At 40.1% G+C, this 144,179-nt stretch overlaps 2 protein-coding genes and 3 long non-coding RNA genes across 18 annotated transcripts; 3 read left to right on the forward strand and 2 right to left on the reverse strand.

The window, feature by feature from the left end:
* Positions 1-1,544: 1,544 nt before the first annotated feature.
* TRIM13 (tripartite motif containing 13) lies at positions 1,545-9,633 on the forward strand. Of its 6 annotated transcripts, none has more exons than XM_075139673.1 (2): positions 1,545-1,630; positions 6,043-9,633. In XM_075139673.1, exon 2 carries the CDS (start codon positions 6,046-6,048, stop codon positions 7,273-7,275), a length of 1,230 nt encoding a protein of 409 aa, XP_074995774.1. In that variant the 5' UTR covers positions 1,545-1,630; positions 6,043-6,045; the 3' UTR covers positions 7,276-9,633. The 6 variants fall into 6 exon arrangements, with proteins under 6 accessions (XP_074995774.1, XP_074995773.1, XP_074995769.1 ...); XM_075139672.1 differs by lacking the exon at positions 1,545-1,630 and adding an exon at positions 1,799-1,865; XM_075139668.1 differs by lacking the exon at positions 1,545-1,630 and adding an exon at positions 1,955-2,058.
* On the forward strand, positions 8,914-12,101 carry KCNRG (potassium channel regulator). The gene is made up of 2 exons (XM_075139674.1): positions 8,914-9,491; positions 11,425-12,101. The coding sequence occupies exons 1-2, from the start codon at positions 8,914-8,916 to the stop codon at positions 11,675-11,677; spliced, it is 831 nt and encodes a 276-aa protein (XP_074995775.1). The 3' UTR covers positions 11,678-12,101.
* Positions 9,775-32,853, reverse strand: LOC142077689 (uncharacterized). Of its 4 annotated transcripts, XR_012671969.1 has the most exons (7): positions 30,932-32,853; positions 30,505-30,599; positions 28,002-28,072; positions 24,208-24,240; positions 23,724-23,821; positions 12,149-12,347; positions 9,775-9,840 (listed from the first exon to the last, which is right to left on the reverse strand). It is a non-coding gene; the product is annotated as an uncharacterized LOC142077689 (long non-coding RNA). The 4 variants fall into 4 exon arrangements; XR_012671970.1 differs by lacking the exon at positions 24,208-24,240 and having other exon boundaries at positions 30,505-32,853; XR_012671967.1 differs by lacking the exon at positions 9,775-9,840 and having other exon boundaries at positions 12,106-12,347; positions 30,505-32,853.
* A 162-nt stretch (positions 32,854-33,015) lies between these two features.
* Positions 33,016-106,976, reverse strand: LOC142077690 (uncharacterized). The gene is made up of 6 exons (XR_012671972.1): positions 106,444-106,976; positions 78,458-78,507; positions 55,603-57,406; positions 47,361-47,453; positions 39,463-40,632; positions 33,016-37,788 (listed from the first exon to the last, which is right to left on the reverse strand). It is a non-coding gene; the product is annotated as an uncharacterized LOC142077690 (long non-coding RNA).
* Positions 54,737-105,612, forward strand: LOC142077691 (uncharacterized). Of its 6 annotated transcripts, none has more exons than XR_012671977.1 (9): positions 54,737-54,919; positions 56,213-56,332; positions 59,526-59,600; positions 63,051-63,121; positions 65,869-66,095; positions 66,210-66,291; positions 89,126-89,277; positions 100,727-100,816; positions 104,843-105,612. It is a non-coding gene; the product is annotated as an uncharacterized LOC142077691 (long non-coding RNA). The 6 variants fall into 6 exon arrangements; XR_012671973.1 differs by lacking the exons at positions 54,737-54,919; positions 104,843-105,612 and adding exons at positions 84,184-84,275; positions 91,856-91,996; positions 103,566-104,633 and having other exon boundaries at positions 56,216-56,332; positions 65,869-66,291; XR_012671976.1 differs by lacking the exons at positions 100,727-100,816; positions 104,843-105,612 and having other exon boundaries at positions 89,126-90,765.
* Positions 106,977-144,179: the final 37,203 nt, after the last annotated feature.

The raw sequence follows: 144,179 nt of genomic DNA on the forward strand, positions 1-144,179 counted from the left end.
TGTCCACTCTTATGCCCATACAGCTCTTTCTTCATTTATACAGAGACAGAGTAAGACCAGCCCAAGAATTAATTGAGAATAAATGTATCAGGAAAAAAGTTACACAAGAAGTACATGAACTTAAAAATGAGTGAGGAATCTAAAATGCCGTGTTGTTGTTAATATCTTTAACCATAAAATTACAGAGAAGATTAGTAGAATCAGAAAATTCTTGATATAAAAACGGCTGTTGGGAAAGTGTACCCAAGGGGTACTTCGAAGATGTAAATGCACAAGCGTTGGGATATCATTTGAATGCAGTTTGGGTGGCTGAGGAATGAATTAAGCTATCACTTTTCAGAAACTACCTGGAATTACTTGTTTTTAATAAATGGCAAAAAAGATGCTGGACAATTAAGAAGAAAAAAGCAGGATGTTGAAGTGGGCCTGAAGGTCTTGGTTGCTTTTGTGCAGCAACTCTGCCTTCTGGGGCCATTCTCCAGTAGATGGTGGATGAAATGCCCAAGTGTGTGAGCACTCTGAAGGGGATTTTCGAAAATACTTGTCCTTGATCAAACTGTTCCCGTCGAGTCCAGTTGAGAGGGCAGGCCAGCTCCAGTGGAGGCAGCAGAAGGGAAGGCGAGGAAGAGGAGAGCTCTGGCTGCAGTAAATTGGGGAACCACAGCGTCGGCGTGTTACTGAATGGCTTTTAAAATCCAGATGCCTAAACAATCGGAAGAAAGATGTGTGAGGGAGCTTCATTTGATAGAAATACGGTCTAGCCTGTGATGTTACTTGCGTGGGTAGTCCTGAATGTGAATAGTCTCCTGTGTGCCGATGAGTGACGTGACTGCAGTGGGTGAGTGAAGAGTAGGGGAGTGACAGGGATGCAGGAGGCAGAGTACGTGTGTTTTGGAACAACTTTTGATGTAGTGTTTCACAAAGTCTAACTCGAAAGTAAGTTCAGTTTGGCTTTGATGTGAGAACTGTTATGTTGACTGAGAACTAACAGAACGACTGCAAAAAAGATAAAAATCACAAGGTTCTCCGCAGTCTCAGCACTTCCAGCCGCGGTTTCATGGTCCTGTAACTAGAGGGTCCTCCCAGGCGGACACGGGATCCCTCCTGCTCTGTCTCCCTGGGACCAGTCGGTGTTACTGCGGGAGACCTGCATAGGTTTGACAGGCCGCATTACTCTCCAACAGATTCACCAGTAGGAAACGGTACAGCTAGTGCATTAAAGGAAATAGGAACGTGTCTCCGTCCTTTTACGAAGCACTTAAGGATATCTGCCTAAAATGATATTTTTTTTTTTCATAAGTGCTTTCAGGAGGTGGAAAATGCTCAGCAGGATTGCCACCTAGCAGCACTCCTTGTTACGCTGTGCAACACACGCCTGTGAGCTGCAGTCTAATTTAGCAGAGTTAATAAACAACAGAAACCCGTACATATCTCGGCGGAGAATCAGGCAGCCTGCTTTGGGCGGCAGACCTTGGCCACTGGCTTAGGCAAGCGGCATCCACCGCCTGGCTGCGAGGCCGCCCGTTCCTCTCTCCTGGCAGACTCGGGGGCTTTTCTTGCCGCAGGCAAGCGGAGGAGGGCGAGCCGCAGCAGCTCCTGCCCCGGCCCGGATCGGCGGCCGCAAGCCAAGGTGGGTGGGCGCACCCCCTCCGGACCGGTGGGCAGCATCTCCCGGCCGATCGCTTCTGCGGGCCGGGGCCGGGGCCGGGGTTGGGGCCGGGGCCGAGGTCGGGGCCTGCCCACCCCTCTTGGGCCGAGCGGCGGCGGCGGGGCGCGGCGAGGAGGGGCGTGCGGCGGGGCGGCCGGCGGATGGCGGCCCTCGGCATCGCCTGCTGCCGCTGACCGCGCCGCCGCGGCCCGCCGAGGTGAGAGGGGGGCGCCGGGCCGGGCCGGGCTGGGCCGAGCCGAGCGGCGGGGGACGGGAGCGGCGGCCGGCAGCCTCGGGCCCGGAGGGGGGCGGCGGCGGCGGCCGGCCGCGGCGCCGCGCGGTGTGGGCGGCCGAGGCAGCCCGCTCCCTCCGCCTCCCGCCGGCTTCTCCGCGAGCCCCGGCCCGGGATGGTGAGTAGCGGCGGCCGGTGGCGGCGCGGACCGCGCCGGGGGCGCCGGCGGCAGGAGGGGCAGGCCCGGCTGGGCGAGGGAAGGCCGCGGCATTGTGAGGCGGCGGCGCGGCGGGCTGCTCCCGGCCGCCGGAGGCAGGCTGCGGCCGGGGCCAGGGTCGTGGGTTTCGCTCCCAGCCCTCCTCCCGCGTAAGCCCCGCTGCCAGTTTATTCTTCGCGGGGGTCAGGGTGACTCCGAGGGCCGCCCCCCGCGAGCCGCGGTGCCCGACGGAGCGGCTGTGATCCCCGGGGAGGCCATGGCCGGCGGCTGGGGAGCGCGGCCGGGCCTGGCAGGAATGCCATCGTTTGGGCGGGTGCCGGGGGTCCTTCCCTGGCAGGAGGGGGGTTGTAACCAAAAGCAGTGAGGGAGCTCCTGCCCGGACAGAGGAACAAGGAGGTGAGCGCAGGAGTGTGCGTTGGCGCTGCCCCTGTGTCCTGCTCTCGGCAGATTGTCAAACCGAGTCGATGAAACGGTGTTACTGGGGCCGTAACTGCACTGAACCAGAATTGCTTATTTCTCCAGGCCTTTCTAACTTTCTGAAGGCTGAATGTGTTGGATCTACCTGGTACTTCTGGAAAAACCTTTGGTCATGAAATAACAGGTTTAAAGGTACTGCACCTGGAGGTCAATCGTTCCATGCTAAAATGTCTACACTGACCCTCCATTAGGTTGCGGTTCCTCTCGATGGGGTGAGCAGAGTAAAGCTCGTTGCTGCTGGAAGGAGGAGCTCCCATCTCCCTTCCTCCTGCCTTATCTCCGCGGGACCCTTTTTTTGGGCTGATTGAACACACCAATCTGACAGAAGGCTGGTGAAATTGCTCATAGGAGGTCCTGACAAGGACTGGGGACCCTGCAAAGGAAGGGAGGTGACTAGCTCAACTGCTTGTGGAAATGCAGCCTGACTTGGTCAAGTTTTATTTAGAATACTTACACACCATTGCAGGAAACTTGTAATACAAGAGCTATCTTTTTGTTTTGTTTGAAGCTTGGTGAAATTTTGGTTTTGCTTTCAGCCTGCTGCTGGCTGATAAACCCAACTTCTGTGCTGAGAAGCATGCTAGATTAATTTCTCTGTGGAGAGTGGGAAAAAGCTGCTGTGGTTGTTTTGCCATTCTTCCTCCTAATGATAAAACTGTGCAAGTTGCTCTTTCTGATGGATGACATCAGCTTTCTGGGTTTGTACCCAGAAAGTTTATGTAGCTCCATCGAAGGAAGAAACTGCTGTGCCTTTTGGTCCGTGTGCTACGAGTGGGGAATTCCAGGGCCATCCAAACCTGGATCAGAAGTTACACAGAGAAATTCCCAATGAGAAACTTGAAATGTTGCTGTAGTTCCTCACACAAATAAGTTGCTAATACAAAGGGTTGTTTCAGTCCACAGGCAACTTACTCTCTGAAATTAATGTCCTAAAGAAGACACAAGGTCAGCTGTCCCAACCAGTCATACAAGTTTTCAGTATTTTTGGTTTGGTGTTACTGGTGGTGTAAGAGGGGGGAAAAAAACCTCATAGACTTGCCCATTTCCTTTTTTAAAATCCTAGGTTTTTAATGATGTCATATAATGGTTTTGACATTCAGTTATATTTATAAAGCATAATTATTTAATTGGATAAGTGAGGTTGGAATGCACCGGGACAGTTTTATTTGGATCATGAAACCTTTTTGTATATGTTTTTTGTATTTTTAGGAGCATGAAAGTCTTCAATGTTTGTCCTGCAATTTTGATGGAACGTGTTGTAGTAAGCATTTTCTGCAGTGGTTTGTAGTCCTCACTGTCAGGCATGCAAAGCTGCTTTTCCAGCTCCCTAACTAAGAAGTAAAATCCTCCCTGGTAAAGGAGACGGACCAGAGCAAATATTTTCTGCACTGTGAATTTCCATTTACTAAAAGATGGAGAACTGTCATTTTAGTTTTGTAGTTATTATCCTCTTAACACATGAGCAAAACTGATCTTTGTGCTGCTATCATGGCTAAAAGCTGTGACTACAAGTTGGAAAGAGGGAACTATTCATAAGGAGGAAGACTCAAAAGTATGAGGCAAAATCATCCTCTTCCTGTCATCCCGTGCTTTTTAGCAGTAGGAAGAGGATGGAAGAGAAACCTTGGTTGTTCTAGCATTGAGAGGCACTTCAAAATGACTTTCTTGTCACAGAAAACGAAGTTTCTGAATGGGATTTGCGGTCTTATAGGAAACCTTAGGTGGTAAATGGTGTCATTAGTCCTGGGGATGAGTAGAAAAGCTGGCAACTTTTTCAAACTCTCCTTATCCAAACAAGCACAGGGAATACCCCTCCTCCTCGTCACTGGCGAAGAGTGGAAGGTTTGCCTGTACCTCTCAAGATGGCTCTTTACTGTGAAGTCTTGCTGGGACTGTATCTGTCCTTTTGTGAAAGAAACTCAGAATTGACCTTGCCTTTCTTCCCTGTAGTTATCTTTGCTTTGGTGTTGATTTTATTGCTCTTCTTGTCCTGTGCGGCATGGATCTTCCCTTGCAGCTCTCCTCTTGGCTCCTACATTTGCCACTCATAGCTCTTTGAGGGGAATGGAACCTTAGTAATAACATGAACGCTAATTAGAAGAGCTCATTCATATGCCTTAATGTCACAGGACTACTTTAATGATTTTTTTTGTGATACAACTTTTAATTTATAAAAGGAATTTTATTACATATATGTATGAATACATATTGTATAATATGGAAGGAATTTATACAAGGGAAGCATATTTCTAATTATAGCTTTAAATTAAGTGTTTGAGAGTTTTGGCTAATACAAACCATGACCTTTTTTGGTCTTCATTAGCTATTTGTTTTCTTAGAGCATGCTGTAAATTATAAGGTGTCTGCATCTAAGACCTCTAAGATCATCGAGTCCAACCGTCAACCCAACACCACCATGCCCACGACACCATGTCCCTAAGCGCCTCATCTACACGTCTTTTAAATACTTCCAGGGATGGTGACTCAACCAGTTCCCTGGGCAGCCTGTTCCAAGGCCTGACCACTCTTTCAGTAAAGAAATTTCTCCTAATGTCCAGTGAAAACCTCCCTTGGGCGCAACTTGAGGCCATTTCCTCTCGTCCTAAAAGTAAAGGATTTTACATGATAAATCCTCTTCCTGTAGGTCCTGTCCACAAAAAGAAATTGCTGAGGCATGAATGCTGTGAGAATGGAATTGGAAATAGAGATTGCAGATGAGTGAAAATGGTTAACAGTTTTGTTTCATGATGAATTATCAAGGATTATGGGCAGTTGTTCTTTGAAGTATTTTAATTTTGTTCTGAGTAGCTCAACATTCACTTGGTTATTTACAAATTTTGCAGGAGCAAGAGAAAAGCTAACTTTTAAAGTGAGTGGTGACTCCCCTTTGTCTTTGCAGGTAGAGCAAAAAGCCACATCACATATTCTTCAGCTGAAGAAATTCTGAAGCTGGGCTTTTTCAGTCACCTTTAATATTGCATTCTTACAGTAGCGGTGCATGGGGTTTGAAACTGTAAGCTTTGGATGAGTTGAGCAAGCAGAGAGTAATCACATCTTAGCAGGGCTTATCGGCTGGATCTCTTTTGTGAAAATCCAGTTTCTGGGTATTGCATCAGTGGAGAAAGATGTAAGTCTTGAACTGTTATTACGAGTACATGAGTTATTTTCATTCAAAGTCCTTGCTGGGTTTGGCAGGCCTTTTCTTCCTGCATTTCTATCTGAGAATCCAAAAATGGTTCTGCCTGGACACTGAGCTGTTCTTGTGCCTGCCATCTGGTGGCCAGATACCACAGCTAACTGGAGTGGTTGCAAGAACCCAGCAGAGGATCTGTCTTAAGGATATTCAAGAAAAACGTAGATCCTTTTCTCACTGAGCCGTGTCTTGGACGGAGATTGGTTTTTGCATGGTTTCCCTGGAGGAGAATTGCATTTTATAATATCTGTTGGCATCTTTCTTCTCTTTCCTAGGATATGATGGAGCTCCTAGAGGAAGATCTCACCTGTCCCATTTGCTGTAGCCTGTTTGATGATCCTCGTGTCCTGCCCTGTTCACACAATTTCTGCAGAAAGTGTCTGGAAGGAATTCTTGAGGGAAACGTGCGGAATGTGCTTTGGAGGCCATCCCCTTTCAAATGCCCCACGTGCAGGAAGGAAACTCCCGTTACTGGAGTCAACAGCTTGCAAGTCAACTATTCCCTGAAAGGTATTGTGGAGAAGTATAACAAAATCAAAGTAACTCCGAAAATGCCTGTGTGCAAAGTGCACAGCGGGCAACCCCTTAACATTTTTTGCCGGACAGACATGCAGCTCATCTGTGGGGTTTGTGCCACCCGTGGTGACCACACAAAGCACGTGTTCTGTTCTATTGAAGAAGCTTATTCCCAGGAGAAGCGGGCTTTTGAAACCCTGTTTCAGGGCTTTGAAACTTGGCGTTGTGGAGATGCCCTCTCGCGGCTGGATACCTTAGAAACCAGTAAGAGGAAAGCTCTGCAGATGCTGACCAAAGATTCTGACAAAGTGAAGGAGTTCTTTGAGAAGCTGCAGCACACGCTGGAGCAGAAGCGAAATGAGATTCTCTCTGACTTTGAGACCATGAAGCTTGCAGTGATGCAGGCCTATGATCCAGAAATCAATAAACTGAACACAATTCTGCAAGAGCAACGGATGGCTTTTAACATCGCGGAGGCCTTCAAAGATGTGTCTGAACCCATTATATTTCTGCAACAGATGCAGGAATTCAGGGAAAAAATCAAGGTGCTCAAAGAAACCCCTTTACCTTGTTCCAATGTGGACATCAGCCCAACAATGAAGAGCTTTGATACCAGCCAGTGGAATGGAATAAAACTAGTTGATGTGGACAAACTTTCCTTGCCTCAGGAAAACAACACTCTTAAATTCAAGATTCCCTCAGTCTTTTCGCGCAGATTTATAGTGACCTCTCTTATTTGCTTGCTTACTCTGGCTGTCACCAGAATGTCCTTTGTGGAGTCAGTTGTTGACAATCTCCAGTGCTGGAAATCTCAATTCTTTACAATTAGCTTGTCCTATTTGGCAGATACAGTGGAGATAGCAGATCATGCAGTCTTTTACTGGGAACAGATGACAGATGGAGCTTCACTTCTAAGAGAAAAGTGTAAAAACTATACGTTGGTTGTACTGGATAATGTTGCACAGTTTGTGTGCAAATATAAACTGTTGTGAAGTCCCTGCTGAAATATAAGAACTAAGAGAGATCTGATGAAGAAAACATAGAACTTCTTAAAATTAATTGGTTTTTTAAGACTTCCAGTGAAAACATTCAAAGATTCAAAATGTTTCCAAAACATTCATACTGTTCACATAGTTTGAGCACTGATAAACTGAAAGATGAAATGGAGCTTTGAAAAACACATTGTTTCTGGATTCTTCTTTCAGTGGTGATTATGGGAATATTATTCACTGTAAATCATTTTTCTTACCAACATATAGGGCCAAACTGTGTACTTAGTTTAATGATAATGTAATTGTAGAGTAAGATAAAAAGTGTCACTTCCTAAAAGGTCATAGTTAAAAAAATTTTTTTTCTAACTGGGAGGTGGTTTGGAAAGAGAAAGAACAGTTGTGGTTGAGAAGAGCGCTGTACCGAGAGGTTGTTGAGGACTGCGCCTCCACTGCAAAATACAGAGTGCATCATTCACGTTCTGGAACCACTTTCTACCTGAGGATGTTACTTCTCACTGAAATAGATAGATGTATTTTTTTATATAACCAAATGTTGTAATTATCCTGTGCATTCAGATTACTGTAGATACTGGTTATTGTTTACATGTTCTATACAAAAATATATCTTCAGGGCAAGCATAAATTCTAGGGGTAAAGAGAAATCAGCTGAGGTTGGTAAGAGAAGAACAAGCTGCAAGACAGTGTGTACTTTGCAGATAGTACGTACTTTGCAGTCTACTTTTCCAACATCAAATTGTTGGGGTAACTGCGCTGTCTCGTTAGATCCATGTTTCTCTGAAGCCACACTTTCTTAAAATGTGGCCTTAATGTAAACAGTTTAGTGCGGTGGAAGGCACGTATGGGTCAGCCACAGGAAGGCAGCTTGCGCTCTAGCCCTGCAAAGGTGGCAGGTAGAGTAGTTTCTCTCCTGTCCCTCTCTGTCTCTCCAGATTGTAATTCCGAAAGCCAAGAAAAATGATGGGATGATTCCTTGGAACAGAGTGCGTAACATGACAGGAGCATGGATGTTGTTGGTGTTTGGAAGTGCTTTAGCAATGTATTTTCGTGTACCTTGATTCAGGAATTAGTTGAATTTTCTGAGTGTATTGACTTGGCCGTGATTTAAAGTGAACTGTAAGCTTGAGTTCTCTGAAGTGCCCTTCTTTAAGAGCACATGATACTGAAATGTATTGCTTGAAGCACATCTAACCTCTTTTTGCAGTGGTCCTATGAACAGCATTATATGGAATGAAAACATCTAGTTGACATTTCCGGGAAACAGATGTAATGCGTGCCATACTTTGGGGATATTCGTTGGCCTCTCTCAAGGTTTAATAAGCTGTCACGGTCAATTCACTGTCTTCCAGTAGTCCTTGCAAGCTGTTCATTTCAAAAATAAAACATTAAATTCCAAGAATCAAAGTTTCCAAGCAACCAAACCCTGCAAACAAAACTATTGTACATGATATTTACATCTTTGTTGCCTGGGAATCCTGTCGCTGCTCCACACCTCACTCCAAACACTTGCTGAAAGCACTGAATGGTTCTTGCAGCTGCAGATGCCTTGCTGTTTAGGAAAGATCCAAGTCACAAACACGTAGATCAGAGAGTTACAATTCTTGAGTGCCTGAGATAGCGATGAGTAACCGAGAGCTGGTCGTTCTGAGCGTGGGAGGTGTGAGATTTGTAACCCGGGCTTCTACCTTGCAGCAGTTCCCTGAGTCCAGGCTAGCGCGGATGTTGAACGATGATGACCGGGAATTTAAACTGGTGAATGGCGAGTTTTTTGTGGACAGAGATGGAACTTTGTTTAGTTACATCATGGACTTCTTGAGGACTCTTCAGGTCTCCTTACCTACTGATTTCTCAGACTATCAGAGGCTGCAGAGAGAAGCAGAATTCTATGGGCTCTACCCTCTGGCCGACCTCCTGAGCCAGGAACACTTGCTGAAGCCGAGGCTGGAGATCTTGGAAGTGCACTTTTTTCTCCAAGAGATGCTGTCCTTTTTCCGGATCTTTGGTTCCTGCAGTACCACTGTTGAGACACTAGCTGAACAGATCACTGTGTTTACAGGGCAGCAGTCAAGACAGAGCTGGAACACCCCTTTTCCTTCTCAGAAACCACTCATTCCGCTTCCTTTGGAAAGACCTTCTCATCACGACATGGCTTTTCAGTGTGGTACTGACTACTCTGCTGGTGACCAGTTTGTGGCCAGGTACTCTCCCTAGTGTGACTTCTCATTATGGAAATGTCTTCTTGACTTCTAGTTCATGAAGTACAGGCCACGTGCTAGCAAAGTCCATTTTAAAGAAACTATCGGACAGCTGTCTGAGAGAAAATAAATATTTTTCCTTCTTTCTGCTAGTTTAATGTTATCTTTTTCTAGTTCTGAAATACCCAGTTTAATTTCTGTTACACTGATTGGCCTGTTCTTCAACTTTCTAAAATACTGTTCTTGATGCTTGTTTTTGAGTTCTGTTGGGTCTTTCTCTCTCTCTGCCCTTTCCTCCTCACTCATTCTCCCAGGCTTTAGAATTTCACAGCATCAATGACGTTCCAGAAGACTTGAAAAACACAGAGTAAAATGAAGCGAAGGAAACAAAATAAATAAGGAGTGAACTACTGGAGAAGCCTAAAATCTCCACTAGCTCATGGTCCAAACAACTTTCGTATGGAAAAGAGGAAAAAAAGAACGCCTAAACAGGGTTGAAAACACCAGTAGAACTAAGATTACAATTCAGGGACTGGAAAGTTTTTGTAGAGCCTTTTATTGGGGGGAGGGACAAGGGGTAGATTATTAACTATATGCTACACAGTGGGTTTTCTTTGAATTCAGAGCCAGGTTCTGTTTTTATTAAGATTACTGTATATCAGTGATTTTTGTGATAGGAGTATTGTATTCTAATGACAACTTACATTTTTTAAAAAAGCTTTTGCTGGATGTCTCTATTGTATGGAGACACGTTCTTACTGTATAAGAAAATGTAACTTAATTTGTCCTCTGTGGCTGTTAGAACATCTGGAATTTTATGGAAATTTCATTGAAATATTTCCAAAAGGGTTATTCTCTCTGAATATATGAATCAACGCAGCAGTCTTTTGATGATTTAAAAAAAAAAAAAGAATAAAGTTTATCTTTCTTCTAGCTTTCTTTAGCTAAGCAAGTAGAAGAAAAACTACTTTGCATTTGCAGAGCAGCATATATTTATGTGCCAAACCTCAACTTTATAATGTATTACTGATTTTAATAGACTAACAATTTATTGAGTAGGTTATGGCAACTTAAATAGTGGGGAAAATATTCCTGATTCTTTCCTTTATTTCTTCAGACTTGATAAAAATTTTCCTCTGCAGATCAATAGAAAAGCTTATCTTGAGTAATGAAACAAGTCAAGTTTGATTAAGTTGCCTGCTGAATTTCTGTCGACTTAGTCTTTGTAGTGACATGGACTCTTGCACCTTTTTTGTGCTTTCCATGAATGTTTGGTGTACTTTCCTGTGAACTGTGGAACAGTTTCACCCCTCTCAGCTTACGTATTTTGTAATAGTATTTTTACCTGACTTCTGTTCCTTGCAATGTCTGGATAGATTCTTAAACTGTACTTTATATCAAGTAAAATCATTTGAGGCAATGTGAAAATGATTTTCGTACTTGTTACCACAAGACCTGCTGTACAAGGTAACTTTGCAATAAATGTCACTGTTTGTAGAGAGAGATCCCGTGTAATGAAAAGGGATGCTGTTGGGGTGGATGTGACTTCACTGTCCTTTCCATCATTTACTCTTACCTGAAAAACTGTTGCAGCATTGTATAGAGCATGCCATTCACTTCTCTTCCATTAAATGAAATGAGATGGAGGTTATCACATCTATTGCTTAAGAAAGTAAGTTTTGGAGTGGGGGTGAAAGAGAAGTGCTTCTTCCCCAACATGTAGCTGGATGAACTGAGAATTACTGTTCTTATAATGAGGGAAAGAGTTAAATTGTCCTCAAAGGAGGAAAAAAATATCTGGAACCTTGCTTGCTGTAAACCCGTGCAACTGTGCTGACCTGCACCGTCTGAGGACCTGGTTTGTTTTTAAAAAAAAATTGATTCCATCCTTCAGGAAGTAATTAAAGTGTGTTGTAACTGCTTTTTTTTATTTTAGGTATGTTTCCATAAAGCCTGACAATAGAAAGCTGATTAACGGTACTAATGTGCTAGGCCTGCTGCTTGACACTTTACTCAAAGATGGATTTCGCCTCATAAGCACCAAGACAGTCTCCAGTGAAGAAAAAATCAAATGCTACAGTTTTGAAAGGATGAAGAGGGGAGCAGGCCTTACCGTCACAGTGAACCAAACCCCAGGGAGCTCCGGAGTAGCACAGGCAAAGAGAAGCCAAGTGCAGAAAGGGAAATAAAGGCTTTTCCTTTCATCTTTTGAAGGTGGAAGAGGGGTGTGTCAGCACTAGTGGCCTTTTTTTGTTGCCTTGTTTGAAACTGCAACTATTGAGGGAAGTAACAAACAAACAATTTTTTTTTTTCAAGTATTTGGAAAAAAAAATTGCTTTCCTGTCTTTTACCGCTCCACCCTCTTCAACTCTAAATAAAAGAACCACAGATTCAATACTGGTTTTGTGGACCAGATTCCAGCATTTTCAAGGGTGGTTTTTGTTTTTCTCTGTGGCTAAAATTTATATTAGGACTCACAAAAAATCAGCCATTCCTTCTAGAAAATCGTTTTTATGTTCTATGCTAATCTGTAAGTAGATTTTAAATACATGATAATACATGTAGAAATAAAGCGTGACACAACTGTCATCCTAACAGTTTGGCTGCAGGAGGAATGCAAACCTCAACGATTGAATATTTCTTCTACTGTCAAAAGATACACATACACAGATTCTCTTGCAGTAGCTGAAAGCAACGTGACGGAAACATCCCAAGTTGTATTGCTGTGTGGCTCCAGACATGAGAAAGTGGCTTTGTGAAGCCACCGCAAGTGTCTGTGAAATAACGTGTTACTGTCTCTTGCAGAATACTCCTCTGTCCTCTCCTTCTACTCCAAAGGCATTAAGCTCTTTGTCAGTGCTGAGAATTAAATGATAAAGGTCTTTGTGAACAAAGGGCCGGTTAATTTTTAGAGCTTTAACTATAAAAAGAATGAAAAAGTGATAAACAGTCCTTCAGATAGAAAAGTTAGTACAATTTTAAACAAAATGGTACAAAAGATTTCTTAACGCTTGTTAAATGCAAAACATATTTAGGAGGAAGGCTTGGCAGAAGTGGCTTTAAAAGCCTTGGGAATGTTAGCCCTGTACAATGCTTTGTAAAGATACCAAAATTAGCTCAGGTACCAGGAGAGGTAGGTTAACGAGGCCTTATAAATTAGGAATCTTTTGTCCTCCCTTCAAGGCAAGGAAAGAAGATAGCAATAACTTCAAGGATTCATTATTTGAATCCGACTTTTGTTGTTGATAAAACACTGTCTTTCCAAAGTTACAAACAGCCAAGCAGAGCTCGTTTGGGCTTTCTTGGCTGACTAATTAGGTCTGGCTTTTCACTAGCTTTAAAATGTGAATTTATTATTTTATTTGCAGCACTTAAAAGTGGGGGTGGTGGTGGGAATCACCCGTCTGTTTCTTGCCCTTAGGAGTTTCAATGAAATGGATCTTCCCCGACTGGCGGTGCCACTATCGGACATCTCTTTTCTTTTGCTACTGCTGTAGAACATTTTAGCTTGACACAAGTTCAGCGGCAACAGTGAGGTCCTCTTCGCTTGTACTAGAGCTTTCTGGGTTGAGAATAACGTGATTATGGGACGACATCTCCTAAGCTGCTTACAGGTTATATAATATAACAAAAGTTGAGGAACATAGGAGTGGATGCTTTCAGTTCAAATGAGATTTTTTTTGTCAATAATGTCAATATGTTCATATTTGTCTTGATATAAGACATTTTTTACAGTGAGAACCATCATTCACTGCAACAACCTCCCCAGGGATTGGTGGAATCCCCATCGCTGGAGGTTTTCAAGATGCGGCTGGACAGGGTGCTAGATAATCTCATCTAGGCTCCCTTTCCCACGAAAGGTCGGACCAGATGATCTTTCGAGGTCCCTTCCAGCCTGGCCTGTTCTACAATTCTGTGAAGACCTTCTGTGAAGGTCTGTGTCAGAAGGCTTATCATGGTGGACTTTGAGGTCAGACTGCTGATGGCAGCATTCAGGTGACAGAGCAGACAAGCTGTATGGGATGACTGTCCCGACAGGTTGCTGTACTACAAAGACAACGCTACTTGTTTTCTAAGTTCATTTTGAGGTCCGTGTACTGACCTTCCAGAAAAGTCCCCATTCCTCAAATTGGGATAAAACTGAAACCAATAATGATGAGTATTGAGTGAGTCAGTGACTGGGAATATTGTTGGTGAAGAGACTTGCCAATAATAGCAAGAAACACAAGACAAAAGTGACAACTTTTTACAGGGAAAGGAAAAAAAAAGGACTTGAGGCTGTATTTAAACATCACACCTTCAATGATGGCTGATAGCAGCAGTGTAAACTGAGACCAGTTTCAGAACTCCTTGTAGTAACAAAATTAGTCCACTTCACCTACCGCAGAAGTAGTGAGTTTATTTTCCTTGCACCCACTTTGAAAATTGAAGTTTGGATTACTTTTTTTTAAATAAAGTGAAAGAAAATATGAAATATTTCCAGTTTTAAAAAGCCCTGGGGTTTTAACCTGTGCCATCACTCATACTCCATGGCTTTGGCAAAATGAATATTCGGTACAACCATTTCAGTAACAACTTGTGATGGGCTAGTGCTGAACACTTTCTGGTTCCCCTCGTGGGTTAATTTTTATGCAGCCCAAACATCATTCTATGAATGTAATATTTTGGCTCTGGAAAAACATACCAGTGCAAGTCCCTGTGCTGTAAAGAACCATATATGCTTTACTTTGACGTCGTGTAATGGCTCGCTGTGAGACTGTGCGTCTTTTTGAAGTGAAGCACATGATTGTCAGCAAGTTTGGATTCCCAAAGTTCTTCTAGCATTTATTCTTACTTCGCACTGAACTGAGAAGTGTCACCTTCTGTCACTTGTGCACCTGCAGGGAACATGACCAGGCCCTTACACAATGCTCTTGGTTGGGGTTTTTTTTAACTGCCAGTTGCCTAAGTAAGTTTGAGAGCATGTGTGTGTGTCAGTAACCTCATAGAAATTTGGTGAAAGTGTCCGACTGAGACCAGTAGATAACCATGAAGATAGTTTGGTATTAAGCTGGTTCTTCAAAGGAAAAGCACCTTCCTGGATTTCTTCATACAGAAAGTGGAAGCAGCCATGGTAGCTACAGGTGTTGTAGCTTCAAGCTATAACTAAATGGCAGTAATCACAGAGGAAGGGGTGAAAGTATGTTTGTTTGCAGACAAATGAATATAAAAATAGCATCAATTTACTAGGAGGATCTTCAGCTGGCCTGGGTAGCTGCTGCCCTCCACCTTGCAAGATTATTTCTGTTACTGTAAAGTGTTGCTGAACCAGGATGGCAATTTTTCTGTGCCCTCTTTGGAGTGGTATGCAGCGCATCCCACAGGCATGAGGCAGTTATTTACAAGTAGCCGCCAATATTTTTACTGCGCCTTCCCTTCTGAGGTCCCGAACAGGCAGTGATGCAGCAGAGAGCAGACTGCGTCGTGTGTCACCGGCAGAGTGGTTCACAATGGTGCGTTTCCACAGAAGATAATGGTTGTACAAGTAGAAATGAATTTGGCTGATGGAAGCCCAGGTTGGCTATGAGTCTGAGTGATTTTAAAAGCCTTCTGGTCAAAACCAGATTATGTGTTAAACTGAGTACTTTCACCCAAAGCTTGGCAGGCAAGTCTACTCTAGTATCTCACAATAAGATCTCTGCCGGACTGGAGCGTATTGTTGGTGACTTGGTTGGCTTTTGCATACGACCGAACCAGGAGCTCTGATCGCTCACATCTAGCTCTATTTTTGATTAAACCGGAATGGGATTTTGAAACATCTAGACATTTTTCTCCAGTGAAGTTGGAATTTGTGATCACTGACAACTTCTTCCAGTCATTGCCAACTTTCTCAAGAGAATTCCTTTTTCCTGGGAAGGTGCAAAATTTGCTGATTTCAGTAAACTTACTGCTGTATTTGCCTTTTTATTCTTCCTTGGATTCAGCAAAAATGTGCAAACTGTTCTACTGCCTGAGATGCTAGAAATTGCCTGCCGTAGCGCTGAGGGGCAGCCCTCTCGCTCACTTATGGTGAGCGGTGAGCTCTCTTCTGCTTTTTAACACACAAGTGGACTCCCAGAACAGGAAAATCGCTAGAGGGAAAGGAAACTAAAAGGTAAGAAAACGCGGTCACTCTGTCCCGCATGGACTGCAGTTTACATGGCAGAAGTAGATTGTTTAAATAGCTTGATCGTCTGATAGCTTGCTGCTAGATTTGCAAAAGGCAGACAATTCGGAAAGACAACACCTTATTTGTCTTATATTTTCTTTCTTGTTTTCTTTCTTATTTTATAATGTTACTCATTTCCCTCCCTTATAGTTGGATTTCATCCTGTATTTCTATATTCAACACTATCAGGGGCCTGATCAATACAGTCTTGTGGATATCCCAACAGAACAGAGGCACCACACTTTTTCCATCCCCCTGTTCTTACACCATGTTGACTTCCTTTCATAGTAATTGATTACATTTTTGTGCTTGTAAGTAACTTTTTGTCTGCTTCTTTACATACTGGGAAGTTCTCTTATGTCCTTCTTATCTCTTTTGGGGACAAAAAAAGATCTCAAAGTCTGTTCTGACTTTGGAGAAACTTTTCTCCACATTGGGCTGTTCCCACTTTTTACCTATTTTGGTTAGTTTCCAGTTTTCCAATGCTCAAAAATAACTCCTTTAATCTGAGCTAGCAAGGCTGATGTGCTTTTGTCTGTCTGTGGAGGGGAAAATTCTAAGGTATATCCAACACACAATCTGGGTGATACTGCGTTTTGATCCACAGCTGAATTCAGTACCAGAAAGCTGCCAAAGTGGATCAGGAGTCCTGTTTGAGATCACACCGAAGTGTTCATAGCTTTGAATTTTTTTTTTTAAAATTTGTTCCCAGATTGCTGGAAAGTGTTATTGAATATTCATTGGGAAACAAGCTGGGAGCTATCCAAGAGGGGGCGGGGGACTCATTGCCTCTTATTCCTTCCCTCTGATTTGTGCTGAACCATTGCCAGGCTTTAACTTTACAAGGTTTATTTTTATTGATTTTCAACAATAAACAGTGGGAGTATCTACAATAAAAGATTTACAGCGCATCACGAGGAAATACAACTCCCTACCAAATATTATATTGATCTATTCCCAGATGCTACTGAAACAGCGTATAAAAGCCCAAATCAAGTCCAGTGATGGAGAACTTCCTCTCTCTAGTGACAGATGCGTATGACTGTTATGTCTTCAGAAAACAATAAAAGGGAAGGGAGTGACTCTGCTTCTCTGACCATATCTTCAACAGCCCAGTTAAATCTGTCAACTCAATGTAATCCACATAAATAAAGAATTTGGGAACCAAGGGAACTGCTAGTGCGTCTGCAGATTCCCATTCTTTGAAGCTGCCTCTCCTGCTGCAGTCAGGCCATAATTAGTCACAGAAGGCCTTGTTGTGACTAGTAAATGGATGGACCAACAATGATTTGAATAGTCTGGAACCGGCTGGAGATATGCCTGGAGCCCTGAATATTCTCAAATGGGTGGGTGGGATGTAAATCACTAGTCATCGCATAAAATACAAATAAATCTGACTTCTATTAAAAAAAAAGGGGAATGTCGGTTTTCTAGACCATCGTGTAGTTTCTGCTGAAATAACCCCCTGAGGTGTGATCTGATGTGTAAATTTTTCCAAGAATCCTTCCTCCATTTCTACTCTGTTTCCATTCTAATGCAATGGTTCGGTAATTGGTGGCTTCTTTCTGGTCAGAAAGATGATGAATGTAGCCCTAAAGGTTGGAAAGAGTAATGTGTACAAGTCTACTTTAGAGAATGAATTTAGGGCTTTGCTTTCTAAGCAAGTTTCTGCTACACCAGTCAGCTGAGTGCTTGCTGAAACTGTGAAGAATTAAATGTTGCAACATTGTTCCATCTCCATTGGAAAAAAAGGCAATAGATTGGAAACATCAATTCTCGGGTTTTACTAGTACTTTGGAGTCAGGAACTCAATTTTCTTTGAATTTCAAAGGCAGTTTGTAGCTTTCATTGAGGGCCTTCTGAAAAGACTGGTCTATGGTTTTTGTTTTTGTTCCCCAGTGATAACTAAACTGAGTAATAAAATAATTGCTGACATACCGTTTTATTTACAATGTTGTATTCAACAATAAACAGAAGGCATGCTGATCCTTCTGCCCTTTAATCTTTGCGTCTTTTTACTATGTCTTCAGCTTGTTCCTCGGCCTGGTCACTGGTGGAATAGAGGAAAAGGCTACGTGATAAGGGCAAGCAGAGATCCACAGAAGACAGCAAACTCACTTCTTTCCCATTACAGAGAGGGAGTTAAGGAATAAAATTCAGCTGGAAAGAGTCGGGCCTTTGTGGGACCAAAGAGACACAACTTATTGTATTAAAGCGAGGACAGTTAACAGAGTTGTCAGAAATTTCAATGCCACCGGACAAGGAAAAGCAGAAGATCTTACAGGCGTGAATGAATGGGTGGGTGATAGCTGCTAAAGGAATGTGGAAAAGGCACAGAATGACTTAGATGGGAGACTTAAACATTCAGGAGACTATAGGGAGGTTTTATTTCTTTCCAGTGTGTTAGGTAAGTGGATCTGCAGGACATCTTACATCAATAGTTTGCATACCTGAAGAACAACCTTTCTCTCTTGGAGGTCCATTCTGCATCTGCGCTATGAAGTGAAACATTGCAGGACCCAGACATAAGATGGGCTAGTCACGTTGATATCTCACATCTGGAAAGAGAAGCTAAGCTTTTGGTGGCCGAATAGACAAACTCTGCAGATCAAAATACCGGCACTGCTTTGGCAGCGCTGGGATCGTAAGCCTCCTGTATAATTACTGGATACATCCTGTTGGTGGCCTTTGTTTCAATTCCAGTTGCAGTATGGTGAGCAGTAACCCTATTAGTAAGTTAGTTCCTAATTTTCCATAAACTGGAAATGTACCTTCTGGAACAGACTGGTTTACGTTATGTTTTCCCCATTTGCAAATCCATCATTAAGCCATATAATTTTCCTTTGCTACCTATGATTTTTCAAAACATTATCTTTTGAAGATGCCTCAGTAAACTGTGGATCCCTGGAACACGTTAATGGCTTAATGATTAATATGGCCATGTCAACCATGTAAACGAAAAATTGTAACTGCATGGCTCCTGATGTAACTGAGATCCTTCTGCCACCTTTAGTTAGGCTAGCAATGTTTTCTGCTGTTATTCAGTAAGAGGTTTTTTTGACAACTGAGGTGTGATAGTGCAATCCAGAGTTCACTGGTGATCATACGCAGTCCTGAAATCTCTATGGATACATGCGGAAAAGGATGGGCAAAATATCATTTTGCTAGACTAATCTTTCATTTCAGAGATTCTCTGCAGAACCTTGGCTGGAAAATGCACTAACAGGCACAGGGACACTTGTGCGTCTGCTCCGTTGGCTATAGTTTGCCCTATAAGCTGTGCTATAGCAGTCTCTTGTGCTTAGCTATTGGAAGCCTGACACATGCTCTTCTCACTGAACTTCTGAGGTAGGCTTTGAGATTGAATAGAAACGCTGAACATCATGTGAAATTGTACGAGGCTAATGGAACATCAGTCTGCTACAGTTTTGATCATCTATATTCTGTGGAGGGATCTATACTGACTTCTCGTCTACTCCCAGCACTGAGATATAGCCATGAGTGGAGGATCTAATGACAGTTCTTAGGAGTTCACATCCGGCGCGTTCAGGATATGAAAACGTGGATTTCTGTTCTTCTGAAACAAGTGGTGACAAGCACGCAGATCATCTACTGGAGGCAATGACTCCTCCTACAAAGACCACACAGCTCTTTCAGGGTGGATAACAATGTGGAAATAACTGTTTTGAAAACTTGGAGCAGGGCATTTTAACCTGGTGATGAAAAACTGCTAGCTGAAAACATTGCTCCATATCTGATCTTTCAGAGGTATATATTCACATCTCTTGAGATCTGGGACAGCCAAAGCGAACACCGCACTGGAATCGAGTCATTACCACCTCTTCCCCTCCCTTTTTAAAAGATAAAGTGTGATCTCTTTTCCATAGGAAAAGAAGTGATGTTACTAATGATCTAACATGCTCTCATTAAAACGCCCTGGGACAGAATGGAGTCAATGAGTGACTAAAATAGAATACACAAGCCTATCTCTGTGGCGGCTGGTAGGCACTAACCTGTTATAAACCCACTTCAGTGGTTGAAAGGTGGAACATCCCAAATGTTCCAGATCAAACAGACACTGCCACATTGATGAAAGAAGCAGGTGAACTGCTACACACAAGGAAGCGTTTTGTTTTTTTTCCTCTTTAAGTCTTGTGCTGCTTTACTGGAGGACACGTAGGTCTGTACGGTTGGAAAGCCTGTGCTCTGTGATGACCGTGCTTGGGAACTGGTGTTTACTCTCTTGGGGACCTAAGGATTGTGTGCACAACCTTGTCTATACAAACAGATCACAAAGCATTGAATAGCTGCTCGTACTTCAGAAAACCCATAAAGAAGTTGTCTTTATAAAGATGTCCATCTCTGGAAGAGTTGTTATTGCTATAAATGGTCTCTCCTGCACCATATCTAAATTCCTCCCTAGACGTCTGTGGCAATTCTTACCATTTTGAATTAGTATTTGCAAATATTAATTAATAATACACTATTTAGCTTGTATGGCTTCATAGTCTGGGACCTTCATTTTGGGAAGGTAGCTTTTTCTGCAGCAGAGATAAAACTTCATCTTCTTTTTGCTCTAAGTGTCAATTTTTGCTGTTACTGGAGACAGCTTTCCTTCCAAAGAAGGCTGTCCTGAGACAATGTTCTAGTCTGATGGCATTTAGTAATGGTTTTGGTATTGGGTAAAACTGTCCTGCCAGTTGGATCTTTGAAGGCATTGGATGCAGGTAATGAGTCAGAAGCTGCCTTGTAGTGAGAAACAGAGAATGAAACGTGGACATGGACGGTACTCTGATAGCTGGTGACATAGCAACTTGCTTTGAAGGCTGAAGTTGAAGGTCTGGATGGCACCTCGAGGACCCTTGGCGTTTAAGAAATGTTGATGAGAATATAGAGATGCAGAAAAATGCAGGAATTTCCCATGTCTATAAACTACCCTAGTGTGAGCCACACCTGACATCTCTACCTAGCATAGAATGTCCAGCTAAGGAGAACCTTACAGAAGAACCTTTCAGTCCTCTTCTGATTCTGACTGAGCACAGGAATATTTTCTATGGAACTAGTCCTACAGGATGCTGGAAACTTATAGAAAATGATCTCTCAGTACCAGCAGAGTAGAGAATGGTTGAATCAATACTGAAGGCTGGACATCCATGGGGCCTTATAAGGGGCGATTCTGAGCCTGATTTGATAGTGGAGTGCTGGATTGCTGTCTGCTTTCAGCTGAAGGATCCAAAGGTGATTCAACCTTGTCAAAATTAATTTTGGTGTCATTGTTACCGATTTCTGCGATAGCATTATGGCTGCTGAGGGATCCAAGGACTGCAGACCACATACCATGAAGTAGCTAAGGTAATTCTAACTCTGCACCATCGGACAGCCTGGTGTTCCCAGGTTTGAGCTATGCTTAACTTCAGAATTTATGTAGGAGAAAATCAGGATCTGTTTTGCAAATGTTCTGCTCCTTGTCACCCTCTAATCATGGTCTAGCCATGTTAGGAGACTTGCTGACAGCCTAGGACAAGAAGTGGGAACAGCAAAAGAGTTCTGGTCTTTCTCAGTGTTTCTGCTCAGGCAAACTAGAACCAGAGGCCAGGTGCCTGTATCACTTGTGACATCTTGAGGCAAGATGTTTTGCTTTCTCAGAAGCAATCTTCTTAGAAGATTCATGTGATGCTCATCAAGCCAAGTAAAATGTATCTTATGCGGATAGTCTTTAATGACACCACTACATTACACAGTAGGTGAATGCTAGGGAGGTTGTGCTCATTCATGGGGTATGCATTGATACAGAATTCCCCCTAGGCTAAAGCAGTTTCTCCAGCAGAAGAATAACAGAAATGCTACAATTTCTAAACTAAACCCAATCTTAACAGCTATTTAAGTGTTAATATAATTATAAATTAGTGAATAATAAAAGACTACCTGGTATTATCATTGGCTAATGAAAAGCTCTATTGGTAGCCACCCGGCTAGAACAAAAGGATGGCAGGATTAACACTGCTCTTGCACAAAGACAGAGAGTTATTGCTTTCGCAGGTGCTGCTGAACAATGTTCTCCCGTACAAGAATATCAGATGCACAGGTACCGATGGCTGCATGCGGTGCCAAATGCGCCCAAACGCGCAAACAGATACATGGAGAAGAATTCCAAGTATTCTTAAAGATATTCGAATCCAGGAGGTTTTTTTATTTTGTCTATGTAGTGCCAAGAGGAGGATGAAAGAAATTGGCAAAGGAAAAGAAGCTCAATATAAATTATTTGGTTTTAATATAGAGGGTGACAGAGAAATTCCTATTCCAAGGACATGCTTTATGGGCAATCAGCGTAGTTTCACCATGCCGAGACATCTCAAAGATTCAGCCTATTGGCAGCCTGAGAAACTCAAACACTATAAATCACCAGGACCAGATGATATTTTTACAAGAACTCTGACATAAATATGAAAAAATAGAGATACAGTTAAGAATTTGTCAATTACCATTAAAAATATCTACTGCTCTGGACAACTGCTCATAGCTAAAGAGAAAAAGGTGCAGTTTTAGAGGTAACTGACTGAGGATACTTTCATAGTGTAAGATAGTGCCTTTCTCAGGCTACTTATTTTATGCTTGAATAAGCATAAAATAATGGGTTCACAATATCACAGCTCTGCAAGTAACCTGTAGGTTCTAAGCTACTAGAATTGCTTGAACAAAATAAAGATTACAGATACTCCAAGAGCCTTGAGGAAGTCCTAAAGTTTAATCCTAATTTGGAAATGGAGTATGTAACCACTCCCCAGAGGAGGAAAAATGTTGTGATTTTTCTAAACAGGGTAAGTTATTTGAATCTTCTTCCACCCAGAACAGGCTTTTATCAATTCCACTAACTTGGGAGGGAGATTGTAAACCTTTCTGAAAGGGGGAAAAAAAAAAAAAAAAAAAAAGAAAAAGAAAAAAAAAGAAAAAGAAAAAGAAAAGAAAAAAGTGCCTCTTCAAACATTAAAAAAAAAGAAAAAAGAAAATAATTGACAGTAGGGTGAAGGAGGGAAGATGTGAATCCCCTTGCTGGTTGTTGAACAGCCATGAAATTCTTTAACGCTGCTAGTTGCTCCCTGCTTTCCCTCTTCAGCAGCTTTACAGAAAGTAGGAGCATAAAGCAGTTTAAAGCCACCTTCACTGGTGCTCCCTTTAGCAATAAAAACCAGAACTTTGGCATAATAGAGGTCTGTGATGCAATTCATAAATATTCAGTTATCTCAGTGTTCATCTACTGGAAACATAAGGTATTCCTTTAGTGAGCTTTAATGGGTACTTATATTTACTGTACGCTCATTTTACTGTTACTTCAGGAAACATCTTAGGAAAAGAATATGGAACTTGCAAGGAACTGCACAGTTAGTCCAATAAAAGCAAATTCCACTACCCTTTGAAATCCTACCTGCAGCTTGCTTTCATCTGCTAACGGTAATAGTTATCACCGCCAACAAGCTTTGAACAAAACTGTTTTGTGACTTCTATTCTTTTTTTGCACATATCCTTGATTTAACAAGAAAGATGGGGAACATGTGTGGGCAACTTCCACTGGGCACTTTTTGGGAAGCAGGAGATGAGAACTTGAATCTGCGGAGGCTTCTGAAGAACCTGAAACCCAGGTTTTCTGTTTCTTGGGAGAATCCCCTCACCTTGAGATTGCTTCAGCCAGTTTCTTAAACTCTTCTGATGGATTTTAGTAGGTCATGACAATTTTTAAGCAACTCTTTGGTCTATCCCTGTCTTTCCCATTTCCCTTCTTCAATCACAGCACATAGTCTTACCCTCTGTTGTTTTTGCCAACTGCTATAAGATATCTGATTACTATCAATCTTTTAATATGTACCGAAGGGGAAGGGAAGAAAGAAAAAGAGGTCTTAAGCATTTTGGCTTTCTCAGCATCATGCTAGTCTTCTGTTCTGTGTTGTTGTAGAAGACTAATTCTCACATTAGCTTCTCTGTTACAGCTATGGATTTTTAGCCACAAATCAAATTCTTCAAAAGAAGATGAGCTTTTATAAGCTAGGCCATACCTGATGCAGAAAGAGATCACCTCTGTATTGTTTACCTCGGAGCAGAAGATCCTGTGCCTCTGAGACAGAGTTCTTCCTGGAAAGTTTCTCTGAGTCACCTATTTCCACCACAAATAGTGCCTTTTAAGCACGGACACGTCATCAGATTCTAGAAAATAAGTACTTGCATACATTCACACAGCATCTACAGCACTCCATCACCACATGGATATATAGTGACCATTACAAGGCAGATTTTAGGTTCCCTTTACAAACACTTAAAAAAAAAAGGTCAAAATACCTAATAAGTGTCCCTCAATTTTCCAATATTTTAGATACCTATTTCTTTGAAGAACAAGGTTTTTGGTGTCTTAACACATGGGAAAACACAAACTGGAAGTAAGCAGCTAGTTGCACTAGTAGCAACTTAAGCCACATACAGAAGAAGAGATTAAAGCAAAGCAAACATGAATAAAAACCCCCAAGCCTCTTGGTAAAACTGTACCTTGTTAAATAGCAGACGCTCTCATAGACATGCCTGTAAGAGAGTTCCAGTCATTAAATAAGGCTGGAGCCTATGTCTGGCTAGTTCACTGCTAGCTCACAAACTTTTATGTTTTAAAATCTATTATCTGCATTACTGACAGAAGTTTATCTAAATACTTTGTATTAGCCAGGCTGTAAATGTGATATTAAAGTATGCTAGTCTTAAGTTTTGATCACAAGGACAAACTACCGTTCTACATTTTCACTGCAGCTCTTCAAAAATAAGCTCCTATAAGACATTAAGAAACTGAGTGCAGATACTCTATTTAACCAAGCATTGACATTTATCTTATACACAAGAAGGATAAAACTTCATTCAAAGGCAATTTTTACAAATGCACACAATCCCCCCCCCCCATTTTCTATATTTGTGATATGAGAATGAAAAAAATAGCTTGCTGAATTCAAGCACAACTCATTTCTGGAACCTCCACAACAATACAACCAACAGGGGGCTGTCTGGCTACATGATGTTATCGAATCTGCAGTGAAATCCTTTTCTGACTGTACAACCTACCATCCACACAGGCTTCCTAAAACTGGTTGTCGCACAGGTCATCTAACAGTTTTCATACCTCCAAAACAGTAGAGCTCTTTTTCATCTTTGTCTGATACTACTGGAAATTTCTTATTTTTGTGTCTGAAGTTTCATTATACACGGATGGATAATATAGTTTATATATTTATTGATATGTCTGAAAATAACAGATATTGCTTATTGGAAAAGAGGGAGACTTTCACATTGTCTGGATGACAGGAAAGGTGTGTCACAGCTGTTTCCATAAGCTAAGAAGCTATATCTATATAAGCATTTTTGTGTTAGTTACCTATGCAGATACCTATGTAGATCTTCTGTAGAAGGAAAGAGGTAGACCAAGATGTTGTTAGCCCCTTTGATACTGACTTAAAGAGCAGATAGGCAAAGTCTGTCCGTAGGAGTATCAAGAAGGGACAAATAAGGCCCTGAATATTCCTTACATTGGTTTAAGCAATGGAAATTAACTTTAATACTGGGCTGCCGTTCTCGAGAGCAGAGGGAACTTTTCCTTGATGCCAGCACTGTTGCTCACACAGCAAGCGCATTCAGTTGGCTGAGCTTACTAAAAACTAACCCAAAGTCATTCAGTGAAACCACCATGGAAATATCAGAGCCAGGCTAACACTGAAGGAAACAGGAAGACTCTGTCAGACCCAAACTTGTCTGGCTTAAGAATCACAGGACTGTAGAACCATAGTCATATATTATTGTTGACTATTCTAGCTGATCCAATAATATAATCCCTGAAGCTTTTCCTTTGCCTTTATTTCAATTAAATATTAAAAATGTATACATTTGAGACTTTATATTCTATAATGTATGCCTTATATAGTTCAAGTTTTATAATACTTAAGTTTTCTTGGAGTATTTTATGAGAGATTCCAAAATGTTTTACTTTTAAAACCACTTAAAAGTGTAAAAGCTGCTGACAGAAGGTTCCTTTATAGGTAATAAAGCCACATGCTTGCCCTGCAAAAACCGTAGGGAAATGTGAAACTTTTATCCATGGTTGTCTCCTATGGCTATAAACAGCAGAAGAAAACATTATGGATATATTATTCTCATCTCTCAACAAAAGCTAAGTAAGTCAGCCTCTAGCTACTCAGCACTGTGTACTTAAGATTGAAGATTCAAACTGGGTAAATGCTATAATTAAATTGTTAATTTCAGACTTTTGAACATACATAGGGTTCAAATTTTACATTAAGAGACAGAAGCAATATTAGATAAATTTCATTGGATTTATTAACACAGAGCTATTAAAAGTGAATCAAATTTGGAAAAAATATTGAGTTGTTGCACCTAAGAGCCATGAAATAACTTCCAACAGAAATAAACTGTTTAATTTAGAGTGAAAAAGTAATACCCGAGTGATATTAGCCCCCCTCACAGAAAGATGAACGATGTCACTCGTGCCATTGCATTTTCTCCACCATTTTTTCTTATTTCTGTTTATAGTTTAATATTTTCTTCTGATACACACTTACAACTGCCACCTTAGAAAGGAGATTCACATACATCTCAGACATAAGTTTTCCTTCAAATAAGTTTTAAAATTTTTTGTTTGTTTTAAATGAAGAATTGCTGCTCTGCTTCAAGTTAAGCTGTGATAAAATAGTAGTTCACCACTTCGGATATATTTCTATCAATCATTTCTTGTGACTTCTGTGACAGGAGGTGATGACATAAAGGGAGTCTAAACATTTCAAATTTCAATCATTACTGCTAGTGTTGCTACCTTCGAGAGACTTCCCCCAGTACTTAACAAGATACCATGATTAAGGGAAAAGCTGAAATATTTTCAGATCTCTATATCTGAATATCAAATACAGAACTACTCTCACTCAGTAAAGTGTGCCGTATGCAGTACTGAGAAAACTGCTTTTGAAATTTGAAGAACAATGGCCTGTAGAAATCCTAAACACATAGGTATAAGTCACTTCAGATTTTTAAAGATGCACTGTTTACCACTGTACATAAGAAATTAAGTGTTACAGTTTAATTAGTTCATTCTTTCTGCAACATAGATCTTTACAGGTAAATTTATTGTAAAATATGCTGCAGTTCAAACATGAACATTACTTTCAGTGTATAAAAGATTTTGCAGAATATTGAAGGTGTTAGTCATGAAATCACATTCCAAAAATGGGACAGAAGTGTTTAATAATAATAGCTACATACGCAAAATGAATCAGTGATAGATAGGACACAAATCAGAGTATTTTGGAGTTCACAGGACTAGACGAATAGACCATGAATCAACAACATGGAAACTCGGTTTCTCAGCTTGAGTTGGTAACAAGGAAAGTTGATTGCAGATCTGGTCTTTAAAAGATGCACGATACTCACCTCTTCCTCTGAGATCAGAATTAATAAATGCCATAGAAAATTCCATGACGAAATGCATTACTCTACTGCAGCTACTAAACAAAAGTGGGGTTTTTTTTTAACAACAAAAAAACCAACAGCCCTTCAAGATAAGTGTCTGTTACCCCTATTTTAAATGTGACATGGAGGTGTAGAAACTATAGTAGCATGCAACAGGTATCCTGTTTAAAAAGATAGGAGACTGTCAACAGACATAACATTACATAGTATTTTAATTCAAATGACAACTCCTAAGAAGCTCAGCTGCAAATGTGAACAGCCAGTGTTTCCGTCAGACATGAGGTCTTAAGTCAGACAACTCTGAAGTGAAGAATACAAGTGCTATGAAAACAATGGTAACTTGTTTAGCATCATATAAGAGTAAAGGCAGAAAAAACCCCATCACACACAATTCTTAGGAATTCTCATTTGACATAACCATGAAGACATGGTTTCCTCTACTTGCAGTCTTTTGTTCCATTACCTACAGAATTTTCTACCAAAAATAGTAGAACCTGCAGCACCTAGAGCAGCATCAGGCTTCTTGCCTGCACAGCCCACAAACATCTTTCCTGGCTCAGCGCCACGCCAGGCCAATCCTATCATTAGCTAAAATATTCTGTATGATCATGAAGATTGCTTCATACACTAACACAAGGGGGCAAATGAAGATTGCAGAATCTTAAAGCAGGAGTTACCTAACTTCTTAGTGTTTCATTTTGTGATCTTCATGTTCCTTTTACAGTTTTTACAGTTAAATTATTAGGTTTTGTTTTGTTTTTTTTCCCCCAAAAAGCATTTCCCCCTTTGAGTTCCAATTCCCATATTAGTTGAAACATTTTACTTACTTCCACAAAGACGATGAGAGAACTGAAGCATCTTTCACATGAAGAAAGGCCAAGAGAGCTGGGACTCCAGCCTGGAGGAGAAAAGGCTTGTGTGTGTGTGTGATCTTATCAAAGCTTATAAATGCCTGCTAATGGGGGTAAGGGAGAGTAAAGAAGACATAGCCAGGCTCTTCTCAGTTGTGTCAAATGGCAGGACAGGAGGCAACAGGCACAAAATAAAATGCAGGAAATTCTATCTGAACGGGACAGGTTGCAGTCTCCATCCTTGAAGATATTCAAAACCTGACTGGACACAGCCCTAAAAAACCTCCTCTGCCTGACCCTGCTTGGACTAGATGATCTGCAGATGTCCCTTCCAACCTCAACTACTCTGTTATTTTGGGATTCCTTTTCAGGACCAAAATTCATGAAGTAACTGAGAGCACTAATAAGGTTGCCCTCTTCTGTGTGGAAGATGATGAGCGGGATGAAATTGACAGTGATTTCACAGATGACAGCAAAAGCTACCATTTAACAGCCTGCACTCCCTTCTGGATCTGAAGTGCAGAGAGCTCTAGTGAATGTTAGGAATGATCTGAGGTGTGCAAGCCCCCTTCCCCAAGCCTGACTCGTTCTCTTTGCATCAGGCCAGATCCCTTCTGACAGGCTGCTGCTTCTTCCAATTTCAAGAAACAAACAAAATCCCCAAATCTTTGCCCAACCTGTTCCAATCCTTCCAATTTTCCAGTTCATCAGACCTGCCCTTCCCCCTATCAGTTCTCAGCTCCAACTTTTCAACATTAGTTTTTTAGACACGCTCCTCTCACTAGTTGTCTTCACTCCTATACAGCTACTAATCTCGGTTTATTTTCAAGCAGGCCTATCTTTTCTTTCCCTTTTATACAAATTAAGCATCTTTTTCCCCGTACAGTTCCTAAGCCTAGCAGAAAATAAGCATCTGAACTGAAAACAGTAAGCCTTCTTTTCTTACATCAGGCACAATCCTTAGGACGCCAGAGCTGCAATGCAGAAGGAGTTCCATTCAGCCATGGGCTATGGCACCGACCATGCAAGTAAACCTCCGGAAAATACAATTGCTAATATTATTTAAGGCAACTGTGAACCATGTGAGAAACGTGACATTCTTTTCAAAGGTTTAAGAACTGAATAATTTGAGTAGGCCTTCATAAGCACTTGAAGTCATTTTCTTAATCCAAACAGGAACTTTGGTTCCTCAGTTGAACTCTGGTTCTGCAAATGCTCAAATTGTATTTTCACCACATCACTAAACTGTTACAAGCTGCCGGGGCCACCAAACAAGGCAGTCCAACCTTTCCCCTTCTGCTTCTTCCCACTCCCTGCCATCCCCTGCCTTGTGCCAGTTATAGGGGTTTGCACGGTGAACCAAAAGGAAGCAGTCTGTTTCACTATTCACACAAAGGCCTGCACTGGCACAATGAAGTAGTTAGAAAGAAATGGTTTGGCCACTGGACTTTGACAAAGCCATGCAAATAGACTTACTTGTTGCATTCTTTCAAATCTTTCTGATCAGCTCTTTAGATTCACATCTACTTACAGAAGTCCCACAGAAAAAGCCTAGATACATTAAAATACTGGACCTACAAGAGTAACAGGATGGATGGCCCTCTGCAAGCATCACAGTCTGCAGTGTGCTAACAAAAATCAGTGACGTTTAAAGGGAGGGGAATAGTGGAAGAATAAGTGCTTTTATAACCCACAGAGTCTGGTCTTTCCAAGCATTTCTAAGTTTTCAAATGGCTAAAATGTATGTGCAGGTCTTTAGTATTAAGCAGTTACAGATAAGCCAATACAACATAGTGCTACTTAAAGAAGCCTCAGTGAGAAAGCTATCCAACTTTGAGCCAGATAGCATTTTTTTTCTGAGTAGTCAACCTCATTTTGGCCACATATCTTAAGAGACCTGTAGTACACAAAGTAAATGTGTACACAGAAGTGTTTACTTCATGAAAAGCTGTAGGTTATCTAATACTGCATAACTTTACTATTGAGAACTGCTCAGGTCTGAACTAAATTGGAAATTTTAGCCATCAGTAATTTCACCAGTTCAAATCCATAGCAGAGGCAGACAAGAAAAGTGTGATTTTTACCAGCACATACACCAGGCTGGAATTCTATATAATGCAGATTTATGAATTATAACAATTTGGATTCATATTCATCTATGTCATGTTTGTACCTGTGCAACTGTACCAGTAGCAGGCCTGTGAAGACTGAAGTCAAAACAAATCCCCAGTGCAGATAAGCTTTTTTCCTCCGTTTAAAACATCTACACGATGTATAAACTTGAATCTGTGAGCACTTATTTGAAGAAGGCATGTGTATTTTAATGGTAAAACATAACAGGGCTAATAAAATGAGATTAGCAAGTGATACTGAGTCATGATAGGGAAGAAAATAAAATCTTAAAAGGAAACACTTTCAGATCTTGACTGTATCTAAAATTAGTGACATTTACATAACCATTAGTCTACATTTGACTCACCACACAGTTCTTGCATGCAGTTTTTAAAAGGAAAGGAGCCCTAGTAATTTCCATTCTCACTGCAGCGATTTCAATCATCTCAATGAAAGATTCTCCTGCAAGAGAAACATCTCAGTGGAATATGAGAAAAAAAAAATTAGTAAATTCACAGTCAGATACACAGTTTAAACTTCTAACCATAAAGTTGTTACCTGTCTATAGACGCAGTGATTTAAGAAACGAAGTGTTTAATAAGTTTTGTTAAAAATTTTGGAAGACACTTTGGCTTTATGTGCTCACTTTGCTAAAAACATGACAAAACATTTCCCAGTTCCATTCATTAAGAAAATGCTGTAAAATGAATAGTTTTAAGAGTTTTAATAAAGAAATACTAACATTTAAAGTAACACCATTTTAATAATTTTTTTATGTATATAAACACACTTACCAAAGCCTTGTTAGATAGGTGTAGCTTGAGATGGGCTCCTTTAATAAATTCAGCTTTCATGTAAACCAAAGCATTCGAACTTATATATAGTTCTATTCTATATTTACCATCAGATACTATGAAGTCCTAAATACTGTTTCTAAATAGATGAAAATACAAACAAAAGCCAAGAAAGTGTTCATAAATAATCAACATAGAAATTATAACAACAAAAAGGCATCAGGAAATACATGAAACGTCCTTTTTCATGACTCACATGCAGAAGTGGCTAGCCTTACTTCAGCAGCACAGTTAATACTGGAGATATTTACAGTCTTAACACCAATATTTACGTGCTGCTAAAGTATGACAGACATCAGCATCACAAGATTGACTAATCATAAGTGATATTTCTCTTCAGGATGATGAAATCCTTGTATTTTTGAGGCAGCACAATATGGCCTGCACCTTTTCAAAACCCACAAACCATTATGTGCTGCTACGTTATGCCAAGGTGTCTACTTCAAGGAAATAGAAACATATGCTGAAAGCTGAATGCAGAATTTTCTTATTGAATGTTGTTTTTCATGTACTGACATCAGCTGTATTAATAAACTACAAAACGTTTACATAACATTTGTCCATTGCCAAGCTGACTATTTATTTACAGTGAAACTCCAGACTTTATTGTCCACTGTGCATAATACCTTAATGGGACATGAACCAGGAACTGGACAATTGTGCGTCTGATTAGAGGAACTAAAGATTACGCAGATGTTTACTTCAAAACAAAACAAAAAAGTCTGGGTTATTTTCTAATCTAACTTTGGGTCATCTGGAAACCTCTGATGTGAAAAAAAAAAACAACTTTCATATGTAGGAAAATAAGAGCTAATTTCAAAATAAGCTTCTGTCAAGTACTGTATCAGTCCTCAAGCTGTTTGTTACCTCTGCAGGTTACTCTTTTTGGGCAGATAGATTTAAAGTGCTTCTTAATCCATTTCAAGGAAAAAATATATTAAAAAAAACCCACAACAGATTGTTAGCAAGAACAGTAACTTATCTGTTATTAGGAGCAGGAGTTCATCTGCCCACAGCCCAGAATGACCATGCTATTTTACTTGAAGAGGTAGGCAAGAGACTCAGAGTTCACATCCCTGCCAGGTATCCTTTTCTTATACTAAAGTATGCCAGAATTTTAAGTGTGTACAGTATACTTTTACTCGTTCCCTAGATAACATGAATTATGCTTTCTTTAATGTTTTTATACCAAATTGTTAAGACAAAAGCTACTTACACAGCATGGACCCAAGCACTCCATTCCATTGTAATAAGCCTTCTAGTCAGTTCGTGATAAAACAACTTCTGTAAATTAACAGGGCTATCTGTAAGCACTAAAAAGTTTGGCAGGCCACAAAGGGGGAAAGTTTGGTGAGTTTTCCTTTTCTCCCGTCCTGTTTTTGCTCCTACAATACAGCAGGATGATCTCTGCTAGAAGGGTCTGTTGCTACAAATGTGCCAATCTCTCTCAAAAAGTGAGATTTGCCAGTGTAAGTTTACAGGTAGATGCAGCAACACTGAGGTTTTTATATAGCTATCTAGGTACAAATGCTACTTTGGGAACTGCAGAAAAGAGCCATTTCCGGTATATTTTATACACGCACAACTATATTTACACTTTTGTCCCCTTTTACTACCTATGTTTGTTTGTTTTTTAAATCAGACAGATAAAATAGACAAGCTAGATTATATAGGCACAACTTACCCAGTATCTCGGTGAAGTAAAACCTGAATGTAAAGTCAAAATAAAGCTAATTGTAAAGGTATGCTGTGACAGTTGGTCTCCCTCCTGAAAAAACTGTGCTAGGCATAATCCAAGAGAGGAAGAGATTAAGAAAAATCTCCACCATATATACATAATGCGGAAGGCAAAGATAAAGAAAAAGATAGATGCAAGCAAAAATGCTAGCCAGTAGTAAGAGCTTGACAAACTTTTCTGCGAAAAGAATATGAAAGATGCTCTCCAGCAAGAGAAAATACTGTTTCTTACTTGTAGATTTACCTTAAAAGATTTAAAGGAAATTATTTAAATAAGACAGGAACTATTATGCTGTTTTCTACAGTAAGTACACTAGTAAGAGAACTTGCAGGTAATTCCACCCACCCACCCACAACAGGAACACAAAACCTTACATGCATTACAGGATTGTGGTGGGGTTTTTTTGGTTTGATTTTTTAAACTTTACTACCAAAAATGCCCCAAAACAAAACAAACAAAAAAATCAAACACAACATGACTGTATATTTTCTACATTACTATTAAAAATATATCTTCTCTGTAAGGAGAAAAGCAAGTTTTCACATAACATTGAAGACACTGTATGTGAGAGAAGGGGTTGAAGAACGGGAGAAGGATGAGAGGAGGAAGACCAAGATAAAAAGAGTACTGATAGCTAAGCCAGAAATCTACTGAAATCCAGGAGTGTCTGCACAAATCTTTGTACCTCTAGGTTTGGTCATAAAGCTAATATAGAGTACTTCTCCTACTTCTATCCTTGTATCTTAAGATGGGGGTCTTGGGTGAGAGAGACAGACAGACAGACAGCAGAGACCTCAATAAAAGCTGGGAATCATGTATGCAGGCAGCTCCCTTAGATGTCCCCAAGCCCCTGAAAGCGAGAGCTCTGCTGAGGAAGATGGAAGAAGGAAGGAATCTGAAGACACAGAACTGAAATTCCATAGAAGCAGGCTCTCTACACATACACAGAAGTCAGGAATGCTATTAGAAAAAGCAATTCAACTGTTAAAAAAAAAAAAAAGAAAAAAAAAAGAAAGAAAAGAAAAAGAGTGTGTGTTTGTACGATTGGGGTGTTCCCAATCAAGGAAGGAGCCCTTCCTTGATTTCAGTATTCCTTAGTTGTTTTAGCAAAGACCAAGCCTAATATAAAATATCATGTTCAGTTTTTATTGGTTTATGGTTAAGAGTTTATGACAACACCAAGCCCAATTCAATCTTTTTCTGACCCCATGAAAACCAGCTACAAGTGAATTTCTGGCTATTGTAACTACTAATAAGCTCCTTAAATTCTGTGTAATGTATTGTATCCAAAAAGGTACAACTAGCCAGCAATCTGACAGTTCAGTGATTTGGACTAAAACATATCAAGGCCTTTCTATTAAATACTGTAGATTGTCTCAGGATGCCCAAAAGCATGACATAAAATTAAAAGTTTACCTTGTGCCTTTTGCTCAAACAACAAAAGCGGTCTCTTGATATTTCTTGGCCAAAACATCTTCCCCATTGACAGTGTTACACACCATTAGCACACAACCATATTCCATTGCTTGTGTTACTCGCTCATTAATGCAAAGCAACACAGATCCACTATGAAAGCAAGGCTATTGCTTCACTGTTCATTCTGACCCCTTCCCAACCTTATTTCAGTTTAAAATTAGAAATCTGAAGGTGAAAGACACTGAAAGACTCCTAGTGTTCCACGGTCTAAGGCATTACATTATTTGTCCACCAGTGCTACTCTCCCCCATAGCACAGACATCAGAAAGTACATCTCCATATCTCAGTTTTCCCAGTTGAGCTTCTTAGTTTAAACTAGAAATGAGACAGCGTTTGCACTCAGATGGCACAGTATGAAGTGGGGCAGTTTTGACAAGCGTGTCCGGTTCTGTGCATTCCATGAAGAGTGTAACTTACTCATATGGCAGACAGGACATTTTGCAGTGATAGCTTTTTTGACAACTACTGGTGAATTTGCAAAGCTCTCCTCTCAGAGCTCACAGTTCAGTGCCACTAATACACCATTCAATATGAATAAACACACTGACAGTTCAACTCTTGCTGCAAATACATAATTTTTTTTTTACTAAATTCATCTGGGCAAAAGACAGAATTAAAGAGATAATCTCACTTCACTATTAAGAAATCGAAACACTTCTATTCCTAAACATCAAAAGTGTAAGATCTGAAAGCGTATGTAGCTGTGTCTTAATAATACTGTTTACTTCCCCCCTCCCTCCGCCCCCACCAGTTTAAACAATAGTAGTTTCACTTTATTTTTGTCATATGCTTACTCAACACTGTAATATTTATACTGCAAACACACTGGAATTTATAACTCTTGCTCATTCTTAAAACTTACATTTAGAAGTAAATGCAAGTTTAATATCCTTTTACTCCTGCCTTCTGGTTGCTTTTGTTAAGGAACCCTCTTTCCCCCTAATTCTTAATGTCAGCAGCCTTTAAAGTGATATGCATATATTTTAAAAATGGAGAAAAGATTCAACTGAAATATTTCAAAGTATTGCTTTAAAGGTATCAGTGTACTTTTGGCTACTATTGCATTATTACTTAACCAAATAAGGTATATATACCTTACATATATATATACCAGGTGTAACCAATGATATACAGTTAATTCACTCAACTTAATTGAGGCTACTTTGCGGTCATAGAGGAAGAAGATGAAAGAGAATAAGCTATACACTTTAATTGCTATTCTCCTGAAATAACAGTAGGATTTTGAACGCATGTTTAAGACTGCGGTTCTAAAAAACAATCTGTCTCTAACCTAGTAGTTCTGTGCTAAGGCTGGTGTTCTGCTTTGGTTTGGTTTTTTTGTTTGTTTGTGGTGGTTTTTTTTTTGTTTGGTTGGTTTTTTTTTTTTTTAATTAAATTACTGTAATCCAGCAATAAATTAGCCCCACTTCACCCTAAAAAGGAGCAGTCATTCAGGACAGAGCTTATACACACTCTCCATGTATCCCATACATAGAATTTTCTACCAAGCAGCTGAATATTTCTAAGACTATTATCAATTAATGCTTTGGATAATTTTCTGAACACAAACAAAGACGAATATTTGAAGAGAGGTAACTAGCACTGATTTTGGTTGTAAATGATGGGTAAGGTCGAGCATACAAACTTGTATTGTCTGTTAACTATTTCCCAATCATGTAAAAAATTTTCCTCAATATAACCATGGCAAAAGACTGGGGAACTACAGAAGTTGTTTTCAATGTAAAATATTAATAATGAAAGTTAAGCAGATAACTGCTGATTACTGAAATCTACTGTTACTACATTTGGAGAATCTATATCATGTGTCCAGCCATCTCTCCAAGGATCATGAACAAACATATTTAGACTAGCTGCAGAACTACTGCATAAGATAAACATAAAATAACAAAACCAGCTAACAACAAAAACCGTGAAGTAAAACCATTAAGAAATTCAGAAGTGTAAAAATACCTGGAAATTTGGAAGTGCAGTTATGGTCTATCAGCATCAAATTCAGTTTCACATCCTTTTTACTTCGTCTCAGCACTCCAACCACTGCTTATACCAGCTTGACTCACATACTCATTTGTATGAGGTCCACTCCCCCCACACACTGCATGAATCTGTCATGAAAACAAACCGAAGTGAAGACAGTTATTTGGTTCTGCAATATTGATGCTTCTATTGCAGCAATAAAAGGCAACCAAAATGCAGTGGATTTACGTGGAAGGCAAGAAACTAAAGGTAGTCAGTTCTGACTTGAACCAAGTACAGGATGTCAAACAGTTTTTATAGCTTGCTAGCTAAAAAAGCAGAACTAGGAGAAGCTGATATAGCATACAAATATTATCAATGTATATTTTAGTATATTATCAGTATATTTTAGTATCAACTCTAGCTTAAAAATAAAATAGAATAAGACTAACTTCTCCCACCTCTTTTCCCAGCTTCTAAAGAGTGTTTTGTCAGATGTTGATGCATTAACTAGACTCCTATATGAAATACTTTACAGGGAACTTGTAAAGTGTAACAAGCTCTGGGTTCTAACAGAGTTTGTGAAAGTTGTGTTTCAGAAAAGCTTTCCAGAACCCTCTTGATTGCACTGGTATAGCTTGCACACAACTTTTAAAAATCTGTCTTCTCCGCATCTTTGGCATGCACACAGGAAGAAAACTGTGTGAACACTTTCAATCTGTACCAGCATTCTTTCTGCTTGAAAGGACACACACAAAATTAAGAAAAACGAAGAAGCTATTTTTTAAGTTCTACAAAGTAAGTTTTATATTTCATTATAGTGGTCATTAAAATGTTCCTTTCCCCCCTGATTTTATCACAAAAAATATTAATACTCAGTCTAGTGGATCTACCAAAAAGAAAGCCAGGTCTGCCTTAAAATACAACATCAGTTTCTATATTAGTATTTAAAAAAAATTTCATAACACCTTTTCAGATTTAAAAAAAAATACAACACCAAAAAAAACAAGATAATTTTTTTTTTTCAAATTGTCCAATAAACATATCCTTAGATTATTACACTATTACCTTCAGAAAAGATTATCCTATGATTATAGTTCAAGTTTACAAAACCTGAAGTATATAGAATCATTGCTGGTAAAAGAGGAAAATGGAACAATCCTTCTCCAAATAACAATACCCATACAATACAAACCAGCTATATAATGGAAAGTTATTAAGATAGGGAAACAGGTTCTCCTCTTAAATATATTAGATTCTGTAAAAAGAAGAAAGATAAAAATCCAAAACAATTAGTTTTCTGTCCTTTTCATTAATTTCTAGCTTTCTTATAGAATTAAAAAAAAAAAAAGTTAGTTTCATTAAATTCTCAGAAGACTTGCTCCTTTAGCCCAGGAAGCAGTCACAGGCTTAGTGTAAAATTCTGTGCTCTCCTAAGCTGGCACCCAGCCTTTTACAAAAGAAAGCAATACAGGTATTGCTGTTTAAATCTTCTAACTCTGTAACATACAGCAAAGCATTTCTTGTCCTCAATAGAATACTTAATACTTAAGTAGCATTTTGCAGGAACCCTGGTGTTCTGTGCACAGGATCAGTTTCCAAAGTACTGCTGGGAAAGTGGAAAACACATTAGTCAGTGTTAACCAGACTGCCTTCCTAGTTGCTATCTTATCCGAAATTGGTAAATAATAATAAATCATAGGACAGTAATATAGCAACATATATTAAAAAAATTTTTCCTGATACATAAATAATACTATTTGCACTACACAAAATCACAAATCTTAAATTTTTATTTTGTTACATCTCAGCATTGTATGGAACTATAATGCCTAAAGACAAAAACCAGGCCCACAGCTCAGAATGCAACCCCACTTGTAAAGGACTAAATTTGCTGCATGTCTGCTTCCAAAGATTTAGGGTCAGAGTGACAATGCTATAAAATAAGGGTCAAAGCACAAAAAGACCAAGGCCACAGAACAAAGAGCTTTTCGTGTCCTGAAAGAAGTTGCTTTTTGTAAGCCTGCCTTCTGGCTCAGATAGTAAATTTGTCTTTTTCTTGACATCATCCCTACATGACTTCTGTAAAATGCCAGATAACTGTATGACTTAATGAAAGGTGAGGCTGAACTGTTAGAAGAAATCAACCCAACTGTTAAGGGAATCCACAAGTTAACAGCAGAGGAACACCTCCTAGTAATTGCTACAACTTTTCCAATCCTTAGCTATATTTCTACAACTTCATTATTTAGTCACTTCAGCAGACGTTTCAAGTGTCCTTAACACCTTTGGGGTGCAGATCCCTAGTCATATTATCTACTTAGATTATTGTTTATTCAATGGTAGCTGAAGAAATATGCAGGAGCAGCAACTCAGAAGGCTGTTTTAATCTTCCCCCCATCCCTCTGTGAAATATTCATAGAAGAGATACCATCTAACACACAGATGTGTATACTCCCTCTCAAAAACATTTATGGGTTGGTTCCCCACTTCCCCATACAGAGAGACCCATTACTTACAAAACTGAGCTAATGCAAAATAAAATGGTGCTTTCTAAGGCTGACACAGATTGCTAAGCAGTGAAGTTCATTTTTCCAACTAGAAAATTATCTTCACTTAGGATATGCTTTTTCAAAACAACAACAATATTTTTGCCAAATGAAAGGAACTTTATCCACTGGGGGGGGGGTGGGAAGATAAGGATGCTGGGTGCCTCTTATGGCTTTATATTAAGCTAGATTTTCAATATTTCACTAACAAGCTTAAAGTAAAACCACGCTGAATTAACTAGAAGTTAATCTATTAAGAAAAAGATTTATAATCCAATACCTAAAGCACACGAGTAGTCAAAAAAAAAAAAAATTGTACTCTCAGCCCTTTCAAACTGTCTAGTAAATATCCACAAACCAGAAAGAAGACATTAATCTCTGAACAATTAGCATTTGACTTTTTTTTTTTAAATAAAAGGCTAGTTGACAGTACGTTCTTTGAGCAAATATCAGTATTGCAAGAAGTCTCTCTCCATCATAACCCAAACCTATATGAAAGAATCAGAATTATCACTAAGTTGTGCATTACCTTTTTTAGCAGGTCTAAAGCATGACATTTTGAAAATCAGATCTTCCTTACTTCAACTCATTATTTTCCCCTTCAAAACAGATGGCTTCTGCCCTCAAAGTTACTATATTTAATTTTTTTTTCAGTCCTACTAACTTACTTAAAAGCTGGAATTGGAGATTCAGATATGTGGAATTAGGTTAAAAAAAATATAAAAAAACCTTACCTTTTGACTGTGGAGATCTACAATGGTTTTTGAATTTCAGTGCCAGCAAAACAGAAGTTTCATGTTTTCAAAAGGAAGCAGATTCCTTTGCTTTGACTCTGTGTTAAGCTATAAGATGTCTGATTCCTATCTTAAACATTAAATGTAGCATTTAAGAACATTACTTGTTTATTTAATTCCTAAAAATTTAATACAATCGAAAAACATCTAATTATAGGAAAAGTCTAGTGTAACATATGAAAGGCCTACTCCAATCATCCTACACTTTCTGAAGGAAATGATTACTCCTCATCTCTCAAGCAGCACTGGTACGAGTATACTGATTTTCCTTGTGGTGAATAGCAGCCCACAAGTTAAGGAACTGATGCAAACTGGCAGATTTCCCCTTCTAATTCTGAGTCATATGCGTCATCTTTTTGTCAAAAGCTGGGAAGAAAAAGAGTCTCTTTTCCAGCCTGCCACATGAAACCACCTGCTTAAAGATAGAACAGACCAATATTGCAATATTGGTCTGCACATTGCTGGTACTTACACATTTGTTCTTGCATTGTTCAAATAAACAAAATTCTGAAGGCAGCCTTAATATTAACTTAACAACAGAACTTAATCTCTTTGATTTAGGGCCAAAAATCAAGCTGGTAAAAGGAAAAAAAGGAGACGAGTCATGTTGGCATGAAAATGCTTATTCTTAAATTGGTAGTGAATTACCTGCAAAAGATTAAGGATTCAGTTCCTTAAAAGCTTACATGTATGCTTGGTTTAAGCACTTGAGTATTCAGCTAGATTTAGTATAAATAATCACATTTTCAAAATCAAGAGTTCATGTGTGTGATTAAGACCTCTTTATCACTGTACATGACTATCAACTAATTCCTCAACACCCTCTCCCCCAACAAAACAAAAAACCTCCCCTAAACCCCGCAGAATCTAAGAACTTCAGTGGGTTAAATTCCACATGTTCCATTTTTTTTTCTTTTGTGCATTTTGCAAATTAAGAAGTAAGAAAACTATTTTCTTCTTTCACAGATTCATCAAGGTCAGTCATTGTTGGACTATATACTGTGTGATGACACAATCTCTCTTCCAAAGGCTCCAGCACCGATTAAGGTTGGGCACATCACTGCCAGCAGATTACATATTTTCAAATTGCGCTGGAGTTGCTGACCAGACCTGCAGAAAACAGGTGTAAATGTTTACTGTAACAATGCATTGTAGTATTTCTATTGATTTGTGGCACTGCCAGAGTGATTGTAAATATTCTTTATAAAAAACAACTTGAGAGCAGTTAAAGCAAGAAAAAGTTTTAGACATTTATAGTAAGTTGTGCAAAAGAATGCAAAGATGATACTACTTGAAAAACTGGTACAGTGTTGGAACAATCATGCCATTTTAATCTTAATTAGTTTTTTTATATATAAGTACACATAAAATATATAATAATATATGATATACATGTATATAAAATTAGATAGAGAGAGAGGTATAAACACACACACACTTATAAAATGCCCGTGTGTTGAAATTTGTACTGTGGCACAAGTATTTACATGGCTGGGTGCATACATTTCAATATAATGAGAGAATTTGCATTGCTAAAATAAGAATTTTTGAGTGCTTTTCAAGAACCATGACATCACCATTTGCATTACAGGTTATTATTTACAAGCATTCAGGATGTTCTGTAAATTTACAATGAACATTGCAACTGTGAAAACTGTAATTTATTATGTAATGCACTGTTATATAAATTGTTTAAATTGTGCATAAGATGCACAGATGATCTCTCCTCCTCAGTTAAATATTAAATACAGCACCTGATTGCTCATCTTACTTCAACTAATTTTTTTTTTTTTACATTTGATATATTATGTTTTCCTTGATAAAATTATGGACACAAAGTACCTGTCTGATGCCTTACCCTGTTTGTGATTTTTTTTTTTAATGAAATTAATTATTTATACTGTCTTATTAATTAGCATAGCTTTGCAGTATTTTGTAAGAAAATATTTTACTCACCATATATTCCATTTTCCTTGATACTTAACAAAAGGCATTTAAGTTTCACTGCAATGTTACCTTACCTCCCAAACCCCAGTATCTTTCCGACAAAGGGTTCAATTTAGCACATGAGAGCAAATTAAAAACAAACAAACAAAAAACACCACTAAATAAGTTATGCCTTTTTGACAGTGGCAAGAGTGAGGAAAGTAAGACACTGTGGAAGATGTTTCTTAACTTCTAATTCAGCAAAGCGTAAGAACTGGCTTAACTTCCTCCTCATTCAGTGGAGCACTCAAGGATATGAAAAGCGAGTTAAATAAATGATTTAGGAGAATAATCACAAAGACCAGCTTTTGCTTGGGGGAGACCCTGGGAAAGTCTCCATAGGCTCCCTCTTTTTCAACACAGGGCCACAGGCACCCGTAACTGTTCTGGGGTAAGCTGCTGCTTTGAATTGCCCTCTAGTGTCAGCCTTCATGAATTCCTACCTCAATGACAAATTCTGTTCAGGTTTTTACATAATGGAAAGTGGGTCAGCAACATAAGTTATATTAACCTAAAAATAAAACAACAAAAAAATTTGAACAGCATTTCGAATTATCACTTTCAGGTCAGAAGACTGTGAGGTTGACAAATTAAGTATTACACACCAAAAATGCAAGAAGAAATCTGTTTATCTAAATAGCAAAAAAAAAAAAAAAATCAAGGACAATAAATGTATGAGATAACTTATAAATATTCTTGTATTTTACATTTCCGTTAATTTCTTATGCGGTTTCACAAAACTATCAATTTCTGAAACAAACACTCAAGTATTCATAGCCAAATTCACTGTAATTACAGTGACATAGCTGGGATCAAAACCTCAATGAAAATTGAAGAGTTGCTGGTGTAAAAACAGAACACAGTCTAGCAGTACTAATACCCTGGAAGGAATTATTCTCTCACTGCTAATTCAAGAGTCTCCTAGTTACACTCTAAACCTGGATGCAAAACAGGCACCATGCAAATGAAGATCCAGATTTTAAACCCAGTATTTCCAAAAAGAAAAGTGCAAGCATTTTCCTGTGAGTTTATTTCAAACCATATTTTATCTGCTCTTGAGTTGATTAAAGAGGACATGAATTTAGGACTTATATGGAGAACATATTAGTAATACTTGCATATCATATGGGCTACGGATTTCCACATACACAGCATTAAAAATGAGCATATGACCCTTTGTTTAAAAAAATACTCTGGTCATACAGAACTACAATCCCTAACTAATACTCACTCTGCCTGTGAACTGAAACATATTGTTAGAGTTAGGTGATAAAACAGATGAAGAAAAACACACATTTGACTGCTGCTTGTATAAGTCCTGTGCTTGGCATTAAAAGCATCATTCTCCCTTCTCCTGAGAACCTGGAAAAACCTTTTGGTTTTGGGGAGAATGAGGACAGGGCAACCAGTACATCACCATTCTTTTTGATAAGGAGTTTTCTTGCCTGTGCAAGATACTGACATAAGTGTGACAGTATCAACAGAGAACTCTGTTCTGCAAGAGACTTTTGAATATATATTTTGATTTAGAGATAGACTTTCTCATAAGAGCCATTACAACATTTCACAACAGATGGAGCATCCTCCTTTTCTAATTCTTGATCTTGACTAAAATATGGACTAGCTTGTAACAGGAGGAAGCAAAGTGTTTTCAGAATTACTAAAGTGATAACACACTTAAGACCACAGTATCTATCCATTCTACCAAGAGAAAATTTTGCTCCAAAAGAATATAGAAATTCTAAAGCAAATGTTTTGATTTATCAGATCCACTGGAAGTCCTGTCTAAATCTAAAAGTGACTTATATTATGCTATATCTATTTTGAAGTGGGAAATTATCAGGTAAACTTGGGAAGATCATAATGTTCATAATTACAATACTTTCAAAATGTTTATGTTAACTTTCTTTAAATCAATTTCCTTCTGTAGGGAGGGGGGGGGATTTAAAAAAAAAAAAAAAAATCACTCATCATATCAACTAAGAAGTAGATGGATAAAATTGTGAAAATCTTTGGCCTGAAGGCTTAAAAAAAACCACAGCAAAACCCACAAAACAAAAAAAACCCCATAGGATACTCAGAGGAAGTAAAAAGCAACCTCTTAAAATTCAGTGGGTTAATGTAAAGGTGTAACTATTTGAGAGATATTTGCACATTACTAAGATTTTCAAGTACTGCACAAATAAAAAAAAAAAGATATTGCTGACTTCTTGCTTTGAATAGATTACCTTAGTAGCATATTTTGCTAAAAAGCACTAATTTTCTCAAAATATTGCTGTAAAAATTTAGAATGATGTAACACAAAAAACTTGTTCTCTAGGAAAAAAAAAAATCCTGCTCCCAGCAAACTTTGAAAAAAATTTACTGTGAATATCCATGTATTTAAAATAAATTCAAAATTACAAAGCTAGAAACAGTGGTGTATTCAAATACACCACTCAATTAGCAATTGCATCTTCATACATGCCCTTTTTCATGTTAGTGTGTGAACAGCAGTCTCAAACAAGGTGGATTAACGAGCCATCAATACAGTAGTTGAACATTTAAGAACTCTGATTACATTTCTCATTCCCCCACCCACAGCTTAAATGTATGGGTTTACATAAATTTCTACTTAGGTTTTTGTTGAAATAAAGAAAGAAATATATAAAATTAAAAATAATAAAAAAGTGGCAATACCTTACTTTCATATATTTGGATTTGAGCAAGAAGAATAAGCATTTAAATATCCCAATTAGCATGTTTTAACTATTTTTCCTAAAGAATTTGTATGTCATTTGTCCTTCTTTTCCTATTGCCTTGCAAGACCATTTTATCAACAGACAAGGAAAAATGAGGTGTAAGTATACCGGTCTTAAATCCTTCCTATATACATGTTTCATTAAATGCCTAATCTAAAAATAAAAGTTAATGTCTATTTAAATCTAATAGTATACAAAACTCCATTTTAAAATAATGTTAGGGCTGGATCTAGTTTAAACTAACAAAATCCAGAAAATTCAGTTGTTTCAGATTTTAAAACTTAAAACAGCCATGCCTAAGATACCATAGAGTTTCAAACAATGGCTGATTTTACATATGTTGTAATAACTAGGCATGGGTTGCATCTATAGCTACATATCTCTTTTAGGAAAATTATTTAAGTTGCCTTTGAAAAGCAAGAGAAGTCCTTAAAGAAAGCACAGATGAGTTGACAAAGTAATCTGCAACAGTTCTTTTAGATGAGCAATAAGCATGCATTGTCAGCTTTCAAATTATGATTCAGTCAACAAGGTCTGTAGAGCCTCAAGTGTATACCTATAGTACGAATAGCAAAAATGGCCATGAAAAGTTACACATGAGAAGCACTTCAGCAAAGAAGTCTGTACATTTTTATCTTTTCAGCCTCATTACAATTAGATATTGCAAAACAGTTTACAAAGTCAAGCGTACAATTTGCAATAGCCACACCAACAATTTTTAAGGGGCCAGCACTGCAGCCCTTATTTCAGGCTTAACTTCTAACAAAATAAATAGTAGTTTTGCTAAATAAGAACTGTGATAGCAGAGGCTAAGAGTAAGAAAATAAAACAAACACACCCCACATCCCTCTTGAAAGTTTCACCTACTCTTTGGGTCATGAAACAGCCATACTGACTACCAAATACAAAACAGTTCTAGAAAAAAAAAATTAATATGGGCCAAATTTCAGCATAAAAATGTTCTAGATCCAATCAACACTTGGAAAGTGGATTCTAATGATAACTGACAACTGCAGCACTCCTGAAAGATATTTGAGCTTGTAAATGAGTAAGAGTCAGTTACTGCATTACTGCAAAACTCTTCTTTGGACTTTATAAAAAAATATTTAGACTTGTCTCAAAGTTCGAAATACTTTAATCTCTTTTATTCATTAAAGGAAATAAAGTTTGCATCTAATGAGAACATGATTCTGCAAATCCTTATTCATGGTAGTGAGCCATTAGGACTACTTGTGTATTTAAAAGTTTGCAGGATTAGGCCCTAAATTTTAAATCCCTTTGATTTACAGTTGTGAACCAGAAACTATATTTTTTTGCTGAATAAGAATCTATGAGAAATGCTCTGAACTTGTGTCAGACCAAGGAACACTCCATCAAACTTTCACCTTTTAAATATGTCACAAGGGAGCCTTAGATACCTTTGCCTTGCAATATAATCCTGATTTTCATTAGTAAGAATGTAATTGCTTTTGTACAGGAAAAAAGAAAAAGAATGAACAAATTCAAAGAAGTGTTCTGTGAAATCCTTATATTCCTAAGAGAACTAGAAGAAAAAAGGAAAGAAAAAAAAAACCCAACCAGAAATGCAGTACATTCAGAGCAGAGTTTCTGGACAGACTGTGAAATATTTATTTATTTGGGAGCATATTAGGCATGTTACCCAAACACTGTTACAGCATTAATAAAAATACTTTCACTGTGATTTTTCATCACAGAAAGAAAGAAAAGATTAAAAATTAAAGAATCACTAACTCACAAACTGCAAAGCTTATATAAAGTTGTGTTTCACTTCCTATACTTTCTGTATTCAAAGTTTTGTTTCTCAACCGATAATTTTCCCGTAGGAGGCCTTAAGTACCCTAAAATCATAGTATTATATGAAAAATATATTCAGAACATGTCTGCCTCAAAAACTTCTATAACAGGAGGTGTATTAGTGGTAAAAGCCTGCAATTCTTTAGTTACACTAGCCATTAGTTACAACAATGAGGAAATATGAAATTTACACCTCACTGGATTTGCTTAGTATAAATTAGCAGTTACTGGGATAATCTAAAATTTTGTTTTTTTAAAACTTCTCTTATTTTATGGTACAATTACTTCCTACAAAAAAAATGTGCTCTCGAAGACAGACAGATTTGATTAAGGATAAAAACTGGATTCCAGCTGAAAGCTGGAATTGCTAAAGTCACGACATGTTCATAAAATTTGTTGTACTGCAATATATTTTGCTGAAGATAAAGTCTTACAGTTTTTACTAGTCCATTTAGTGTTTAAACAAATTTACTCAATCCAAGAGCAGTTACTATTTTAATTTCAATTGTTTATGTAAATGGTTAGTTAAGATTATTCATATACAAGTAGATAGGTTATGATTACTCTGAATGGATTTCTCAGTTTCAGCCAAATTAGTACTTTTAGTGCAAGCAGGACTTGCAATATGAGTGTAGCATAATCCATATTAATTATTCTTAAATGTTCACTGTTTTACTATATAATATCTATTTACTGACAAATACATAAAATAAATAAAATTTCTAACTATTCTGGTACAGGTGAAGGGCTCTGATGACCATTTTTTCCTGTTTTCTGCTTCTTTGCTTGTCAGGTAGCTAGTTTATTAATGCCTTTAAAAGCAAATTTTGCACAGGGCATTGAAATGCACTCAGCTAGCTCTCTATTCTAGTCTTTAACACACCCTCCCAACAAAAAAATAAAGTTATTTAAAAATAAACACTATATCACCCATACTTTGTTTTTGGATTAGCAACATTTCAGTTGGAATAATTCCCAAGACAAGAATATGAGAACAATACTATATGGAGAATTTATATAACTCCAATAATCAAGGCTGTTGCAAACTCAGCTTTTTACACATATTTTTGGCCACTTCATTTCCTTCTGAGCACAGCTTGTGTGAATACTTTTACTTAGTCTTTTATAATTTTACAGAAGGAGTGTAAAGAAGAATTATTTTAACAAATAAAAGAATCTTGAACAAACCCAGCAGAACTGGCCTATTTTGAATAATCTAAATAAGTTATACTACTGTATACATTTTTTAAAAATAAAGAACATATGTTATAAGAGAAATGTTAATATAATATATACCATGCTCATGCTCCATCAGCCTTCCAGAGAGAGTTTTTCAATCACAGGAGTAAGCCGTTCTCCAAAATCAGCTCTCTATTGAAAGGTCAAAACCTGCAATAAAAATGTCATGTATTATAACATATTTCCAACACCCACAGTTTCATGGTTGATCCCCAAACATAGATGTAGGTCATCGGCTTGACCTTCGCATTGTCTATGTTACAGGAAATCCTAATTTTAAAAATACTTATTTTTTTTTTAACCAAACTGACTTGATTAGGAACACCTGTGATATGCCTCTTTATTATCAGAAGCCTCCTGAAACAAATCAGATTAGCATGTTTCTGCTTTCATTCTTCCCGCAGCATTTTAAGATGAAAGTAAGGGGAAGAAAAAAAAAAAGGGGGGTGGTAGCGGTGTTCTCCCTCCCCCCCCCGCCCCCAATCTCTCCCTCCACCCTCAAACAAGCAAATAGGTAAGTATAAACTACTTAATGGATGTGTGATTACTACTGTCATATTTCCTAAAATATGCTATTGACTGCTAAGTATTTAACTTCTAGTGTTTTTCTTTAAGGATATTTAATTTTTTTTTGCTCTTCAAGGCAGTACCATTATTGCCTTTATTAAAAGGTAGCCTACAAATATTAGCTACTTTAAAACATATAATGGAAATATTACAGTCATATAATATACTCTGAGATATGAAATAAAATTTTAAAACTAAAAAAAAAAAAAAAAGCCATGAGAATAATTAGCCATGATAAGGTAAGAACAAAGTAGAACTTGATAGAGATAGTAACTATAGTCAAATATCTACTGGAGGAAACAATGCATTCACACAGCCAAATTCTTAAATTTATTTTTACTTTATTTTGACTTTTTCACTGTAGATACCATGACAAGACACATCCTATGCCTAATAAATGAGTAGCAGATGCCTAGATCAGGTCACCTGTTTACAAATATTTCCATAAATTTTTTCTTTATTCTTTAAGTGTATGCCAGAAAATACTAAAACCGCCCTCACAGCTATGGAACTATAACAAGCACCCTGCCTTAACAAGAAAAGGAATTTGTCTTTATTTTCATGTATTCCACACATCTTCTATTTCACCTTTTCAAAAAAAGTTTCTGTTCTTAAACCAGAAACACAAACGTTCTTCTGAAAATTCCCCCCACATGCTTATATTGAGATTTAACATACTTAAAGATAATATTGAAGCTGGTCTTACATAAAACCATTTAAAATGAAAATACAAGCTTAAGCCCTATTTGATGTGTAATTATCTTTTTCTCAGACCCAATCTTCAAGTGAATTTTAGTTCATGCTACATAAAATAGTTAGTTTCAACTAGATTCAATGTTGAAAAGTTTATTAATAATCTATTTACTGTGGATACCCTCACTGCAGCGTCTGAAAACAAACTAAATAGTCACGGGGTGGGGGGGTCCTATTTCTAACAGTGGTTTCCTTTAGACATTAATAACGATCACTGAAAGTCTCTGCTATTTCTCAGGTTTGAGCAATATAACAATATTGTCTTCAGTTTTAGAAGACATCTCAGAAAACTTTTAACAAAATAAAAGCTAAATGTACATAATTTACATTTTCTACTGTTGTGTGTATGTGGTAATAAATGTGTGTGTGAGGTCATCCTTATACACTAGCAACTGTTCACTACCGAGATATGGAAAAGTGTTCAGAATTATATAAAGTTATAAAACTTAGTATTCTCTGCAAAAAGAACCTTTTTTTTTAGTGATACACTAAAATATTATTAGATGCAAATATTAAAGTAAAAAATTACCAAACTTTAAGTGTTAACTGCAGTGGAGTTCAAGTTCTGCTACCCTCCTCTAATATTCATGCAAGCCTGCTGGAGTTCTCACACAACAACATACGAAGCTAAGATCAAAACTAGTCCTCAACTGTGGTACTATCAACAGCCTAGTGAATAGATATAGCCCAAAGTTTCTTTATTAGAATTGGAGTGTTTTAAAAACTTACAATAAAGGGTTAAAAAAAATAATCAGTACAGAGATTGCCTTACACCCTATTAAACATGGGCAGAAATTTTTATACCTAGCTCATTCTAACCATTTCTGAAATTGTCCAGTATCCAAAATAAGATATTTTTCAGTAAAGAGATTCCTTCTGAAACCTAACTTATCTAGCTTGTTATGTATTAACACATCAGTTACCTAAAAATTCTATGTAACTCCTGCCAATAACGCACAGAACAAAAATAAAATTGCAAAGCAAAAACTGAATAAAAAAAAGCTACCAGAAATCTGTAGCTACACATCTCCACTCTGTCTGATGTCCCCTTCATATTTGTGGGGCATATAAATTTTTTTTTCTAATTCTAAAATACATTACTCATATTGTAGTTCTATTAAAAACATAGTTGTATTAAAAAAATAGATGGCTGTGAGAAGACTCACAGAGGACTATGTACAAGAGTAATTTGGGCAGCTTGTTCAAACAAAATTTTCCAAGTATTACTGATAATAGAAAATACCATAATTTTTGAGATCGGGTTCCAGTGTTAGATGTTAAGTGTTTAGGACTTGTAAAAATACAGGTATGTAAAAAAAAAAAAAAAAAAAAATCTGTGGGGAACACTTATTGGTGTACATAAAGTTATTTTTAGTTTTAAAAACTTTATCATAAAAATATTTTTCTGTTTGTACACAAAAGCCTGCAATTTCATTCCCTATTTCTTTCACAGACAGCCAAAACTAGTACAAGATGCGCTCCACCTTTGACAGTTTGTAATGAATGTAAATTGCTGGAATGACTTGCAATGGGCCTTTGGGTGTGGGTGGATGACTGTATCTACAAAACAGAATACCTGCAGCATATTCGTAGAATATAGTGATAAGATTCTCAGTCCTCCCTTATATATTCAGTAGTTAATTGCTTCTCAATGCAAATAACAAAAAACAGTAAGGTCTTATAAAAGAAATGCTAACTGTTACGTGGCTACTTTTTATGTAAAGAAAGGTTGTGTGCTTGTACATATGTAAAAGCGTTACAGAAAAGTGTTGATACACCTGTTAGGATGGCTTTTGACATTCAAGATGGATGAGATGTGCACCTTCCCTACAGTGTTCACAGGCGGGGTGTACATAGACAGGTAGTGTGTATGCAGTTCCAGTTGTACTTCACTACAGAATCTGACTTATTAGTCATAAGGATAATTAAGGAAATAAAGACTTCAATTTAGCAGCAAAATTCCTTCCATGACAGTACATTTTGGATGGAATAGTAAGAAGCTCAGAATTCCAGAAGCTAAGGAAAAAACCCAAACAAATAACCAAACAGAAAAAGTACCCCATGACACCTTGTTATCGTATATTTAGCCTGCCTTTAAAATGTTACTACAATAAGCTTCCTATGTAATACTATCCTAACACACGAAAAAATCACATAGATATATAGTCACACTTTCAAATTACTGTTATTTCTGAAAATTAAAAATCTCAGAGTTACTCCAAGCTTCAGTAGATTTATATCTATAAAAAGAAAAGGTACCTCTTGGAAACTTTCAGTACAGCTTAGTGGGCTTAAAAAAAAAAAAAAAAAAAAAAAGAAAAGAAAAGACAACTGAAGCTTATTCGGATGCTTTTCTGAAAAGAAACAAATTAAAAAAAAAAATTAAAAAAAATATACACACTATGCTACATGGTATACCTAAGCAATATTCCATTAAGCATAGAACTTTAACTTTCACTTATTGATATAATATAAATATATATGTTTAGATCTTTAAGTTCATTTGATATTTCCTCCGAATGTAACTTTTCCAGGGCCAAGTAATCCCAGTTAATGTTTGACATTTTAACTAAGGTGAAAAATGCAAGCAGTTCTACAAGGGTCTATTTAAGCTACATGATTTTTCCCCCCCCAAATATCTCAAAATAAGGAGTACATCAAATATAAGAAAGGAAAACCTACTTAACACTATATATTGATATTAGATTGCTTACTGCTTTCATTTTAGCCACACCCACATTTATGTAATTGTAAAATATGGGAATGGTGCAGCTGAGAAATAAAAAAGCTGGAAAGAACAGTTGTTTCATGTAGTCAAATATGTGCTAAGCACAGATTTTAATTAAAATGAAAAATAGAAATAAATTGCATGCTATTGAACATGACTGTCAAATAGTGGGGAAAAAATGCATAGGCACCTGTACAATACTGAATTATAGAATTTTTTTTCTAAATTAGCTATGAGTCAAGACAGTTATTTCCTTGAAAGTGAAAGTCTCTGTCTGTGAGTGCACTTCCACTGTTGAATAGTGTAAATCTCTTCAAATCCTGATATTTCGAAGTATACACAGCTACAATGAAACAGCTTTGTGCACATTCCCATACTAACTGTTAAAAACGTTTCTGAAAACACGCTGAAAGTAATGATGCAAATCTAAAGTAGTAAGTGCTAAATTTCAATAGGATCTTACTAGTATCGCAATTTCGGAGATTAAACTGAATTTTCTAGCTATAAGGGCATAAAGGTATAAATTGCGAAGACAAACGAAGCAGCTATTCCCAGGAAAAAAGGACTGAAAAAGTGTAACTTGTGTACTGGATTAAAAGAATCCAGGGAAACTAAGGATTCGAGGCAGCAAAACCTCCTTGAACTATTGTATTTCTGTGTTACACAGAAAATACCTTGAATCACAATCCAGTTGCCATGCTGGAAACGCTAAGTTTTGCATTTCACTTTAAGACTACACGCTCTCAGCCATGTACACAGAAATCTTTTGTACAGCACTTCTGCACCCCAACTCTTCTCTACGTCCCTCCTACGTTCTTCGGTTAACTCGTTATTTTCGGTGGCGATGGTACTAAGCGCAAAGGCGGCCGGTTCTGGCTTTGAACGCCGCGGAGGGATGTGCGGGGGGGGGGGGGGGGGGGGGAGAAGGAGGGGTGAGGGGGGAGGAGAGGAGCGGGGAAAGGCTGTGACCCGGTCCAACCTCCCGGCCCCAGCACCGCGTCCCCGCCGCCAACCAGGGGGGGCAGCAGCCGGTCCGATCTCTGCTGAACGGGCGCCTTCACGGGGGCCCGATGCTGCCTTCGCCGCGCATCCTGCGCGCCCGCCAGCTCGACGGCAGCCCCGAGCGCCCGCCGATCACACGGCATCGGGGAAAATATCCATACGCCTTCCTGCCTCCGGAAAAAAAATAAAAAAAAAAACAACCAAAAAAAAAAAAAGGTCGGGCGGCCGAAAGTGAAGAGGGAAGTAGGAAGAGGAATAAAAAGTAACGCTAGAAATTGTAGCTGGGAAGGAGCCCGCTGGCCTGCCAGCGCCTGAGCTTACCGCGCTGCTATGGAGCTCCCTACCCGGTTGCACGGTGTGATCCCTGCCTGCGCTCCCACCGAGGAACCGCCGCCACAAAAAGATGTCTCGTGTGTGTGCGTGTGCGCAACTCCGAAACGCGAGCGCCCACGCCAAACCCGGCCCCGAGAGGGTTAAACGGCGTCGTGGAGGAAAAGGCACCGTGTCACATATTATGTGTGTGCGGCGGGGGAATCGCTTAGCAGATAGGCGCCGAAATCCTCTCGCAGTCTATCACAATAAGCACGACCGCGCTTATACAGCTACGAGAGACCGAGAGCTGCTGGCCACCGAGAAATGACATAGAAACAGCCACCAAAAAATAGCTAAGCCAATGACAAATAGCGACCCGGGTGACAGAGACAGAGAATTTTGTAGGCGGAGAACAGGAGGTGAATGGCCAGCTCTGATCACAGTATTAGGCTAGGCTATCTATGGGGAGGGTATTTACTCGGTTTTGGGGTGTGTGGGAGGAGAGGAAAAACACCTACAAATAGCTGGCACGATTCAAATGGCCTCGGATTACGTTCCCCTCCTCTAGTTCAGGAAGGAAACTCGCGTTTTAACGCTAAGGGGGAAAAAAAATAGCCCTCAGCAATAGGCGATGAACAGCACTTTGGTCCTTCGTTAATACTCAAAGGGACAGAGATGATAAATGTGATAGCATGTGGCAGCATAACCGTCACCCAGGTTTCTGCTAAAGGCGGCTCCAATATCGTGACACGGGAAATTAAGCGCTTAAGTGGGAGGTGGAGAAAGCGCTTAAACAGAGAAGTTAATCTGCTAACATGGAAAGGAAACAAGCGGAGAAAAAAAGCGAAGGTTGTCCTCTTATTTGGGGGGGGGGGGGGAGGACAAGAGAAGGGAGGGGGAAGAGAAAGAGCGAAGGGGCATTAATCCGGGTTACGAAAACACGGGGAGAGAGGAAGGAGGAGGCAGGGGGGGCGGGGGGCGAGAAAGGGAGATGTGCATATAAGTGGGGAAGTCATCCTGGCTGCTGCTGCAGAGCCGGGAAGCAGGAGCCGCCGTGTCCCGAACGCTGCCCCGAAATTTCCACGGCAGAGAGGCGGGGGAGAAGGCGGGAGGGAGGGATCCGCGAGAGGGTGGGGGTAGTGAGGAGCGGGGGGGAGATCAGAGGAAAGCCTGTCATGTCATGTCACGGGAGAGCGGGGCGCACACCGGGGCCGCGGCGCGACCCTCCGCTCCGGCTGTCCCGCGCCTCCCGCCCGCCCGCCCCGCGCTCCCCCCGCCCGCCTCCGCGCCGCCGGGGGTGGGAAGCGGGGCTCCTGGGATCCCCGCCTGGGCGAGATGCTGCCCGTCGCCGCCCCGGGGAAGCGGGGTTACCTGCCGGAGGAGGCAGCCGCTCCCGCCCGCTCCCACCCTCTGAGGCTGAGGGAAGCGAGTGACAGATCCGCCCAGGAGCCAGCGGCGAGACCTGCCACCGCCTCCAGGAGCCTCCCGCCCGCTGCCCGCCGGGCTCCTCAGGCGACTTTTCCCGGCGGCGGGCGGCGACGGGGTACAGGTTGCCCCCGTTTTCCGAAGACGGGTTTTCCCCGCCCGCCCGCCCGCCCAGTTCCCTCTGCCCCAGCCGCGCCCGGTCCCTCCGGCTCTTACCGCCTAAGCCGGTGGCGGCACCCGCTCCGAATCACGGCGGTGGTAGCGGCGGCGAGGGGGAGAGGGGGGGGGGGGGGCGGAGGGAAAGGGAGGTGACTTTTGGCGGCAGCCGGGGCGGCGGCGGGCGGCCCCGCGAGCCGCGGCTCCCCCGCAGCAGCGATGCGATCGGGCATCACTCGAAAATGGCGCCGAAAGAGCAGGGCTCTTCATTCAAATTCGTTAGAGCCAGCCCCGCTGCCCTGGGGCATGCCGGGAAGGGAGGGGGGGCGCGCGGGGGGAGAGCCGCTCGGGCTGAGGCAGCGCTACGGACACGGCGCTCGCTGTCAATGCCGCCCCTCCCCCTCCACCCCCCCCCCCCGCTCGCAGCCAGCGCGCGCTCCACGCCCTCCCCGCTAGCGCGCGCTCCCGCGCTACCAACCCAACCGCCACTAATGGGGAGGGGGGGAGGAGGAGGAGGAGGGGGGGGGGGGAGAGAGAGAGAGGGAGAGGGAGAGAGAGAGAGAAATGTCACCCGGAGTCCCGGCCCGTGGGGGAGAGGTGGCGCGTTAGAGATATGTGTGGGAGAGAGAGAGAGGGGGAGCGAGACCTCCGCCGGCCCCGCGGACTTGTCAAGGTAAAGGCGCCGCGGGGGGGCAGCGCGTTTTGGGAAGGTAGGGGAAGGAAGCCGGCGGGGGGAGGGGGATGTGCGCCAGAGGACCTGAGGAAAATATGAAGAGCGCCTCCCCCGCCGCCCCCCCCCCGCGCCTCCGAGGACCCCCGCGGCTCCCGTAGCGCTCAGGTTGCAGCCCCCCCCCCCCCCCCAGCCGCGCACCCCGCCGAAGCCGGAGGGTTTGAAGCGCTCGGCGCTTATCCACATCGCGCGGAGGCAGCCCGCGGGCCCGATCCCGCCCTGGCAGCCGCCGCTCCCCCTCCCCCTCCCGCCGCCTCACGCGCTCTGCCGCACCGGCTCCGCGGCAGCGGCCCGGCTCCCGCCCGCCGCGGCGGCAGCGGCCCGGCGGACACCCCCCCCCCCCCAAACCACCACCCCTCCCCGCCCCCGCCCGGGCTTGCGAACAGCCGCTGGCGGAGCGAAGCTGAGCGGTGCTGTGTGGGCGCATCTCGGGGCAGATTGGGCCCGGAGTGCCGTACACTGGTCATTTGAAAAAAAATATCTCTCCGAGGAACTTGACGGAGCGAGGTTCAACTCTGAGAGCGCTCCCGCCTCGGCTGCTGGCAATGCGCAGGGGAAAACGTGAACTTTCATTTTCACGCCGCACCCCCCCCCTGCGCCCCAAGTTGTGACCGATCATAAGGTACCTGATAGTTGGGTTAAGGCTCCTATCCCCATTTCACAGATGGGGAAACCGAGATGGAGGTTGCGAGCTGCCGAAAGCCAGGCAGGGAAGGCAGGCTACAGTGCCGCTCGAACCACTAGTCTGCACTTGACTTTTGACTGCTGGAGGATTCTTTCCTGTGAGCTCTCCTCGGGCTGTGCGGACCCCTGCCTTTGTAGAGAGACCCAACGCATCACTGCGAGCGGCTCCTCAGGATTTTTGGCTTCAGTGTTTCGTTTTTTTTTTTATCTGATACGCTTTTAAAAAGGGAAAGGAGAGCAGTCAAAAGCAGAGGCCTCAGACCTGCAAGCTGTTGTTCCCATGACTTTGGGGAAGATTTTCAAAAGTACATAATGAGAGTTTGGGAGCTCTGTTCCCACTGACTTTCAAAATCTTCCCTTCACGCCTGTGAGCTAGTCCTCTTAAACTCAGTTGGTCTACTTGCAGACGAACGTTAGCAGGCTCAGGGCCTAATGCTTCTCATGATTCCACTGCTCCCTTCTAGAGCTGCACTGACAAAAATGTAAGCAGAACAAGTTTTGAAGCGAGAGGTAATTTCTCTCTTTTTTTTTTTTTTTAACCAACTGACACAGTTGAAAACGGCAAGCTTTTGGGCTCAAAAAGCTTAGACCATCGTGGCGACGAAAACTACTGCTACTCAGAAAATATGTAATTCTGGAGCTCCTTAGTGAAAAAGTAGTGCAAGGCAACATGTAAGTAATCACATAGCTAATATGCATTTATGTTGTTATATTTTCCTCGGATTTGAAGTTTGGTATTGCTAAAGAAACTGATTCCTAATTTTTTAAACCAAGTTCTCAGCGAAAATTAGCCAGATGAAAAAACTTCAGTTCGTAAAACTTTTCTGTTAAAAAGGAGGAAATATAAATGGTTTGCAGTGTATTTACATTTTTGCTCTTATTTTATTAAAATTACTATGAGTGAAATTTTCAAAAAGTGTGCCTTTCAACTGAAAAGAATAATAGTAAATGTCTTCTAATTTTTTTTCCTGAAGGTTATGTGCCTGTGAAAAGAGGACTTTGTAGTAAAAATAGCAATGAAAACAGTGAAGAAAAATATAAAATTATGATGTTGCTGATACCACTTCTCTGTACTTAGATTTGTATAGTTTTGCTCTAAAATAATTGTAGTTATTGTTTTTCACCCATTTTTCCAACCATAATATAAGATGCAGAAGATTCTGTCGTTCTGTCATTCTCTCTAACGACATGGTATTCTCTTATATGAATCACACTGTTGTCCTTTCAGATGTCATTCCTAAGGTTTCATTAAGATTTTTAATGAAAGTGAAATTTTTACATCCCCTAATATCTAAAATTTGCTCTCAGATTCCATACTTAATGCACATAGGCCCTGATCCCATACAGACTGAAATGTATATTATTATGTGTAAGCACACTGAGTAGTTCTCTTCATTATTACGCTCTTGTATTTTGGACTTAAGAAGCGAATAGTGATATTACACAATCATTATTCTCAGTATTACTTAGGACTGCACGAAACATAAACCTAATGTAATAGTCTTGATTTACATCTTCCATTCGTATCTTTTAAGTTAAATAATGTACAATTATAATAATTTAAGGATCAGAATGAGTAAATATTTAACTGAGTATCAGAACAAGTGAGAAAGGCAATTGCTATAGTCTAAAAATCCATGTAATATGAGGTGGGTATTGCATTCTCCGGCTGTAGCATCTGGGAGAGGATCATCAGTTTGTTTCCTCAGTGACTAGTGAAGCCAAAAAGTCACAGCAGGAACACAGCTGAGGACAGAAGGGAGAGAAAGGGATTTTGAGCCTCACCAAAAGTGATATCAATTCTTTAGATCGAATCTCCATTCCAAACAACTTGGGCTCATCAGAATGGTGGAAGTCTTATCTACTGTGGTAGCAAATATGAGGTTAAGCTGCAGTTTCTACTTTCCTCATACAGTTCTCATTACAGCACTACCTGAACACCTTCTAGGGGTGCCTGTCCTCTGTTATAGATTCTTCTCCTCAGAGAATCTCCTCATACCGTAATAAGTAACATGACCAGCATTTGTCATATTATCTGTTCTCTTGTTGCCAGGGGAAGGAGCATGTGCAGTTGAATGTTTTCAGTTTATTTTATCTGTCTTTTCTTCCATATACGTGTTATGTATTTATGTTAGTGAGCCAAGGTCAAAGTAATGTGTTTTGTTCTTCAAGCAAAATGCAGTTAGGTTTCTGATGGCCCTTAGCTCCTAGGCACATTCATTCCATAGGCTTGCACCAGCCCCGAGAAAGTTCTGTCTCTAGAAATGATAGCTTTTTCCCCCTTGTTGCACAAGTTCTGTCACGTCAGAAGAGCGAAACTGTTAACAACTGGATCCAGTCTAGAGACCCAGTAGGCATTTCTTTAGGAACCCTGGATTTAGGCCCTGGAGGATCTTGAGACTCTGAATTTGTAATTTAAAATTCTAGAGAAAATCAGTATAGAGTGGAAGAGAAGGACTTATAATAACCCATATTGCTGAGATTACATCCCCCCAGCTTCCTGTACTTGGAGTTTCCTATATGCAGCAGACTTCATGCTTGGATGTACTGAATTGCCTAGGTCCAGCTGAGCAGTGACAAAACCAAAGCAAGGTACTTATCTGCCAAAATGGCACAGAAGCTCATAGCTAGTCAGGGATGATTAGAAAGCTGGAGGCTGTCTTCTGACTCAGGCACACATTACTTTTACAAATTACCTTGCTATGTGTTTCTAAGATTTATTTTACAACTATGAGGATTAGAGGAATTTGTTGTAATGAAAACTGGCATTGTGTCATTACTGTGTAACTTTTTAGTTAGATTGTTTGGCTTGCCTGGGTACTTGCATGTTATTCCATTACCTTAATCTGATCCAGTTCCTAGGTAAGTTAGACCAGTTGGAGGGCACCAAGATACACCCACATGTAGTAATTATAATAATCTTTTCAATAATTGCACATCTACATATTATTTTGGTATTCTGTGTTTGTGTGGCATATGGACATACAGCCAGTGGAAATGCCAAATTTTTTCTATTTATTTTTCTAATTTGAGCCCTGCCTTGCCCCTGATGCTCATCCAGCCTTCTAGATACCTGTCACAGATACATCTAAGCCTCCCTTCAGACCTCTTCTGTAAATTTGATATCAGTTGAAGTCTAAAGTTTCAGTTTAATAACCTAGTAACTGTAGTTGAACGTTCTCTTTCATGTATGAGTTTTCTACTTCCTTCTGTAGCTATTCAGTCTCTGATTTACCCTGACAAATACAGGATTTAGAATTCATTACGTTTGCAATTTCAGTCTGCTAGCAATGATAGAGGTTGTAATCTAGAAAGGACTGAAGTGGACAGCATTTACTATTGTACAGTGAAAACAGAGTTCTGAATTTGCCAGTATAGACCTGATCTAGGGATGCTTCTGTAGGCAGTAAGAACTGCAAGAAGTATGTGCTGGCTTGGGACTTGCATCTACTTTATTAGAGTTCCTATAAACTTCCAGATTAAAAAAAAAATCTAGTTTTTTTTTTTACTCCCGATTTTTCAATAGCCAACTTCCAATTTAAATTTTTTTTCAGCCTCTAAAATGCTCAACGTAGCATAAAGGCTAATGATGTAGTTGAAAGGTTGGATTTACTACATTTCATTCAGATCTTATAATATTGACTCTAACATAGCTATAGGCCTGACTCATAATAATGAACATAACCCTGAGTATTGAAGAAAGATTTGTTATTAAACTTAGGTTCTGTGGTAAAGTTTTGCTAAAATGGCCTAACTGTAACTTCTAAATGTTTTAATATTTTTTGTGGATTTAATGGTTGTGCAAAGTGCTGGCTTGGTATCTGTGAAAACTGAAGCCCATTCTTTATTCATGGATTAATTACAGCAGAGCAGTTGCCAAGTGATCTTCTCCACAGCACCCATGAACTTCAGCCTTGAACTGAAGAGGAGTCATCAAATGGTGAGAAAATAGTATGGTTGTCGTGACTATTAAGTTACTGAGGGGATACTCTATTATTTTTTTCTTCCTAGCATTGATTCTGTTATTTAATAGGTATTGAAGTTAGATTTTTATAGGGTAATTGCTGGGACCATAACTTAATTTATCCCTCTCCCCCAGTATTTCAGCTGTTAATTTCTCAAGCTTTGCTATCCTCTTAGTTGTCCTTGACTTTTCAAAAATAATTGTTAGTGATACACTGAATTCATTAGCTAATTTCTTTGTTACTTGCTTTAGCCTTAGTCCTGTGCATGTGCTTAACTCTGTTCACATGAGTAGTTTTATCAGTAGCACTACTTAGAGGAGTGAAGTTCAGATATGTGGAATTGTTTAAAAGATTGAAGCTTAAACTTTGCAGATATGTATGCCTGCATTTAAATGAAATGCTACTGAAATAAATGCAGGAGTAAGGGATCTGGAAATGCTTTACTAGTACTAATTTGTTTGCTTTTATGCTGTTCAATTTATTTCTTGTAAGACAGCTTGATGTAAGTTGTTCATTTGCTTCTCTAGTTTCCCAATTTCTGGGAAATTTTGAAATCTGAGCTTAAAAACATTTATAAAATTTTAGTAATGCTTATAATTCTCCTGAGAAGAACAGGGTAGCAAGGCTCTGCAGAGGGACCTGGACAAGCTGGAGAGGGTAGGAAGCTCTGCAGAGGGACCTGGACAGGCTGGATCGATGGGCTGAGGCCAACTGTATGAGGTTCAACAAGGCCAAGTGCAGGGCCCTGCACTTCGGCCACAACAACCCCAGGCAACGCTACAGGAAGAGTGGCTGGAAAGCTGCCCAGAGGAAAAGGACCTGGGGGTGCTGGTTGACAGCCGGCTGAACATGAGCCGGCAGTGTGCCCAGGTGGCCAAGAAGACCAATGGCATCCTGGCCTGTATCAGAAATAGTGTGGCCAGCAGGAGCAGGGAGGTGATCGTGCCCCTGTACTCGGCACTGGTGAGGCCGCACCTCGAATACTGTGTTCAGGTTTGGGCCCCTCACTACAAGAAGGACATGGAGGTGCTGGAGCGTGTCCAGAGGAGGGCAACGAAGCTGGTGAAGGGCCTGGAGCACAAGTCTTATGAGGAGCGGCTGAGGGAACTGGGGTTGTTTAGTCTGGAGAAGAGGAGGCTGAGGGGAGACCTCATCGCGCTCTACAACTACCTGAAAGGAGGTTGTAGCGACGTGGGTGTTGGTCCCTTCTCCCAAGTAACTAGCGACAGGACGAGAGGAAGTGGCCTCAGGTTGCGCCAAGGGAGGTTTAGATTGGATATTAGGAGAAATTTCTTTAGTGAAAGAGTGGTCAGGCCTTGGAACAGGCTGCCCAGGGAAGTGGTGGAGTCACCATCCCTGGAAGTATTTAAAAGACGTGTAGATGAGGCGCTTAGGGACATGGTTTAATGGGCATGGTGGTGTTGGGTTGATGGTTGGATACGATGATCTTAGAGGTCTTTTCCAACCTTAATGATTCTGTGATTCTATGAAAACATTATTTTATTTAAGCATTTTATGAAAAGGTGACTGAATCTATAGAGGAACTAATTCTATCTCTAACTCACTGCCTTAATCAGGTCTTTAATCTTACTCTAGCACCCTACCTTCATTAAGTAATGATTCTTATATGTGTGGATTTATTAAGCATACATCTTAAAAACAGGGAGTTTCCTTTTTTACAGCTATAGATAAAGGATGGAATATTGGTAGTAGGGGCTTGTGTGTGTAAGAATATAGTTTTGAGTGTTGATACTGGCTTCCTGGTCATTTAGATAGGTGGCAACTTAAAATAATGGTGCACAGAATGATCCATAGTTCAGGAGGCAGATCACAATGATCAGAAGTTCACAGGATGCTGAGAGATGCCCCAGACCTTTTTCGGTATCTCAAAAAGTGGCTCAATTTCTGTTTTCCTTTAGTAACTGTATTGTAGGGTAAGGAGTAAAAGGGACAGAACCCTACTAGCAGCTTGTGGTTTCCACATTTTCTCCTATCTCTGTGGTTGTTACGGGATATTAACCCTCTCCCAGCTATTTACCAAATTGGGTTTGGAAGTGCAAGTATGTTTAAATAGGCAGAAGAGATGGTGAGCCTTTTATACCAATAACTGAACTACACCCTGTGTTAAGAATTACTTTAGTACTGTTATCGACCACTGAACTAACCTAACCTTTGCCAGGGTTATTAAAAATGAGATTTAATACTTAAGCCAGAAAGAAGCAGTAGTTTTCAGGCAGAGTGCACTGAGATACAATCCAGAGGTTATTTATTTTTAATACAGATTCAACAATCTGTTTCTTTTTTCTTTCTCATCCACTTTTTCTTTAGTTTTCTTTTTGAGACCTGATTCTTGAATTAACTTTGAGCACTTAATTATTTACATTCTGCTTCATCAACCAATTAATCTTGTACTTAAGTCACAATACTTGCATGAGTATGGCTTTTGAGAGAAGAGTTTGAATCCGCATTAGTCCCTTGCATCTCGTACTTGACTTGGCCTATCTGATAATCAATAGGCTGGGTCCAGATTAACACCAAAGTGTGAGTCTGCATGTTAGCAGGGTAAGGAGTTGGGGCTCAGATGTGAATGTGTGCTCGATACGACAGACATAGTGAATGATTACAAGATGATTTAAATTTATTTTCAAATTTAAGCACTTCTTTAGTTGTTTAGCTGAACAGAGTTTAGATACTGCATATATTTAAAGTTAAACGGTTCAAGTTAAGTGGCTTAAAGCATTTTTGGAATTGATGTAATTCTTTTACTTCAATAGAAGAAGAGATAGGCCAATGTCAAAAAGTTTTGAAAAGCCCACTCTCATTGCTCTGCTAAGAAGATAATTTTGTTTCTTTTATTCCATCCCCTTTTTGGTTAAATCACTTTCACTTCCTTGACTCTTCTTATACCCATTGTTTCCTGCTAACCTTTCCTCTACTGTCCAGTTTTCTATCAACTTTTCCACACTGACTATTCTTTGTCTTTCTTCTTTGTACTGGAGTTTTGGAGACATCATTATACTTTTTCAGTTTCTTTCCTTCTTTCTTCAGTTCCTGGAATCCAACAACAAATAAACCCCTCTGATTTCAGCTATGCCTTTTTGGTGAGAAACACACAAGTCAAAATTTAGTGCTAGATCAACAGAAAGGGTGAGCAGAGCACTGTGGATGCCATTTATAAAAAAGGGAACTGGAACTTGCATATTATTAAAAATTATGCCCTAAATTGGGATATCAGGATCTGGATCCAGCCAGTAGGATCAGGAGTTCAAGATGATTCTTTAAAAATCACTATGCTTATTCTTAAAAAAAAAAAACAAACCAACCAAAAACCCCGCAAAAGAAAAGTCCAGGTATACTGAATACCTTCATTAGACTTAATGCCACTGTTCTTTTATTGAGCTATGTATCACTGAACTTCTCTTAAGCCTTAGGAGAGACAGCATGGAATTGGAAGAGAAGCAGGGATCTCCATGAAGGGCAGTCAACTACAGCCTTGGTAAGTCCAAAAAATATATATAACATTTTATTTCTGTTAAATTTTCACCTTTATGAAGCGACATATATTTAGGGCCCTGTTCACAGTGGCAAAACAGAGCCAGTTTTATTGAAACAGTCTCTACATTCTCTGGATTCATTTATGCTATCACCACGTAAAAATCTGTGTTCTGTTATAGCTGAGTTTGTGGTGTAACTCCTGAATGAAAACAATAAGTGACATAAAATTCATCAGTTATTTTCACAGTGATTATGCTACAGTGTTTTCATGCCCAGTTTCTGAACAAAACAAGATATATAGGATTGTGTTGTCTCCTAATAACTTTTGAATCCACCGCTTAATTCCAGCTGCATTTGATATAGAGATAGAGGTCACAAAGTCAAATTTCTACAATTTGAGTGAAACTTAGCAGCTGGCAGTAGAGAAAGGACTCAAATCAGTGCCCCCGGGGTAGAAAAAGCTGCAGCATGGACTCAGAAATTTTCTGTTCTGTTCAACCTGTTGACTTGCCAGTCAGCATGCTTGGTTGGTCTGCCAGTCAACACGTGTAGCTCAGACCTAGCCGCACTGTGAGCTGCCTCTTGTTCTCCTAGAAGTCAGAAGCTGGTGTTTTCTGCAGGAATGTAGGGAAATCTGTTTAGAAGGGAATGGGAAACCAGCCAGGGTAGTGTCAGCCTGGGATTACTGCACAAGTGTGTTGGTGGCACGTACAAGCATGCTGATAGGTAACTAGACTTCATAGTCATGGAAAAAAACTTGTTTTTGCCAGGGCCTTGTAGTCTCCCAAACCACTTGTGAATCATTCCATTTTATGGTAGTTTCTATACCTGGATTAGATGCATGTTTTTCCTGTCCGCGTCAGAGAAGGGAACTGTTGAGACAGCTTCAGTATTTCATTTCTTTGACTGTTTGAATGTCAGCTCTGAGCTATTTCTTAGGTTGTCAAAATTGTAAAACTGTGTTTTCAGCTCTCCCCAGAAACTGACTGTAATTTAGACCGTAGCTATGTGTCCCTGACCCATCCTACAACCTACACTCTTGGAGCAGTGCAGGAAACATGCATTGTATTCCAATTAACTTCCTTTGCGAAGAAAGATGTGGAGCTAGGCACAGGGACAGAAAACAATATGAGGACCTGGCTGCATCATGTTACCACATTGCATTGCAACTTGGGAAATGCTAAATCTGTAGCTGCATGATTATGGGCACCACGATTGTCCTGAAAGGTATGGTCTGTCCATTCTTCTCAGTCAGTGAGAAATGGGCAGCTTACACTTGCCAGAGGTACTGGTTCACTCACTTTGCCGGCTCAGGTAGGCAGCACTAACTTGGCATATGTATGATATTTTTAAATTTTCTGCGTAATGTTAGACAGGGATCAAGATATCTTATAACACTTTTTAAACAGAACTTAGCACTGTAGCACTGTTCTTTAGAAACAGCTGAATTTCTCAGAATAACAGAAGCCTAAGTGTCACGCATATAAAACATAAAATTTAAAAGCAGTAACATGAGAAGAAACACTTCCAAATCAATACTGTAAGACAACTGCCTTCAAATTTGTCATAAAGTCTGAAATATGTATTTTAAATTTTTTTGTTTGTCCTCCTGCCCAGCTGAAAACCATCAACCTGGCAGCAAGGAACGAAAAACTGTGATACTTTTCTCCATTTTCTGCTTATTTTCATGTCTGTTGTTTCACAAAATCAAAGCCAGTACGAGAACAACTGGTCATTAAAAAAAAAAAAGACTGCATTCCATTTATATGGAACTTTTGGTTCTTCTGTTAGATTCTCAAATCCTTTCATTTGGTCCCAGCCTTTTTTTAGAAAAATATTGTCGTTTCCCTAATGCTATCTGTATTAAAGGAATGAAGAAATGTCTTCTGCATGTTTCTAGCATCTAGTGGTTGCTCTTACAACGTTTATCACAAGTACTCTTGCATAGTATCACCAGTTAAGTATTATTTCATGGAATCTATGGCTAACCTGTTTTTAAATGGTTTATAATACATAAAAACATTGTAACTTACAATATTTTCCTTTTAAAGATCAACATAGATGTGTTTTTAATAAGAACAGTAAGGTCAAATCATGAATGTTAAGTTTTGTGTGAACAGCAAAGTGGTGGTATATTCTTGTTTAACATTACGTTGTGTGCTTCCTGTATTTTAAATGGTGTTCACTAAGAGCTTAAACTTAGCAAATAATTAATTATAGTTGACTTTCGTAAGGATTTTTTGTTTAAAAAAGCTGATCCTTTTTAGTCTAAAAATGACTAATACTAAATACTTTTTATCACGTATTTTCTAAGACTTTGGTCTTGGATGCTGCTATATGTGGTCAGATACTTTCACGATCACGAAGACCTCAATAAGTTCACAGGCCTATGCTGCGTCCTCAAAATGGGTGTTGTGGGACAGATTTTAAGAAGGCTTAAGCTCTAAAAAGCGACTTGCGTCATAGACCAAAGAAACTAGGATAATTAATTTTTAGAAAATAAAAATTTGTATTTCAAATATATATCAGTAAAAGCTCCCATAATGTGCTGTCACTACATATAAAATCCATAAAAAATTTTAAGCCAACATTCTTTAAAGAAGGAGCTAAAAATTCCTATAAATGATATGCAACTTAAAGATGTATGAAACTCCTTTATTATGTGCTAAATGCTGTAATAAAACAGGCTATCAGTAGGTTTTACTGCATGTTACTAATTTTATTTTTTTTATCCCGATATTTTTGCAGGTGTGTGGAGGAACAGGTCCTGTTCTCGCTGTTGTTACTCCCACATAGGCGGACTCTGTAATTGATTATGTGTGGGTAGGGCCTTATTGAGTTTAAGGAGATTCTGCAATAGTGCAGGGTTCTTTTTGTGAAAGTTCAGTTGCAAGATCAGGACCCTACTGTGACTCCTTTCTGTGAATTCTGTCAGTGTATCATTGATTGTGCTGGAACCTGCCTTTTGGGATAATGTAAGTCCTGCTTTTCCCCCAAATGTACTTTAGACATGAAATAATCATAAAACATTTCTAATTAGAAAATTAATATCATTTACATGCATTCTTTTAATTATGTTTTTTTGGCAGTACCAAATAATATATTCCTCAAAACTTCTTAATGGCACTGAGACTTTGTGGATAGTTGGTCACATGATGAGAAAATTCAGCTGTAAGTACATTGAAATGATTGATTTTTTCAATAGTTAGACTTTATTGATGTTGACAAACTAATAATGATAAAAAGGTGAATCAAGAGGTTTGACTTATGTCAATTGACTTCAGTTCTTTTTAGAAAGTATGTACAATATATCCATTAAGGATTTCATTATTCTTGGGTAATTCACCATGTGAACCTGGAGTCCTTCCGTACTGCTATTAGGTAGGGAGTTTTAAATTGTTTGTTTTCTTTATTTTCATAATAGTGTGTCTCTGACTTGCTCTGTATTTTCATCCATAAACTTTCTGAAATTTATAGATCTATAAAAACTGTTTATACCACCAATATTTGTGTAGATATTGCAAACTGATATACTAACATAATTGTCTTGCTGAGTTGAACATTGAAATGCTAATAAATATACACTTATACTTGTGTCAATGTAACTTGGTTAAATTAAACTAAAGCTGGCATTGTGAGTGAATTTGATCATGCAAGCTGATTAGCTATAGTCCTAGGCAGGAACTACATATTTTATTGTACCCAAGTACTTTGTGCTTCATCAATAATAATTACCCATATCATATGTCAGTGGATTCACCCAAAATTACTATAAATATCTATGCTTGGATTAAGCAGGAAGTTCTTTTCCTGTAGCTATGGGTACAGTCATTGCTATGACTCCTATTTTTATACACAAATGAGCAAAAACTACATGTAGGTGTTTTCCCTGTATAACAAAAGGGGTATTATAAACTCCATGCCCTTTTTTATGATGCCGAATTTCCTTTCTGGTATTCAAATACAAGAATGTTTTCAATAGAGTCTTAGTATCTGAAAAATGGAAGAACTGGAAATGTTATTGAATTTGTGAACAATTATTAAGGGGCTGTAAAAGTCTAGAGTAGTTGTATGTAAGGACAATTAGAGATTCTTTCCCATGGAGCAAGGACACAGATAATAATTGGTGAGTAAAGGTTAAGGAGGACAGGATTCTATTTTTTTGCTTGGCATAAGAACAGCGTGAAATGAAAGTAATTTGAAGAAAGAGCAAGACCAAAGAAGAAATCATGAACTCAGATCAAAAGCAGACTAGAAAGTCCAATTTAAAAAAAAACAAACCAAAACAAACAAACCTCAAAAACAGAAAATATGCCTGAAAGGAGAACTAAATGCATAGCTACTGGTATTTCTCATTGCACTGAGTATGTAATAGATTTAAGTTTAAAACTTTCAGTAAATGTTTTTCTCTAAATTTTTTTTCTGTTGGAGGGGAGTATATGAGCTTTGAAGAAGACTCAGTGACTAGTTATGAATTACCTGTGTAAATTGGGGATTCAAGATGACAGTTACAACTAAGAACAGAGGTCAATGGATTATGTATGCTAAACTACAATTAGTGCTAAGCAGAAGCCATAATTTCTTGTTCAAACACAGAACTTAACGATTTTGAAATGTATCATCTTCAACAGAGCTCAAAACACAATTTCATTATGTTCATTACAGGATGGGAATTTTCAAAGTTCTAGTTTAAAAACTTAACAGTGATTCTTTAGAGATTTTGCAATATAAAATGAAATTGAGATTTTTCAATATGAAATGAAATCAATATTTGAGAACACTGAATGTTTCATTTTGCGTAAAGAAATCTTGATCAGCATATTTTATTTTAAAAAATGTTTAGACCTGTTTGGCTTACTGTTTTCACCTTTTAATCCTATTTGCCATATTTATTCTTACTTGCACTGAGAAAGAAAAGGAGAGGGAGATGAGGTGATTGCAAAAAAACCCCAAACACAGCCCTCTAGCCATGCCCACCCCATCCCGAACCAGATCAAAAGAAGTGCCTCAGAACAGATCCAGTTTCAGAGGAGAAAAGGGAGGAAAGTGACGTGGGGTAGTGAGTGGGGTATGAGGAATCCCCTGATTGGTTGTTTTATATGTATCCAATTTTTTCACTCATCATCACTGAGAGGCAGATCACCTTGGTGTGACTCCTTTTCCTTCCTGTGATCGCAACTTCCCAGTACTTTGAGGGAGATAATGTTGGGGCATAGCTCTGTTCTGCCTGCGGTAGTGCTGCTACAAATATTTGGAAGAAAAGGAACTCTGAACTGTCTCCTGCTGTAACCAGCTCTCCAGTACTCACTGCTGCTAACCCCACTGTTGGGCACCTGATCTGATTGTTTCTTTGGTTTAACTCATGCCATGATGCCGTAAATGACTGAAACTAGGAGAACAGCAAGAAAGCAGATATCAAGAGACAGAGTTGATGTTGTGGAATGTAGGGAGTGGGCATTTGCTACACAGCTACACATTTTGTGGGCTTGGGAATACTTCAAGAGCTGGAATACCAAACTACAGCAACAGAGAGTAAGTTTTCTTTAGTGGAAAACCGAGGTGACAGCCCTGGTTCTGTGCACTAAGAAGGAAGAGCAAAGGAATGTGCCTGAACATTCAGCATGTTAGTTGTTGTAAGTTTAAGTTGTGAGATCTTTTTCTCTGCTGCTGTTTGCACTTGGCTTGTATTGTGACTGTCCTGTGTTCAAGCTGGATGTAGCATGTTTTTGTTTATGTCGAATGAGGCACCCATCGTATTACAACATCACGAACATTAGGTTTTTTCAACCCTTGAAAGTCAAAACGTGGTAGCATAGATAGCTGTAATAAGTTAGTAATAAATGTGACATGAAAGAATTTTCTCATTTCACAGTATTTATAGGAAAAACAATGTTTTATGTGTTTCATATACCTCCTCCCATCTTCTTTTCCACTCCTAAGCAGATCTAATACATGAAAGTTTTCTTCAGTAGTGCCCTCAGTTCTTTATTTCCAGTTATAACTATTGGTCTTTTATTATTAGGTTTTTTCATATTTAGCTTGAGGCCCTCACAAAACTTCTCTGCATCCTCTATGAATGACACCATCATGCTGTCGTTTGTTTTAAGTCATCAAATCTAGGCTAAATCTGAATTTTGGGAATCTTTTTCCAACCCTTTAAGGATGGTCTTTCTTCTCTGTCAGACAATTATATTTTTCATCAAGGTTTTCCATGGATCATCTCTTTATTAGAAAACCTTTTTCTTTTGCCTTGACAAATGCGGTCTTAACATGCTTGTTATCTAGTCAAAATGCTATTCTACTGTAAATATCAGTTTCCAAACTTACTCTTTTGGTATTTTCAATTTCCTCCTTCAGTTTAAAGCAATAAAGATAAGCTATTTTCAAGGCCCATCAAGACTACTTCTACCTGATACCTCTCCTTCAGTATCAAGAGGTTGACTCTGGTTTTGATCAACATATGATGCCAGCTTCCATCATTTGGTTGTTAAATTTTCAGACCACTGGATATTTTCTCCTCAGCTGCCTCTCATGTATTGCTTGACTTCTTCCTGAACAGAACCGTTCACTATCTTCCTTTAAATACCTTCTTAAAAGTTTTACGTACTATGAAGCTTAAAACAATCCAACTAGACAACAGTTATATTGCAGGTATATTAATGCCAATGCTTATCACAGTAGTACTGTGTCATTGCATTTGTATTCTGCTGTAATTTCTCTGTTGTCTCTTTATGTAGAATTCAAGCACGTCTACTTTTTGTTGTGTGTTTGTTCATGGACCAGCATAATGAGAAGTGGTCCAGGGTGAGGGCTCCCGAGATTTATGGTAATACAAATAAATAATAACGAATACCCACTGGATACTGCAGTACAGCTGTTGTATTCTGCTATGCCTAATGTCACGTCATATTCAATGCAGAAAGAAGGTGCTCCAATTAGAGGCCTCACAAAAGGGAAAGAAGTGAGTTGCAGCCAACAGATAAAATACTAGCCCCAGAGGCCTTCTCAACTGTCAAACCCAAGTCAATAGCTATTGGCATTGTGTCCTGAAAGCATGCTTCTCTACTCTTCTCCATGGCAGTAAGAACAGACTGTGCCTTCTCATAGAAGGAAGTAAATGCAAATATTACAAAGTTCTGAAGGGTGTGCAAAAGGTTAAAGGACTTTTTATACTTCCATATTGTCCTTCTGCTCCTTAGTGCATTCCCTTCCTGACATAGCATCTCTTGGTACAGAAATCTTGAATACAAGCAGTTGTTCCAGCCATACTGTTGGTCAGTCCTTTTTCAAATGCCATCTGATCTCTGTTGAGAAGGAACCTACACTAGTTTCGATTTGGTATCTTGGTACATTGCTATCTCGTGGTGCTCCGTTTCCATTGTGCCTTGAAGGTAATGATTCTTCAGAGTGGTAAGCATGAATTCCATGAGGAATTCCCCAGGTATGTCACCCTCTTTCTGGAAGTGGGTCTGCATGTATCCCTTTTCTTTCTTTCAAAGGGATACTGAAATGTGAGTGTATAGATTATACAGAGGTGATAGAATGTTTAGTGCCTGGCTGATACAGAGATGGTAGATTGGACTATGCAGACAAATGGCACTGTATATACCAAAGAAAATATAGTCAGATAAGTTAATTTTATCAGAATGAACCACAAAACATAATTATAAATGGTTCTATATCTGAATAGGAGAAGTCTAGTAAGAGCTCTGGACTAGTTGATGGAGTGGAGACAGTGACTGTGAGATACTGTGGGAGACTGGAGAGGCTATAGAACCCGAAAGCTTGATCATAACAAGAGTTCTCAGCTATCTATATATGGACTGGATAAACTTAACATTAGGCCACATTAGGCCATCATGCACAGGCTGTATTTTTAGGTGTCATCAAGAACTACTTTTTGAGCAAACCAGCTAGAGAATCCAGAAGAGGGGGGACAGCCCTTGATTAGTCTAGGTTAGCACACAAGAAGTGACTATAGAAGAGCCATTCAGTAGCAATATTTCATATCATACTCAAGTTTCTCGTATTTGTAGGAGAGAAGAAGATTAAAATAAAGAAAAACAGTCCAGTATTGTTTAAAAAAGAAGAATTGCATACAAATGAAGATACAGTTTAAATAAATATTAAATGAGACACGGGGACTTTGCTTTCTGATTCTAACCCAATTGAATAAGAATTGTCCAACACAACTGAACAGTGAAGGATGTTACTAGAAATAAATAGAGGTTTTTCAAAAAGTGAAATCCAAGCAAGCAAAGCAGAAAAGAGCACAATTCTGGCAAGTTAAATGTAGACCTATTATAAGGCATAAAAAAAAGATTTTGAAATGCAACAGGCTAAAATCCTAAAAGCCAAAAACCATTTTTTTTTCAAGTGTAAATTTTGCTAGTAGGGAGGTGAGTTCAATAGATAATTGTGGATAAAGAGAATATTTAAAGGCAATGCCATCGCAGAAACAAATGAACTCTTTGCATTGGCAAGGTTTATTACAGGGAGATTAGGGACATCCCCACATAAAAGTTGTCCTTTATAGGGAATATGTCAGATTTGAAATATCAATAAAAGATTTTTTAACAAATTGATTTAATAAACATTAACAGATTGCCAGATAGCACGTTGTTCATTCAGTAGTCCTAGAGAAATTCAGAAATTAAATTGGTGAGCCGTGAACTGTGTTGTATAAACTATCACTTAAATTAGCCTTGATAACAGAGGAATGGAAAGTAACAAATGTGACACTAGTTTTAAAAAGGGCTCTAGAGATGATCGTGGACTAATGGACTAATAAGTCAGACTACCATGAAAGACAAAATGCCAGTGAATGTGATAAAGAATATAATTAATAGGAACATGGATAGGAGTAACAGGCAACCATCATCTTGGCTTTTGTACAAGGTAGTTTTGTCTTAGAGCTTTGCTAGTTATTTGAAGGAGTCCACAGATACACAGGAAAGGGTGACCCAAAAGTTTTAAAAAAGCTCCATAACCAAGGACTGTTAACAAAATGAAGTACTGAGTTACTTAAAATTCTTTATGGATTAGTAAATGGTTACAAGATAAGGAACAGTATAGCAACTAATGGGCAGTTTTAACAATGCCACCTCACAAAGGTTTGTACTGGCACCTTTGCTGGTCCACCTGTTCCTAAATGGTCTGAAAAAGTGCAGTGATAAAGATTGCAGATGGTAAAAGAAAAATATTCAATTGGAATCAGACCTAATGTTGACCCTGAAGAGTTGCAGAAGGATCTCACAGCAGGACCTGTGGTGATCCAGGAGCCATGGCTGTCACAGAGGCTAGATATCATTGACCTCGCTGTTCAGCCATATCTGTCAGCAGAGAGAGGCAGTGGCTGTTGGATTACAGCAGCCATCACCCCGTAAGTTGTGAGCTCAGCAGGCTGTGACCAGTCCTGCTGCTCAGGAAGGCAAGGACTTGTAGCTGTTCTTTCTAACCACAGCAGGGTCTGCAAGTTGAAGAGAGGATTCTTCCTCCCTATTTCTGAGGGTTTCACAGTCCTGACGAGCTTAAAGTACAGGTTTTGATCCTGGAGTTCCTGCCTGTCACAGGAATGGAATATCACCATTAAACTGACAGGTTTATCTTGCTGCTGTGAGAAGCCAGGGCTCTCAAGTTGTCTTACTGGTGTTTGCATGGATTTTTAGCAGCTCCTGCTAATTTCCTAAAATCATTCTGTATGGAGTTGATGCTAGCAAAAAGTGGCAAAATGGTATTTGAAACAGAGAAGTGGCACTGGCATGCTCGTCAATTCTGAGCATTGATGAGAACTGTGTATGATATAGAACAGGATGACTAAGAGGTACAGCATAGCTCTTCTGCAGGGACACTAAATGGATCAGGATTCCTCAGTTTGGAAGAATATTGACTGAGGAATAGGCAATGTGAGAAAGGTCTCTAAAACCGTGAATACATGGAAGTGTTTAATAGGGGACTATAACTCCCTGTTTCTCATAATAGAAGAACAAGGGGCCTCTGGTCACTGTTTTGTTTAATTTAGGTGATCTTTAAGATGGGAAAAGGCTGCTCAGCACCGGTTTTGTCTGCCATAGTTTTGTGGATACATCTTTTCAAATGCACAAAACCCAACTGTCTACTGGTCTTGAAAACTTATCCTGAGCCAGCTGTGGCCAAAATCCAACCTCTGCAGAGTTATAGCTTTTCTGTAAATAAAAGTTTGTAGTCCTCATTGATTGATGATAAATTTTCAAACATGAATCAAATGTAAACTGGTCCCATTTTCCTAAATCTGCAGATATTTTTTTATCTTCTGCTTCTGTTTGTTCATTTATCTGGCAGTAGCAATATTATGAATGGGCAGATTTACCTCTGTTGTTTACAAATCTGTGGGCAATGGAGAATGCCAGTTTGCTGCTACTTCAGAAAGCTAAAAGCAGTAGCAGGCCCTAAAATTAATCCCAGGGGAGATCAGATAAAGAAGCAGGAATGTTTCACACAGCAAACAGAAGGTCTGGAGGGAGGGATGGAGTAGAAGACATCATTGTACCTTTGAAACAGCTGGAATGGTTTCCAAGCTGTGGTCCACAAACCCCTGGTGGACTACAAGGCTATGGTAAGTTGAACAGCTGTTTGGCTAAACCATAGTTAACAGTGTTTTAAATAGTGTTTCCAATTAAAAAGTTTGATCAGATGGGTGTGTGGTGGTTTTTGAAAAATGTTAAGGGCTGATAACGATCTGTTGTTCCAAAAGTATGGGAACCACTGTTCTGGAGTATATGAAAAGGTAGAGAGCGCTCGCCATTTTCTCAGCTTTAGATAGGTTGCATGCCTCTCCACCAGAAACAACATCGAGAGGTTCCCAGAAAGGAGCCAGGAAGAGCAGTCTGGTAGCAATAATCCTTCTGTCCCCACCACGCCCTCCCCAGTAACAGAATTGTGGGGTTCTTAATCATTGCGTTGTCCCTGAGTATCACTAAAAGTCTTCGCTACCCTTACTTTTCATATATACTCATGACTAGTAGATTTAGTTTTCTGAGAAGTAAGTATAATTTTTCAAGTCTTGGGTCCTCATCAGGCAAAGATTAAACTTGTCACCTCCACTAGGTTAAAATATATATCTGTTTTTGAATTATTACCTGGTTTGTCACTGCCAGAAAAACAGATTTTAAAATTTTCTATTCTGTCATTATTAACAGATGTAAACTTTGCTTACAAGTATTAGCATGTCTTATTACAATATTTGTTTATTAATTTTAATAAAATCCCAATTCTATTTGACCAACTTCTTTTAATTTATGTCAGCTCCTTGAATGGTAATTTTACATTGTAAAAATCTTCTTTGTCCTCGTATCAGGTCTCTTATTACTTTTTTTTCCTACTAAAAATTTACCAGAATCATAAAGTATTTGTATTATCAGTGCTTGTAGTTGCCCTTGACATAGGTTACTTCCCCTTGTTCTGAGTACCATACAAGCACATCCATAAGTAATTTGTAGAGATCTTGTCTTTTCCAACACACTGCACATCTTTGTGTTAGGAATTATGGTGGTGTCAAATTTGAGAAATGCCAAATTATAAGCCTTATTCAAATGGTATAAATATGCTTATCCTGAAGAAATCAGTTGTCTAATCTGAAATTACTGTAGTGTATTTTATGAAATTTAAACAAAATATTGGAAACAAACGTTATTGACAATAGTGTTTTAAAAGGAACTAAAGAAAGTTGGCAGGCAAGCATGCTCTGTGTAACCTTTTTTTGTTCCGTATTTCTTACTCGTGTGTTTTGATACATATATGGAAAATGAAGGGGTTTGTGCATGTTTTTATATTATCTTGCTAAATACCTATTGCTAATTTACATGATTCTGAAGTTGTCTTTGCTCAGGCTTAAGCTACTAGCTGAATATGAGATCGAGGGGAATCTTTGCCTTGCATCAGAAAGGAACATGTAAGGGAGAGGAGAGCGATTTCTGCTGTAGTGTGGATAAAGATTATTTCCTGGTGTCATCTGTGACAAGAGAGAGGGATTCATGAGTCTAGGCAAGGCATATGGGTACAGAAGCAGTGATGGGGTGTATGGGTAGGACTGGGGGTGAGTGTATGTGAACAGAGAATTTGGAATAGGGATCAGAACAGGGTTTCTATAAGAGTTGGAGAGATCACAGTTGGATAAATATATTGGGGTCAGTTGGAAGTCACTTTAGGACAGAACATGGCTACAGCTCTCTATCTGAATCTAGCTCACTCCACACTTGCCCTAGCTATACCCTTCCCTGTGTATTCAGGAACCCCAGCTTCTTCTCCAGTTCCTGCACATGACCCTTTTAAGTGGAAAACCTACTTTCCTGCTTACTCCAGGAACAGTTACACACAAATATACAAATGGTCCCACAAATCCCTCCCATCTAAAGCTTCTCTTCTGTCCCACTATACTTTCTTCTGCCTCCTGCCTATGAGGTTCTGCACTGCAGGTGCAGATAGACGAATTATGGAATAGAATCATGGAATCATTTAGGTTGGAAAAGACCCTTAAGATCATTGAGTCCAACTATAAATTTAACACTACTAAGTCCACCACTAAACCATGTCCCTAAGCGCCATGTCTACGTGTCTTTTAAATACGCCGGGCAGCCTGTTCCAGTGCTTGACAACCTTTTTGGTGAAGAAATTTTTCCTAATATCCAATCTAAACCTCCCTTGGCGCAACTTGAGGCCATTTCCTCTCGTCCTATCGCTTGTTACTTGGGAGAAGAGACCAACCCCCACCTCGCTACAACCTCCTTTCAGGTAGTTGTAAAGAGCGGTAAGGTCTCCCCTCACCCTCCTTTTCTCCAGGCTAAACAACCCCAGTTCCCTCAGCCGCTCCTCATAAGACTTGTGCTCCAGGCCCTTCACCAGCTTCATTGCCCTTCTCTGGACACGCTCCAGCACCTCCATGTCTTTAATGTCTTTCTTGTAGTGAGGGGCCCAAAACTGAACACAGTATTTGAGGTGTGGTCTCACCAGTGCCGAGTAAAAAGGGACTCAAATGAGATGCTGTGGAAGTGCTGGGTGCAAAATAATAATGCCTCTCCTTTCCAACGTACAGTTTGCATTTTCTCCAAGTGGGACATGTCCCATCATTTGAAATCTGCTGGTCACAGATGAATTCTTTTGTTCTTTTTCCCCTTTTCATGTAGTACTCATTAGAATGTGATGATTTTTTCCACATGATGAATTACCGTTTTTTAGATAATGTTTGTCTTACTAAACAGCAGAAAAAATCCTGGATTTCTAGAGCCTGGTCCCTTTGATTTGCATTTTTCTGTGATCTATGACTTTCCTAAAAATAAATAAATAAATAAATCCTGTGGATGATTGCACCTACTGGTGATAAGTTGAATCTTACTGACAGGATGGCTGCTTTTCTTAATTATTATTTTGCAGATCCCTTAAAAGTTGTTCATGAAGACTAAAGAGTCTCCAGAAAGATTGAAAGCTGATGTCTTAGGGCATCCCCCCAAAATGCAAGGGTTTTTTTAAACGCCGGGGTTTTTTTTTGGCACAGATCTTTTCATAAGTCTTAAGCTTTTATTTAACAGTTTTCCTTCTTAATACATGTTTGCATACTTGTGTCTATGACTAAACTTAGCTAGCCAGAAGTATGATTTCTGTAAAAGTTTCAAATTCAGTAATTAATTAATAAGCCTTTCAGCACCTGACAATATAAATAGGTTAGGTAGCAAGATCACCATAACAATAATAAAATAAAATAAAGCATACTTTTTTTTTATTGTTAGAGGGTACATTTTCATGGAAAACTATTTTGGTGTTTCTTGGGCAGATTTTTATAATGGATATAGAGATCACTCTTTTAGTTAGTCCATGTTGGTCCCTGAAAATTGGCTCTACTCTTGTTGCTTGTCATATGTCATTTTATCTTTAAAGACTGCAGGAGTTCATGATTACTGAGAGGTAACACCTTGAAGTTTTGGCACTATGCTCTACAAAGTAACTTATACTGAGCTGACTTTCTGTTATCATGTCAGTGAAACATCAAATGTTGATACTATGTGTGAAACAACATTTGATATAATGGCTATTAAGTTACTTGAAAAAATCTTGAAAGATGGATTTTGTGTTCAGAAGAGCTGGCATCTAGAAATGTATGTCATGGATACAGGTAATAAATGTTTTTTATAAATTGCTACAGGAGAAAAAATATTTACATTTGTGTACAATATGCTAGTCTTAACTCTAGCTATTTTTATCTCCTTCTAAATATCATAAGCTGGTTATAAAGTATTTAAAGACATGAATAATTTCATTTGTTGAAGCATTCAGTGCATCATTTAAAATGGCTACTAAAGGAGAGAAGTGGACATGTGCTTCTCATAACAGCTAAGCATAAAAATAAGGTATCAGAGATAATAATACAGTTCCAAATCAGTAAAAATCGCTGTTATGTTTTGCTGTATGAGCAGAGCTCTTCACAGAATGATGATTTCATTCTAAGATTACAGTCTAAATAGATTTTGATCGCTAAACTTTATTCTGGTGATTTTATATTTTTGTTGGAAATGAGAGAACACACTTAAATTTTAAGTCATTGATCTTCAGCCATGCTAAAAGCTTTCAAGACTTGGTATTTCACTCCAGGATTGGATCCATAGCCCTTTTAAACTTTGGAATTTCAGAAACTCTGCAGGTGAGTAGGAAAAAGCAAATGTGAAAGGAAGAAACTGAAATGGAGAGGAGGAAATTATTTTCCTTTACAGAAGGAAGGGAAAGATGAAAAACAATGTAATGAGCGTAGGAGAAACAATAGGATGAAAAGGGAGGAGTCAGGTAAGTATTTACACTAATATTTTGTATTTAGTGCTCAGATATGTTATGCTTTATGCTTGCATGGAAAACAGATTGAGACTTCAGCTTTCTGACTAACTGCTGTGCTGAGCTGTACTTTACTCTTTGTGCATTTTTGCTTTAGCATGGTTGCTTCTAAGGAAGGCTTTAAATTGACTTTCAGAGCCAACCTGAATCACAGAATCCATTATCCTACTAGAAAATGATGACTGCCCCAATGTTCTGTCTTCCTAAGTTAGCTCTTAAAAAAAACACTCTTAGATATCAAAAAATCAAAGCCAGTTTTTTTACATATATTTCTATAGTTAATTCTAATCACTAGCATTTGGGACAGGGCACGGGCAGGCGGGCAGGTAATAACACTTAAGAGAGGCAAAATTTGTATGGAAAACCTAATTGTAATAATGCTGAAATTGAAAATTGAAACTGTTAATTAATCATTATTCAACAGGACTAGGCAAAGTCAATTAATTCATAACCAAATGTAGCTGTAGAACAATGGATTACTTACATTGGCTTTCATTACAGGTTAGACATCAGTGTGTGGATTTCATCCATAAGCTGTAATAAAATAAAATAAATTAGGAAATCGGCAAAAAAAGTTTAATTCTGTAATTTGTTCGTTTATGTGCTTAGTTACTGCATGATTCCCATGAGTATATATGGTATTATAGCGGAGTATATGTTTAGGGAAATGATGTCTTTTTTAAACTGAGCAGTTAACTAATATTTATATAGTGACTATAACCAGTCTTCATGAATTACCATGCTAAAAACTTGTTTATTTTTAAATACAGAGCTAGGGACCTCCCGTTTTCTTATATTCACTTGTGCTATGCATAAAAGGCCTTTACTGTCCACCTGAGCAACACCTCAGTGTAACTGAGCCCTGAGCTGATGTACAGGAGAGTAGCATCCCCTCTAAAACTGCCCCATTGCTGACAGGGGACAGAAAGAGTGAAAATGGGGGGAGCAGAGAGAGGCCTTATGGTGCCAATCCACAAATAATTTTGGAGTGGTAACATCTACTTTTTGAAAGGTAATGTATTAATTTCTGCTGATAGAGAGAGAGAGGTCTGCATAAGAATTACACTATAAATTGCTGTATGATAGGGTTCCCTTTCCCGTGCAGTGTCTGTGTCACTGGGCAGCAGTTTTTAAGGGCATCCATGAAGATACGAATACTGAAAACCTGACATAGATTTACTCTTTATGTTCATTCTAAAAGGGAAATGAAATTAAATGCAGATAAAACTTCTAGAAGTTCTAAATAAGATACTTCATGCTGTATTTTATAATTAGCCCTTACTGTTATGTTGTTTTGCATTAGCGTTACACTATTTTATGTCGCATCACTCTAGAATTGTTTAGATCATATAAATTCTTCAGTGCAAAATCACATGTCAAGTGGACCAATGTTTAGATTTTAAAGATGTCTTTTTAATTGCATTGTAACTGACAACTCTGTGTTGTCCTCATGTAATAGGCAGTATCAGGATGACTGTATTCTGAAATAGTCATTAATGGAAGACCATTGTATGCATAGGTCTCCAATGAGGTATGAATTGCACAGTCTCACGATTATGTCTCTCAGACTTTCCGTACTAACAAGAAAGTGCAGACTGTGAACTGTCCCTTTGGTGTATATTCCAGCCCCCAGATCAGTGCCCAGGAGGAAAGCTCCCTTTCCCATCCTCTTCTCTGGTTATTTATGCTGTGGTACTGCAGTTCTGTAAGAGCAGAGTCTTGTTTTTGAGTCTGGGCTGGCAAGCTGGTGAAGGTGGTATGAAGAAGTTGTCCCCAAAGACCTGCTCCACACTGAAGCTTCCTGCACAGAGACTGGGCTATATACCAACTTTAAAACCAGCTCTTCACTCATGACTCTTGTATTTAATTATAGTTCATATAAAATAACCATTATAATGTAAGTATCCATGACTGTGACATAGGATTTCAGCATTTTTTTCACAGCAGTATTTACTGTATTTAGTAACAAATTACTGAAATATCAGGAATGCCATTTTAAGTATCAGTTAAATGTGATACTTCGTGAATCGGGTCTTAATAGAATATAGAATCCCAGTGATGTCAGGCTTTGATTTTTACTTAGAGCAGATAAACTTAAAGCCCCAGTAGTACATAATTAGTCCTAATAGAAAAGCAAACTTTCTTTTATTTGGGTCAGACTTCATTTTTGTGCTCAGTATAGTGAACATGAGTAATGTATGGTAATAAAAAAATATTATGCAGCACAAACCTATTACATGTTCTGTGCAGATGAAAGTCATTAGTAAATTTTTTTTGTTCAGAGTAAAGGAAGTTGAAAATATGCTGTTTCTCATATTATTTTAATCCAAATGTTGTTATCCATAATTATTCAGCTTAAAGATACGCTGCTAGGTTCACAAATACCTAGTGAACTTCACAAAATTAATTACATTTCGAATAAGTGATTCAGGGTTTTAAGATTCAGACCTTAGGATGGGATGAATCGCCCTCTGGAGGTGCCCGTTTCAGTCTACTGACTTCACAGGAATCCTGCTTTGAACTGACTAGCTCAAACTAAAGTTAAGTGAGTGGCCTGTCACCTTAAGAGAGGAATAACTGAGCATTTCACACCTTACTAGGTCTTTTCTGTAGACCTCTTTCTTTTTAAGAATGGCTGCCTTATTCCTCACTTTTTCTGTCAGTGTTCTTCTCGTATTGTTTCTAAAATGAATAAGCACAATTGTTACTGTTGATATTTCCTGTGTATTTTGTTTTTTCCTGTCCTTTTGAATCTTGTTGTCTTATCTTTCCCTGTTTTTTTTTTTCTTTTTCCTGACTCTTTTTAGCTATCATCTCTTCTGAAGCTTTTCACTTGCTACCTCTCTGACCATCCTACCTTCCATGTTGAGAGTATTGTCCTAACTTCTGATGGGGAAGATTGTAGACCCTTTCCTTTGATGCTGATACCAGTATTTTCTGTGAGAGATAGTACTGTAGTGAAGACATAGAAAAAGAAGAATGTGGCACTTGTGAATTTTTGATGGTTTTGAATAGTCAAGAAGTATTGTTCTTCTGCCTTCATATAAAATGTGCTGGTTTCCTAATGTACTTGTAATTTAAAGATGTTTGTAGAAATGTAAAATCAAATGTGAAGAATATAAAATCCATATTAAAGACATTTAAATTTAACAAAATATAGCATTAGTCGTTATTTTAAAAATTGAGTCCTACATGGCTCACTTGCAAAAAGTGGGATAAATTTAAAAAGTTGTGTACTGGTAAAGTCTGACTTATTAAAAGGTGAAATTATTTTCTTCCTCCCTATGGTAATATTTTCTTGATTTATACCTATTAAAGATCTCTCTTTCTCTTGAGTTCTCTGTCTTCTCCCCTTTTTTGGTCCTTTTGTTAACCTAAGTAGTTTCCTGTTCCTTTCTGCACTGGACTCTCCTAACTCTTTTGATTCAATACCGATCCATTTTTCTTTCATGTATGCATCCATTTGCCTAAAATATTGCCTTAAGCATGATCATATATATTCAAGAATATATTTACTTCTAAACACTGGATCTGCTATTTTAGGAGTTACAATAAACCAGATAAGAAACTTAACAATTCAGTGACAGCATTTTAAGTTTTTTATGACACATGTGCCTTCATAGGATCGAAGCACCTTGCCTCCTACATTAATGGAATAATAATCATGGACAGAGATAAACATTCCTGTAAAAACATAGACTTATGGTACTTGTTCAATATAGGAATGCTAACTTAAAAAGAGCATCTGAATGAAAGCAAATATGCTGCATTCATAAATGGTATGGCAGAAGTTTTCAGATTTTATTTGCAGATAAAGAGAAATGCTAATGGAAGGAGTGCTTTGTATTGATAGTAATAGAAGCAGTTAAAGTTTAAAAAAAAAAAGACAACTAAAAGATGTACATCCATAAAATCAGGACAATTTTTGCAAATTATGCTTTGTTATAGCAGAAGTATTAAATAAAAGTTACTGTTTTCTGAGGGGTAGATACCTATATATTTTATTATCTATACTAAATGTTCTTTAGATAGTCTGAATTCTTTGGATTGCAATAAAAGGAATGCCAAGGACATGATAAAACATAAATAGTGAACTTTTCAGTTTAGATGTGTAAAATATGAAGCCTCTTCTGACACTTACAGTAATTTGCAAGAACTGGTAATAATAGTAACTTACTAGAAAATGATTGGAGGTGTGGCTGAGAATGTCATTTATGGTGCCTAAAAGTTTTTAACTAGTGTAGTTATAAGCAGGACTTTGCATAATTTTGAGCCCATTAAAAAAGCACCTTCTTTGCCAGATTCATTTACTGAGCATGAGGATGACATCACAGACAAAGAATTAGAAAGTAGAGGAAATTTGGAATCTCTAAAACAGTTACACTGATGATGAGTTTTTGTGTTGTACAGTAGTAGCAGTAAGTCTTTTGTTAGAATGAATCAACTGCAACTAATCTTGTAAAAATGAACCATATGAAAATTATCCATAGAAAAAGAAAGAAAGAATATTAAAAACTATGTAAAACCTGTTAGGATTTTCTGGGGTATATCCTCAAATGGTATAAAGTGGCATGCATAAAGTTAAGTCACCACTGCTTACTCTGAAGATTTGTCCTTTCTATTAACTATATGATACAATACAGATCCGGAAATAGTCCCTTACTTAATACTTGTATTCATTTTACAGTAGAGAGGTTACGGAATAAGGACTTACTCATCATGAGAAATAATACAATTCTAACAATGGCATATTATTGCTAGAAGGAAATACATCAAAATGACTTGAATTAGCATAGTTTTAGAAAATGACTTTGGTTTTGAGAGTACTGTATTGATACCGCTTGTTAAGTTACAAAACTATTGCTTGTTTAATAGTACTACTAATCTAAAATTTAGAGTTGTAGTTTGAAGATAAAATTATTTTTACACTCAAGTTTATGTATTTTTGATTTTCAATTTTTGCGTGATAATGTCTCAGTTAAACCAACCAGTTAAAATGTCTATCTTTTTAATATATGAAGAATAGCGAGGAAAGCATAGCTAGAAATACTAACAAAACAGGAAAGATTTTTCAACAAATGAATAAGTGTAACCATAGGGAAACACTTGCAAGAGGAGAATAAAGTTGAGTGAATATTGCTACATTGAGATGTGAAAACATACTTCATCTATAAAGTCCTGCAGGAAAAAAATAATGAAAAATTAGGTCTTTCTATTCATAAACACAGCTTAGGTACATGTGGTCTTGAGAGGTGCAGTACCACTACAAATTCCATGAAATGTTCTTTGATCGCATTACAAACAAGTCTGGCTAAGACATAAAGAGAATATAACTATCTGTTGCTATATAAGGAAGATAAGGTGAGGGAAGCATAATTTATAAAACAACCACAGTGCTTGCAGATCCTGCAATTCACATGGCTGGCAAACACAGAAATAATTTCACAAGTGAAAATGGAAGATGCAAAATCCATGAAGATTGTGTTGAAGGTTTGTTTCATTTGACTTTCTCTAGGATTATGAGGATCTCTACGATTATGATATATATACACATATTATAATATATGTATATTATACATACATATATTGTGATGTATATGAAAATACATGTGTGAAAAGCTGTAAAAGAGGAATTTGAGTTATATGCAATAAATGTTTCAAAATAGGCTACAGGGGATATTTTTGTATAGTACTTAAAACAACTGGAAGAAGTAATGAGAGTTAATTCAGTCCTGGATCTGATAGTAATCAGAAAAAAAAAGATACTAAATCTAAAATGAAGACCGTATGAATGTACAATACTTCTAGTTTAATAAAGAGACCAGAAAAAGGGTAAACATATCGTGAAAATCACTGACAGAAATGTGAAGAGTTTGAAGAGTAATAGCGGAAGGCTGGTTCAGCAATAACATTGCAATACAATAAGAGCAAGATTCCACTGTAAATAAATGTTTAGTGAAGTATAAAGTAGGAGAAAAGAAAATGGAACTGGAAATGGGAACTTTAAGCTTGCCATCATGCAAACATAAAATAAAACAGAAAGAAAGCTTGGACCATGTGATACTATCTGAGAAAGCCTAATTAGCCGCTTTGTTAGTATAGTTTTGCTAATATAATCTGAAAATATATGAAAGTTTTAAAGAAACAGTAGAAAGCTGATTTTTTTTCCAAATTTCTTCAACTTTTAATTTTTCTCTTTGTTTCCAATAGAGTAATACCAAATAAAAGGAAATGTGAGACCACTCTCTACAAATCAGATCATTTATTTGAAAAGATAGTTGAAGAGACAACAAACAAAAACGGTAATTGAAAAATTAGAAAAGTATCTGAAAAGATGAAGGGGTCCAGATTCTGTACCCCTGTTCTGCCCACTGGAGGTAGCACAAGGTAGCCAAGATCCGTTCCTACTCACAGACTGAAAATTCTCCTGCCGTAGGGAAGTCACAGTCAGCCTAACGCTGGTCTATCCCTCTCCCATGCCTCATCCTTCGCACAGGTTTGGTAATGGGAGCATAAGAAGGTACCCCGCTGTACCAATTTTCAGCTGCATTTACTTTCTTAGATTACATCTGTACTAGAAAACAAAACGGGCCACAGCCCAGTCAAGAGTTGGTAGCAAATTACAGTTCACATTCACGTGGCTAACCCATCTGCGCTCCTGAAGCTCTCCCTCGTTCATACTGCCTGCTAAGAAGTCCCTGACCCATGCTATTCCCCAGATCTTGCTGTGTCTTACCTGAGTGCTCATTGGCCTGAGCCAAAAGCATACCAAAGAGCATGCTAACAGTTAAATGGCATGGATTATCACATGGTAGAGCTCAATCATGTGCCTGGGCCCTGTTTAGCTCAGTAAAACAGATGCAACCTTATGAACTACATCCAGTTGGCAATAATTACGACTGTACTAGCCTGCTCTAAATTAAAATAGCAATGGCATGAAAACCAATAATCTATAGGTATCTTTCAGACTACTGTTTCTTGAACAGAACTGTCAATGAATGTGTAAATTTGGATGTAATGTGTGACTTAATAAAAAGGAAAGAAAGTGTAGAAAATCTGAAAAATTGATAAGAAAGTCAAAGGAGGACAATAAAAGGCAAAAGAGTACTTAGCTGATGGGGAAGTATTTTTAAATGGGAACTGGAAAGCCGGTTAGATGAGTGAATATTCTTTTCAAAATAAGCAAGGTTACAATAAAAAAGTCAATATTATGACCATTTGGATAAATAGATCATTATTAAAATGCAGTTTTGGTCCCACCTATGTGGACCTCCCTGTAGGGTAAAAGCCTAAAATATAATGCATTTGCTTATGGTGTTTTTTTCTGAGACTTTTGAGAAGGACCTGATGCTGAAGTGGGCACACTTCAATATAAAATAGTGAACCTTGTCATGCACATGATGGGATAAGTGCTTTACTGAATATTTATACAGATTTCAAAAAGGGATATGCAATAATACCTTGGGATTAACATAATCTCTGTATTACTTGGACAGTCTTCCAGTATGTGATATAATTACTATTAGGTTCCAGGTCATGTTTTGACCTAGTGAGGTCACCAGTTATTTTCATGATCATTTCTAGAAAACTACGTACAGGATGCACAAAAGGGGAAATAAAATTACATTCATAGACTACTTTGTGACCTGGGATTAACTGCTTAAGTCTGAAGACAGAAAATAAAAAGGGAAGGGAAAATGTGGCAAGTCAGACAATGTTGGAACATAATACGTTAGTTGAATATTGTCTTTTAGGTTACTGAGGGGTAAAGAGCGGAAATAAACTGCTCAAATGAAAACTATATGTGGATTCTGAAAGGGGGTCAGCTCCTCTGGTGAATGCTGAGGATCTCTACTTCCTACTTTACTTTGCAAAATCAATGCTTGAAATATCTGTCTAAAGTGTGGCAAACTCAAGAAAGGTATCACAATGCCATTGGGTTTATGTGAAGAAAGCTGTCACTATTTTTGTTTGTATGTTACATGTAAATATATAAAATTAAGGAGGTACTAGATCTGTTATATAGTGCTGTTATAACCACACCTATAATGCTCAAGGCATTTTGGTATAGTGTCACAGGTAGTTTAAAAGAAAATACATAAATGCAAACAAGGTAACCACTCTCATGAAAAAGTGCTAAATTTACTAAATGTATGTAATCCACAAACAAAGCGATTTGGGGTGATTAAAATTTTTATATATACAATACTGACTAATTTTAAATTTAGTCAGTATATAAAGGACATAAATGAAATAAATAAATTGGGCAAAATTTTAGGATGCTATCGATCAAAGGAAAATGGCCAGAAGTTGAGAAGGAAGATTGGGAGTACGTGTTTGGAAACAATTCTTAATAGGAAATAATTCTTAATGGAACCCTGGGAAGCAAATAGACCATCATAACAACTATTCAGCAATAAATTTACCTATAGATTAAGTAGCATAATTTACTTGGAGAAGCAGTTCTGCAGAAATGCAGGCAGCTTTTCTGGAGGAACTAACTGCCTATTCTGGCTTTATTGCCATCAACCGTAGGTGCAACACAGTGGGGAAGTATGTTGGGAAAAATCACTTCTGTAATATGAATGTATGATTCTGTACCTTTGGCTTCAGTAGAGTTATGTTCTTACAAATAATAGAAATATGTTCTTGCAAATAACAGAAACTACATTAAAAAAAGCAAGAGAACATCAATGAAAAATATAAGAAAGTAGAATTATATACACATAGGTGGAGAAAAAGATGAAGCAGATCTATCACATATATTACATACCTAGCTGAAAAAGAAAGTGTTCTTTTTTATAATGACCTTGTAATTTTGAAATGCAAATGCATTATATAAAATTCTAATACTATGATCCCCTCAAGCATAGTTTTAGAAAATGACATGAAAGAACCAAACAAAATATTTGAAGTTGTCTACTTCTCTCTGCATACATTGCATATTCTAAACCTAATGTCTGAACTGCTGGAACTGGTAGTTCCCGTTTTGAGGAAAAAAGTCATTTTAAGGCTTCTATGAAAAGAGATTCTGAAAACTGTTATGGCAGATAGTGCAGGTACAACTGTCTGCTAGAGAAGTGTTCATAAACTGCTTTTCTCTTCATTGCAAATACATTCTGTGCCCATCACTCCTGCTTAAATAATCGCTTGTTGGGGGTTTGCCTCTCTATGTTTCCCGAGGGAGTTGGGGGACATATAGTTTTTAGGAGCTGCTGAAAGCTACGTAGGAGCTGCTGGAAGCTACGGCAAGGAGAGATGACTACATCAAAATTTTGGCTGAAGGGTAGAGGAATTGTAAAAAGGCTTTTCCGGAGATGGGGAATGAGTGGCTCTGAGCAGGCGTGTAAGGCTGCTGGGAGGCCTTAAGCCTATTTACTCATTTAGTATATTGAGAGTACACCTAGGTATCACGGGATTTGGATGTTTTGCAGTTGGGTGGATTAACTAGATTACAAAGAACAACTACTAAATTTCAGGAATTCATTATGAAAGTACCCTATGAATAAACTATATGAATATTAAAAAGCAAAACCAAACCGTAGAAACCACTTCTTAGAAGAACTTTCATATGTGACTGTGGTATAGTCGCATAGTCTTGCAAGTGAAGTAGAGCAAAGAAGCAGAAAATCTGGGCTAGATGTCACAAACCACTGCCTGGTTTTTCTTTTTTTTTTTTTTCTTCTTTCCTAGGGAATAATTTGGAGATTCCTAGGATAAACTTTCTCTGGTTAAAAAAAGTAAAGAGACTGGATTCTCTAGAGGCAGGCATCTGGAAATAAATGTGAAGACAGCCAGCCACTGCAGCATTTAGAGCACTTCTTTGATCTGTTATTATCTTACATCCTTTGTTTTACTTTTCTTGGTCCATAATATTTCTGCTTTATTCAGACAAAACTCATTGAAAACAATGCAGAACATGACATACTTTTACACAAACTAATAATTGTGTAAGAATCAAAAAGAGACTCCATAGTATACTTCAACTAGCAACATCCTTCTGCCTGCATTTCAGCAGACATTGTCTGTTTTGAGACAATAGAGAGAGATACAGGCTTTGAGTCAAATCTTCCTTGTTTGATTCTCAAAGAAAACTAGATTTATGCCCGCCTGCCTATCCATCCATCTATCTGCTTATTTATTAAAAATATTATAATTCTTGTTTTAGCTGTTAAGCGTAAAAATAAAAGTTACAGTATTACTAAGTAGAAGGCATACAAAATCCCTGTTTTATCCAGTTCTTTGAAGAAAAGGAAAAAAATAACAAGTGAATTATTCAAAGAAAATTAAGTGTCATTACTAATTTCCAAAAAAGTTACTGAAGAGATGGACAGGTGCATTTTGTTTCAAGAGTCTGTGTGGCCTACTGCTCTAGAGTACCACAAAATTCCAAGTAATATTGATACTACCTACTTTTACAGATGAAGCAAAATCAAAGAACGCTCATGCAAAATGGCCAGAATAAAAGTCAGTGAATAAAATTGTTGTATCTCTGTGTTAAAATAAACTCTGGAAAAGGAAAATTATTTCAAAGTCCAGATAAAGATGAATCCATAGGAGAGCACACGAGTGAAAAGGTTTTTGGAAAGCAAGATTTATAAGGCACATTTCGAAAGAGTTGTATTTGTTTAGTCTAGAGAAGAGAAGACCGGGGAAAATAATCTGACATCTAAAGATTATTGTGAAGAAAGTGGTCATCAATTGTCTTTTGTACCCAGTTGTGGAAGGACAAGAAAAAATGATCTTAATTTACAGTGAAGAAGAACAGGCTACATATTTGGAAAATCCTTCTGAGTACAAGGACAGTTAAAGACTGGAACCAGGCTTTCTGGCGATGCTGGAGTGCCTTTCTCACTGGCAATTTAGAACAGATTAGACAAAAAGTTTCTGTCATCACAATGCTCTTACATCTATCTTCTTTCATAATTGTTGGCCCCACTCAATAAATAATCTGGAATATTAAGAAGTAATTCGAAAAATAAATTCAGAATGTGGAGGTGAAATTGGATAATCTGAACACATGATAAATCATAAAAATGTAGGTATCTTCTTTTGTCAATAGATGTATTCTTATATTTTGTATGCCTTTCTATATTTTAATTTTCACTTATTTTAATTTCAAAGTTCATATACATATAATTTCTATTTACAGATCATCGATAAGGATAAAGCATTTTACCTGTTCATGCAAGCAGTACTGTTACTCTACTTACACTACTTGATCCTCTGGGCAGGAAGCTGATGTCAGCATTGTCAATACCCTTTTGCCTTGGCTTCTAATTCTATCTAGCACATGCTCTTCAGGTATGTATAGGTTTGTAGATATTACGGGGAAATATTCTACGTTCAAAACACATGTAGTTTCTTTTAAGTCACATATAGATAAGTAGAGTTTATTATTTGACAGGATATCTGAAAAAGTCTGATTCCTAAACAAAACCAGAACTTTGATGATTAATTTTACTTTCTGTGGTTAACAGCCTATTTTTACTGTGATAAGTAAAGCCTGTTAGTAATAAAAATGAAACCTAGTATCTATGCTGTGATAATGGAACCCTAAAGTGAAATTAGTTAGTGATATTAGAAAGTATCACTTGTATTTCTGCTCCAAACCTCAAGATATTTTATCTTCCTGTACTCAAAAACAACATTAAAGAATATGTATGGTTCATGTTACCAACATTCATGGACTTGATTATAATGTGAATCATTCATGTATATGCTTTTGTTAGAGCATAAAATATGTAACATAAGAGAGCAAGGATATTGAAGGAATGAAGATCATTTGCCTATTCAGAATACTGGCTAGTATGTCTGTTCATTCTAAGAAATTCAATTTGAAGAATGATGAGAAAACCGTTTATATTTATTACTGTGGTAATCTGTTAGCTGCTTAAGGACTTACATATTCCTATCAACCGGTAATTAAAGTCTTCAAATTAAAGTGTTCATCTTCCAGTGTTTTTTCTTGTATTGGGTCTGCAACAGGGAAGGCTGTGAACACTTGCTAATGGACATTTTATTGTACCTTTTTCCTTCAAATTATTAGAAACATTTCAATTATTAGAAGCAGCTGTATTAAAAATGTGAATAGTGTACAGAGAACCAAGTGGCTTTCACTGAGTTAACCTCCCAGAGAGGAAGACCTAAGTAAGAGAAGTAGCACCCCTTCACTTTTGTAGCTCTCTCTGTCTTGTTATCTTGATATAGAATCAAGGCATTCCAGTATAACTTTTCTGTTTAATACTGCACTTGAATCATCTAGATTTACCTGGCTTTGGCTTATGTTTTTTTTTAAAGTAGGAGACATCTACTTATGCTGTTTGAGAATTAACTTAGAAAGAGACCACCAAAGTCTTAAAACCTTTATAATACAAGCCAATCTGGAGAAATTTTGTTGCCAACTTGGATAGAATTATTCAAGACTATGAATCACATACCACTGCAACTTTATATTAATACAGTTTATGTAGAAGAAAAATAGTATAGGTCAGAGAAGCTTTTGGAGGAACATGTCTAGCAAATAACTTTAGAATGTTTAGCTCACACTGTTTTTCAAGGGTAGGAAAATAAATTCCTGGATAGAAGTGAAATACTGCTTTAAAAAGGCCCCTGAATGCTTTAAAAAGGCCCCTGAAAGTTGAGTGACTTGACTTCTCATGAAAGTCAAAGAAGTAGCTTATGATCCAAGATGTTTCGTGAAGAGAGAATAATGGTTCTAAATTGTGAGATGCCCTAATGAATTGACGAAATTGAGAAAAATGAAAAAACTCCTAAGGCTCCTTTTACTTACAATTTAAATCTAAGGTTGTCTGGTTTTACTTCTCAGAACTTGCTTTTCAACATGTATATTAATTTAATAATTTTTGTAATTGAACAGTCACATTTATATGTATAGTTTGAAGTTATAAAATGCAAACTATATTTTCAGCTTTTCCATTTAATATTTTATTGAACAGTTTAAAAATAATTTTTGCTGACTAAAGAAAATATTTACTTAACCAGAGGGGATTTATTGTGATGAGAAATTTAGTTTTCCTGCATATCTTCAGAGGCCCAATGCAGCTACTACAGAAATCAACACCCAGCAAGGTGCCTGTGTCTATTTTGGATAGTATTTCAGAAAAATATAGAGATAATAATATAGAAGGATTTAACCCCCATTTTGAAAGGTGCCAATGAATTTATCATTTAATAATTTGAAAATATTACTTACAGATTAAATAAAGACATTCAGAAACAGTAAGAATAATTAAGGGCTGGTTAGGAAGGATATATGCAGTTTGATTAAGTGAGGTAAACAACCATGTAAAAGGAAACTGGAATGATACAATATTTATTTAAGTTGGCAGGAGAATGTATAATTGGAGGTAGAACTGGGAAAACAGGGTATGCAGTTATTCTCAGTTATTCTATTTTAGCAGATTTAATTATGTTTTAAAGTGGTGGTAATCCCCTTGTTTAACATAACCGCAATTGGACTGGACAAAGTAGCAGAAACTGTACTTCAGAAAGACAATCCTGTGGTTGGACATAGGTTGGAAAGTGTAAGTGTTAGCATTTAAGAGTGTGGAAGTTTTTTGGCCAATTTTGAGAAATAAATACGAAAATGTCAGAATTAAGAAAATATTTTCTCTGGAGTACTAGCAAGTATATTTGTATATAGTTTCGGGCTTTCCAGACTAATATCGTGATGTACAGTAACAGTATAAAGAGATGGTTGCTTTCTTAATGCGGTTTGTGTGTGTGTTAATTTGTATGGCCCAGTTTTCCATCTAAGTTGGCCAAAGCACAGAGAGTTTTTTTAATTGCCCAATTTTTATAAAGAACATGAATAACTCATCTGGGATGTTTTTGGCTGCTTCTTTGGGTGGTTGTGTAGATGGATTTCATTGCTGGTGTGTATGTGCCCCATAAATGCAAGGACAAATTATTTGGACACGCAGAGTCAATTAGATGGTATCAGCAGACTACTACTTGAAGCACCCTCATGTCCACTATCCTCAGGGCATTAAATAGGAACGTGAGTACAAACATTCATGATTTCATTATTTCCATCATACCGCAAAGATGAAAATAATGCAGTATATGTACTGTGTGATTCATTTGACTTTGTATGTAATAGCATAATTAATTTCATGCAGTAAATGAAGTCTCCTTATGACCATTAGCAAAATACAGTTTGAGTTCACATACTAGATATATCTGTTTATATATGCATAAAGGAGTCATAAGTTACTGGGGTTTAAGATTTTCCCTAGTGTGATTCTTCAGAGAGCAACATGTCCAGTAACATTTCCTTTTTCCAAGAGGAAACAACAGCAGGGGAGGGAGGGAGAAGACCTCCCTTGAACAGAAATAAATTTATTTCTAAATTCCACAAGTAAAGCTATAGTTATGACTTAAGACAGTGTCTCTTATTCAGTGTCCTAAAAGCTGAGCTTCTGGGATATTCTCATTACCAGGATCCATTTGTATTGGCAGGGAAGTCTGATGGAGGCAAGAGGAGCGTGATTCCCAGCACAAGTTGCTGCCCGTGCACGTAGCAAGGGATGAAAGATTCACCAGCAATATGGCGTGTCTTTCATTCATGTATTTTAAAGTCCAGAGTCCAGGGCCTGAAAAGACCTATTTTATTACTTGCATGCTCCCTGCAGGGACCTTGATAGTGACTGGCATTGTGTTGAATGCCTTATGTATTTATAGCCCCGATAGTAGTGATTGTATTTTCAGTACTGTGTTGTACATAGTGCTGAGTGACTTGTTGGTCTCGTGGCTTTTCTGTCTCTTATTCTCTAACAAGCTATCCGGCTTATTAGAAACAATAAACACCAGAAATAGATTCCCTTCTATGACTGATTGCAGAAGCAAATGTACCATTACAAATCGGTGACAGAGCCTTCTGTATCTACAACTTTACAGAAAGGGTGAGGGGGCTAGCAGTTCAGTGTCATCTATCAGTGCCTCAGCACTTTCATTTGCTATTTCAAATTCAGACTGAAGTACTATCCATAATCTCCTAACCAATCACTAATCCTCAGGGATTTTGAACTGCCAGCCTGCAAGATGTCTATTTTTACATAGGGGTCCATGCAGCAGAGAAAAGACATTAGATTCCTCATAGGGACTGGACTACATTACAGAGTGCTACCCTTCAGTCTTTCTCGTGAACCAAGCAGAATTTTCTGTTGGTTTTGTGTTCCCCCTGCCTCCTCCCAGAAAAAGTAGCCATCATCACAGCCTGTCACAGAAGATAAAGGACTGAAGTGTAGTACCACAACAGATGATCAATTCAGTTCACACACGTCTAAAACTATATAATCAATAGTTCTCAGTCTTAAAAAACACTTAGTTATGGTTTTGCTGTTATACGTCATATTATCAAGAGTTTTTACTTCCTAGAGGAGAGATCCTAGACAGTAACAGGTCAATTAAATCAGTTTCTAGGTCATCTTTTAAGATCAGTGAAAACACCTCAGCATTTATAGTCTCTCACAAAACATTCTGTACTTTATCTACATTGTGCACAAAGTTGACTGAAACCACAGCCTTGTAACTACCTGGTACATGCTGCATCAGATGTCTGTGGTACACAAAGAAGTCCTCTCCTCATTAAACTCCGAACAAACGATACTCAGTATAGTGTCATCTTCATACCTTAATGTACCAAGGGTCTGGGTGACAGACAGGTTTATTCAGAGATAGGGATTTGCTCACATTCAAAATCTCTGTGATGCTCCATCTAAATATCTCAGAGTCAGGACCCTCTGCCTTGAACAAAAAGTACATTTAGTTTTGTTTTTCAGGGACTTGCCAAACAAGTGCCGATAGTCAATGTGATAATTCATTATATGTTTTGTCAACAAGCCAGTGAGGGGCAAGACCATCTTCAGGAACTTTTATGTGACATATGGCTCTGAATTAAGCCAGTCAGAACCAGGCAACATTTGGGGTTAGAGTTGGTAACGTTAAAGGCTCTGAGCCTTTCTAACCTTCAGCATATTTAAGCATTGTAGCAGGGAGTCAACAACAATGACCTGTCTTCCAGAGTTACCTTCTTCAAATGGGAACTCCTAAAAGTGTGTTTGTTCATAACAGACAGGAATAGGTGTCCGGTTATAACTAGAGGGATGCTGAGAGCTCCTGAAAAAATGTTTTGTTTACCTGTTTAATAAGATGGGTTTTGTATGCCTTTTTTTTTTACCTTTCTTCGTGTCTTGTGAAACTTTCAGTATAATCTCTTTACCTGCTTAGCCAAACATACTCTTCTGAAATAATCAGATCCTGCAGCCAAACCTAGTATGATTACTGCTGATAGATTGGGCGTTGCCTAGGTGAAATGTGCTGACAGAAACTATTTTGCAACAGTACAGATCATTTTGTGTCAAATAGAGTCACTTTAACTAGAGTTACTCACAAACCTAAATGAAAAGACTTTCTGTTTGAGTATCTTAGCATCATCAGTCTTTCTTAACCTCTTCTACTTCAATAGTACGGGACTGTTCAATAGCTTTGACACTAACTGGAGTTTACATAATTTCTCTAAGATGCATTTTTCTGCAATAGCTGCTTATCTTCCTCTGTACAGGGATGCAATATACCTTACCTTGTAGTAAGATTTCTGAAAGGCCTTTGTTCATTTTTTTACCTAAGAATGGAGACCTGTCTTACCTATCCGTATAATTTTTTACTAATAGAAACTGGGCTTTCCTGTCTGCTCGAGAAATATTCCTGTGCCTTGTAAAACACATAGCAGGGAAAATGAGAGTATACTGCATGGGTTATGAATCTCCTACTGAAATAATAGGAAACTCTCACAAGCTTCTGCTGTTTTAATTATGATGTTAACTGTGCCCACTTAAGGTCTACTGCCAGACTCTAGAAACAATGCCCTCCTCCTTTAGAGGAAGCTTGAACTACTTCATCTTCAGTTTCCTACTTCAGTTTTTAGATAAAGTTTACATTGATTCCTTGAGCTTTAGTTCTTAGCAAGTAATTTTCTTAGAACAGGGCTGATTTCTGTGGATTGGCAAATTTTCTTCTCTTCATTTCCACTCCCTACTATTCTTTTAGATTCTGCTTGCAGAAAGACCAGCAGGGTTTTAAGAGCACAATATGCATGACTGCATCTTTTCCTCTAATGCATCTTCCCTAACAGTGGGAAAGAATGGCTCTCTCAGAATGTGCTCATCTAAGCTTCCAGTTCCCCAGGATCTTGGAAGGACTTCTGTGCAATAGCAGCTTCAGCATCTGCCACAGATAGCAGGCAAACTGGTGGTTGATTGGCAGAGCTAAGAAGAAATAGATTTCCAGCACAGGGGCAATGGACTCTTCTTCAGAGACTTTAATTACAGCACCCTTCTAACACTTCTTCAAAACAGCAATAAATGTTTTAAAATCACACATGAAAAGGATGGACAGGGATCTACTTTTCACCTTCTCTATCAATAAAAAAAAAAATGAAGGTGCATCAGGTGAAGCTGGCAGTAAGCAGGTTCAAAGCAAATAATACAATAAATTATATTGGTTTATATGTTCATGGCTAATATGACATTCTTTGTCTAAAAACAGTATGGATGAAAGAAGTTCACATGGATCTAAGGAGAGACTGCACAAGACCTTGGAAGAGAGATCTAGTAAAGGTCACTGATAGACAAACGACATCAGGCTCAGGAAACCCCCCGAGCTAAAACAAAGTTGGATGCCGGAGCCATGGGCATTATCAAATATGTCCGGTCCCGGTCCTCCTGTTCTCTGAAAGAGTACTTGGATAGAATTGGCTTATGTCTGCTGTTGGAGATAGGTACATGGGCCAAGTGTATGCCTGATCTGAACCAGTCTGAACTCTCATGTATTCTTAAAATAAGGTTTATTTATGAATCTTGGCCTACTCACAGTCTTTGCAAAAATGAAACAAACACTTTCAGGACCTCCCCCTCTTTAAATTCAACCAACTAGAGCCAACCTTAGTCAGTCATTTTCGTTCCTTTTCTGCACTGTCAGCTTTGCGAACTACATAGTCTGTGGTATTTCAAAGATTTTATGACATATGTTAATGAAATACCTCTACCTCACCTTTTTTTCCTCACTTAATCATGCCCTTACCTAAACCAAACTTTATTAATCTCTATCTCTTCAGAAACTTGTTGCTACTATTGTAGTTTTGAGTAGTGACTTTTCCTGTTCCTTATGCTGGCCTTCAGATTCTCTCTACTACCGAGAGGAAATCTTTGAGCCCGTCAAAGAATAGAGCAAGAAAATTAACAGAAAATCCATGGGATAGTGTTGTTTCCATCACAGTAATTTGCGAGGAGGAATTTCATTCTGATCCTTGTTAAGTGAATAAATCAAATACACAGATCTGTAATGCCAAATCTGTAAGTCATGTTCCAAAATTCAGCAAGCCAGGATCACAACCTTTAGACATTCTCAGAAATACCTTTTCTGGTCTTCCTTTCAACTTGAGGAGTTGTCCTGATAGTAGGTTTATCCTCCTAAGTCACTTAGCAAGGACAAGGAAAATTCAATGGGAAGTCTCTATATTTAGCAGAGGTTAAGGTGGTCGATGCTTATGTTCAGTTCCCGTGTTAGCTTAAAGTCCCTCCAATTTTTGGTAGATAGGCATAGGTGAATGCAGCTAGAGCTCGAGGAGGAGGAATAGAAAAGAAGGGAGGAACAGGGGAGGATCTAGAGCCCTTCATAGCATCCTTTCACCCTCTGCCTCCTGATGCTGGTAAATCTGCACCTGGACAGCCAGTGCTTTAAAAAAAAAAAAAAAAGCCTCTCCTGTTTGGCTTTTTACTTTTAACACCTCAGGTGTTGAGCAAATGAAGGCAAACCGCTGTGCCAGGGCTCTGTCTCTTTAACTTTGTATGTACACCAGCAGGCACAGTAGGAACCCATTCTGTTTTGAACATACTACAGCATAAATGGCTGATAAATCAGAAAGGAAGGAATCCACATTTTCTGTTACTTGTGTGGCCTCCTGGAATGATTAATATATGTTTAATGAGTTCTATATGTATGCTTTATTTAAATTAAATGTTTCTTTTTTAACAAGACCACTTAAAATTAAGTATGGAAGTAGGGCAGCCAGTATTAAGGTTAAATTTACTATAGTATTTTAAAATAACACAATAAAAATACTATGCAACACATTTTTTGATGCCAAAGTTTTAGAGAAAGTCAAACCACTGAAGCTGGCATAGCAGTTGGAACTATAACCTACAGAATGCGGAACCTGCTTCTGATAGCTTTTTTTTTTTCTCTTTTAATGTACTCATCTACTTTATATTAATGACTAGTATGTTCAAAATTGAAAAATCCACTGGAGATGAAAAAGCAGGCAATTTCTTTTCTTCTCATCAGGTCCATGAATGAAAACTGTAAGAGGATGAGATGTACTAGTTCTGAAGTCTTGAAGGTCATGCTGACGAGAAACAATCACTTAAGTTCCCCAACTAGCAGTGATTAGTCCTTACTGAATAAATCAGTGTTCAGTGCAGTATGTTCTGATATTTTTTTTTCTTACATGTTATGTACATCTATGGTTATTTAATTTAACTGATAAAAAATGAAGTGCTCTTTTGCTACATTTTAATTGAATTCCATTTTCCATCTACACACAGTTTACAAATTATAATTGGAAGACTGAATCATGTGGTAAAGAAAAGCCATTAAATTTTCTATCATAAAATGTAAAAATTAAGAATCAGAGGTTAGTTATATAGATGATTAAATAAAAATTGTACAGGCATGAAATAACAATCTGGATAGCAAAAAGAATAATATTTTGTAAAGAGGGTATATTTAGTTGAATAAGGGCCTTTGAAATGAAAAAAAAACCAAAGCAAATGTAAAACCGGACCAAAATAGACTGTGTAAGACAAGGTCTTTCTCTTTTCTGTTTTGAAAGGTAGCTAAAATTGATAATTTAACTCAGAGACACAAACCAATCCAGTCTGCTGATAACATGCATTTGTAGTTCTGGGTCTTAAACAAACACAATATGGGCCTTGCAAGTGCTTTAGAAAGCCCTGGTTAATAATCAGTTGTCCAGGAGTCCCCTCTGACCTGCACGGGCCCTCCTTCGTCTTGGAACAAAACCCTGGCAGCTGTTGCTTATATGAGCCATCATGGTGCAGTAACTGCACCCCTTGCCGCTGCCTCTGCCTCCCTCGGCTTTCTCTCTGCGTGTAGTGAGAGAAATGTGCATCTGCAACCTACGTTCAGAGCAAATTAAAGAAAGCTGGGCAGCTGAGTTACTGAGACCTGCCTCAGAATAAGGTAGAAGGAGATGACCTAGGGTTAGATGACCCTGACTATCAAGTGTGTTGCCTTGACAAATAGTAATTGCTTGACAATTGCTCTAGGCTTGGAAAACATATGTTATCATGTTCATGCTGTATCCACTGATAGAGATTGTTTTCATTACACATACTGAATATTTCTAACTCCACTGAACCTACTGATGTGTGAAAACGTAGATAAGTTCAAATTAGAGGTCTCAAACCTGAAAGTCTGAAACTTGAAAGTCTCTCCTTGTTCGAGTTACTCCTTTTGGCTAGCGGATGTCTGTCTTTAACTCAAGAATCAGCCTATGTCCAGCATCTACAGCGGTCTTTGAAATGCTTTTTTTCTTTTTTGAATGGTGTCTTTGTAAGAGCTGGAGAAGTTTCAATGAAAGAATATCTCAGTTTTGTGCTTGGTGAATGCTATTGTATTAATTATCTCCTTGTATAGGTTTCAGCGTTAAGGCTGTTGGACACATTAAAGAGCAGTCTACACTCACAGCTCAGTATTTAAGGCATATGCAGAAGTTCAGCATTGATTGCATATTTTATACACTGCAAGAATTTAAATTTTTTAGTCTGTACTGTAACAGAACTTCCTTTTGAACTACTGTCTACAGTTACTGTTTCCTCCCATTTCAGCAAAAGTTTTAGTGATAACATAAACATAAGCCTCTTTCAGTTGCAAAAGATTTTATTTTCTTTGAAATAAAGTATTCCTTTTTCTGAAAAGCTGCTGAGTCTCTCCCTGAAATATTCTTATCTTTTTGTGTTTTTCCTTATACCTTAACACGTGTCTGCTTAAGTATCAAGAAACTTCTCAGTGCAAGAAAGTCTGTAGGGAGACATAAAAGATGACAGGAATTTTTTTGGGGGGTATAGATTGCTAAAATAAAAAAAAAAAAAGGAAGGGGAGGCAGCACACTATGTATAGCACTCACATGGGCTCAAGTGGTTAGAGAGGTATACGCTTGCTCTATTAAAGAAAAGGCGGCAGGAGTCTGTCAGGTGTCAGTACATGGTCACTCGTGACCTCAGGGACATAGAGAGGTAGAATCCTTGTGACATGATTTGCAAGAGAATGTGTGGGCTTTGATTCATTCATTTACACAGCATCAGAAAACAAGTAAGGTACTGCTTTCTTATTTGATGAAGACTTCAGTCATCCAACTCAGCACCTTCCATTAAACTTATTTTCTTATCTTTCCCTCCATTTTCATGTGCCTCTTGCATATTTCCAGCAGGCTCTCCCTCTAGAATGATGAATCATATGCATGAGAAAAGGACAGTTTTGCTACTACTTGTTTGTAGTAGCAAATGACAATTTGTTGTCATATGACACAACCTGTCATTATTTTAATTCTTGCTTTCAAATTAAATGTCTGCCAGTCTGTATGTTGAAATTGTGTAGTATTAACAACTACAATAGTAATACCTAGATCTAATATACAGCTTTTTATCTATAGATCTCAACCTTTTTTTAAACCTGGAATGGGATTTTACTCTTTTTGAAACTCACAGAGCTCAGACAGAAGTGGCTGAGGCAAGATTAAACAGCATTTATACCTTCTCACTGTTGGGCCGTTTGACAGATGACACCATAATGATACAGCTCTTCTAGCCTCTGAGTGCCACTGACTCACAGCCCAGCATCTATGCAGTGCTTTGTGCGGACTCTCCCACTGCACCCAAAACTTCCCCTTTTCCAACAGGAGGAGGCTTTTGGCTTCCTTTCACAATTCCTACAGAATTCCCTGGGTGAGATATGAAGCTTTTAGTGCCCTTTCCCAGTCAGGTCTTCATATCTAATGTGAAGAGTGTGGAAGACTGGTGAGGATTTCAATCACCGTAATTTTCGGTTCTTTTATGTGGAGATATGATACAGCATGAGAACTCCTTTAAGGGAGATCCTCCTAACTGGATTAGCTTTTTGACATTCAGTAGGCACTGCTAACTAGGCACCTTGCCTCTGGAACTATGACTTCTGTATTTTGAAAAGACAAATACACAGGTAAACAAAATGTTGCTAAACACTTATTTCAGATCTTAGGTTATTTTAGACTTTTTATAACCTTAGTATATGTAGCCTTGGGACATCCTGTAAGCATTATTTTGTCTGTTAGATTCAGTGAGAGGTAGGACAGTTTTAATTGTCCCTATCTTAGAATCGAAAAGCCATTGGTGAAATTCCGAGTCGGGGACAGGATTATGGCCCTTGTTTGAACTCCCATTCCAAACCTTGGCCATAACACCATCCATCTTCCACCTTGATATAGATCTAACATCAGCTGTGTGATTTAACTTGAAATGTCTGTAGGAACCGTAACTAGCAATCTGTGCTCAGATGGTGGAATGAAAGAGAGCGCAATTATATTCTTTAATGTGTTAATAAATGCAGTTTATTTAGGTGTGCTCAGGAAATTATGCTAAGTTGCTTAATTTCTTTTTTCATTTATTTACAGATCTACTTTACCTGTAGTGCTGAGCTATTGTGCTAGTTTGTTTTTTATGACTTGCATCAGGCATGAAGCTTTCAAAACCATGTGTCAAAGGTAAGTTAGTTCAGTAATATTCTTACTTATATATGTCCCTAAAAATATTGTATGTTTACAGGGAAAGTTTTCATCACTTAATTGAAGGCTCAGCTCTGTTGTTAAGTCACTGTCCTGAGTAAAGGATGTTGTGCAGCAGTATGCGCTCCTGCAGGGATCTCTCAGAGAGGTTTTCTCCTAGTGCTCTCCAATATACTAAGGAAGTGTGCGTACTGCACCAGCTTTTAAAATAGTGCAACCTGATCCTTTCTTTACAGCTCAAAGGGTGGGGGTGGGGGTGGGGAGCGAAGGTGAAAGAATAGTAGCCCAGATCCTCCTTCCCATTTTGGGTCTGGTTTTCTCTGTTGAGTGAAGAGAGCATTAATTGTGCCATTATGAGAAAGGACCCTTTGCTCTCACCCTTCACAGTTCTTGTGACATAGGCCAGGTTTAATCTAGTCTGTGTTAGGAGAAACTAAGTACACTTACAGGGTTATAATGAGCTTCCTCCTCATTTTCATTTTCCCTCACTGGTATGTAAATCATTGCTTGTAAGGGATAAAAATCTGTAGGAGTTACGAAACTGAAGTGATTGCACTAATGCGGAGCTCCTTCTAGTTAGCCTGCAGTGTTTATCGCACTGTTTAGTGTTATAAAACTAAAGTGAAATGAACTCCAAATCAAAAGAGCCTATCTAATATTTCTCTAACCAATTAATAAAAGTAAAATTGACAAACTAAAGTAAATTACTAAACAAATCTTTACAAACAAGGATAGACAATGTGCAAGTCAGGAAATCGGTTTGTTGGAGTTTCACTTGTGGGTAGGGATTTAAAAGTTATCCAGATATAGTAGTTCATAAATTTAACTTGGAAAGACTACCAAAATTAATATTTAGTCAGTAGTTGTGACAGCCAATCAGTACACTGTCATACAGTGGAATCTTTGTGAAATTTATTATTTTATAAGAAAAGATGTTCATGCACATACCACATTCAGCCAGGAACAAGGATCCTAAGAGTCCTGAAAAATATTCTGTTTTGCCAGCTAGTGTTGCCTAGTTTTCGGCATATTTATTTTTTACTGCTTAGCACAGTCTAAAGGGCATATTTCTCATCTGATGAACTACTACTGATTTCCTAACTTCCATTCATCTTTTACAAAAGATTTATTTGTAGTTGTAATCCATGCTGAGAGCACTTTTTTAGTCTGTGCTAAGTGTATCTTGTGTACACATTATATACACGTTTTAAAGTAATGCCCTAATTAGCTAATATCATCTATACATATGTAATATTCAGAATGTTAACTGTACATGTAGAAAATATTCATGAAAACTACTACAGTACTGTAAAATATTCTGAAAAATATATTACTTTTTATGAAGCACTAATGCCAAACTTGTAAACTGTTCTATTAGACATCCATCAATATAGCTAGAGGATAAGACCCAGAACCCAGAAGTAGGTTCAAGAGAAGGAACGGGGGAAAACAATACTTCTCATTTCCAGATACTAGAAATGAAACCTGCATAAAGATTTCTCCAGAAATGCTATCAGTCTTCAGTTAGAAGGGTTATGCCATCACTGGCTAGCTGCTGGAAGGAAGAGTTTTCTTTTCTTTCCCACTTCCCATAAAACACCAGTTACTATAAAAGGATAGCTGGAGCTCTGCTGCTTTCTCCCTGTGCCTCAGGCTCCATTTTTTAAAACTCTTTTTTCTCCCCCTGTATCTTATCCATTGTGAATAACTACTGCACTTTCCTGCTGTTAATAGTTTTGTCATATGGCTGCAACAATATAAAATGGACATTTTGGATAACTTAAGAGCTGGGTACAGGCTTCTAAAAAGCAGTAACTGGACTTGCAGTCTTGTTAGTTATACATGGCTGCTGCTTGTTAAAGTGCTACTGTGCAAAAGCTGAAACACTGGAACTGTCTGCTTGCAGAACCAGGAAGACTATGCTGTCTGTATCAGTCAAATTTCCAAATGTAAGTTAGTAACACCCTTTACAACTGGAAAGATAGAAAGGCGTTGAGAGTTTTAAATGAAAACTGTAGAAATTCATAGCATAGGCCTTTATGGTCACCAGAGAAAACTGCTTATTATCATTAGGAATTATAAGGCTGCATTTTTAAAAATAATTGGGGGGGGGAAGTACAAAATTATATTTAAAAAATAAAAAGTATCAGACACCAAATGGTACAGTCAAAATGGTCACAGATACAACACTACAGCAGAAGTTGACTGATAATTTTTTCAAGAGTGAAAAGGGAAAGGAATGGTCATTCAGATAATCATATGCTAAATTACTCATTTATGTAATTCAGGTAATCAAAAGAAAAGCAGGCCTAGATAAATTAATAATAAACAAGCTATTTTTTTGTAAAACCAAAAAAATAGTATCTTGATCTTGCAGACCTAAAAAGGCTTTGTAGTCTAACATAAAATTAAGTAAGAACTACATACTGTATATATTAAAATACAGGTTTCAACCTCCCAGTGAGTTAATACAGTTTCACTTTTCTTTGTACTCTAGCAACCCAGCTCTAGTCTCCTATGCTTTTTGATAGTTAAACCGGAAGTGGCTATTAATGTGAGGAGATATGTATGTGTGTGTGCATATATATATATATGTACCTCCTTCCTTAATGGATTAATTTATTACATATAGGTAATACAGAGAAAGTGTGCTCCTATTTTATTTGCTGAACACTAATACCTTTACATGTGGGATATTGAATTAACATTTGTTTATCATCGCTGGGAGTGCGACAGATCTGCAGAACAACTAATACCAATCCCAAGGCCAGAGTCTGAGAGAAAAGCGGGTTTGAGGTACACAGAAACTTAGCTCACGGTGATGAGAGTTGGCTCCAGTTCCTGTGCCTCAGTCTATAAACCACATCCCTACCCAAGCTGCTTTTCCAATCCACCTAATACATCTACCCACCTTTTGTTTTCAGAAATCGGACAGTGTTGGGGTTTGCTTTATACTGTTGCCACTTTGATCTCTTTCTGCGACAAGCAGAAGCAGCCTGACAGCAGCCTGACCAAGTGCCGCAGAAGTAGGGAGCCCTCCCTCCAGGAGCCAGTTACAGCTCTCGGTCACTGGCCAACCCATTGCTTGTAGAAGTTAGCATGCTTAAGTTGACATTGATCCCTCAAGGGACTAGCTACCAGCTAAACAAAACTGGAGCACAGGGCTAGCCAAGCATAGATTCTCTGTGACCCTGTGTCAGGACCCGTGATCCTGTTGTAAAAGCCAGCTATGTTACCTCCTTGCCCTCTGAGACTCCCAGGGAATCCCCAAGTAAATGAGGGGGGGAGTTATTTACATCTCCTTCGTGTCTCCGTCCCAATCTCTTTTTGGGTGTTTTTTGTAAAAAAAAAAATGATGGAATACTTTAAAAAGGCATATTTGTTCCCTTATGAAAGCTTACTACAGCAAAGCAAGAATAATTTGCCCCATTAATTGTAGATAATGGAAAATGTGTAAGTATCTACGTGGTTAAAGAAGTGAGCGTACTGTCATTGACAGTATCATAACTGTTGAATACAGCCTGGAAAGGCAGATGCATTTGAAGTTTACTGGTGGGTCAGAATATTTAGAAGCCTGGACTATAAAGTCTGTTAAATATACTGAGGGTAGAAATGTTCGTTTGCTTGTGCAGAGGAAATAGAGCAAAGATACACCACAGCAGAGAAAGCTAGCAGGACAAAGGAGATACTATTGACTCATTCCAGACTGCCGACTTAGCAGCTCAACTTTGTTTCCTTTTAACATTTGTAACAGTAGGAGCTCAAAGCTTCTCAGTCTATTTTCTGCACAAATAGAAACACCCAGACTTCAAAAAGTAATACACTTTGAAGAAACCCAAGCCATTAACACATTAAAAATTGTGTGTATTACTAAACAGGCTTCATGGTGACTTGAATTTTGCAGTGAGTAAACGCTGATGTTTTAGTAATAATTTTACACTGCTGCATTCTGGCAAACAATTCTTGACAAGTATCAGTTTGTAAAACACTTTTTGTTGTTTTTAGTGTGATACGGATTTATTGACTTTGCAGTGGGTAAGTACTACTTCAATATTTTCACAGACTGAGTAAAAAAACTTCACTTTTTCCCTCCCCAGTAGCATATTGCAACAAGTTTCTAACCCTATAACATTACATTTGTAACACTGGGGAAAGCATACGTTGTGTGAAATTTAAATTTTGTCCTCGGTGCTTAAATCTATTTCCCGTTTAAAAAAAAAAAAAATCAGCTTTTTATTGTCCACTCTGGACGATGAAGTGTACAAGGCCACCACTCTGACAGCTTCTATGCTCACGCCGTCCCTGTGCCAAACCCTGCCAGGAGCGTGTTCCCGGGCAGCAGCCGGGCCCTCGCGTCCCAGCTTGCTCCCAAGGGGCTGAGGTGTAACTTCACACATGTCCCACGCTTACAAACACGCCTCGCCTCTCTCAGACGAAATCGCTTCTCGAGCGTGTAGTATGCGTTTAAAACGTCATAAAATGTCATAAACGCAAATTAATTGGCATCATGTGAACCACCCCAATACTAGAGCGTGTAAGTTTGATTTAACTTTTGAAGTATTCGGTCTCGGTCTCGGCTCCCCGCCCCCCCACGCGGAATCGCTCACGGCCCCGGTCCCCGCGCGGCGTGGGGAGGGAAGGCGGGCGGGGCGCCCGTGTAATGCCTTGGCGTCGGGGGGCCGCGCCCCCCCCCCGTTGGTGCGGCGGGCTGTCACTCAGGCGACGTCACAATACGCCTGTGTGAGCGCTGTAAACACTCGGGCGGGCGTGTGTGTGTGTGAGTGACGCGGGGGCGCGCCTCCTCCCCCCCTCCCCGGCTCGGGCGCAAGCCCGAGCCGGGGGGGGGGGGGGGAGGCGCGCCCCCGCTTGTTTCCCTGCGCGCATGGTAGCGGCACGAAAGGTAGCATCACTGGAGCAGGGGATGATGTAATTCTCCCTCCGGCCAGTAACTGCCTGCGCTTGCACCGATCCGACTGGCAAAGGGGGGGGTGTGTGTGTGTGTGTGTGTGTTTCACGCGTGATCGTATCAGCATCTCCTGACCGCGCACCCCCCCCTTTAAACCCCGCTCCGCTCATCCCCCCCCCGGGGCGTGGAGGAGGGGAGGGGTTGGGAAGAGGGGGGAAGCGGAGGGGGGGAGCCCCGCGTCGTGTGTGCAGGGTAAACACGCCGGTGAGCGCCGCGCCGAGCGGTAAACAAGTCTAAGGTGCCCTCCGCCGCACGGCAACTTGCTGCGGGCGGGGTGTCCCCCCCCCCGCGCCCCCACACACGCACGCACACACACTTCCCCCTAACAAAAGCCCGTTTAATATCAGCGTCAGCTTTTGTTCGGCGGGCAGCGGCAACCGGCCCCTCTCTCGATCACCTTATTTCACCGGTTCACCCCCCCCAAAATCCGCAGGTCCCCCACGCCCCGTCCCCCGTGTGCGCATCCCCGCTTGCTCCGTGGCGCTGACACCCCACCGCACTAAGCGCCTCCAACCCCCTCCCCGTCCCCGGAGCGCCTGGTCCCTCCTGCCCGCTCTCTGGGGCAGCAGGCAGGTAGGCGAGCAGGCAGCCCTCCCCCCCCCCGACTCCGTAGAAAAGGCAGTAGCTAAATGGCACTTACTGTCAGAAGAGGAGGGGGGGGAGCCCTTCTCTCGGTGCAAAAGCAAAATAGCCACTCGCAGGACGTTGCCAGCATAGGAGACAGCGAGGAAAAAAAATATAAATAATCTTCCAGTAGCGTGTGTGTTCGGGGGAGGAGGCAGGATTCGCCTTTTAACCGGAGAAAAATAAAATCAAAAAATAACCGTGTCCCCCCCCCCCGGTTGCCTTTTTTGTGCAGTTTCAGCAAAGCTGCGAGGAAGTTGGTCCTTTTGTTCCACTATTTATAGATTGCGTCAACATTGCGAAAAGGAGAAGGCGGAGCGGTGGCACTTACTCCTCGCCGAGGCGGCGGCGGGGGGAGAAAGATACCGGGGTGGAGGAGCCGGGGACACACACACACACACACACACACGCACACACAAGCCCGGCGCATACAAGCGGCCTCAGCGCTCTCCCCACCCGCCGCCGCAGCTGCTCCGAGCACCGGGAGGAACCGGGCGGTGCGGCGGCGGGGAGAACCGCGCCGCTTCCCCGCCCGGCTGCCGCCGCACAGCACCGCCCCGCGGGCGGCGCGGCGAGGCGCGCCGAACCGAGCGGTGGGGCCCCGGGCCCCGTCGCTCGGTTCGGCGCGCCTCGCCTCGCCGGTACCCTCCACCTCCATCCACCGGTGCGCCTCCATCCCCCGGTAGAACCTGTTGCGATGCCTCGGTTGAAAGCTCCGAGGGCAGGTGCACGCACCGTCCGGCCCCTTTTTTTTTTTCCGAGGTGGCCGAAGGGTTAATTTGGGAGCCGAGGGGAAAACATTTGAAGAGCCGGGGGTCGTGAAAGTTAAAAGTCTCCTCCGCCATCCGAGAAGGAAGGGGTGGGGGGGGGAACCGGCGCTTTTCTGGCCGAAGGCCAATGTTTCTAAACTGAATGTAAACAAAGAAAACTGCAAACGCCAGAGGAGGGCCTTCCACCGCCGCCAAGGCTGGGAAACGTGTTCGCAAACGGGTGCCGAGCTTTGCCCACCCCCCGTTTCCCTCCTCGTCCCGAGCGCCCACGGTCACCCCGGCTACCGCCCTCGGGTGCCGCGGGACGGGGGGAGCTTTCCGCCGGCGGGGACGGCGCAGGGTAGCAAGCCCGAAAAAAAAAAAAAAGCGTCTTTTTTTTTTGCTTTCAACTCGGATTGTTTTTTTTTTTTGGAGAGCGAGGGCTCGCCCCTCCCGCCCCGGGAGGCAGAGCCGCCGTGCCCCGGGCGGGCGGAGGCCGGGACCGGGCTTGCCCGAGCCTGCCGGGCGCTCCCGGCGCCGGCCTCGGGGCTCCGTGGAGCTGCTGGTGCTGCTGCTTATAACGTGCTCGGGGAAACATTCACGGGACTCCGCTCCGTTGGCAAAACCTTGTATGTTTAGGCGGGGAAATCCTCGCTTGCTAGCACCGAGGCCGGCAGGGTGTCACTGCGGCGTTAGAGAGGAGCTGGAGGGAAGGAGGAAGGCTGGAGGCGTGCGTGACCCTGACACCGGTTGTGTGATCGCCCTAAAAACACCCGTGATGGACACGCGGGCGATGCGTGCGCCCAGCAGAAATACAGCCGTCGGACCGGGCGAGGTTTGGATTTTCTTCCCCGCTCTTTGCTTTCGTGAAATCTATGGGCGGATGATTTCCCCTCTTAGTTATGCTTCGTGACAACGGATGCCTTCCCGATGATGATTTTCTGGGGGAGAGTGCGAGTCTCTCGGAAATCTCCCGCCCCGCCCCAGCCCACGCACGGCCCCTGCTTGCTGCGGCGCGGCGCTGGGGAGGGGAGCGCAGGTAATGGTCGGGGAAAGCTCCGAGTGAATAAAGTCAAATCCGTTAGTGTGGTGCCTTTCTTGAAGCGTCCCCTGACCCCGGGCTTTCCTCTCCGGTACAACTTTGTGCTTGGCGGCGAGGTCGCCGTCCCACTTCGCTGCTCTTGCGACAGAACACGACGCTTGCTCGTCCTCCGTGGGCTCTCCGTGGGGACTGCGGCTACTCTTTTCCTGCTCTGCTATGGTTAAAAAAAAAAAAGAAAAGAATAAAGAAGGAAAAAAAAGAAAATAACGAAAATTACCTAGGTCGAAGACGGACGGTGTTCAGTGTCACTCAAAATACGGACCGTCTTTTGCGTGCAAAACCCTTGGAAAAAGTGAACTCTTTTAACAGCCCTTTAACTGGTGGTGTAAAAATTGACTGGTGGTGGAAAGTAGTAAATAGTGGTAATAAAGAATAGATCCAAACTATGAACCGTGAACAAGCCTTCCAGGAAACAGCTGAACTGAATAGAGTAGGTGAGCAATTCGCTCGCTTCTCCTCTGAAAATTTAGAAGAAAATGGGAGTGTGAGGCGCTGGCACAAATTTTTCTTTTTGAAACACGCCTCTGAGACAAAAGAATAAAAAAAGTAGCGTTGCGATGGAAGCGGGCGAGGGAAGATAAAAGCGAGAGGTGACACGCGTGAGTACCGAGAAGCGGGCATGCCTGCCCCGGGTGCTGCCCGCCCCAGGCGCCGCCTGCCCCGGGCGCTGCCCGCCTCGCCACGGCCGGATCGCTCAGAGCCGGGGGCCGACCTTCGGCAAAAAGCCACGGCGTCCAGAAATGTCGCAACAGCACTTTGGAAGTCTCTAAAGAAAAGCTGAATTGTTCGAACTTAGGTAGCTGAAGGAAACTCGTTATGACCTACATTGCTTTTCTGAGTCAGCAGCCGCAGCCCCGGCGGGTCCCTCCGCGCCCCCGCGCCCGCCGCCCCCGCGCATCCCGCGGGCGGAGCCGACCCCCCCGGCCCGCCGCCGCCCGGGCTCGCCGCTCCCCGGGTTTACAAATAAACTCGCCTGGATCGAGACGGTTTCACTTCTGCCGTCAGGAATGCCTCCGCGTTTTGGTTTGGTGTTTTTTTTTTTTTTTTTTTCAGGTTTGCGGACAGAGCAGCGTGCCCGCTTCGGTGGTGATTTACCGGCTGGTTTGTGAGGGGGAAAGATCGTTTAAGCGGAGGACAAGGTTTTTTTTCCAAGTTTTTAAGAGCTGTACTTTATTTTCCGAAGGGATACCGATTGTTTCCTGCACCGGGCGATAGAAGCCTTATAGGGAAAAGTTACTACGTGTTGCACACTGCTTTGGTCTTAAGATAGACGAGGAAACTCTGAAGTTCCTATCAAAAGCTTACCAAACAGCTTTTCCAAACAGTATTCCTTCTGTAATGTAATATAAAAGTAGCAACGATTAAGCTCCAAATGTCCACATTCTCAAGACTCATAGTTTAATCCAGTTTGCAGCGAGCTCGGACAGTTACACGACCTTTTATTAAACGCACGGTCAGCGTCAGAACCAAGAATGTTTTAATATCTTGATTAAAGTAATCTGTGCGCAAAGTTACCGCATCACCCCAGCCAGGCGAGGGACTGGGAAAATCAGCCAGTCAGCTTTCTTTTATATTCAAAATGACGAAAGAGTCGAGATTAAATGACCTCAAAAAACTCCGCCTTTTGGAAAGAAGCGCTTGCTGCCTCTCCCTTGCCCCCCGCCGCTCCCCCTCAATTCTCACTTCTTACTTATCGACACGCTGTTGACATCAGCAGGCAAACTGAAACGACAAAACTCAGCTCCTAATGCCTGGATTTTCTGGTCAGGCGTTTACCGGGTTTGCACGCCGCTCCGAGCGCTGCTTTTGGTATTATTAATCATTATTCCTGATACCTCGTTGCAAACTTTTAGAATTTTATTGGCCAAGTCCGGCAACTCACGGCATTTCAAAACGGGACGGAGAAATTAAATCCATTTTCCTTTACTTTATTAAAAAAAGAGAAAACTTTCACAGCAGTGGTGGAGAGTTGATTTGATGCTCTTTACTAACAACTTTTAGCAATAGTGATATTTCAGTCTTCCTTCTTAAGAAACCAGCGAAATTTGGAGATAGCGATCGAAAGCGGCTCCCCGTGCCCCGAAGCAGCAAGGGGGGCAGGAAAACGTCGGCTCTGATTTTGGGGGTCGGGGAAGGGTTGTTTCTCGGCGGGGAAGTGGCACCTCTCCAAGCCCCGTTTGACATGAGTTTGCAGCTGGACACGGGGGGACGTCACCGCTGCCTCACCGTGGGGATGAGCCACGGTCGCGCAGCCACCTCCGGCTCTGCGCTAGGCAGGTGCTGCCAACCATCACCAAATAAAGTCAACGCCTTCGCCTGCCTGATTTTTTCAGAGAACCCCCAAAATTCCCCTGTTGTATCATGGAAAGAGAGTGCTGGTAACCGCCACTTCAGAGCTCTCCTTGCTCACAAGCCCCAAATGTCAAAGGCAGGGGAGAAGGCATTTATGCTTAGGGAGGGGGGAAAAAAAAAAAAAAAGAAAAATCAGATATAGCTGGGGAGGAGGGGGGTGCGAGGGAGGAGGGGGTGAGAAGGGTTTTGCCTGTACCGGGGCTGACACGGTGCGTCTCCACTTCCAGCGAAGCGGGAGCGACTCCGGCATCCCGCTCTCTTCCTCGGCGATGTGCTTGGGAGTTCTCCGGGAGCCCCGCGGCTTCCCCCGTGCTGCAGCCCCCCGCGCTCTGCGGGGCAGCCCCGGCAGCTGCCGAGCTCCCCCTGGCCCGCGCTCAAGCGCCTCCAGAGGGCTTGGGCAGCCCCGCAGGGGGTCGAGGGCGGCGGCGGAGTCCCCTCCGTTTCCCCAAATCGCTCTCCGTGCGGTCAAGCCGCAGAATGGGCTCGAAAAGCGAGATTTTGGGAAACCTGTGGAGGGAATGGACGTGATCTGCGCGTCAGAGCGAAGCTGAAGGATCAGCAGCCGCAGTTAACACGAATCACTTCTACCAAGATTTTGGGGCTTTTTTTTTTTTTTTCCGGTCTGGAAACTTTTTTGTGTGTATCTAGAGCGGCGTAATTTCGTAATTATTTTTTCAGACATCGTTGTCTATATCCAGCGTGTGCGACCAGGTTGTTAAAGACTGGATGATTTTTGCTAATACCAACTGGATCTTTGCAAGATTTAATTAACCCCGTGCGCCTCATCACGTTTCTTTTGCCGGACAAACTAGCTATCTGAGCAGCTTGCGGTCAGCTCGGTACTGCTCTGTATTGCAGGACTGAAAAGGTACGATGCAATGTATGCAAAATGACTGTAGCCTTTCAGGGTGTTACCGAGGTCAAATGAAAGTCCCGGGACGGTAAGAGCAAAGAGCTGGTAGCTGTCCAAGAACAAAATCGTTATTTTTAATTGAGCCCATTTTTTTTTTTTCTTTTTCTTAGCGTAGCTGGAAAGTGTCTTTGTTCTGTATAAATTAGTGAAGGCTTTAAAACGTGCTCGTCACGAATGACTGGCGGGAAGGTATATACAGCAAATAATGACAACTCTTAGCGAAATAAATACAGTAACCTGTGTTTGGATAGCGGTGTCCCAGCGACGACTTGTCTTTTCCTGTGTGTTTTTTTTTCTTTTTCTCTTTTTATATTTTTTTTTAACTTTAATTATTTCAGAGCTGTGGCCAAAAGCAGGGGGTGTAATTTCAGAAATGCCCCCCGTGGCCCCCGAGCCGCCCCTGGCCGGAGGGGGGCTGCCGGGCACCGGGGCCGGGGGCACGGGGATCTCGCTTCTCTCCAGCCGCAAATGTTAAATATCTCTCCCCTTTTCGTTCCCCAGTCCAAAGATTTGGCTGATAATAACTAAATCTCTGTGTGACGGCTGGCTTTCCTGCCAGGCTCAACGTCCAGCTCATCCCCTCGATGTCAGGTTTCTGAGCGTCCTGTTTTCGGACACTCTTTTCCTCGGAGATGTTCCCAAGCCGATATTTTTATGTACCCCCCATCCCTCTCCCGCCCCAGTGGCACCGGGGCTACCGGTTTCATCTCTTGTCAAACTTGGCGTAGATTTGGGTGTAAATTGAGGTAGTTTGAGCTGTATAGACGCCTATGTTATCCTCCTATTTGGCATAATTAAATCAAGAGATTTTAAATCTCGTCGTTAAAAATACCAAATGCAGATACTCGGCACCTTGGGTGTCTGCTGGTACTTTTATTTCTCCCGGCACACAGGGAGTTATTTAACATACAGAAAGAAGCGAAGAATCACCTCCTTTTAGCAGAAGGTCAAACGGTGCAATTAAGCAAAAAAGTTCAGAGAGTCGGAAAAGGCTGGAATATGGCTGTAAGAAAGCAGCAACAACTGTTTGTTTTTTTTTTTTTTTTTTCAAATGTAACCGCCTTTTGGGCTTGAGATAGTTGCTTCTACTCGTCCGGGGAAGATGCCGAGCTCCGTCGGGGCCCGATTCTGCCCTCAGGGAGGGGCCGGCTGCCGGAGGGGGGTCCAGGCACTGAAGCCGTGTCTACACTCAGCTCTTGGTGAGGCGAAGCGGGGTGGAAAGCCGCTGGCAGTCCGCTGCAGATCTGCTTCCCAAGCTAGTTTTGGCTTCCGGGAAAATGAGTAGTTACTGTAAAATGTTCAAATTGCTCGGATGGAAACTTTCCGGTTTATTGGAAATACGTAAAGACAGAAACGATAGTGACACGACCTGGAAAAGTAACTTCTGACTCCCTGAAAAGCAAGAAAAACTTTCACGACCTGGTAGTTAATGACAGCCATTTCCACCCCGCTCCGCTGAACCCAAAACGCGTGTGTTTGGGGGAATTTCAGACTTTCCTTTTCGATCACCCTCGGAGCGCGGGGCAGCCCTCCGTTAACCGCCGCCTGTCCGGTGGTCCACGGCCACCGCCCAGGCGCCTTCTCCATCGCCCGCAGGTTTCCCCGCGGGGCAGCGGGCGAGCCTGCCGGCAGCGGGGTCTCCCTGCGGCCGGTATTCGTTTTCCCCCGATCCCTCCGTGCCCCCTTGGCCGCCCTGAGCAGGGCAGAGGGACCGGGGACCGCCGTGCGCTGCACTGAAACCCACTGCCACCTGCGCTGCGCTCCCCAGCCGGGACGAGCAGTTCTGCAGGGTTGCAGCTACTGTCGAGTCATTCGTGCTTCTTAGTTGTTGGAGGTTTTTTTGGTTTGGTTTGGTTTGGTTTTTTTAATTGTTTCTCTGCACCAGCCTCTTATCATTTTCTCGCAGACATTCGAGCCACTGAAACCAGTGGGGCGTGCAGGCAGTTGCGGCAGCCCGGAGATCTCGCTTTTCTCCCCCCTCCTATAAACGGTGCAGTTAAAATGCTGCCAGTGTGGTGATTCGTCTCCAGCTGCTGCTGCTGGTCAGTATTTACTACCAGACAGTCATTTATCTCCCGGGTTCAGCTTTTTTTTTTTTTTTTTTTCTGGGAGGAAAATGCAAAAGAAATTTGTGTTCGGCCATTTTCTGCAAACTTGACACCCCGAGCTGCAGATTTGCCTGTGCTCGGACTTTCCTGGGGGAGCTGAAGCGTTGCTGGCGTTTTCCTGCGCACGGTAACTCTGCAAACACTACAGTTGTGCTGCAAAGCAGTTTGTGGGTCCCATCGGCAGAGGCCCCGGCTCCTTTTCCCGTCTGTGTCTCAGTGGCAGTGGCCATGAGCTGTCCCGGGGCACGATTAACCCTTCCCGTGGCCCTGGGACTGTCACCGAGGGGTGCGCTCGCCGAGTCCCTCCGTTTCGTGCCACCTGGCTGGTACACGGGGGGCAAGCCTCGCCCTAAGGCAACCGGGGGGCCGCGTAGGAGGAAGATGGGTACCCGCGGCGGAGCTGGAACAGTGCTGGGGCAGTGCTGGTACTCTGCTGGGACAGCCTACGACTCTGCTGAGAAAGTCTGGGACAGCGCTGGCACAGCCTGGGACTGTGCTCGAGCAGTGCTGGGACAGTTGGGACAGTGCTGGGACAGTCTGGGACTGTCCTGGGACAGTTAGGATAGTGCTGGGACATTCTGGGACCGTGCTGGGACTGTGCTGGGACAAAGCTGGGGCAGGCTGGGACTACCCTGGCACAATCTGGGACAGTACTGGAACAGTTGGGACAGTGTTGGGACAGTCTGGGACTGTCCTGGGACAGTTAGGATAGTGCTGGGACATGCTGGGACCGTGCTGGGACTGTGCTGGGACAAAGCTGGGGCAGGCTAGGACTGCCCTGGCACAATCTGGGACAGTACTGGAACAGTTGGGACAGTGTTGGGACAGTCTGGGACTGTCCTGGGACAGTTAGGATAGTGCTGGGACATCCTGGGATGGTGCTGGCACAGCCTGGGACAGTGCTGGGATACTGCTGGAACAATTAGGATAGTGCTGGGACAGTCTGGGACTGTCCTGGGACAGTTAGGGTAGTGCTGGGACATCCCGGGACCGTGCTGGGACTGTGCTGGGACAAAGCTGGGGCAGGCTGGGACTGCCCTGGCACAATCTGGGACAGTGCTGGAACAGTTGGGACAGTGTTGGGACAGTCTGGGACTGTCCTGGGACAGTTAGGATAGTGCTGGGACATCCTGGGATGGTGCTGGGACTGTCCTGGCACAGCCTGGGACAGTGCTGGGATACTGCTGGAACAGTTAGGATAGTGCTGGCACAGTCTGGGACTGTCCTGGGACAGTTAGGATAGTGCTGGGACATCTTAGGACAGTGCTGGGACAGTGCTGAGACAGTGCTGGGACTGTGCCGGGACGGTGCTGGGACAGCTGGGGCAGTGCTGGGCAGTCTGGAAGAGGGCAGCGCCAGGAGGAGCGAGCAGCCGAGCCGGGTCGGGGGGAGGCAGGGCAGGGCAGGGCAGGGCAGGGCAGGGCAGGGCAGGGGAGGCGGGGGGAGCTGCCTGCGGCACCGCCGCCGCACCTGGAGCCGGGCCGCGGAGGGGCTGTGCCGCGGCCTCGGTTTGCCTCGCTCCTAGTGGAGAGCGCACCGGGGACACCCGCTGCCGCGGCTCCGGCCCCGGCCCCGGCCCCGGCCGCGGGCCGCCTCGCTTCGCCCTCCGGGCTGCCGCTGCGGAAGGTCCGTGCGGGGAAGCGCTGGCCTGCGGGAGCTGGCCCCGGGCTCTCCGCGCAGCTCTCCCAGGGCTCCTTACAGCCAGCCGCCGCCCCTCTCCGCGCTCTCCGGTAACACGGGGCTGCCGTGCTGCGGCGTTCAAGAAGTGTCCGCATCCCGCATCTCTTCCATGTAAAAATCAGTATCTAGCCGAGAGCTCGAAAAGACGGCTGATAACATCCACCTCTTCCGGCTTCTCTACAGCTGCACCCAATACACCTTGTGGTTTCCTCCCTCGTTTTGGGTTTTTGTTTCCCCCTCCTGGAGACACCGGGCCGCCGCCCCCTGCGCCGCCGGGTCACCCCATGTGGTCACCTGGAGTGGCACCACCAGCGGTCCCCCCTACAGCTCGATGGCGACCCGAAATGCTCCGGCTAACAGACCTCGTTCTGCCCGTTACTTTGTGGTGGCAGAATCGGGCCCGCTAGCTGGAAACTAAAGGGCAAGAGACAAAAATAAAAAATGCCACAAACTTTTTTAAAAATTATTTTTTAAAAGTTGAGTTTGCATCTCAGCCGTGGCCTTTTAGAGCTCCCAAGCAAGCTGAAAGCCACTGGAGTACCTTATGTATCGGTGAGCGTGGGACAACAGTTCCAGGAGAGTAATTTAGACTTATTATGTAAAGTTATGTATATAGTTATATCAAAGATATCAATACTTATCTACTGAAACTGAAAATTACTTGCACTCTGAAATGCCGGTGGCTCTGAAAAGATGTTTTCTTCATTACTTTTGCTTAGAGATGTAAAATGCAGTTCTTCCTTGGCCATGTGCATTTAGCAGACCAAATTCATTAAAGATGTGTGTTTTGTACAATCCCACAGGACAACTTTAATCGCCGGTGAAATTTTATTTGACTTGGCAATGTAAGAGTGGGAATTTGACTCATCAAGATGTAAATTAAGAGTAAATAGAGAAAAAAATGTTTCTCTGCATTCATCTGAATGTATATTTCCTCATTTTAATAGATTAATTAATATTACTTCTCAGTCATAAATTAGGAAGTGCTCTAGAGGGAATTCAGGGAAGAGTAACCAAGATTATTAGTGTACTAAAGGGCTAATGTGTGGAGAAACTTTGTTCAATATCTGTAATGTACATCTGCATAGATAGAAATGAGAGTAGTTTGGGAATGAAATGTGTGTGTTTGTGGTCGGGGAGATTTGCAATGTGCAAATGTAATAGTACTGCTCCTGCTGAAGTGCTCACTCGTACTAGCAATGCTCAGTGCTTAAGGACAATCCTAGGTTCCAGCCTAGAATTCAAACTGTTTTTGAGTTGTTGCTTCAAGGTATGCAAACTCTAGAGAGAAATGAGATTTCAGAAGCTTCACATGCCTGGCCTGTTGTATCACCTAACCCTACGTGACTTAATGTGCAACTATGTATTTGTCACTCTTCTGAGAGTCCAGATTTTCTCACGTATTTCACAGCAAATTGAAGCACTTGATTTGGGACTTTGTACCCTACCTTAGAGGCTAGGTCCCTGAAGTCTGGATATGGTAGCATCTAACTTGTAGGTACTGTACCAGTTATGTCTCTTTTTCCTTATATTGCAGTCATTCTTCCCCACAAAGAAACGAAAGAGTGTTGGGGAGAACATCTGAAGGAGAAGGTATTTTTTTCAAATTTTTTTATCAGCTGTTAAAACCCTGTTCCTGTTTGTATGTTGCTTACTTGGCTTATAAGCTTACTTGGGTAAGATCATTTTTGGGGAGTCCAGAAACCATCTAACTCATTATAGCAATTCTGTATACTGACTTACAGTCATTATGGAGAGTTGTAGCGTGCTTATAAAATGTGATAGTCATGTCATAGCCATGATGGCCTAAGGATGTAAGCAAGACACATAAAAATTATAAAATGTTCTATGAAAAGGAAGTCTTGTTAGTTATTAAAAGCATGTCAGTGTAAAATGATATTCAGAAAGTATTTGCTCATCACAAAATAGTTACCTTGTTTTAGTAAATGCAGCTTGCCTTTTATTACAGCTCAAGTGAGTGGCTCAACTACGTGTGACACTACAAAACCTATAACTAAGTTAACACAATCATCACATATTTGTGTAGACCCTTGCTTTTCACGTGTAACACACAACCATTTCTAATACACATCGGCTATCTCTGACACACATTTCAGGAAACAGACCAGCAACACCTAATTCACTGCCCAGATGTTTGTTTAGTTCAGAAACTTTGGCAAAGTTTTCCACGTGATACTCTCATCCATCTGAGAGCACCTTGAATTATTTGGTGCTTGGGTAGCTCAGGCGGGACTGTAGGCCTCGATCCCCAAGTGTCATTTGGGATCCTTGGGCGTCTGACTCCTGTTTAAATATTTCTTGCTGGGTAGTAGGAGTTAAGTATCTGAGTAGCTTTAGATTTTGAGCCTCATTTTTTTTCTCAGCCATTATATCAAAGATCTCTCATTGCACCTGTAAATGTACGTTTACTAGAAAGTAACCCCGGACAAGAATATCCTGCTCCTAATGGAGGGATTTCAGCTGTTCTGGTCTAGTGTCCTGCACTGCACTGTTGGAGAACTGAGCTCCATTTTGTGATTGGCAGGAGGTGAGAGTATTGTAGAAGTAAATCTCTTAGCTCCTGAGAACAGGAGAGAAGCACCAGTCTGTTGAAAAGGTACTTAGAGCCTCTAAGGTTAATCCCATACAACTTCATTTGGAAGGAAGAAGAAGAAACCTCAGAAACAGTGAAGAAAGTATGGGAGAGGGAAAGTGAAAAAAAGTGGGGTGGGACGACATAGCAAGAATGAGAAGAGGGAGGCATGCGTCTGAGATATCCAGGGTCATATATAAATCAATATATAACTGGGCAACTTACATATGCTCTCAAAACTCATATTGTAAATAATATGACAATAGAAGGAACCGTAGTTGAGGGATATTCTCATGAGTGTAGGTAGGTGGAATTTTTGTGCTTGTCTTCAGTAGAAACTAGTTTCAGCTGCACTAGAACCATTCACTAATGCAGTGCCACTCAGAAGGACTTATCTGAGAGCAGTTATTATGTCTTTATAATAATTTTGAGGAAGAAATGACTTTTCATTGTCATAATTAAAATAGTTATTTTCATTACATTTATTAATTTATTTCTAAATTTGGATGGCTACTGCAGGAGGAGGTACAGTATATAACATATGTCTGACTGGCCTATCTCAACATCTCAGGAAAATCAGCTGCTTGCCCACCTCGTGCCAAGTTTGAGTGAAGAAATGGGCCTTGTGTCGTCTCCCAAAGCTCAACAGATTGTGGCTCAATTGTGGAAGCAATCTGCAGAGGAGCCTTCCCATAACAACGAATGCCTTCCCAGAAACTCTCACTGAGGACTTTCATAGTACTCTGCCTGACTGTGTTTCATCATGCAGAAGGCAATTAGGTGGAAATAGGTTAAAATATATAGGTTATTGATATCACGTGGGTGTGCACGCTAATTGTATTGGCTGATTGCAGAAACGAGACAAAGCTAATTAGCAGAATTCGGTTTTTAAACAGTAGCTCTGAACGTTCTCCTGCCAGAATTGCTGCCCTCAAAGAGTTTTCTAGAATACATACGTGCACTTCCCACCTTACTACAAAAGTGGTCTTTGGGAAAGTTTGTGATTGTCTCTACTCCTTCCTTTTGGAGCCCTAGATCTCTGAGGAAGGAAAATAAGCATGTCATGTGAAAACCCCCTAAAGTTTGTACTTGATATTTTAACTTCCCTTTGCAAGGCAGCTGCTGCATTTGCACGTGTGGGAATCTGGTGAGCCATACAATCTTAGGCTGAGGATTTCTATTCACTAGGGATTAGCTGAACTGTTTTCCTAAATCAGTCACCAGATCTGGATTCCAAATTAACAAAGTGGTGCTGAGCAATAGTGTAGACTCTAGGTAGCAGCTTTGCAAATTTATTCAATGAAAGCATTATAAAAGCAGCCTGTCTAACTGCCTTAGCTTTAGTGCAGTGAACTCTGAGAACTAGCGGACTTACTGAATTTGTAACAAGTAAAAAGCTCAGGTTCATTCAGCTCCAAGGATGCTGAATGAGAAATGCTGGTCTTTGCACAATTACTCTAAACACAACTACTCACAACAAAAAGTTTAGAAGATGCAGAATGACTGTATCCTAGAAAATAGTGTTAGAAGAGACCTCAGAGGTCATTGAACTTCTCCTTATGCCCTGATGACCCGCTATCCCTCTGTCTTTTCCATTTGTCTAGCCTGTTCCTAAAGACATCCAGGGATGGAGATTTCACACACCCCTCATGCAATCTATGCCAGTGTTTAGCCATCCTTCATGTTGGAAGTCTTTTCTTGGCGTGTTTTCTATAGTCATCTAAACATTCTGTAGACTAAACCATGCCAGTCCTTTTGCTTTTTTTTCATAGGTGTCATTTTTTTTTTACCTCTGACAATTCTTATGTCTCTTTTCTGAACTCTGCCCAATTTCTCTTTTGCCATATCTCAAACTAGACTCAGTATTCCAGCTAAGAGCTTGCCGCTGCTGAGGGAGCAGACAACTCAAGTCTCCTAAAGGCTGTCTTACTCTTTATGGGGTTTGTTTTTTTTTTTTGTTGGCAGCAGCACGGTTGATTATATCCTGGCTGTGCTCCCCTAGCTCCTTTCTACAGGGCTGCTGTCTTACCATTTCTTGCCTAGCCTGTTTTTGTGCAGCATGAAAGTGCAGGACTTTGCATATGTCCTTATTGATTTGCCACCTATTTTTAAGAATATTTCTCCAGTTTGTCAGGATAATCTGAATTTCAGTCCTGTCTTCCAGTGAGCTGGCAGCCTCTATCTGCAGTAATGAATAAGCATATTTTATCTTCCCTCATTCAGGTTGTTAATGGAAATGTTGAGAAGCCCAAATTTAGCACAGATTCCTGGGGAATCACACATCCTTCCATTTCAATAACTAACCATTGATAAATGCTTCTAGCGAATTATTTCCCAGCCAGTTTGTACTCATCCTATACTAGTTTCCTCTAAACTGTGTTTCTCTGTCTTAGGTAGAAGAATAATACATGTCAGTGTCAAAAACAGGCAAGATATGACACCTCCTGCTTCTCCCATCTGTTACTCTGTTGCAGAAGGAAACTAGATTAGTATGTCACCATCGAGTCTTATCCAGAAAAGATTATATACACTTAATTCAAGCCTTTATGAGGCCTGGAGCAGCAGTTCCCAAACTGTGGCCTCAAGTGAAGGCACTGCCTATGAGGGGAGGCACCAACCTGACCTGAAATCAAACCGGAGAAGTGGGGCTTACAAGCTGAAGTACATCTGTCAGGGTTAATGTGGTGTCACAGTCTGGGCAGTGGGGCTGCCAGAGCAATCTAATGTGAGACACTGCCTTCGAGCCTTTTTCCATCCATCTTTTCTACAGGTGAGTATGGTGTCTTGAGACACTGGTGTTTGAGCCAAGTGGATTCAGATGCTATTTGTAGCAAAAGAAAAAGAAAACAGTTGGATCTCTGGAACACACCAAAAGAAAAATAAACCATTAAAATACGACATTCGTTCAGATATGTAATGAAAATGCACTGAAAATGTCCTACACAGGGACAGGGGACATACAACATGCAGCCAGAGATCTGAAACCTACAGTCATTAACTTGATCATCCTCAGCGGCATGCCAAGATGAAACAAATATTAGGGAAAACTTGATACACATTAATATAAATTATCTTTAGAGGTGTACAGTGTACACCATGTCACACCACACTTCTTTATAGTCGGAAGAGAGAAGTAGGTGCTTTGAGTATATAATTAATCTAATCTGTTTTAGAGAGGAGTTGCACCCAGAAATACCCATTTGTGTAGAGCATGATCTGACAGGTCAGAGGTAGACATCTGTATTTTAGATGTCTAATGTTAAGTTATGCAATTTTTGCTTTTTGTGTCAGGTGCATAACGAATCACTTCTGGTCTCTATTTAAATTCTTACGAAAAGAGAGGAAAAATGTCCACATTGGTAACGCCCCATTGATTTGAATTTTAGGAAAGCTTGATATCAGCAGGGCACTATTTAAATGCACAGTATCCAAATGCCTCCCATTATAACCCCATATATAATAACGAGCTTTTTATCTGCTCGATATATCTCTTCTCTCATAACTGCCATCATTCCTCTTGTTGCCTAGTTAAGAATTGCAGGTTTAGATAGAGCCTCTCCTAGCTCTGAAAAAATCTTAAGAACAAGGCAGGCTTTATGGCTCGCATTAGGGAGTTCCTATTAAGAAACTGCCACTGTCAGAGTTCTTGGCATCAAAAAGTCCTATCTGTGAGACATAGAAGTTAATCTCAGTAGATTTCTAATGCAGATTTACTAAGTAGTATTAAGCACCTGTGCAGATACTTGTTCAGAGTTTAAATCCAATATAGTTTACTTCACTTGGTTGATCCAGATTAATTTTCTCAAAGCACTTTGCAAGTCCTGAGCATGTCTTTGACCTGTTAACAGAGCTAAACTGTCCGTGCTACAATATCTGTGGATCCAGATGGTGAATGTCACTGATGGAGTTTCAGAAGATAGTGCCTGACCCAGAGCCACTGGCTTCTGCGTTGCTACTTGACGGGTTATAGAAGCCAAAAACGGCATGGGGATTTTATTGAAATCTGATAGATCTGATGACCTTGTTAATTTATAAGGTGGCGTGTGTGACTACTCTTTTAGGCTTGATATGTAAAAGCCCAATGTGCTGAACAACAATTTTCAAGGGGGTTTTCCCAAGGCACAGAGAAGAGCCATTGTACGTATCCAAGTACGGCAGTATGCAGAACATGAGACACACCATTTACGCTAGACTTTTTCCCCAGCTTTCTATGGTGCAGATAAGACTGTCTGTCCTGAAACTGAATTGGGAAATTCAATTGAGTTCTAAAACTTGGTAAAAACTCCTAAGAAATAGATAACAGTAACAAGACAATTAATTGCAGAAAGCAAGAAGCATAGGCAGGTGAAGCCCACACAGATGTAAAAGAACACTTGGCTTTAAAATGTTAATTGCTGTGTTTATACTTCTCTTCCTCTGGAACATTGCTTTGCTGAAAGGCTCTGTAGTGTTGCCATAGGACCCCACAGAAGTGGTGGGTGTATGCTTGGGCCATCTAGAACAAGTTACAAGGTATTTTTTCAATCCTGGGCATGAGGTCATTGAAATATAATGTCAGAAAATTGCCTTAATTCAGTGCAAACGATTGGCATAGTTTCTGAACCATGTTCTGAACCATGAAGATTATGAAGTTGCGGTTTTCATGGTGATCCCCCAACCCATCTGTTTTAAAAAGGTCAAAGACTGAGATCGTACTTCTGGGTCTGTGTTAACATTATTCTGCAGGGAAGTCACTGCAGAAAATGAAAGTGATCTTTACATATGACAGAGACTGCTGCATTCTTTCAAGTTTTCTTTGGTGTTTTTGTTTCAGGGAATTTACAGGCAACTTAAAAAGATACAAAATCACTGCATGAAATTGCATGCGCAGTTTGTATCACTATTTGCTATGTAATATGCATATATTTACTATACTAAGTAATTAATGTGGCTGTAAATGCAAGACTGCTTTTTATACATTAAAATGATGAAATTCCTTAGTTTGTATTTACAGATTCAACAATAATGTAGTTATGCACTTTTTTTAATTTGCAAGTGGTACCCCTCCTTGATAAATAGGATAGGAGAACTAGTGACAACTGGTGTGGAGAGGGCTGAGATACTCAACAATTTTTTTTTCCTCAGTTTTCAATGGTAATCTCTCTTTCCACATCTCTCCAGCCCCTGAACTTCAAGGCAGGGACTGGGGTGATGAAGTCCCTTTCATTGTAAGTGAAGATCAGGTTTGAGACCACCTGAGGAACCTGAATGTATAAAGAGCTGCACACCAGGGTCCTAAGGGAATTGGCTGATGTAGTTGCCAAGCCACTCTCCATCATATTTGAAAAATCATGGCAGTCAGGCTAAGTGCCCTGTAATTAGGAAAAAAGCAAACATTACACCCATTTTTAAAAAGGGTAAAAAGAAGGACCCTGGGAACTAGTGACCAGTCAGCCTCACCTCCATGCTCGGTAAGATCATGGAGCGGATCCTCCTAGAAGATATGTTAAAACACATGGAGGACAGGGAGGTGATTAGAGAGAGCCAGCGTGGCTTCACGAAGGACAAATTGTGCCTGACTAATTTAGTGGCCTTGTACAATGGAGTGACTGCATCAGTGGACAAGGGAAAGCTACGGATGTCATCTACCTGGACTTTTGTAAGTCCTTTGATATGATCCCCTACAACATTCTTACCTTTAAATTGGAGAGATATGGGTGTGATGGATGGACTGTTAGGTGGATAAGGAATTGGCTGGATGGCCATGTCCAAAGAGTTAAGAGTCAATGGCTCAATGTCCAAGTGGAAATCAGTAATGAGTGGTGTCCCTCGAGGGTCCGTACTGGGACCAATACTATTTAATATCTTCATCAACGACATAGACAGTGGGATTGAGTGCACTCTCAGCAAGTTTGCAGATGACACCAAGCTGAGCAGTGCAGTTGATTCGCTAGAGGAAAAGGAGGCCATCCATAGGGACCTTGACAGACTTGAGGAGTGGGCCCATGCATACCTCATGAGGTTCAACAAGGCCAAGTGCAAGGTCCTGCACCTGGGTCAGAGCAATCTCCAATATCAATACAGTCTTGGGGATGAATGGATTAAGAGCAGTCCTGCGGAGAAGGACTTCGGGGTATTGGTGAATGAAAAATTGGACTTGAGCTGGCAATGTGTGCTTGCAACCCAGAAAGCCAACTGTATCCTGGGCTGTATAAAAAGAAGCGTGGCCAGCAGATTGAGGGAGGTGATTCTCCCCCTCTACTCTGCTCTGGTGAGACCCCACCTAGAGTACTGCGTCCAGTTCTGGGGTCTCCAGTACAAGATAGACATGGATCTGTTAGAGCAGGTCCAGAGGAGGGCCACAAAAATGAGCAGAGTGGTGGAACACCTCTCCTATGGGGAAAGGCTGAGACAGTTGAGGTTGTTCAGTCTGGGGAAGAGAAGGTAGTGACAGGAGAAGGGGCAATGGTTTTAAACTGAAAGAGAGTAGGTTTAGATTGGACATAAGGAAGACATTTTTTATGATGAGGATGGTGAGACATTGGAACAGGTTGCCCAGAGAAGTTGTGGATGCCCCATCACTGGAAGTGTTCAAAGTCTGGTGGATGGGGCTTTGAGCAACCTGATCTAGTGAAAGATGTCCCTGACTATGGCAGGGGGATTGGACTAGATGACCTTTAAAGGTCCCTTCCAACCCAAACTATTCTATGATTCTATGATCTATTTTTAAAATGTGGCTATTTAAAAGAGAATGTTTTTGTCTTAGGAATAGGTCAATATTACTAGCTGGTGTTATTTAAAAGAATGAGGTAAGTCAGTGTATCCTAATTCTGGATATGGCACACTGTTGTAGTCAAAGATAAGTCATATTTTTGCTTCTGTATCTCTAAAGTGGGTTGTTATCACAGAATTATAGAAAGCAGTGCTAGAGCAGATCTGAGGTCATCTATTCCTTCTCTCTGATCAGGCAGAATTAAATATACCTATATTCTCCTTAACAGATATTTGAATAACCTGCTCCAAGACCTCCAAGAATGGAGATTTCAGAACCTCTCAAGGTGTTTCACTCCAGTGTTTCATCATTTAGAAAACTGTCCTTTTTGTCATACGCAAGTTATATGTACAAGCCTGATCTGTAACCTGAATCTCTTTTGCTGCAAGTTAAGACCATTGCTATCTCTTCTGGATCTTGACTTGAAATGGCTTGAGAATAACTTATTTTTCTTGACCTCCAGCCATTCTTGCAGCTTTATTTTTATTCTCCATCTTTCCTGATGTGCAGTACCCAGAACTGGATGTGATGTAACCTGTGCCAAACAGAATGGAAGGATTCCTTCATATGCCTTGTCAGGTGTACACGCCATCATACTATGACTGCTTTTTTCATAACGAAATGACACTGTTGATTAATCTTCAGTTTATTCAGCTACAATCCTAGGGTATTTTTGTCAGAACTGCTCCTTAGCCTATCATCCCCCATCCTTCATGTGCTGCCTAAGTGTAGAACTTCATTCTTGTCTCAGTAGAATTGCCTCCTATTGTTTTCGGATCATTTGTCCATTTTGTTAAGATAATTTAGTTCATTACTAAGCTAGTCTGGAATATTCACCTATCTGCCAGTGAGAGTTGTGAGGCCTGGGAGAGATTTTAGATGCTTACCTTTGGGGTAAATGTAGGTGTCCACATGAGAGGTGGGTGTCTAAATGCCCTTTGTAGTCAAACTAGTGAATACAATCAATGGAGCTTAGAGACAATTAATCTCACTCTTACGTAGACATCTACATTTGGTCAGCTGACATTCATTGTACCCTTCATCATTAATTAATGTTAATTCAGTGTAAAGGAGGTCATATCAAAGGAGGTCTGTAGGCTTACTCTAGCTTGGAAGACAGTATGAAATAACATAATCAAGCTCTCTGAGGAAGACATTAGAGCAATTTTACAGCTTGTGCAGTAGGAACTGGAAGTAGGAGCCCCAATTACGCCTTCCTTTCTCATATCTTTGTTCACATGGAACAGCTCTGCCTCTCACCTGCCTACTCCTAGTTTTTAATTATGAAAATATTATGGAGGAATCTTGTTACAAAGCAAGATAAAAAGCTTGTTTTTCTCTGAGTCTGTTAAATCACAGAACATATACTTTCTCTGCACAGGACTCCATCCAAGGGTGAAAAGCAGCCCCAAATTCTGCAAATCTCTGCCTTTTGGTTCCTTGGCAAAGAAATAGATCAGCCGTAGTGTTTGCTTGGATATATTAGTTAGGGATAGTTTGTTACTACTGTACTTCACAGTTGCTCTTTTTTTTTTGTTACGGTAGGTGTTTCTCTGTTTGTTGGCAAATAAATAAAATAGCAGTTAATATATGTGCAATTTCTTTTAATGGTCAGCTTTATGAAATTCCCAGGCTTTAAGCCATACGTGAAAGAACTATGACATGGTGGCCATAATCTATGTTCTGTTCTTGAGAAATAGGCCACATTCCTTCCAAATGTGCAGTTTGTCATTCATTGTGAATGCTCAGAGAAGACTTCGGAGTCAAAGATGTTAGTCTTTGTGATGTGGAATACTGTGATGATAATATCACCTCCTAGGTGCATCTGTGCCATAAGGCACTGATGTTTTCCCCTTCTGACATGCAGGTGCCTTAGGGTGGGATTCTTCTAATCTCAGTGTAGATGTCTGCAATATGGATATTTGTATCTAAGCATGTCACCTCAGGTAACGTTTATGGTTAATGGAGAGGAGTAGGTAATTCTGGGGAATTATTAATTTGACCTGTTTTTGACATTTCCTTTACCATGAGAAGAACCACATGTTAGAAGTATCTGTTTCTCTCCTCTAGTGTCCTGTTAATGAGAGGGCTGAGGCCACTCACTGTCATCAGCTGCACCCAAGACCAGTGTTTCCAGAAGACCAGTACTGCAGCAGCAGTCGGCTGTCACTGAGGCCCACAGAGAAAGGGAGGACAGCTCTTAGCTGGCCTTTCAGTCACCCTCATTGATACGAAACAAGAAAAGGACACAAAACACTGAGGCTGACTGAGCCAGTGCATTGCAGCTGGCACTGCAACGGGCAGTGGAGGTTGAACTCTCAGAAGCAAAAGCATAACTAATTTTAGTTTTCAGATCTTCAGTATCTTCCCAGTCACTGATAAAACTGTCATCTTCAAGGGACATGTCCCAGTATTTTTGTCTAATACTATACCTCCTCCTTCTGTCCCTGATGGTGTTGATGTTCTCAAATATCTCTGGACTCGATTCACTCTAGAAGTGCAAAACCCCATATTTCTAGGGAGAAAGTCCTCTCCTTGGCTTTCCATTTGGCTACAGGAAGTATTTTTCATCATAGGTTGCAGTGAGGAACTACAATCCAGCCAATCCTTCTGGTGTCTTTGTTGTCAGGAAAAAATGATCTATCAAAGCCCATTTAGTGGGAACTTCAGCCAGACACTTATGAGTGCTGATTCTTTGTTATTTTCTCATTATGTGGTTCCTAGGTTTCTAAAGGTCTTGACATACATTCTCTACCAATAAGAAAAAATCCCTCCTCATGAGATTTAAGCATGTTGCTTTTATCTTTAATGGAGCCATGTCTGAGCATCTGTCATCATGTTCGCTAAATCATCTGTCAATGAAATCCACATTTTTAGTAGCCATTACCTCAGCTCAGGGATAAATAAAGTTCTGGCTTTTATGTCTAATCCTCCATATTATTTTCAGGTGGATAGGGTAACACTGAGGCCACATCTTAAATTTATTCTAAAGGTGGTTTCAGATTTCTTATTAATCAGTATATCCACTTACCAATATTTTTTCCCATGACCCAGTTCATTGGTAGAAGGATCAAAATGTTGATCCTTCTTGAACGTACTACCTTAGCCAGACAAAGCTCTTCTGCAAATCTGTGATGCTCTTTGGTCTCAAACAGCCTTTGTTGTTCAGGATCAAATCTAAAAAGACGTAGCATCAACTTCAAACTCATTCGAAATGAGTTAGCAGACTTTTATCAGAGCCACATTTGATGTTATCAAATTAGATCCACCAACCCACCTCAAGGCATATACAACTAGAGCACAAGGTACCACCACAGCATGTGCTGGCAGGGTTCCAGTAGCTGAGGGCTGGTAGAGACACCACGCAATCACCGATACTCACATTTACGAAGCAGTACTCACGTTGGTAGCACAAAGGCTTGAAGGACACTGATTCTTCAGTCTTTGTTCCAATGAATAACTCACATTTACTGGTGTGACTGCAATCCTAATGAAACACCCAGAAAGAGTTTCACAGGTGCCAGAAGTTGAAGAAAAAAGAGTGGTTGCCTTCATCACTGTAATTCTTCTGTATGTTCTTTGCACGTAGCTCCCACAACCGGCCCTTCTGTTCCCCAGGTGGAAGGCTTGCCATGTGGACTGAGAGCCGCTGAAGAACTGGATGGTGATCTGTTTACATGCTTGTGGGAGGAAAAGCAGAGGTGAGCAGGTTATGCACATACCTTGTTGTGGACACATAGCAACATTAGAAACATTTGAATTGTTATGCAGAAGAAACATATCCATTTAGAGTGGGTTTTACCCCCATAAAGCATCCTGAAGTATCATGACTATTACAAGGTTAGTGACCCTCTGTATTGTTCCTTGTAAAACACTCGATGTGAAACACGGTGCTATATCTTTGCCGAGTATTCTCATTGTTATTATTATTAGCAGCAAAGAACCTATGGTTGCTAACACTATTACTAAGAGTCATGAGTTTTTTCATAGGAGTTAGACCTCATTAGAAATCAGAAGCAGGATTTGCTTTGTGTGCTGCTAAATTTTCTTTATTAAACACAGTGATATTTATCAAGATTACATGCCAACCCACGTAAGTCCTTCAGAGTTGTTATTTTAAACCTGTATCAATGAACAGTTTATTCTGAAGCCTTTCAAATGTGTATGCATATGCATTATATACATATGTATATATAGTGACAAAGCAAGTAGTTTAATACATTTTATGGGTCCAGCCTGGAGTTCTGCATACATGAACTTGTGTGTGGTCAAGGAGGCTTGCATATTTTTGAACTCTAAGTTGGCCTAATAAAAGATATCAGACTACAGTGCTTGCTTTGTCAACCCTGTTTTGCTGGTTCAAAATGACTTGCAAGATTAATTTTCAATTTTTAACATAAAAACCAAGAAAAAGAAATGTTTACTTACTGCAAGGAGTTGATTCCGTGTTAATGACCCTGAAGGAGGCTTGTACACAAGGTACAGATTGTTGCCAATTTGATGTATATTCATGTTGCAGAATATGAAAATGTGAAGTTATACCATCTTGAGGATTTTGTTTTTATAAGTAGGATTGGTTAAAAAAACCTTTAAGTAATCATACTGTGTGTTTGATGGTGGAAATTAGTATGAATGTTTCTGGCAGTGGAATGATGTGATGTGGTTATGCGTTTCTGTTTTCACTGCCTGCTCAATATTGGCCTTTTACAAATACAGATTACCATGTCGATGGAAGGAATTTACAGCTTTGGCCCCCTTGTCTCACTCTGTGTTACAGCACCTTTTTTGTACTTTCTGTTACATATCCTCCCAACTGTATTTTTCTGACAGAAAAAGGAAATGTCTGTGGACTGAGGCTCTGAAAACGTGTGAGCTTTACTATTTAATTGGATGAAATGAGTATTATTTCCCACTTACCTTGATTTCCTGTGGGGTGAAAAACTTGCTCCTCTGAAATCAGTAGCAAACTTTCTGCTGAGTACGACAGGATGGAGAGTTCATCAGTGATCCCTTACCAGCTAGCTAGTGATGTTGCATACTGGAAGCTCAGAAAAAACCAACCCCTTAATAATGATGATGGTAGAAAGAATACTTTTAAAAAATCAGGATTTAGAACTGTCAGATAAAATCCACAAATAAAATCCAAGCTGAATACAAAAGCTATAGTGTGATATGTTTAATATTGTTAGTTTTGGGGCCTCACGACCCAGATAGTTAGAGCTGCAAGATCCGTTTGTGTTATGTGGGCTGTTACACTACATCCCTTACTTACCTCATCTTGTGGGCAAGGAGCTGCTTGCTCTGACTTCATGGAATTGCAGCTGTATTTGTGGAGTGCTCTTGTCCTTTGGCACTTCCTCCCCTGTACATTAATAGGGTTTGAATGCACCAGCATTTTCTCTGGAAGCAAGCTTCAAAATTTGTCTTTAATCCTGATGCAATGCATATTCAGAATTTTTTCTTTTCCTGGAGTTTAGTTCCAGAGGAAAACTTACTTGACTGGTGCTCCCATCAGCCAGATGCGGTTTATAACAATAATTAACAGTAAGATACTGCAGCAGAAATGGGGAGTAGAGAAATGCAATCCAGCAGCTTCAGTTATGTGGTTCTGTTCACTTCTACGGATTCCAAAGAGCTTAACAAACAATATTACAGGCAGGACGGGCGGCTCTGCCCATGAGGAAGGTTTCCTGACACTTCCTGTTATAAGATTCTGTTTTCATTTTTTTCAGAGCTTTGCTGAACTTAATGTATTTAGGCTAAATTTATTTTTATCCAATGTCAGTCTCTGTTTATTTTTTTTTATTTTTTGAATTGAAAAGTGATTGAACTATTTCTAAAAAGAAGGCTAGTAAAAAATATGTTTTTCTGCTTATGTAGAAAAAAAATCTGACCCCTGTATTTTAAAAGGTTTTGGAGCAAAGACAGACCTCTCTCTGCCTTTGAATCAGGTATGTGCCTTTGCCATACTCACAAAGCCTTTCAAATTTGGTCGACTGTTTCAAGACATGGAAAAAAACATGGTTACCAAATATTCCATAGAGATTTACTAAAGCCTAACAGCAAATATTTCCCGAGATTTCATCTTCTCCGCCTCGCACAGCTCCTTCCCATGATCAGACTTTCCATACACCGTCCTCACAGAATGACTGAGCAGTCACTAGCTGGGTGCACCAGAGGCCAAACCAGAGGCAACCCCTGTAGTATTGTCCCTGGGCATTGCTGCAGTGATGCTACGCAGTGGAACTGAGAGTAGGGAGCCTGTCCCTCCTGAGCTGGAATGCAACTCAGGGCCCCCAAATTTTATCGATAGTGTGCTGTTGGCAAGCCTCCAGCATAGTTTCTCTTTGCCACTAGCCTGAATACACACACAGAGTTGGACAACCTCAACAAGGCCCTGAGCAACTACATCTAATGTTGAAATTAGTCCTGCTTTGAGCGGGAGGTGGGACCACCTCCTGAGGTCCTTCCCAACCTAAGTTAGTCCACAATTCTGTGATTCTTTGCTGTCCATTTCTCTATTAGTCTGTGTGGGCCTGAAGGCACTATCCTAGTTGATGGGTCTCTGTGGGTATGATGCACATAGTGGAAATAATTTTTATTAATTTGTTTTTAAAAACAATATACGCAAAACACCTCATTAAGATTCCAGCTACATGGACAAGTATCCTAAAATTAAGAATAACAGAATGATCTCTGCAGCCTCAGTATGCTTCCAACATGTGTTTGCATTGAAACATTTGTGATTGCACTGTGTTTTTTCTCATATGGCTTCATCCCTATATCTAGAACAGATCTGCTCTGAGATGAAGCAGCACTGAGGAGAATTGGTGGATGGTAACTGCAGAACTCTAGCTCACTTGTTGAGAAGGTGCAAGGTATTTTCTGAATGAAGCAGGGCATGGTAGAAAAGAAAATAAGGTCTCCAGGTTAAGCAATTGAATTCTGCTCTGGAGAGCTTTATGGTATCCCTGCCTCTTCTACTGTGCTCCTGTGTGGTAACGGGCAAACATTTCCCAAGTGGTTATTAATTGCCAAAAGAGCCTTTCTGCTTGTGCCAGTAGTATCTGGAACAAGATGATTGTGCAATTGTCATCCATCAATCACAACTCTTTCTTTGGTAATGTCACATATGACGTTCCATTTAATAAAGCCTTCATCAAATCAGGTTAGGTAATTGCTAGTTCCTTATATCTGTTTATCATCTAATGTTCACCTTCTATTTATATTTGTACATTATACTTATAATTATTTATAAATGATTATTTGGCAACGAATTAGGCAAACTATCTCGAAAATCTCTGAAATTCATAGAAGTGTTCAGGCAGCATATGAGATTGTTTTTCAAACCTCAGCAGGCTTAATTAAATCCTGCAGTTCATTCATTTGCACTGAAGTCAATTGGAGTTTTACATGTGGAAAGTCTGCGAGATCAAAAATTATGCCCAACGGGCACATAGCTCTATAGAAGAAAATGTCAGCTCCGGATGGTAGTATTTCTGACTTCTCATCAGTTAGACTCTCCCCCCACCCCCCTCACTTTTTCTCTCTTTCTCAATTAGCTTTTCTTGCATTTTTATGTGAGCGGTTTTGAAAGGGTTCCTGGAAAAAAAACTTGCTGCATATACTGTACATGTGTTCATTTACAGATCACTGAAATGGATAGGCAGATAAATAAATAGATAGGGTTTTCTGAGCTTGTGAAATATGTCGCATAATATAAAACCCTCTTCTAAGTCTATTTTGTCAAATATGTCAAATGATATTTTTGGAATTATATTTCTGGAGTATTTTCAGCATTTCTTATTGCTGTTCTTGATCTATGCGCCCTTGTTTGACAGTCCCTTAATCTGCCCGATATAACTGAATGAATAGCAGCATTTAAAAATATGGCTTCAGGGACTCCTTAGGAGGTTTCTTTGTAAGTGTACATTTACTAGTTCATCTGTAAATTTATTTTATGAGGTGTTTAAACCTCAAGAAAACTGAAAAGCATAATATTAATGCCTGGTTTACATCTACTGAAGTCAATGGGAACTTTGCAATTGACTTTAATGGTAGCCTATGTCCTCTAATTATGAAAGTGGCAAGGATGATATACTCAAAACCACAAGGAGAGTTTTCTGTTTCATCATATCCTATTCTGTTTGCAGATGCATAAGCAAAGTACAATGTAGTTTGTTCTTGAATTAAACAATTCAGTGTTTGGACCTAATCCTGAACCTCGTCGCTACTTTAGGTGGTGTTTTGCTTCTCAAAGGATCATGAACTGCTCATTCTCTGTGTGGCTCACAGAGGTGACAAGGTAGGAAATCCAGCCAAATTTTCAAAAGGCTTTTGAAAATTACACTTTTGGTTTTGATCTTACATCTGCCTTATGATATGAGTAATGGAAGAAGTTGATGAAGCAGTTTTCTTCCTAATTGTCTTGGTTTTTTTCATGTGATCAATTTTGACAGGGTTCCTGGAAATGCACATAATATCTGTAGTGCATATGTACATGTTTTCCCTTGAGGTTCGCTGAAGTGTAGTAGAAAGTTTCCATTACGCTATTGTAATCCCAGGCATCATTTTCGTATTGTGTTAGTGAAAGTGAGTGAGAGTACACCACAACAAAAAAAGACTCCCAGAATTCACCTTTTTTTTCTCTTAGTGTAACAAGCACAGCAGCCTGAACAGGCTAGATCTGGTAAGCAATTTGTAGTAGTAAATAATGCTAGACAAAAATTCCCACAAGCTTCTTGCTGAGTCTGCTTCAGAGATATTACTCACTTGGTGGCTGAAATGCTGCTCTTGCTTCACATTTTTAATGCTTGTGAAAGATTTAAATATTTTGTTGGTAACTGGAGCTGGTAGCGCGCTGCAGACAAGAGCTTGTCAAAAGTTTTCGGATGGGGTCGTGCTCAGTTGGAAAATGCCGCTTGTGCGGGTGAAGATGCTGTCCCCAAGGTGCATCAGCCCCACTGAAGCCCCAGAGGCAGCTGAGCCGGGGGGCTGCTGCCCCATCCCCACCGCCCTCACCAGCCAACCCTTGGGTCTCCGCTGGGCTGATCAGACCGCCAGCGTGGCGGTAAATAACGAAGTGGGTAAAGTCACTTCTTAAGGTGGCCAAAAGCTACACCACCAAAATTAGAAGGGAGTAAATTCTGGTTCCACCCCCGCCCCAAGTCTACCCCTGCCCCAGCATAGCCAGCTCTCACCTTGTCCGTGTGGTGGGCTGGCAGCTCTCTGGCTTCCTCCCCTCACCTCCTGCCAGGCTGGTGGAGGATCAGACCTTTCTGCTCCCCCTCCCCAAGCCTCCTGAGTCCTCAGGCTGCTGCCCCTTCAGGCTACCCAGCCCCAAGGCTTCCTGATTCACAGGCGGCTGCTTTTTTGAGGTATCTCAGTGTTCGGGCAGCCAGGATTCCATCAGCCCTGGGGTTTGTGCTGTCCAGTGATGCAATTGCTTTGGGAGTGAGCTGGAAGCATCGTATACGGGCTTTCTCAAAAAAAGAGTGTGTCACAAATTCTCCCTCAGAAAAAAAGCGATTATTAGTATTTATTGCTGGCCTAACACAAAATTTGTATGTGTCGAAATTACTTTGGGAAAAGTTAGTTAAAAGAGAATCTGTGGAGGTCATTCCAGATGGCTGCTGTAGGCCTTAGTTCATCTTTATCATCTAGACATGAACAGACATCTCTGTAGTATAATTAGAGAAATAAATAACAACTGGAAATTATGTCTTTATGGAAGACTTACACTTCCTAGATGTAGATTGGAGGAAGGCATGCAGAAGCAGGGACCTATTTCTCAAGGTACCTCAAGCATCGTAAATTAAATACTTCTTCACCAAATGACTTCTCAACCAAACCTATTTTAGACTTAGTTTTGATAAGCACCATGGCTTCTGTGGAAGAATAAAAATAAAAGAAACTTTGAAACAGGTACTTACAAGTCTACTGTGTTTACACTAAATAGAAGAATAAATAGAAGCAGGACAGTAGTAGTTAAGGTCTGAAGAGGAAAATTTTGATAAACTACATGAATTAATTACTGAAGTTACCCTTCAGTTTAGGATTGAGGAGCCAAGGGGTTGAAATGTGCAGGAGGTGTAGAGTTTTTAAAGTTTCAGATGTGAAAACTACCTAGAACTTATATCCCAAACAAAAGAAAAAAAAAAGTCGGGAAAAGCACCGTACCTAATTTGATGGATAATCATCACAGAAAAGATGTTGGTAGGTAATGCAAGGACAGAGGAAGAAGAGAGATCAGCAAAGAAAGTTGTGTCTCAGAAGGCAGGATATATAGGAATAAAGTAAAAACAAATGAAAGGAGGTTGAGAGAAATGCCAAAAAGTTCTTCATATAGGAAAAATGTGGGAAAGAGAAAGGCTCCTGTGCAGTGAAGATGAACTATAATCTGAATTATAATGATCTGATCATCTAGCAACAGAGCAAAGTCTGGAGGCTTACCGAGGGTATGGAAATGGCAATTAACCAACGAATGGGGGAACAAAGCTCAGGACAATTAATGGGCTCCAGTCAGGGGAGTGGGATAACTGTTGTTCCAGTATTCAGGCAAAACAGGTATATGAAACCATATGTATGAATGTCTCATAAGGAGAAAAGGGACCATGTCACAAGAACGCAGAAGGGAGGAGAGAGTCATGTGGACAAGAGCAGGCCTATTAATCTGACCTCAGGGGGGCAAAGCTTTAAAACAGATCTTGAAGGAAAGGAATTTTTATATACCAAATAGAAAAAAAAAAGTAAATAATTAATTTTGGAAAAAAACTCTTGAACTTGGTACGCAAATCTGGTACTCTGATTCACTGGAAAAGTGACATCTTGTAAAATCTAACTTTTCTGGTTCTCAGTGAAGAATTTGCTATGGTACAGCAACGTTTTTGATATGTCCCCAGGAAATATTTTTCTCTGAAAAGGAGGAGACAAATAAGGACGTAGTGGGGACGTGAGGAGGAGAAGGGTAGTGAAGTAGCAATTCTCTAATCAAGTTTACCTGCTAGTTTGGGTCAGGTAGTTATGCTTTTTTTCCCCCACAGACTGACATTACATCCTGTGCAGTCTGCAGTGCTTAGCAGTCCTGTGCAGACATGGAAGGCACACACAGTGTGGGTTCTCTCTTGTTTTGCTCTTACCAGAGTTTAAAATATATGACATTTTGGCTGAAAGTCTATGTTTTTAGATGGAAAACCATAACTGTCATTCTGGTGTTTGGAGTAGGATTGTAAAATGACAAACAACTCGGAGAAAGGGAAACAGTGTAGAAAGGAAAAAAAGACAATGCAAAAAGTAGAAATACAAAAATATGCACCACTTGGGAACCTTCTTACTTCCTCTGTGCAGCGGAACTGTTGTGGTTCTGCATCTGTATCATGTTTGGGGGTCAAACTCCCATATAACACTAACCATTCCTAACAGGAAGGAAGGAGCGGGGTACACCTCCTCTGCTGTTCCATGGTCCGGGCAAGGAGACTGTCTGCCCAGGAAAGAGCACAGTGAGCTTTCCTCAAGTGCGATGAGGGTAGCACGTACTCGTGGCTGCGTTCAGATCCTGTCCTACAAGCAGAAGTGCAGACGGACGGGTTTGTTCAAGTTTCCAGGAGCTCTGGTTCCCTATACAGCATTTCACTTCCCAGTGTTGCCCCTGCGTGTGCTCCCCTTGCACACCAGGGACTTCCAGCACTCGCTGGCCTTTAGTGCTCTGAAGAAATGGGCACACTTCCCCAGTTGCAAACCTGGGCCTTCCAGACCTCTTCAGGCCAATATAGGGTAAGTGACATTCAGAAAACATAAGTTACCTGGTATTCATCCTTGTGGGATAAGTACTTGGTCACTGAGAAGGTCACCAAAGAAGTTACTGCGCCCTAGATACAAGCAGTTCCCTCCTTGGGAAACTGCTGCAAAGGACTACGGTTGGAAGGAGAGGAATTTCTCTGAGAGAGGCAACAAAAAGGTACATGCTGATGAAGTCCCTTACAAATACAGAAATTATGTGGGTAAAAGACAAACAAAGCAAGCTTGAGACAAAAGAGAGAAAGGTAAGGCCATATTTTTGGGGGGGAAGAAAGCTGGAGGAAGATGGTTACAGGAGGAAAAAAAGCATGTCCATCAGGCAGAGGAAAAGCTATACATGCAAAACTAGGGAGAAAATTAAACCTTGACATGATACATGGTTATTTCTTGTTTTGTGTGGATCACTTTAAAGTAATGCTTAACTTTGATGTTAGAGATCACTTCTGCAGAGTCTGTGGCTGTCCCTGAGGAGGTCAGCTGAAGCCAGAATGCCTTCGAGGAGGAGCTTTTTGGTCATAACGTGGTTTAGCGGCTAAGGGAGTTTGGATGAGCTGGGAGTCGTCACAGGGCATATGCTGTTTGGTGGGGGAAGGGAGGGGAGGACTTCTATGGGAAATGATGCTGGTAACACATTACCAGAAGTGATGAGAGTGCTTAAAATCATTGTAGCTGCAATGCTCGGATCCAAACCAGTTTCCTAGTAGCTGCCTAGTAAGAAGTGGGATGGATCTGTGGCAATCACGCATATCTCATGGTTTGGTGAGCAAGGCTTAAAAGGTTGAAGTTAAGAATGTCCTTGGTTAAATAAAAAGAATGGGATGTGAAAGTAATCCCAACGCCAAGGTTATTCCGTGCCATGTGAGTTCAATAAGTAGAGTTGAGAGAGCAGAAAAAATTTGGCCAAATTTGGAGCTCTCATCCTTGTGCAGAGGCTTATTTGAATCCCAGGCTGTTTCTATCCCATGCATGCATTTCATTTGCCATGTGTAGCATTAAAAACTGGAAAGACTGTCTAAGGGTGAGCAGTAACCTGAGCTCAAAACTCAAGCTGACCTCCAATCTGACAAGAAAAGCAGTGCTATCACTTTGGCAAAAGAAGTCTCTTTTTGCTGGATTGTAGCACAGAACTGAGACAGTCACGGTCAATTGTCGATAATGGTATGCTCAAGGAGACACTCCTTGAGCTAACTGGAAGCAGCTAGAAAACCTGTTTCAGTAAAGCTCCTCAGGCTCTTGCAGTAAAAAGTAGGAACATATTTGCACAAGTATCTTTCCTGCAATTTTGTCTCTTCTTTTCAGCTAGCTCAAACCTTGTGGGGATGGCCAGGCTATCACCGGTTTGGGGATTATATCAGTCTTTCTGCTTCCAGCCTGCTGCTGTTCTCAGCAAAGTGCTTACCCTGTGCTGAGGTCCCACTCTGAAGGCAGTGGGATGTAGCTGGGTACTTCGTGAGGTCATTGCTTTGTTAAGGAGGTTAAGAGGATAAACCAAAGTTATGATAAGGTTCCAGCTTTTGATAGCCACAGTTATATGTGTGACAAACAAGGACTCTGTAAACAGAAGTATGTACAACCATAGGTAGGACTGAAGCTTTGATCAACTTTGCAAGAAATATGTTTAAAGAAACTCTCCAGGTCTAAACTACCTGTTGAAACTAACAGTCTCATGTGTCTTATATTTACCAGTGAGTTTACAGCAATGTACCCACTTTTCATGTGTTTGCATTTACCAAAATAAAAGCAATCTTTGGAAATCAGTCATTTAACTATCATAATAAAGCAATGTTATCTTCTTTTCACAGATGGGAGAACTGAAGGAAAAGAGATGTGAAGTTATCTGCTGAAAGCCATAAAGGAGACCAGTGACAAATCCAGGAACAGAAGCCAAGTCTCCATCCTAACGCAGTCTAATACAGTAATCAACAAGAAAGTTTGCCTTCTGATTTTACAATGAGGTATGCCATTAGCAATACCTATATATTAATAATTTACCCAAGGGGAACACATTTGAATGTGTATGTTTGCCTATGCTCTTATAAATAATTCAAAAGAATTCTCTGAATTGTAATTTTGAATTGTATTTCTAATACTGTTTTCTTTATAACTGGGGATTTTTTTCACAAATATTTCTTCATAAGTCATGTTTTAAACATACAGTTCTCAAAATCTGATTTATTAAAATTATTACAAGTTAAAGTCCAAAAATATCCCAGCTTCAATAATTCATATTTCTAGATATTTTAGAGTCCAACTGCAGGTTTTTCTTCAGGGTCCTGAGCACCTACACTTTAGCTTGCCTTTATAGAAGACGGTGGATAGTTGGCATCTCAGAAAAAGGAAGTTGTGTGTTCCCAGTGAGGGTGTTCTTAGCATTGGAAATCACTTTTGGAAATATTTCTGTTAAATATGTTGGAAGCATCAAAAGCTCAAGTCTGGCTCCAGTTTAGCTGGAGGAGAGGCTACTCCAATAGAGCCAGGCATCAGAGGTGCTGTGAATATGGAAGCCCATTACAGAACCTAATGCTGTCGGGTGTATTGAGGAGTATTTGTCACAGTTTTGGCAAAGGTAGAACTTGCTTTCTGTCTCTCCTAGCTATGTCGTCCTACACTGAGTCAGGAATATGTGCACAATACTTCCCTTTGAGATGCTAATCTTTTGGGGTGTTAAGCACCAATAGTTGCATTAGCAGCTGGTTTTACTTGCACTCGAGGGTTTGAAGCAGTGCAGCAGCTTTTTGCATAGGATAGAGAGGGTTTACTTCTGGCTTGCACTTCAGTCTGACATATTAATGCTGTGGGCATCCCAAAATAGTGCTAGTGCCCAACACTGAAACACAATTGAAGCATTGTCTTAGTAGTAGGTAGCTTGGTGATTTATTAAGAGCAAATGTTAAATCAGATCGGAAAACTGTATTACTTCTACAACATACTCCTTACAGCACCTTTACAGTTTCCAAATCTTTATTTTCAGTAGTTTGCCTGGACACATGTGATAAGCCTGCTCAAAGAATATGTCAGGTTAGCTGCAATCAAACCTATAAAGTATCTGCAATTCATCCATGCTTCTCCCACCAGCAGGTGTCATTCTGGAAAAAGGAAAATATCGTAAATTCCTGAACTGGAGAATTTGGCTGTGACAAAGAATTAAAAAAACATGCTTGCTTAAAATATAGCTTTTGAAGGATACTTTACTCCAAATAAAAACCAAGAGAAAGGTGGCTGGTCTGCATTTTTTAATAATCTTTGTGCAGCATGTAATCCTGACACATAACCAACAAAGGGCAGACGATTGGTAAGGCAAACCAATGTCTAGTTAAAGCTGTCTTCTGCTTTTTACTGTCCTTTGTGACATCTTTGCCACTGCTTACTCACCCCCCATGATTATAAACCCAGTGATATTCATCAATCTTTATGATGGGCTTTCGGCTTTAGTTTCCCCAAAGGAAACACAGAATTAAGGTATTGAATCCAGATCTCGTTTACTTCAAGGTAAACTTGAAGTAATCTTATTGAAGCAACTGAAATCAGTAGAATTGCTTGGGATTTAGTCTTAAGTAACCAAAAGTAGTATTTCATTTTCTACTCCATAAATGAGCCTCAAGCAGAAAATAATCACATAATCATTTTAATGTCTATTATAATATTTATGTTTTCCTTTAAGTGTTCATTTGGGTATTAGCTGCAGCCTCCTTTAATATGAAGAGATTCTTTTTGATTTCTCATAATCACAGTGGGAAAGTTATGGCTGAGTTATAAAGAACCAAGACCCTGCTGGTTCATTGCTGAGGGCTCCTGGTCTACCGAGTCTAGTCTTCTGGCTGTTAAAAACAAACTTACCGTGAAATCCATGTAGAAGGTGTCTTGCCCACCCTATGTACTACTGGACGTTTGTTCCAACTCATCACAGCTCTGGAGATTGTAAATATTTTTCTATCTTTCAGCCTAAAATTATCCAGGGACCTTGTGTCTATATTGTCCTTTTACATTAAATAGTTTCTTCCCCTCTGTTGTGGTTTTCTCCATGCTGATGTATTTAGGAAAATCAATGACACTCCCTTTCAGGCTCGATTTTAGTAAGCCAGAGGTGCTAGGCTGTGGGCCAATGTGCCGTGCACAGCCTGCCAGGGTGGCTCCTCTCACCCGACGCTGACTCTCCCCAGGAGCAGCTGTGGGCTGGGGGGGGTGTTGTGGGGGCCCGCGCGGTCCCTTCCCCTACCATTTGCATCAGCATGTAGCTGGGAAGTTTGGGCCCGAGCATCCTAGACTGAACTAATAAAATTTGCATAGTTTTCTTTCAGAAGCTTAGTTTTCCATGCCCCAGCATTACTTTGAGTTAAATTGATCTTTTTTAAACAAAGGCAAGCGGAAGTGTGCATCCTTCGTTATTGCCTTGCATACAACATTAATGCAACAGCTTCCACACCCTACTAGAAATACTTCACCTGATACATCTTAACGCTGTATCTACCTTTCTTGTACCTTCATCACGGTCATCTTCCAGTTGACTAGTCCGGCCAGGTTTATCTTCTCCTCAGCCATTTCTAGAAGTGCTACTACAAAGGATTTTTTGCTACTATGATATGGTGCTCCACCTGGAATCAAAGGGAAATTTGCTTGAGAAAAAACATGAGAACAAGCTCCAAGGCTTGTCTGCGAGGAGCACTTTAAAGTGGGAATTAATTTTACATTTTTAGAATTTGTAATTACAACAAAGTGATGTAAAATAATTGTACTGCAGGCAGCCATATCTTTTTCAAGATGTTATTTAACTACGAATGTCACAATGCTTTTCTCGTGAACAGTATCAAGCTGTTGCTTGACTCGGTTGCTGGATGAGAAAAAATAGTATAGAAATTTCGTATTAAAAATTTCACTCTAAAATAGCTAAAAGCTGTAGTCTTGCGTTTACATGAAGCCTGTATTAGTGTTTTCTGACTTTTTGGGTATTTAACTTTGAAAATGTAGTGGTATTCTAAAATTTGAAGTTAGAAAGTGTAGAAGTATTGTGAATGTGACTAGTTCATTATGCGGTTTATTTTTATTGGACCTAGATAATGAGCGGTGATGATTTCCAATAGGTTTTTATACAGTAAAGTATGAGATTTAGGCAAAATTTTATACAGTAAAGTATGAGATTTAGACAAAATTATTTCTCTGGAGTTTTTACAATTTTTTTTCATGCTTTATTTAAGTGAAATCATATAAAATTTTGTTTAGTCTTTTTTGTTTTTTAATTTTAGTGTTTTATTTTATTAATTTTAGAAGAAATGCATGTGCCTAAACACAGACCTCCTGTGTCATTTTAGAGCCCCTGGGGATCCCACCTGGCCTCTCACTGCCAGTTCAAAGGTTCAGGTCCCCTGTAGGTCCCACATCACATCTGCCAGCCCTGCACAGATATCCTGGATACTTCAGGGTATTTCGGCAGGCATTAGGTACCTTCTTTTAGGCATCTAAATTTCTCCTTTAGATAAATGCTGTAAAAGATAATATGCCTCTACAAATGCTTAACAAAATTAAAGATAGCACAGCTGTGAAGGTAATTCCTTCTGAGGTGTTTTATTTAAGTTTAACAAGACATAGAGGCAGGAAAGTAATTTCGTATCTAACAAGTGTGGAGTTATTGTGTTTAACGGGATGCTATCAAGAGTCTGTTTTGAATTATGGTGGCTGAGCTGAACCCGTGCGTGAGTTGGGAGCTGCTATTGCTGAGGGTACGCACCACGAAAGGTCCTGGCCAGAAATCTGGGGCTTCTCATCAGGAACGTAGCGGTCTGATGTTCAAAACTGTTGGGAGTTTGGCAAAAGTAAGCTTAATTCCTCAGTTTTGGGCATGATGCAGCAAACTGATTTCGCTGAAGAAAGCAGTAATTTCAGGTACCAGGGCACTCAGATAGAGGGAATTAGAGAAATACTTGCATTATTTATATAGGCAATTAGAAACCTATGTTAATCAGGTCCATTTTTGATGGTCTACTGAATCAGAGGGAAGTTAAAACCCTTGAATATATTAGTTAGTGTGGTTACATATGAATTGTACAATGTGGGGTTGAGCATTACTTAATTGTTCTTTTATAACAAGAACAATTTGTTGTATATAATATATAAAAATTATATATTGTATATGTATAAAATATATAACTCATCTTAAAATAAAATTAAAGCTATTTGAAGGTAGCAAATTCTGGATAAAATTCACCACAGGCATTAATTAGGATTGTATAAACAGAGAACTCTTTCCCATGAGCTTTTTTTAATCAGTCACTAGCATTATGATCGATAGGAATTTGGACTACTTTTGCAGAAGTTTAAAAAATTGAATTGTTACAAAAAAAGGCATAATGTAGGGTGACTTACAAAGCAATCATAAAATCTGGTTTAGTAGTGTACAATATTAATTTTATAATTTGCAAATGAAGCAGAAGAACTGTTTTCATTTACTCTTTTTTTTTTTAAGTCTTTATCAATCTTTTTCAGGATGAACCCCCAAGGCATGGCTGCAATGGTGGTTTGAAACAAAAACCAGATACCCTCTTGGTGTCATTCATTTCACTGATCACTGGGAATCTGAGCCTGAATGAAGGTGGAGGAAGACTCCTACAGAGAACTGGGAACAGTTTGTCCCTTAAGAAGGGTATAATGGCATTTTTAATGTTTTTACCAAATACCAGGGCATGTGATAAAAGTTTATGGATTGGGAATTAATTGAAAGTTTGTGAAATGGGAAAGAATGTGCATTACGGGAAGCCTTGGAGAACTACAACCTGCACCCTGAAATTTGCGACCAAACCCACAGAATTTCTCTTGAGTTATTGGAACCATCTCAGATGACTGTTATTTTTGATATAATTTACCAGCCCCAGTAAGCTCCCCCAGCCAGACTGGCAAAAGACATTCCTTTTATTAATTTAGTCCAGGGGACTAAAGTGTATTCTGGGTAGTGAAATATTTAGTTTATGGAATTAGCTACAGAATTCAGATTTAAAAAAAAAAGGCAGCGTGAATTTGTACCTGGGAGGTGGTACATGTTTTAAAAAATGCTGTTCAAAGGATAATGGGCTTATATCTAAATTCTGTTATCTACAACATAAAGGTTTACAGTTTTATATGTATTATATGTATATGTAACACATCTATATGACGAAACATATAACTAAAATAATGACTATAAGTATGTGTAAAGAACTATGTAAATATTATTTAAATCATATGTGTAAACATTAAATAAACTGTTTCTTTTCTAGAGGTTACAGAAAACACTTTAAAATTTTGTACAGTCTTTCCACCCCCCCTAATTTTTAATATAATTGCAGTTTTAGAGCTAATCTGTCTATTCGTTTTTTAATATTTGCAGTTGTGTTAAATTTTACTGAGGAACAATTTAGTTTGGGGAAACTGTTACACTTTATCCCAACTGTGGTTCGTGTTGTTTGAACAAGAAGTCCCTGAGTATTTGTCCCAAATAATACCAATATTTTTACTCCACTGGCTGCTGTGTATTTGTGATCACCCTACGACAACATATGCAAAGAACGTATACAGTGGCAGTGCCCCTTCCAGAGAGTACCAGGAGGAAAACTGGATGTGGTCAACCCACACATAATTTGCTCTTCTTGGTGGAGGTCTCACGTAGACAGCACTTAAATTACACTTTTTGTTTCTGGATAAGATGAAGGTAAGAGGTAGAAACCATTCGAAAGCCATTGCT

This window comes from Calonectris borealis, chromosome 1 (assembly GCF_964195595.1).
Source record: "Calonectris borealis chromosome 1, bCalBor7.hap1.2, whole genome shotgun sequence".
NCBI classification, from domain to species: domain Eukaryota; kingdom Metazoa; phylum Chordata; class Aves; order Procellariiformes; family Procellariidae; genus Calonectris; species Calonectris borealis.

Bases quoted from the DNA above. Each gene is read 5' to 3' on its own strand.
- KCNRG (XM_075139674.1), top strand. From the start codon at position 8,914: ATGAGTAACCGAGAGCTGGTCGTTCTGAGCGTGGGAGGTGTGAGATTT. The intron at 9,492-11,424 runs GTACTCTCCCTA...TTTTTATTTTAG, and splicing joins GGTGACCAGTTTGTGGCCAG to GTATGTTTCCATAAAGCCTG.